The sequence below is a fragment of the Notamacropus eugenii genome, chromosome 5 (genome assembly GCF_028372415.1).
Source record: "Notamacropus eugenii isolate mMacEug1 chromosome 5, mMacEug1.pri_v2, whole genome shotgun sequence".
Lineage (NCBI taxonomy): Eukaryota > Metazoa > Chordata > Mammalia > Diprotodontia > Macropodidae > Notamacropus > Notamacropus eugenii.
Window position 1 is genome coordinate 298,681,600 of NC_092876.1, and position 123,430 is coordinate 298,805,029.

General features: G+C 36.8%; 1 protein-coding gene across 3 annotated transcripts; it reads right to left on the reverse strand.

Annotated features, from left to right (window-relative positions):
- Positions 1 to 1,054: 1,054 nt before the first annotated feature.
- RAB3GAP1 (RAB3 GTPase activating protein catalytic subunit 1) lies at positions 1,055 to 88,804 on the reverse strand. 3 transcript variants are annotated; one of them, XM_072613234.1, is made up of 24 exons: positions 88,290 to 88,804; positions 88,126 to 88,181; positions 86,477 to 86,552; positions 63,401 to 63,533; positions 60,620 to 60,698; positions 56,062 to 56,181; positions 55,627 to 55,792; positions 49,683 to 49,782; positions 43,652 to 43,733; positions 42,776 to 42,844; positions 40,278 to 40,351; positions 27,899 to 27,991; positions 25,657 to 25,826; positions 24,491 to 24,580; positions 23,529 to 23,701; positions 20,051 to 20,105; positions 19,460 to 19,831; positions 11,094 to 11,231; positions 9,011 to 9,238; positions 8,267 to 8,363; positions 8,070 to 8,173; positions 7,083 to 7,198; positions 5,847 to 5,949; positions 1,055 to 2,308 (listed from the first exon to the last, which is right to left on the reverse strand). In XM_072613234.1, exons 1-24 carry the CDS (start codon positions 88,305 to 88,307, stop codon positions 2,072 to 2,074), a joined length of 2,949 nt encoding a protein of 982 aa, XP_072469335.1. In that variant the 5' UTR covers positions 88,308 to 88,804; the 3' UTR covers positions 1,055 to 2,071. The 3 variants fall into 3 exon arrangements, with proteins under 3 accessions (XP_072469335.1, XP_072469338.1, XP_072469337.1); XM_072613237.1 differs by having other exon boundaries at positions 88,511 to 88,791; XM_072613236.1 differs by lacking the exons at positions 86,477 to 86,552; positions 88,126 to 88,181; positions 88,290 to 88,804 and adding an exon at positions 85,104 to 85,195.
- Positions 88,805 to 123,430: the final 34,626 nt, after the last annotated feature.

Consider the following 123,430-nt stretch of genomic DNA (forward strand, 5'->3'; position numbering starts at 1 on the left):
AACTGTGAAAGACTTGGTTACTCTGATCAATACAGTTATCCAGGCCAATTCCAAAGGACCCTTGATGAAAAAGTGCTATCTACCTCTAGAAAGAGAACTGATGAACTCAGCGAAAATTAAAGTATGATATTCTCTGTTTATTTTTCTTGCCTTTAGGGAAAATAGGGCTAATATAGAAATATATTTTATATGATTTCACATATATAAATAATATCATTCTGCTTGCCCTCTCAATGGGTGTGGGCAGGGATTGGGAAAGGGAGAAAATTTGGATTTCAGTATTTAAAAAAAGAAAAATGTTTAAAATAAATGAATAAATTTAAAAAAAAAAGAACAGCAGTTTTCTGAAGACTTCAGCTCATATTATTATCTTATGAAAAGTGACCAAGCTCAGGAAACAGCCTACAATTTATTTATTTATTATTTTATAGGATCCTTTACTGAAATAAAAACTGAAAAGTACTGAAGGGCTTTCATACAGTGGATAAAGGCAATGACCAAAAGTAGATTTAGCCTTTGCATAATGTCAGTGCTCTAGTCTATCTGATTTGGTTTAAAATGAAAAAACAAAAAAACAAAAAAACCCAAAAAATACCCTTTCATATCAGACCTGCACAACTTGACAGTAGATAGGGGCCAAAATTAAAATAGTCTAAATTTCTTTGGGCCGCAGATAGGTTAGACAAGAGACAGACTGATGATGGTTGGTTGCCACAGGTCATACGACGAACGAGAGTGCACAGTGGCAACCCTACATTTTTTGCTGGTCACCTGAAGTTCTTTGGTGGGCTGCAAGCAGCCTGTGGACCATAGGTTGTGCAGGCCTGCTGTATATCTTACTCAGTTCTATTAATTTAAGCTGCTATCCTATTTTTCATTGGCAAGGTTCATATTTTTGTTACCAGGATTGTATTATGAATTTGGAAAGAGTTTGGAATTTTAAGGTCACAGATTTAAGTTGCAGCATTCTGACATACAAGAAAGATGTCAGAGCATCCCATATCCCATACACTTTCAGTTTATCCCAACACCCCCCCCCCCACAAAAAAACCACTGTTTTAAAATAATTTTATTCATGACATAAGCATAACATTCAAATTTTACTGACTGCATGATCTCTTCCATATACCAGCTTACGTTCATAGCATGTATTCCATCCTTGTTCCACTAAACACACTGTGGAGGCAGCAACAAGAAAATAAGAGCACACTGTACAGTGAGGGGCAGTGAGGACACATCTACAAGTAGGTATTTTACACAAAGTTTTGGCCTGGATCACATTTTAGTACATTAGTACAGTATCAAAAAGTTGAAGCATGTATTTAAAGCTATTTTCGGTGAAGTTTAATATATAGTTACCAGAAAGAATCCATTTAGGGCAAAGTTCTATGGAAAAATAGATTAACTACATGAAATGCTGGGGTTTAAACCCCCCCCCCCCAAACCCCAACAAAACAGCACATTAAGAGTTATCTAGCATAATCAACATTTCCATTGAGTGATTGTATGAACAAGAGATTAAGCAGTTTTAAAATATCCATGAAGATTTTGTGGAATGAAGACACAACCAAGATATCCAGAAATCTGACTAAATTCCCTATTTTTTATACGTGATAGTAATAAATACAATTATCTAGTGTTTACATTTATGGTGAGTGTGGGGTGATGCCTTGTTCTTGTAACAGTCATGAAAAGGAACAGAATATGTACTATATCCTTTCCAGATTGAACTCCTGTACAATACACGGCTACCTCAGTCCTTTAAATAAGCTAGATCAGAGCTGTCTCTTTGGGCAGAAATCTCTCAATCCATTTAAGCATTTACAATGCTTGGCTGCCTCTTGGCGTCTCCTCTGTTCCCACCAGGATACATCATAACCACAGCTTGATGCAGGTGAATCTTTCAGATGCTGGTTTTAATTCCCTGAAAGGTGATTCTTGATCATTCAACAGAACAGTGTCCTCTTCACGCCGTCCGTCACTTGCTGGCACAATCTCCCTCCCTCTCAAAGAAGAAGTATTTAGTATTACCTCTGAAGACATTGATATGATAACTCTTTAGAAATAACAATCAGAAGAACGAGGTGTCAGCTGAAAAGGCCCCTGCAAGTCGGAAGTCCTCCTTGGTGAGAACACTGTACATGCGCTGGGGTAGAGCTTTTGAGTAGGGTGCAGGCCGAGGAACGGTGGCACGTAGAATAAGCTCCCGGCCTGCAGGGGCTGGGAAATCTGACCCTGAATTCTGCCTTCGTTCTTCAGAAGAGCTTGTCCTTTTCAATTCCTCCTCCACTGAAGCTATGCTTGCAGCCTTAAATAGAATCAGATGTGAAATTCAGAAGGGAATCAAAGGTTGAACTCAGAATTTTTTTAAAGAGCAGATGATTAAACATGATAGTAGACACTGAAATGTTTCACGTTACTCACTGATGCATTCAGCTATGCTATGGTTACTGACTAGCACAACACAGAAACTTGAAATATGGCAAAAGCCTAATAATATAAATAAATTGGAGGAAAACACAGATTCTGTAAAGAGATGGGCAGGTTCAGCTCTCCAAAGGAGTGAGAGTTATGAAATTGCGTTTCCCTTAGGTTTTTTTTTAATGGCCAGCCACTCTAACAGCACTTTTCCCATGAACTGCTGAAGTCTGTTACCCTAGACTCCTCAATGATCTGAGTGACATTCCCTAAGAGAATTCCCTAAGGAGACTACTGAACAGAGAAATTTAACTCTGTCCCTTCAAAGCTCAGATTTCTTCTTCCTGAGGTCCAAACTCATCAGGGAGAATTTGGTTTCTCTTTAAAGACCTCTCACGTGGTCCTTAAGTAAGTGAAGTTGCTGCCACATGATGGCAGCCACTAAAGTAGAACCCTATAAAAGTTCTGAGTGTCAAAGGGATGTGCTTCTTTCATGGACTCTGCATTTCAGGATGTTCTTCTAGTTTGAAATCAGTCTCCTGTACTTTTAAATAATCTATCACCATGAGGAAAACATTTTTGGAAAGAGACAAAAATCACAAAAAACAAGAGACACCCAGAAGCAAATATCTGATACTTCTAAAGAAGTGGCTAGCTGTATGAAGCTGGGCAAGTGTCACCATCTCCCAGTGTTCATACCCCCAAAACTCTATAAAATTCTACATTACAGAACAGCTGCCAATCTGCACTGGAAGGGGGAGTTTCCTCACACCAATGACAACACAGGTCCGGACCCAGAGAAAAAGAGAAGTGATTAGTCTTAATGACCTACATGGAGTTAGAGGGATGGAAAGGAAGAGTATGAGGGACAAAGGCTATTTGTTACCTCATCAGAAGATTCAGTCAGCTTGAGAAAGGGTGAGAAAAGAAACAGTGATGAAAGAGAAACAAGCAAGATGGTTTATAAGGGGATAAACAAGAGATTTCACGATTGTTTCAGAGGCAGCATGCACTGTATTCAGGAATATGTTCCTGTCAAAAGAATATTTTGGACAAACAAGAGAGTACACCACACACACACATACAGTTTATACAAAGGGTGTCAAATAGAACAGAAACATTCTATTTCATGTTTACTCCGTGCATCTGACAGCCCAACTGTCAGATGTCCCAAGTGAGGTAGGGAAAATTAGGAATTGATGCTGGCTAATTAGGAATTGAGACAGTAAAAATCTAGTTTTTTGCACTGGGTGAGCGTAGGTGAAAAATTAGGTATTTGTGACTCAGGAAATACACATCTCTTGAATTTTAAAAGCTACTTTAACTTAATGTTAAAGAACTTTAGCAAGACTCAAGAAAAATGAAGTTGTTTGGATTCATTTTCAGAATATATGAACACATACCAGAATTATTATCCTCAATATGAAACAATGGGATGAACTTCATTTAAATTTTACCATTTTTAGAAAAAGGGTAAAATATACATGAACACTGCTTGTGTAGATAAGAAAAATTAGTGAAGCTGTAAAAGCCCTTCCTGAAATCTGGTCACTTAACTGCTGTTTTTAAAAACTCAGATTTTTAACAGTCTAAGTTGAACTTTAAAGTAACATAAATTGCTTACCAACTACTAAAAGAAAAATAGTTGTATGAATAAGCTTGTGCACCATTTTATCTAAGTTTTTCCCCTCTAAACCTGAAAATATACTAACCAGATACTTATGATTCTGACTCATAATTCTGAGCATTCACTACAATCTAAAAATTTCTCTTAACATCATGCAATGCATACCAGTTTCCACAAAGAAATATAATCCAAAGGATTTTTCAAACGCCTAAGAATGCAAATGATATTCTTTAAAGCAGCAAGAAGATATGCTGCAAAATACTAAGGGGAAAAATAAACCATGGCAATAACTATGGGAAATGCGCATATCCGTCTGGCCAGCGTACTGGGAAAAGTCTAGCTAAGGGTAAAAACAAAGTGCTTGGCTATGTGCCAAGAAATAAACAAGAAATTAAATAGAAGCTTCTTTTGTCTTCTAGGATACTGAATTATAAAGATATGTGAAATCCTCAATTTCCACTGAGATTTTGAAATTTAGGGAATTCACTCCTAATTAATCACATTTTTCAACATTTGCTGACCTACTCATTCTAAATAATAAGTTATGAATAATCTTAACTATGTAAAATCAAAATGTAGCATTAGATGATAAAGAATTTTAGAATTATTTTTCCATAATGTAAAGACCTTAAGTTATCTTCTAATTTGATTCTGGGAAAAGTCAAAGTTGGGTCATTTGCTACCAATGTTCATTCCCAGGAAGGTGACATGCACTTAGCACATTTTTTAGTCTGTGCTTTTTCTAAGTATCACTAAGACTCAAAAGACTGGCCCTGAAATGAGTTACCCCTGGGATAATGGCAGCTTTTTAAAATGTAAAAATATCTTTCCTGTCAAGCACTCAGCAAAGAGAGAGAAAGAGAGAGAGAGAAAGAGAGAGAGAGAGAGAAGACCTGTGTCAAATATTATTGTTATCAATTCAATATTAACATATTCAAAGCTCGATGGTTTTAAGAGTATCAGGGATACTGTCTAATGTTTAAAGCCACAGTTTTGAAATTTGGCTTCCTTCAGGTTACTTATTTTGGGGGATAAGGACTCTGATCTGTGATTTCATTGGTACAGAGAACCCCCACTGAGTAAATTCCCTCTACCAATGCAGACTGGCAACTAACTCTTTCGCATCTTACAGTTCTGCAGAGTTGCGTGGGGAGCTAAGAAGTAAAGTACATACAAAATATGAGTCAAAAGCTGCACTTGGATCCAAGTCTTCCAGACCTGAGCACAATTCTCTATTCAGTGCACTGCTCACGTGGCCTCCCTCTGACCACCATATTGGAAGGCTGTTTTGTTATTAAACAAAATAAATGATCTACATGACAATCATGTCATAAATACCACAAATTTATATGTAGCCCATTACCATTCTCACAAGTTCCTTCCTTTCTAAGAAACAGATGACTAAGTTTAATATAGTCAAGCTTTTATTTAACTCATTTGCTAAAATTTTTGTTGATGGCTTTATTAGGTTTAAAAGTTGTAGGAAAAACTATATGGTGGTCTGGAAGAATCACACAGCTGGACTGCATTATCTAGTAGCTAAGGGACTAAATGTTAGTTTCTTCCAGTAATACTTAGTCCATCCTCTTTGCACACACACACACACACACACTCTCTCCCTCTCTCTCTCTCTCACAGGGCTAAAGAAATCTTTCTGCACTCATTCACACCTAATGCAAAGACTCAGAAACAGGTAAGCTGCTGGATAACCGGCATCATGCAGACGACAGAAATGTTTTTCCATTAATGATTTAGACGTTTGAAAAGGCCTATGGCACAGTACATAAACAATCTTGCATACCCTTTGAGCATTCACAAATAGCTTATGAATGATACTCCCAGCATGTCCTCTTCCTGCACCAATGACTGACACTTCAGGCTGCTCCAAGAGGCAACTCACAAACCTGCATGAAACAAATCATGAAAGCATGGAAGGCAAATAGCTCAGTTCATAGTTGTATCAATCCTCCTAGATTAATTTTCTTGACAAGAAGACCTCAAACAGATGCTTGCAAAATCCAACAAAACTATAGTGGAAATCTTGTTACCAGTACAGACTGACATTTTAAATTAAAATGGAAATCAATATATATAATCTTACTATTTTTGGATAACTCATAAAATTTGAAAAAAAAACTAGTTTTATTTAAGTTCAAGGAGAAATAGTCAACATATTCTTTCAAAATAGCAGCTTGGAAAATTATGAGTTCAATTTTTAAGATGATAACTAAGTTTTATTTATCTAGAATAGAAAAGCTTCATCTCTCCAGTTCTCACTCTTTTTTCAGGAGAGGGTGGTTTTGTGGGGTTTTTTATTACATTTCTTGTTGGACAAAGTCTCAATTGTAAATTGCACCATTATGTGCATGTGTCACTGCTCCCAAAAATATATCACAGATAATGTATGGTGGAACTAATGAAGAGTCAGAGGCACAGAACCACCAGACACGCACCATCTGTTCACTAATTCACATACTGCTGCTTGGAGATGAATTACTTGATAGGAGCCTACTCTTTTTACTGACAAGAAATGTATCAAGGGCAAGGTGGTTTGCTGAATTTCATTCAACAAAAGACTTAAGACTCAAGTCAGGAACACATGTAAAGCTCTAACAAATACTCAAAATCACAAAATTTGAGTTTGAGGCAACCTTCAAACAGAACCAACCTGTGCCTAAAAGGAATCCCCATAAAATCTCTTTATTCATAAGGCATTCCTAGTTCTTGGCTATAATAGTCTGCTAATATGGTAATATTTTCAAATAATATTTCATAGATTCATAGAATAGTAAAGATGGAAAGGACCCCAGAGATTATTTAATCCAATTCCTTCATTACGGTGATGCTCAGAGACACAAGGTGATAGACCCAAGGACACAAAGCTTATTAGCAGCAGAGCTAGAAATAGAAACCTGTCATCTTATCAAATGATATTTCCACTACACGACTCCATTCATGGGAGAGTTCACTGAAATAGGATTTGTTGCTTTCACTCTCAGCACTCATATATAATACAGACAAGCCATGTGGTTCTTACCTTTCTAGATCTTCCCTTTCTTCCTCTTGCTCACATTTCTCAGTTCCAAACTTGGCTTTCAATGAACGTGCTCTGGCAATAGTAGCCTCCACATTAGTAATCTGATGGATGATTTCCTATACATTGGAAAGAAGAAATGAATCCACAGGAAGCAAAAGAAGAAAAGAAGCAAAACCTTCTTTAAAAATTACTATATTGTGAATTGGTCAAACTATTCTAGAGAACAAAGGGCAATCAAACTGCACATTTTGATCCAACAATACTACTACTAGATCTGTATCCCAAAAAGAGGAGTGGGGGAGGGGAGCACCTACTTGGTACAAATATATTTACAGCAGCTCTTTTTCTGGTGGTAAAGAATTGGAAATTGAGGAGATGCCCATCCATTAGATAATGGCTGAACAAGTTGTGGTGTATGAACGTAATGGAATACTACTCTGCTAACAAGTGACAAGCAGGATGATTTCAGAAAAACCTGCAAAGACTTACATGAACTGACACAAAATGAAGCCAGCAGAACCAAGAGAATATTGTACACAATAACAACAGTATTATATGATGGACAACTCTAAATGATTTGGCTCTTCTCAGCAATACAATGACCCAAGATAATTCCAAAGGACTCATGAAGAAAAATGCTATGCATATCTAGAAAAAAACCTGATGGATTCCGAATGCAGACCAAAGCATACTATGTTCACTTTGTTTTCTCTCTGGAGCTTTTTTCTTTTTGTCTATTTTTTTCTTTCACAACATGATTGATATGAAAATAAGTTCTGCATGATTGCATATACATAACCTATATATATATACATACTCTCTTAGGGAGCAGGGAGGGAAGTAAAGGGAAAAAATTTGGAACTCAAAATTTTTAAAAAATGAATGTTAAAATTTGTCTTTATATGGAATTGGAAAAAAGTACTATTAAAAATTACTATAAAGAAAGCAAGGCACCTGGCCAGAATATATGACTACATGGGAACTTACCTCCAATTTCTTGTCTTCTGGATTAGGAAATCGTAAAACTTTACTGGAATGGGATATTATCTGCTTTATGATTTTCTTAACTGAAGAAATGTTTTCCAGAGTTTCTGTTTTTAAAAACACCACATCAATCATTAAATAAGTTAAAATATATTTTAGTTTTAAAAATGCATGATTAACCAATCAAATGAATGACTTGCCTTCCTCCTTTACTTTGAGTACAGCTGCATGGATCACACAAGGTAACAGATGCCTTGCAAGATCTGCGGGTTTTTGAACTGCCAAGTAGTGTAGCACCTGTAGAGAATGAGCCAAGTGAATAACACTGATTATTACTATGGTTGGAGGTGCAAAATATTTGACCCAGCTTCTCCTTATTTGTGTTCATGGTATGCAAAACAACTCCTTAGTAATTCACAAATGCCTAAGACATTCTTCCTGTGAACAAAAATTAATTACAATGTAATAGTATGAATACTCCAAAAAATTTTCCAACCTAGAAATGTGACATGTATACAGTTCCTATGAAAAAAAGTCAAAACAAACAAAAATCCCACCATTCTTTTTTTTTTTTTTTTTTTACTAAGTCAGCATAAATTGTGGGATGATGAGAAGCTACCTCCAACACTAGAATAAAGCCACAAAGATAAATGAAAAGCCATACCATGGCTTAATGACATGCATTTTTATGTCAAATGAATTCATTATCATTTAGTCAGTTTGTAGTTAATTTTAATGTTTACATTCCAAAGATAAAAATTTAAAAAAATTTAAAAACCCACTCCATATCCCCAAAAAAGCTACTTTGGTGGGGAAATTGGTTGGAATTTGACACTTTGCTTCTCAAGTGTGCTCAAGTTCTCATGACAGTATAATAAGCTGAGATTCAAATACTGCAAAAATCATCTTTATATTCTGGAAAAATAGATCCTATTTTCAATTACCTTTTCTGCTTCCCGAGTGTCATCAAATAGTCTCCTCTGCCGTCGAGCAGGAACTGGCTTAGCTGTTTCCCAGGCCTCCACCCACATATTGCTTGGAATCTTCATTCGGGCACTCAACTCTCCTTTGAGAATCACATTGCCTTTTTCATCAACCACTTCCTCTTCAACATAATCCCGAGGTGAATACCACCTCACAAAATCCTCCAGGAAGCAACCAGGATTGGCTGCCTAGAATGAACCCCACCCCCCAAAAAAACCATTTTTTAAATCCACACAATCAAAACTTAAAACCAATAGCTACTGATATTGGCCCTACAAAAAAGCTTTCACCAAGAGCTTTTATTATTTATACCATTTCATTATGTAAACTGGGTTTTTTACCTAGAATAAGTCAGGTGCTAAAAAGCTAAATTTTTTATTCCAGTATTACCAAAAAAAAAAAGAAAAAAGATAAAGGGAAACATTTCTATTTGACAAGTTCAGAATCACAACTTGATATAAACTGAAAATAACTTTAAGACTGTTAAGTAAACTCAGTTTGTAATCTACCACTGAATAATTAGGAAAAAATATTAAATATACTTAAATAAATTTTAAAATATAGATCACAGAATAACAATAAAAGTAGGCATTTTCCCTGGTTTTTTTCCTTCATAATAAGTCAATATTGGTAATACAATAAATTTTGACTACTCTCTCTCAAAATTATTTTATTCTGCTATCAAGGCCTGACACTTTATGTACCCAATTACCATTCAAATAAATCTTTCTGGGACTGAAACTCAAACTATAAGAAATCAAATTGACTAATAAAAAGCTTTATCTACTGGATAAAGAATTAGTAACTATATGTACTAGAAACCTTAAAGTAAGTCTACTTTTGAGCCTGAAGATGAAGAGAGGACAACATATTGTTTATATAGTAAGATAATACTACTTCAACTATATGCTGCAAATCTGCTGCCAACAAAATGTTGATGTTAAAGTATGGAAGCATTTTTACCAAAACCTGAATCAACATATTAATTTGAGGACTAAAGTTGCAAATGTCACTTTTTTTGTTATTTCCCCCACCTCACCATCCTCTGTTTTATTCTTCCTGTCTGGAAGTGCCACACTAAAACGTGAACAAGAGCAAACAGCTTTGCACTCAAAGTATTAACAGAGAAATTCCAAGAAGGTAAAAACCAAAACCAAAGACAAAATACAGTGAAGGTGAAAGTGGTCTCCTCTTAGAGGAATCCAAAATGGCCCATTTTCCCTTGTTCTCTTAAATCCTCTGTTTAGTTTTCCCTTAGCTTAAGAAACCTTCCTGTGAAGATGTGGAAGCCATGGGGGCATGTTCCCCAGTGCCAACAAAAGGGGCTTCTAGAGTATGCAGTGAGATCCAGAGCAACAACAAACCTTTATTATAGACAGCAATTGGGGAAGATGATGAATGACATGGAGTGTCCAGGATTCACTCCCAATGGGCATCTGTGTGATAGGGCATACAGAGCACCAGATCTGGAGTCAGGCATCCTGGGCTTCAGTCCTGGCTCTGCTATTTTCTGCCTAGAGGGCCACAGATAGGGCCTTTTATCTTCCTTTCTTCATCTGTCAAGTGCTGGGATCTGTTAAGGTCCTTTCCAACCACAACACTATCTGCCCTAGGCACATCATACCATCTTTCATTCCTTAAATACTCGGGAACAATTTTTAAAAATTTCAGATATGTAGTTTGTAATGACTTGCTTTATCATTTTTATGTATTTAATATGAATAGAGCTACATGTATGTTTTGAAGCAGTGTTCTTTTCTACATAAACAAAAGGAGGAAATGGCCAGGTTCACATATGAAAATGTTTCCATTTTTAACTTTCAAGTAATTATTTGAAGTGTGGTATAGTTCTTTTTGTTAAGCCTTGTGAAACAGATTTGAGTGTGTCCTTTGAGGAGGGGGTAGAACTACAAATATCATCAAAGTCCCTAAGGAAAATAAAATATCTATTGGAGCTTTCCAGCTACTTTGGAGGGGCTGACTTTTAGAGCTTCATCCTAGAATGCTGAAAATAGTCCACAGAATGCTACCCATGGGGTGTACCTTAAAAGACTCCATATCTGAGAGCAAACAGGCGCTCTGCATGCGGGCCCGAAGGTGAGCACCTTCTGCAGATGTCCCCAATTTAGCCAGGACCTCGGACTGCTCCTCTAGCAGATCTTCTGTCATTGGGGCTGGTTCCTGGGAAGTACAAAAGGGCAGAATTGCAAACAGCTTCCCTCTACAGAGCACTCCCTCTGGAAGAGGACCATAAAAATAGAATAAAGACAATTATTTTACCTCTAACAAGATTCAATTTCTAATAGAAGTAAAAGAGATGAAAGCTTTTAAAACCGTCTTCAAAACCAACAAACAAGGCACAAGGGTAAATGTGATTTTAACTCTCCAAGTAAGATCATGGAGGTCTACTCTAAGAATATCTGCATTTAAAAGACAGAAAGCCATGTCCAGAGGCAAACATTTTGCTGTTGGTTAAGATGAAGGAGCTAAAGTAAAATGTTATTGTGCATGACTAATCTAGATTAGACTACTGCAAATAATTCCTAATACGATCAACTAAAAGATGAATGGTTTAAAAGAATTAAATAAGTACATACTTTATCTGCATAAAGCCCAGAGCCACCAAATGAGTAGGATCTGATGCTAGAAGACTAGTCTCTGATTCAGCTCAATTTCAAGAATATTATCATTAATGTTCCCACGAGAAGATTTTTATTTGTTGAGAGAAAAATTTAAGTGCTTCCTATGCACATACAAAAAAAGCAACAAAGGTAAATCTGATGGGAGAAACAACAATGCCACAGTCATTAAGAATATGACCTGACAACAGAAATTTTTCTAAGTAACTGTTCAAAGGCACTTAGGAAGATTCATTGAGAGTCAATTTATTCAAGTTCTGGAACTGACAGATGCAAGATACACAGATCTAAAGAATTACCACAACTCATTTGCTTTGTTCTTTAGGCACAAGAACACTGAAATTTCTATTGTAGGACAATTGATATACACTTATTAAGGACTGAATTCAGGCACTGTGCTAAGTAATAGAGCTATAAAGACAAAGTTCCTTCCCTCAAAGAGCTTAGGTGCACATATGAGTATATACAAACTAACATACACAAAACAAGGCTGTTTTGGGAGGAAGAATCCTAGCAGCTGAGGGCATCGGGAAAAACTTTATGAAAAGTTCGTGCTTGCAGAATAGGGGCACTGAGGTGGCTGGATGGGGCTTGGGTGTTGGAAACCAGGTATTAGGAAAGATGGAGGTGCTTTCCTGGCATGAGATATAGTCAGTAAAAAGTCATAGAACTGAGAGGTATAGTAACATATGTATGGTACAGCAAAGAAACCAATGTGGCTTGAATATTCAATGTGAGGATTACAGTATAAAACTGGAATGGTAGGAATAACATAATAGGCATAAGTCACAGCTCACATATTTCTGCCAGGATATAAAAATTTAAGAATTAAAAAATTACATCAACACTTCTTTCTTCAATCAAGTCAAATAAAATTTGCGTTTAATTTGCCATCACCCACAAATGTGCCATTTCCCACTAAACTTCCATGCTTGTTAAATCTGAAAATACCTTATCTGATCATGGTTTGCTGTCATTCCACTCATTCTTCAGCCAGCATCCTTAAATTATGTTCTTTGACCTCCCCACAACTTCCAGTTCCTCCACTCCTTAAGTTTTTTCCCTCATCATCTACTTCCCTCCCCCCTTCCTCATCTTGACTCCTTGGGGAACCTGTTCAACTTATTCTCCTCTTGAGTCCCTTGATCCCTCACCTGCTGATGCCCTTGCCCTGCCAAGCTCTTGCCTTGGATCACTCCTACAATCTCCTGACTTTATTCCTAGTCACATGCTGCTGAATAAAGCTGAATGGGTCAACTGTAAATTTATGTGACATATTCTAACTGGGCCTTTACTGCAGGAAGGCAATTCTTTATCACCAACCTAACTGATTCACTATCCCACTCACCACCATGGCTTTTGCAGGCTTTTTCATCTCTCCTCAAACCTCTCACTGCTGTCCCTCCTCCCAGTCTCTCAGCTGAGAAACAATATTTCTCTGAAAAAATAAGACCATTCGCAGAAAGCCCTCTCATCTCACAGCACTTAGATGCTTTCTGTATCTATCTTCCCCTTCATTACCATTACACACAGAGACAAACCCTCAGCATGCCTAAGCGATTCCATTTCATCTCATCTCTTACAGGTGATTGCTCCTGCTAGGATCTCTGCTCTCTCACACACACTAGCTTACCTCCCTATTGATAACAAATCTGCCCATGTCTCCCCACCCCCTCAAAAAACCCTCATTTGATCCAGCTGTCCCTGCCACTTGATCCATATTGTCCCATACCTCTCCTCCCTTTTGTGGCTAAACTCCTTGAGAAGTCTACAATCACTGCATTTTCTTTCTTCTCACACTCTTCTTAACTCCCTACAGTCTGGCTTCTGACATGCTTCACCTTTCTCCAAAGTACCAAAGATCTCTAAATGGACAATCCTCCTCCTCCTCGAGCTCCTGGCAGGCCTCTGACACTACTGATCACCCTCTTTTCCTTGATACTTTCTTCTTTCTAGGTTTTCAGCACACTACTACTCTAGCCTGGTTCTCTTCTTATCTGTCAGACCACTCCTCAGTTTCCTTTAATGGAGTTTTATTCCATGTCATTCATTCCTCCTAATCATGAGTGTCCTCAAAGCTCTGTTCTGGACACTTATCTCAATCTGTACTATTTCACTTGGTGATCTCATTAGCTCCCATCCATTAGGATTCAATTATCATCTCTACCCTGATTCTCAGATCTATTTATCTAACCCAAACTTCTCTCCTCACCTTCAGACTCACATCTCCAAATGCCTACTAGACATCCTGAGCCAGGTGTACCACAAACATCTTAGATTCAACATGTCTGAAACTGAACTCATTATTTCTCCCCCTTCCCTTCAAACTTTCCTCTCTTTCTAATTTCTCTGTTACTATGGAGGCACCACCAAATCTTCCCAGTCACCCAGACTCACAGCTCAGGTGTCATCACTTACCACATTCAATCTGTTGCCAAGACTTGTCAATTCCACCTTTGTAATCTGTCTCTCAAATCACCCCCTTCTCTCTGACACTGACACTTCTCTGGTCAGGATGTCTCCCTGCTTACAGTTTCTCTCCACTCTAGTCCATAATCCTGAACTACCAAAATGATCTTCCTAAAATGGAGGTCGTAGTTTCCTAACCTCCAGGATCAAATTTAAAAAATCTATTTTCAAAAATCATATGTAAGGCACTTTGCAAAACTTAATATTGGTTAATGCTAGTGACTGTTATTAGTATTCTTTGGCCTTCATAACCTAACCCCTTTCTACCTTTCTAGTCTTCTTACACCTTACTCCACACCCCTTCCCCATCTACTCTGTGCCTCCTTAACTGTCCCTTACACACGACATTCCCTCTCTTGATTGGCTCTGCATTTTCAATTGCTGTTCCCTAACTGGAATTCTTTATTTCTTCATCTCTTGACTCTTGGCTTCCCTTCTTTCTTCGAATCCCAGCTCAAATCCCACCTTCTGCAAGAAGTTTTCTCCCAATTTCCCATCAGTGTCTTCCCTTGCAATGATCTCCAATTTATCCTGTATATATCTTGCTTATACATAATTTGTTGTTTTTTACCCATTAGACTCCTTCAGAATAGAGACTGTTTTCTGCCTTCCCCTATACGTCCAATGCTTAGCACAGTGCTTGGCACATAGTTAAGTGCTTAATAAACGCTTGTTGACTTTGCTAAATCTCTTGTTTCTGAATTCCCTGATGCCACACTGGCACCTAAAAAATCTCTACTGCACAATTTCAATGCATACATTGGCATTCTCACACCAAAGAATTTCACACGGGGCCTCAGCTGAAAATCAGGACTAAACATAAGATTTGCCAATCAGGTATGTGACATGATGACACAAAGATAAAACAGAAGCTGGACTGAAGAGGGCTGTAAAACCTGCCATCCTGTTTCTCCAACTAAGGTTAAAAGCAGTCTCACTAAACCTTTCAACCTGATCACTCAAGGGTCTCAGCATCACAGTCAAGGTACAGTCATGGGGCAGTCACACACCTAGGTGCCCCACTTCTTTGTGACAAGGGGCCACTTTCCATTTCTTCTGTCCAGATGGAGATGACAAGGTGGGTGGTACAGATAAAACCTCTCCATTTGCTGAACTCTTCTCATTGAAATTAGCCAACCTTGGTCAGGAAGGTGCAAAAAAGAATGGGTACAAATGGCAACCACCTTGTGAATCCTACTTGAACAGCTCAAAGACTTACAAACAAGGGGAGCCCTTATCTGAAAGATTTACCAAGAGACTGGACATTCCGTCTTGGATCTGTGGCAAAAATCTTAAATTCTAACCAGATAACAGGTATTTAAATGCCTGCCCTAAACTATAAAAAAAGTGAGGGGGGATGAGAGGGGAGGCACAAATTTCATGGGAAATAGGAAGAAAAAGTATAGTTTAAGGGGTATTACCAGACATATATTATAAAACAATAGTCAACAAAACTTTAGTACTGATTAAAAAACAAAGTTGATCAATGGAACAGACTAGATAGGCAAGAAAAAGAAACAACAAAACAGCAAATGTTTCATAAACATGAAAATATCTATTACTAAGGGAAGAACTCCCTTTTTGACAAGGACTAACGAAAAAATGGAAAGAAATTTGGGAGAAACTAGTATTAGGCCAACACTTATACCATATTCCACAATAAAATCAAAATGGATATATAGCCTAAATTAGCTCTAAAATGATTCACCACAAAGAAATTAGAATAGGATAGTATTAAGTATCTTTCACATTTATAGCTGGGGCAGGGTGGCCAGGTAAATGCTTAACCAATTAAGAAAGAGAGGATTTTGATTACATAAAATTACAACGCTTTTTTTGCACAAATAAGATCAATGAAGACACAGAGAAACGGAGGGTGTGGAAAAATATCTGCCTTGACCATTACCACCAAAAATCTGATACCAAACTACACAAAGAACTAATGCAAATACTTAACACCTAGAACCATTCTCCAATAGTTAAGTGGTCAATATGAAAAGTTTTCAAAGAAAGGACTGAAAAGAATAAATGACCAAATGAAAATATGTTCCAAATCATTAATAGCAAAACAAAAGCAAATTTAAAACAACTTTGCGGGTTCAACTCATCCTATATGTAACTTGACAAAGATGAAGGAGAATGGGGATAGTTAATGGTAGAAGGAGCTATGGAAGGGAAGATACCTTCATGTACTGTTGGCAGAGCTGTGAGGTGGTCCAATCATTCTGTATTTCAAACTGGAATTATGCAAGAAAATAGCTTAACTGTCGTAACACTTTGATCTTGTGATTATACTAGCAAGAGGTTCAATATGCACAAGATATTCAGGGCAGCACTTTGTGGTAGCAGTGAACTATGAAATAAATATGGGTGCCCACTTACTGGAGAATGGCTGAAAAAATCATCTGAATGCAAAAGAGAAATGACTGAGAAATGACAAATATAAGGAATTCAGAGAAGCTTGGGAAGTGTGTATGAAATGATACAGAGCAAAATAAGCAGAACAAATAATGACTTAAGCAATGTAACTGAGATCACCAAAAGGAAGTAAAATCTGAGTAAAGGAGAAAAAAGAAGGTCCTTGAGAAAAGATAACAAAACCTACCTCCTCCCTTACTGCACAGAGGTGAAAAATACCAGTATGAAACATCATACACTCTATCAGAAAGGATATCTTTACTGGATGTAAGTGCTTTTATATTTGTTCAAAGGGAAGGTTCAAATGCGAACAGGGTACGTACAAAATATATACAGAGTAGATGGAAGGTAATTTAAGAGAGGAAGGGACTAGCATTTGGGGGAAAAGGCTTTCTGTAAAAGGCAGAATTTGAGCTGAGTCTTGATGGAATCCAGAGGCAGCAGAGAAGATGGAAAAACATCCCAGGCATGGGGAACAGCCACTGCAAAAGCATGGAGATAGAGGATAGAGTAATATGTGAGAAGGAACAGCAAGTAAGCTAGTACAGCTGGGTAAAAAAAAAATGTATGGAGAAAAGTAAAGTGGAAGACTTGAAACAAAGAAATCCATCAGACTGCAAAAGGCTTTAAAATGCCAAAATAAGATTTTATATTCAATCCTGGAGGTAAAAGGGAGTTGGAGGTGAAGGAAGTGGGGAAAGGGGACACAGTGGAGAGGAAAGGAGATACTGTGTCATGGCCAGACCTAAGCTTTAGAAAAATCACTTTGGCAGGTGAATGGAGGATGGATTGGAACAAGTAGAAACATGAGGTGAGAGATCAGGCAGAAGGTTGCTATAAATAGACCAGGTAAGACAGATGAGAGCCAGAACTTGGATAGTGTCTATATGAATGGAGAGAAAGGGCCCGAGACATTGTGACAGTAGATACCATAATATTTAATAATGGTTTGAGTAGATGAGGTAAGTAAGAATGAGAAGTTTAGGTATTTGTGGGCACAGCTGACTGGTAGGGCTTCAACAGTTAAAAAAAGGGAAAGGCTTGAGGGGCAAGAAAATGCCTTTTTTTGGATATACAGAGTTTGAAATGTCCAAAAGTGATGTATGGTGAGGCACGTATAGCTCAGGAAATCATCAAAATATTTACAGTGGTACTTTTTGTAGCAGCCAAGAATGATAAACATGTACATGGACTGGCTCACAGTTAATCTTAAGTCTTCAAAGTTATTTTTCAATTCTGATTAAGTGAAAGAGGGCATCCTGGTTAAAATTCATACTTTTCTCTATTATAGCTATAGTCCCAAGGCCTTCATTATCCAACCAATTGCCTAGTTCTTTACATTTCCACATCTGCACTCCAAGTTCTAACCATCTCATAGCCTCCATGCTACTTTCTTCTGTCTCAAAACTAAAAAACGAAACAAGAATCATTTTTGTGAGACTTCATGTCATTTCTCTTACTAAAATTCTGAAATGGCTTATAATTGCATTCTGAATTAGGCTGAAACTTTAATCATGGATCTGAAGGCCTCTCAAAAATTTCCAGAATTGTTTTTCCCTCCCCATCACTTTTTACCTGATAGCAATATTTTAGGAATTTCTCTCTTGTTCCAAATGTGGATTGGTCCTTTCAGACATATGTTTTAAACTTACTTTTCTTTTTTGAGTATGCACATATTATTTTTTTTAATTTAATTTAATTATTATTATTTTTTAATGTTTAACAATCACTGCCATAAAATTAAGACTTTATCCCCCCCCACTACCTCCCTCCCTCCCCATGACCACATATAATTCTGTATAGGTTCTACATATACTTTCCTATTGAGTACATTTTCACTATAGTCATGCTATGTAGTCAAACTAAAATAAATGGAAGAAATCATATAACAAATCAAAATATGATACACAAAAACACACACACACACAAACATGATCTGCTACATTCTGTGAATGACTTCCATATTTCTTTCTCTGAGTGTGGAAGGCATTTTGCCTTAGAAAACCACCATTAGGATTTTTTTTTTTAAATAAGTTCTTGTGTTATTACGAAATTCCAAGTCTACCAGAAAAAACTCTCGCACACTGTGGTTGTTGCTGTGTACAAGGTTCTCCTGGTTCTGCTCCTTTCACTCAGCATCAGATCATATAAGTCTTTCCAGGCCTCTCTGAAGTCTTCTTGTTCATCATTTCTTATAGCACAATAGTACTCCATTACATTCATATACCATAATTTATTCAGCCATTCCCCAACTGATGGACATCCCCTTGACTTCCAGTTTTTGGCAACTACAAAGAGTGCTGCTATAAATATTTTTGTACATGTGGGACCCTTTCCCATTTTTATGATCTCTTGGGGATACAGTCCTAGTAGCAATATTGCTGGGTCAAAGGGTATGCACATTTTTGTAGCCCTTTGGGCATAGTTCCAAATTGTTCTCCAGAATGGTTGGATGAGCTCGCAGCTCCACCAACAATGACTTAGTGTTCCAACTCTCCCATATCCTCTCCAGCATTTATCCTTTTCTTGTTCTGTCATGTTTGCCAATCTTATAGGTGTGATGTGGTACCTCAGAGTTGTTTTGATTTGCATCTCTCTAATCAAAAGTGATTTAGAGCATTTTTTCATATGATTATAGATATCTTTAATTTCTTCTTCTGAAAATTGCCTGTTCATATCCTTTGACCATTTATCAATTGGGGACACATATTATTTAAAAAGAATTCTTACCATTTTATTTTTACATTTCCAGGTGTCTTAAGTGCTCGGACATAGACTTTTCCAAACTTGTACCTACCTATACAGCCATAGCTTCCTCCTATTTGTAGTGAAATAAATAACCAGGCAAAAAATAAAATAAAAAATGACTGATCCATTGCCTACCTGTGTTACTGGAATGTAGAGAGGTTCACCTGTGTGCAGCAATGTAAGTTTTCCATGTTGATGTAGGCGTCCTTCTGGCTTTAAACCTGACAACTCTTTGGCCCCTCCTTTCTTTCCACTCTCTTGTCCATTTCCCTTCAGTTCCTCTGTATCACTTAAGCATTCAAAATATTCTTCTTCACTGTCACTCCAGGAATCCCAAGATTTTCCTACCTCTCCCTTTTCCTTATCTGTATCTTTTAGATGATCCTGCCCAGAGGTGTCTCCTGCTTTCCCAGAATCCCCTGCAGAAGCACTAGAAGCATAATCAGAAAGAGAGGACTTTTTTCCTTCATCGCGGGCTCTCTTCCTTTCAATACAACAATTTAACATCTAGAGAAAATGGAAACAACATTTACATTTTTTTAAAAAATATTTGCCTGTATAGCTCTCAGCTTCCAAATAATTTTCTCTCTACTCCTTCCATATTTTCTGAAAACAATGTCAAGGTTGACAGGGAGCATGAGGCAAGAAGCAATACAATGACATTTTTTATCAGAACATGTTCTTTAATAAAGTCACTAATTAATACACTGGTTAGAAGACATTTACCTGAAGTTTTTGATGCAGCAAACAACATCTGAGGTCTGGGACTCCACTAGCTAATCTAAGGAAAGACAACAAAGACAAAAGAATCTATTTATAATTGCACTAAAACTATTACTGAATTATGCATTTTTCATGGTACTATAAATTTTTAGTCACATTTAGGTAAAAAACAAACTAGAACCATTTTAGGTGACAAGAGAACTACATGAGGTTGTTGTTCGCCCTCTGATCTATAAGAGGACATCATCATCACGGAGGTGATGCCATATTATGCAAGTGAACTGGATTGAAGTGAGGGAGGGCTGTGCAAAGTCACTAGCCTCACTCTCTCCTCCAGGGACATCTGAGTCCAATGGCAAGGTATAGATCAGGACAACTGGAGATGTGCCAGGATGCAGTGGGGGACCTCAGCCTTTTTACACTAAGGTCTTTCCCAGGTTTCAGTTTGTCTGAGGCAATATCCACTCCGTAAGTAAAGGCTAGGTAAGAAATGAGGTAAAGAATGGCCTCTTTTACATAGTCTAAAACAACAACAATCTTAGAGGGGAAAACATCTGCTATTTATATTCACTATGAGCCAATCAGAGCCCAAAGTAGGGCTTGGCCTGGGACCTACTGTTGGCCAATAAATGGGAGCTAGAGTAATTTGGATTTAAGGTACTTAAGGTAAAAAAAAAAGTTTCAATGATCAAAATTTATATTCAATTGGATGGAGAACCAGCAGTTAAGGGTATGATAGCCTATGTGGACAGAGGGAAGGGAGAGAGAGTAAGAGTGAGAGTGAGAATGAGGGAGGGAGGGAGGGAGGAAGGAAGCTATGTTGCCCAAGTGGTCAGTTCCAGTTGTAGCCCTGCTGGGGCAGCTCCTACTACTAAAAGAAGTTGTGGTTTGTCTTTCATTCTTGAAGAAGAAAATGATATCAAAGAGTCAATGCCATGATATACAAGTGAATTGCACTTAAGCAATGAAATGCTGTGCAAAGTCACCAGTCTCAATCACCCTTCCAGAGCCATCTGGGCCTAGTGGCAAGATATAGATCAGGACAACTGGAGATGGCCCCAGATGCAGTGAGGGCCCCTGGCTTTTTTAAGCTAAGATCTTAATTTGACTCCATGAGGTAGCAGAAATTCAAACCTCAGGAGGAGTCACATTTCCAAATTTTGCTACATCCTTGTCTCCACACCACTTCAGTAAACACAAAGCTTCAGTACAAACAAGTTCATACAAGAACATCCAAGGTTTAGGAACTCAAGTGAAATTCCTTAGCTCAGTTACCAAATCCAATAGCAATGGAAAGTTATTCCACAATATACCCTCCTAGAATGAATCACTACAAGCATATAGTTGATTCTTAATTATCAGAGAGTAGGGGTCAGCAGGGGGGAAACTCACAAATATCATTCATGACAAGTGACTAGATTATGGGGCTGCCTTTACCTGCCCTTACCCTAACAGTTTTGGGGATTAGCTTTCCTTGGTAGCTCTCAAGACAAAGAGCAGCAAAGAACCCAGAATAAGAGAGAGTCCAGTAGAGAGAGGCATTTGTGCAAACAATCACATGTGAATTACATGTTCACCTTTGTTCCATTCTTACCTTTCTCCAATTCTTCCTCCATGAAGATGTCAAAATAATCTTCCCCAAGCACTGCCTGCTCTAAAACTTTCAGTGGTTCCCCAATCTCTCCTTAAAATTGATCCTATCTAATCCAATAATCCCAAGAAACACTTACTGAGTACCTGCTATGTGCTAGGCACTATGCTAAATGCATGGGATATCAGTAATTAAAAAAAAATAGTCCCTGCCTTCCAGGAGCTTACAATCAAATGGAACAAGCATTTAGATAAAATATTAATTAGCCTGGCATTTAAGGCCTTCAAAAATCTGAACCCAACTTATCTCTACAACTTTATTCACATGAAATCTCCTTAATAAACTCTCTGGTCCAGGCAAATCTACACCTATTCCCTAAACTCCATATTCCATCTTCTACCTCCATACCTCCCCTCAGATGGTTCCCTTACACCTTGGACCATACCCCTACATCTGCTGTACCTCTCAGAATCTTTGACTTCCTTCAAGACTCAGCTCAGTAACCACCTTCTCCCCCCTATTTGTTAAGGGCTCTCTCCTTAAATCATCATATATTTTAATTTTTTTGTACATTTTATACCCCACCCCAGGTAAAATTTTGTTTTATTTTTGTATCATTAGTGCCCAACATATAATAAGTATTTAATAAATGTTTATTTAAGTATTTTTGGGTTATCCATTACTTTAGGTCACTTATATCATCACCTTCATCATGAATTTTGTAAACAACAGTCAATTATGCATTATCACACACATCAAAAATCTGTAAACTAGTTGTTATCCTCACACAAGATAACCAATACTGGGATTTTTCAATGAAAGTTCAAACCCAAAATACTAAAATATGAAATCTACAAAGATGTTTTAAACAAAAATTAGCCTTATTTCTTGTTTATGTAAGAGACTATCATTCAATTCAACAAGCATTTACTAAACACCAAATAAATATGCAGTCAGAAAAACAAAAAGTTCCTATTCTCAAGGAACTTATGCTCTGGTAGGATGTGACATATAAAGAGAAGTACACACATGATTATTTGAGGAAGGGGAGAACACTAACAACACAGGGATAATGGGTGGGTCAGGAATGGCCTTCCCAGAAGAACTGGTACTTAAGATAAACCTTGAGGGAAGCTAAAGATTCTAAGAACCTCAAGTAAGGAAGACAGGCATTCTAGGCATGGGAAACAACATGTGTAAAGGCATAGAAATGGGAGAAGAAATGTCAAGTTCAGGGAACAAATGCCAGGCTAATTTGGCTGAGGTGTGACATGTGAAGGAGAATGACATAAAATAAGTTTGAAAAAATGAGAGCCATACTGTGGAGGACTTCAAATGTCAGGCAAAAGAGTTTATATTTTATCGCTGAGGCAATAAAGACCACTGAAAATTTCTAAGGATAAAAGTAATTAACCTGTGTGTTAAGGAATATTAATTAAGCCATACTGAGTGATGACTGGAGAAGAGATACTGGAAACACAGAAACCAATTATGAGGCCATTACAGTAGTCTAGGTTAAAGGTGATGAAAATGTGGAATCAGATGGTGGCCATGGGCTGCAAAAAGAGGATAGAAGTAAGAGATTTCGTGAAAGTAAAATCAAATGGAAATTGGATCAGGATGGGGAAGGTGGCAGGGAAGTATAAGTGAGGAGAAGAGAAGAGTAAATAATGCCAACATCCACAGAGATAAGCATGTCTAAGGGAAGTATTGGGTTTTGGGGAAGATAATCAGTTGTTCTGAATAATGTTAAGTTGAAATGCCAGTCAATGACATATCCAGGTACAGATATCATGCAGGTAATTGACAAAGCAGGACTCAACTTTAGCAAAAAAAAAAAAAAAAATCAGGGTTAGATATATATATAGATTTTGGAACAGATGTATTTACCCTGGAATCAGAAAGTTGTTTTCCCATCTGAAGCGCATTTCAAGGACAAATTCTTGCCAGAGATGTGCCACGCCTTTTACCCCTCCATGGTAAAAATTGATCATACAAAGACATAAAGCCAGTTTGTATGTCAAACTGTCAGAAGGTGCAGATTTGAACTGATTGTAAAGATTCTAAATGTAAAAATGAAAACAAAAAATTTCTTAAAAGCATATATAAAGTATACCAACCATGAATTAAAGATTCATAGATTAAAACTTTGACCAAACTAGCATTTATTTACAAGATAGCTAACAAACAATAACCTAGTTTATTTATATATGAGATATAGTATGTACAGACACATACCTGATATATCCCCAAGGGAGTTAAGGCCTAGCTCTTAAGAACTGGATGTTTCATTTCTTATTTTGTTAAGAAGTTTTCTATTTATTTTTTAGCATCTAAGAATAAAGATAATTGTGGAGGAACAATTACTTTCAAAAACTCTAAAGAAGAAAAACACTGAGACTTGAACAAGTATTAGATGCCATTTTTTGGCTGATGGTAGAATTTTCACCACCTATAAAATATGTCCATGCCAATTCTATGTAATAAAGGACTCATTTCAATTAAAACATGAGCATTTTCTCATGGAATTGCAAACTAACAAGAAGATAATTTTAAAATATAAAAATTCTTTTAGAAATTTAGGATAGAGAGAGGGGGGTCTCCTGGGATTTTCACTGGATTATGAGACCACAGATTTAGATAGAGCTAGAAGGGACCCTAGAGACCAATGACTCCCCACCTTCTACCTCTTCATTTTATAGAAAAAAGAAACTTAGGCACATAAAAGTTAAATGGCTTGTCCCAGAATTACACAGTCAGCATATCCAGAAATTTAAGTTGCAAGAATGCTTTACACTTCAATCTATTTAGATTTACTGCACTTTTAATAATAAGCCCCTAAATTAACTCACATATTCTTCATTATCTGATGAAGGATTGCTGTTGCCTGTTGAAGTAAATCCATCTAATGGTTTATCAGAAGCAGCATCAGGGAATAGGAACTTAAAGGGAGGAAGAAAACAAACTGCTTTTAGATTCAGTTTTTGATATTTCATTTTCCATTTCTTCAAGTTTTTACTCACATAAGCTGATTACTGCTGTTTGACCTTTCCTGAATTAAAACGTGAGTGTTCCAATTACATTAGAAAACTGGTCTCCCACAACTATTTCAGAAATGCACCTTTTCTATAACATCATGATGACATCATAACTCACATTTATATAATGATTTAAGGTTTGCATAGCACTTTTGAAATATTATCTCATTTGATCTTCACCACAACCCTAGCAAGAAGGTACTGTCATCATTCTCACTTTACAGATAAGAAAACTGAGGCAGACAAAGGATAAGTGATATAGTAAGATATAGTAAGCATCTGAGGTTTTCCTGATTCCAGGTCTAGTACTCTATCCACTGTGCAACCCAAATGCCCTAAATATATAAAAGATACCTACTACTTCACTGGCATATGAAACATCTGAAAATCAGATGACTTTTCAGGAATAAGTTCCCTTAGATCTGTTTATTAGCTGAACAGGAAGTAGATCTAAAATCTTTCCACTTAAATTTTTATCTTGTAAGAGAACGTTATTTTAAAAGAACATTAACTATGCGATCCGCTGAACTGACTAGATCCTTACAATGCCAATACTCAGAAACAAAGCACTAAGAAACACAGTTAAGCACTAACCAGGTACACATGATGGATGAACTGGACTCTGGATGTTCAAAGAAGAGGACAGTAAAAGTTTTACAGTAAAAGTTTTATGCTGTAAAAATTCCATTCTCCTCTCTCAGAAAAAAAAAAAGGGCTAAGGAGCCACCAGGAGCAATGACAAGGAATAATTCTCCTTAAAAGCCAGAGAAGCTCTCAGGTTCCCCTTGTCTTTTGCTTGGGCATAAGTACTTTTGATGGTTTTCTCAGAAGATCATCCTCAAGGGTAAAATGCAAGTTCTACACAGTACTCTAACATAAATACTATATAAGTCCCATAAAGTACTCCGTAAGTACTACACAAGCAGTTATTAGCTTTTATATGCTACCATAACAATAATAAAAGACTATCATGTACTCACCAGGAGAATAGCATTGAGGACATCATTATTCAATGGCGACTCTTCTACACCTCGGTGCTTTCGAATCTTCTTCTTTGCACTGTGTACCATATTTGTAACTGATAACTTGTGGATTGGAACTGGTGCTGGTTCCGTCAGCTTTGACAAGGCATGAGTTATATCAACAGTTTCTGTAAAACAACAACAACAACAAATTAGTGCAAATTATAATGTGCTCTAGAGTAGGTTGAAAGGGTAAGTAAAGTGCAGGGTTATAAAAGTACTTTTAAGTCATTCTTCGAAAGTTAGAAAACTCGAAATCAACTGCTTAGGCTTTCTACATAAGCATGTGGGGCAAAGGTCTCACAAAATTTTCCTTAATTTGGGATATAAGGAATTCCAAAGAATCCTAAAATCATAATACTTTTATTTTGAAGGTATCTTAAACTTTTTATGTGAATACATCATTAAATATTTATAGTCCCTGAAACCAAGCTTCTTGACTTTAGGGCATAAATTTAAGAGAGAAAAAGCTAAGCCATAGAATATCAAGTTTGAGGAATCTTGGAGGTCATTGAGTTCAACCCCTGCCTGAAGCAAGAATCCTCTTTTAAAAACTCTTGATCTCTGGTCATGCTAATTACTTAAACATCCCTAGGTACACAGAACTTAAAACATTCTGAGGGAGTAATCCATTTTTATTTTGGAGAGTTCTATTTCTCAGAAATTTCCTTACATTAAATTTCAATCTGCCTCTCTAAAACTTCCCTAAATAACACTAGTTCTGTCCTCCAGGGCCAAGTAGAACAACTCTAATTCTTCTTCCACAATACAACCTTTCAAATATTTACAGACCAGGTTTTTTTCTTCTTTAGGCCTAGTTCTTTCAACTTATCACTGTATGACATGATTGCAATTTTTCTCACATTCCTGATTACCCTCTTTTGGACATGTTCATTTTGTTAATGTCTTGCCAAAAATATAGTGCCTAGAACAGAACACAAGACTTCTGACCTCCCTCACTTCATGACAATATACTATGATTAGGTGCCCAAAACAGCATTAGCTTTTTTGGCTGTCATGTCACAATGATGACATGTACCAAGTTTTTAGTCCAACATTTTCATATGAACTATCTACTCATGTCCCCTACATTCTGAATTTATATTGTGGATTTTGTGAACCCAGGCATCAGATTACATTTATTCCTATAAATTTCCTCTCATTAAATCTGGCTCATTATTCCAGCTAGTCAAGAACTTTTTGGATCCCAATTCTATCATTCAATGCATTAACTAACCTTCCACTACTTTAGCATGTTTTATGTTTGCCATCTATGTTTTTATCCTTTGGTAAAACTCTTGAAAAGAACAGAATGATGATCCTAACTCTCTAACTTTGCACTATACACATTCCCAATTCAAATCGATGTACATCTATTAAGCATTTACAACGTATATGGCATTGTGTAAGGAGCTGAGAGCAAGAAAGGCAAAACCAACAATCTGTGACTTCAAGGAAGAGAGAAACATATAAACAAATTGTAGACTGAGAGACATTTGCATAGAGATGATACAGAATGATACACCACAGGAGTTGGTGAGATCGTCAAGGAAGGAAGTGTATAAAGCAAAGAGGCCCACACTCAGAGTCTTAAGGGACACTCATGTGTAGGAGGCAGGAGACAGATGATGAACCAGCAGAGCAGACTAAGAGGAAATGGTCAGATAAATACAACCACCAAGGCTGAGCAATATTGTAGAAACCAAGTGACAAGGTGGTGGTTCACAGTTTCAAAAGCTCTAGAGGTTAAGGAGGAAGACAGGGAATGTTTTGCAGCTAAAAGATTATTGCTAATCTTGAAAAGCACAGTTTCAATACTGTGGTAGGGTCAAGTTCATATACTATAACTTATTCAGTCATTCCCAGGTTGGAAAGGAGAATGTCTGATATTCAGATTGATTCATTATTCACCTCTTTGGATTTGAACTAGTTCTGAAATCACCCAATTATAATACTATTCAATCACCATCTCCCCACTTGTTCATATGACTACTGTGAAAGATATTAAAAAAGGTTTTGCTAGAATTCAGGTATATTATATGTTGGTGGCATAATCCTGTCAAAATTGGTTGCTTTCATCCTACTGAAAGTTACTTTTCCAAATATATTAAAAAATAAATGAGATGAAAAGATGCTAAGGTATCAAAATTTCTTAAAGAAAAAATAGAATCTTGAATTTGACTAATTTAAAATTAGTTACCTCTCCCTTCTTCTTCAAATGTGGATCTTCCAAGAATTTCATCTGTTGACTCCTTTCGACGGCAAATTTTAAAGAATTCAGTAACAAAATCTCCTAAGAAGAAAAATATCATCATTTTAAAAAATGAATCAGACAGAAACTCTCAATTACAATGCTCAAAAATGCCAAAATGTACATTAGAAAACAAAGCTAACAGATAATACCTTTCTTCCCCACTGTTGTCACCCTGGATCCCACCCCCAAGTCCCAAACAAAACAAAGGAACTTTCCCAACATGCTGAGTGAGAGCTGCTGCTCCATCTGAACTGGATACAGACTTAGATGACTTCACCACTGCACTACTTCCATATCCAGCAACTGGGAACAACAAACAGCCTTCAATAAATCTCATTTTGGATACAATTCTTAGGCGGATTTTCTCCTTTTTTTTTTTCACTAAAATGGATGTTGATTTACCATATAATTATTCATTTAGGAAAACCTTTACTGCCGAATGAAGGAGCTGAAAGTAGGAAAAACTGGTGTTTTTATTTTGAGTTTTCAACATTCACTTGTATAAGATTTTGAGTATTAAATTTTCTCCCCCTCCTTAAGACAGCATGCAATCTGATACAGGCCATACGTGTACAATCACAGTAAACGTATTTCCACATTAGTCATGTTGAAAAGAAGAATTAGGACAAAGGGAAAAAACCACAAGAAAGAAAAAACAAAAAAAGGAAAGCTAGTATGCTTTGATTTGCATTCAGACTCCATAGATCTTTCTCTGGATAGTATTTTCTATCATGAGTCTTTTGGAATTGTCTTAGATCATTGCACTGCTGAGAAGAGCTAAGTCTATCAAAATTGGTCATAGCACAATGTTGCTGTTACTATGTAAAAAGTTTTCCTGGTTCTGCTCGTTTCACTCAGCATCAGTTCATGTCTTTCCAAGTTTTTCTGAAGTCTGCCTGCTCATCATTTCTTGTGGAACAGTATTATTCCATTACGTTCACATACCACATCTTGTTCAGCTATTTCCCAATTGATGGGCATCCCCTCAATTTCTAAGTTTTGGCCTCCACAAAAAGAACTGCTACATCTGGGTCCTTTTTCTGTTTTTATGATCTCTTTGGGATATGGAGCTAGAACTGGTATTGCTGGATCACAGTTTTGTAGCCGTTTGGGCATAGTTCCAAATTGCTCTCCAGAATGGTTGGATCAGTTCACAACACCAACAATGCATTAGTGTTCTGATTTCCCCACATTTTCTCCAATATTTGTCATTTTCCTGTTTTATCATGTTAGCCAATCCGACAGATATGATGTGATGCCTCAGAGTTGTTTTCATTTATATTTTTTCTAATCTATAATGATTAAGGCCATTTTTTTCACATTACTATAGATAGATTTAATTTCTTCAGCTGAAAACTGTTCATTATCCTTTGGCCATTTATCAACTGGGAAATGACTTGTATTCTTATAAATTCAACCCAGTTCTCTATATATTTTAGAAATGAAGCTTTTATCAGGAAAACTGGCTGTAAAAATTGTTTCCCAGCTTTCTGCTTCAATTCTAATCTTGGTTGCATTGGCTTTGATTGTGCAAAAACTTTTAAATTAATGTAATTAAAATTATCCACTTTGCATTTCATAATCTTCTCTATTTCTTGTTTGGTCATAAATTCTTCCTTTTTCCATAGATCTGATAGGTAAACTATTCCTTACTCTCCTTACACTTTATCTTGGTACATACAATATAAGGTGCTGGTTTCTGCCTAGTTTCTGCCTTACTATTTTCCAGTTTCCTCAGCAGTTTTTGTCAAAGAGTGAGTTTTTATCTCAGGAGCTGGAGTCTTTGGGTTTATCAAAAAAGTAGATTACTATAGTCGTTGACTACTATGTCTTGTGTACTTAACCAATTCCACTGATCTACCTCTTTATTTCTTAGCTAGTAACAATTAGTTTTGATGATTGCTGCTTTATAATACAATTTTAGATCTGTTATGGCTAGGCCCCATTTATTTTCATTAATTCCCTTGATGTTCTGGACCTTTTGTTTTTCCAGATGAATTTTTTTATTACTTTTTGTAGCTCTATAAAATAATTTTTTAGTAGTTTGATTGATAGGACACTAAATAAGTAAATTAATTTAGGTAGAATTATCATTTTTATTATATTGGCTTGCTGTACCCATGAGCAACTGATGTTTTTCCAATTATAGATCTGACTTTGTGTGAAAAGTGTGTGATTGTGTTCGTACAGTTCCTGAGTCTGTCTTGACAGGCAGACTCCCAAATATTCTATAACGTCTACCATTACTTTAATGGGATTTCTTTGTCTCTTTCTTGCTGTTGGGCTTTGGTAGTAATATATAGAAATGCCAACAGTCAGTAACATACGGAAATTTATGTAGGTTTACATATTAGTAATATACAGAAACTTATGTAGGGTTATTTTATATCCTGCAGCTCTGCTGAAGTCATTATTTCAAGTAGTTTTTTAGTTGATTCTCCAAGTACACCACCATCTGCAGAGCATTAGCTTTGTTTTTTCATTATCTATTCTAATTCCTTCAATTTCTTTTTCTTATTCCTAAAGCTAACATTTCTAGTACAATATCAAACAGCAGTGTGATAACGACATGCTTGTTTCACTCCTGATCTTACTGGAAATGCTTCCAGCTTACCCCCATTATATATAATGCTTCCTTAGATCTCCCATTTAAAAACTCTTAAAATTCACAGAAATTGCCTTCATTCAAACTGCTGCAGTGAAAGGAGTAGCCCTAATTTGTGGCTCTAGTACTACTCTTTCTGTGACTTCGGGCATATCGCTGGAGCAATCCGGACCTCAATTTCTTCATCTGTAAAATAAGGAGGTTGGATGAAATGGTCCCTGAAATTCCTTACAGCAATAATTCTATATTCCTGTGTGTATGCTCTGTCCTATCCCCCAACATCCTAATTTTTATAAATTTCTCTTTGGAATTAAATCTTCTACAAAAAAAGAGATTATAGAGAGGTGAGATATGTAAACTTCGATATCAAGAACATGAAATTTTAACAGGCATTTATCCTTTAAAATTCTAACTCTAATAAATCATAACCGCTACTTTTTTTTTTATTAGTACCAGGTTTCATTTTTTGAAGATAAAATGAAGGTGAATTCCATACAATGAGTAAGTTTAGTTATACCATAACAAAATATGCACATTCAAAGAGATTATGGGTCAGAAGTGCACAATGAATTAAAATATTTTTTTTTAAAAAAAGAGTCTTTCACAAGAAAAGAGTCTTTATATGGTATGACTACAAATTCAATCAACAGTTATATTAAATATCTATTTCTTTACCAAATCAATGTTTTTCAGAACTACCAACTACAATGATTGGTAATATTTTGAAATTGGTCAAGTAAATAAGTATCTTGCCATTTAATCTAAGAACATTACTGTTAAATATTTATAAAGGAGGTACTTAGAACTATAGAGTAAAAAATGTTGCCAACTTTTCAGGAATTTTCATAATCCCACAAATTAAATCTTATAAAATTTGCTGGACATCTATTATTCGCTGAGTGAGTACAAATGTAAAAGAAGTTTGCAATCAAGTAGAACATACATAAACACACATATACACACACAAATGGGAAAAGGAAAGTACTTAGAGAGAGGTAACACAAAATGCTAAGATTCAAAGGAAGGAGAAAGACAAGAAACATGGAGAATCAAACCTAGAACTAAATGATGGGTAATAATAATAGCTAACTTTCACACAGAGCTTTAACGTTTATAAAATATCCAATAAAAACATTTCTTGTTTATAAATGCATGTAAAGTTCTGATATGAATATAAAGGAATATTATTGTTCAATAAAAACTATGAAACTAAGAAATACAGAACCAGAAAAATATAATATGAAATGGCAAAAATATAAATTAAAAAAACACTAAAATAAAGCTGAAGGCTGAGTAACAGTAATGAACCATGCTGTATCTAGAGAAGAGAAGAGGTAATGCTTCCTCTTCCTTTTAGAAGACAGGCACAACATTATGGGTGCAGAACGTTCCATACACTGTCTTAACTCATTACTATAACTCTAAGGCTGGGCCTACTAGGTAAGTGGTATTACCTGAAAATAACACATAAAAAACTAAAGGGTATCAGTAAAACCTTTTTTTAAAGACAATGAGAAGAATTTAGGGATATCTCAAAGTCAGTCAGTCAATAAACATTTATTAAACACTTACTATGTGCCAGGAACTATGCTAAGCACTGGGGATACAAAGAAAGACAAAAGGAAAAGCCCTGTCCTTAAAAAAGTTCAAAATTTAAGGGGGAGACAACAAATAAATATATATATATGAACTACATAAACAGGAAATAACCAACAGAAGAAGGAATGTACTTGAATTAAGAGGGACTGGAAAAGGCTTCCTATAGGAGGTGGGAGTATAAGTAGGACATGCTAGCAAAGAAGCCAAGAAACTGAGATGAGAAGAGCAATTCAAGCACGAGGCACAATCAGTGTAAATAGCCAGAGTGAGAAAATAAAATACCTTATTCATAAAACAGCAAGGAGGTCAGTGTCACTGGATCAAATAATACATGGTGTGTATGTGTGTGTGTGTCTGTGTGTGTGTGTGTGTCTGTGTCTGTGTGGAAACCAAACCGGATTTTATAGCTGATCCAGGAGGTGACAGGGAACTTCTGCAGTCTACTGAATAGGAGGGTGACATGGTTGGATCTGTACTTTAGGAATGAGCCTAAGTGCAGCCAGGACTGCAAAGAGAGGCCAGGATGGCTGTGTCATCCATAAGAAGCCAGAGGTCTCAGTAAGAGAGAAGATGAAAGGAATAAGAAAAGATTTATGATGAAAGCCATTTTATTGCCTACAACAAAAAGAATCATTTTTAGGGGGCATTTATATGGGGCAGCTAGCAGCACAGTAGATGGAGCAATAGGCTCAGAATCAGAAAGCTCATCTTCATGAATCAAATTTAGCCTCAGAAACTGACTAGCAAATCACTTCACCCTGCGTGCCTCAGTTCTTTATCCATAAAACAAGCAGGAGAAGGAAATGGCAAACCACTCCACTATCTTCATCAAGAAAACCCCCAATGGGGTCATGGAGAGTTGACATATTGAATAACAACAAAGCATTTATGTGGCACTCTAAGGTTTGCAGATTTCATAAATATTATATCACTTTATCCTAAGAATAACCCTGACAGATAAGTGCTATTGCTATCCATTTTACAGACAAATAAATTGAAGCTAAGGTGACTTGTCCAGGGGCACATAGCTTTTAATTGTCTGAGGCAGGGTCTGAACTCAGACCTTCTCAACTCCAAGTCCAGTGCTGTATGAACTGCATTACCTAGCTTTCTTAAAAGAAGAAAAAGTTACAATCAGCCCAAATTTAAAAAAAAATGCTGATAAAGAAACAACTACAGAATTATTCATTTCATGAAGCATTTATTAAACTGCTGTTTGCATACAAATTAGTAAGATACGCAGATATAGAAATAGGTATAGATATATAGATATATAAACATAAACACACAAAATAAGTACAAAACTGCCAGGGAAGAGAGAAAAGAGCTAATTAGAGCAAAGGTTTTACACACACACACACACCCATCACATGTTCACATAGGTCTTAGCAATGCAATGATTTAAGAATGCAAAGAGTGTCCACTTTATGGGTACCTAGCACAGATTTTTCAATAAATATTCCCCATTCATTTCAATAACAACAATAGCAATATCAGTCCTATTCCCATTAAGGCAATGCAAATACTTTTTTTTTTAGTAGTAAAATGATGCAGTGTATTTTCATTATTTTTCTTTGGCAATGTGGTTCTGTTTCTGAATTTTAATTCTGATAAACACCAGTACAGAGCAATACATTATACCGAGGAAAAAGTGGTGTTTGGTAACATAGTCTTTTTTTAAAAATTAATTTGTCCTTCCCACCACCATCGTTCCCCTGGATAACCCCACCAAAAAACCCAAAACAAAACCCAAAACACAAACTCAATAAAACCAAAAAAGGAAAGCCCTTGATACACAGCTTCATGGTGTAGCAAATTCCCACATTATTTTTTCTCTACCTCTAAGTTTATGAGTGGCATATTTCATCTTTGAATTTTTGAACACCTGATTTATTGCTGCATTTGTAAGAGTTTTTAAGTATTTCAGAGTTTCTTTTCTGATAGGGTGGTAGGACCTGGATCCCAAAAGGCAAAGACCCCTAATCTCAGTTGGCCCCTGTGAGAAAATTCTCACCTTGGAAAAGGCATATACAGAGCTGACCCTGTACTTCCTCAGATAAAAGCACAGGATACCTGCCTGAGGACTCTCCTCTCTGGCAACCCCTCTACTTTGTCCCTCCAACAGAGTTCCTCTCTGTTGACCCCTAGAGTTTTCCCATACATTCCAGTAGCCTTGCACCTTGACTTCTTACTATTCCTTTGAATACTGACCACTCCCTAATCCCACCACCCCTCATCACCTAAGTAGCATACTTGGCATTCCTTTCCCTATCCCTTTTTCTTATAAGGATTAGCATCACCTCCATTAAGTCCCAAGTTCCCTCCCACTTCTATTGGCATCACAATAGACTTTGTCACTTGATTGGAAAACAGTTTGAGTTCCTGAACTCAATCCAGGTGATGTTGCCCTGTACCATGACATTTTGGAGGTCCCAACACCTAAACCATGTCAGCACCCCTTGAACCATGTTATTTTTCACCGTAATGTTAACCTTGCATAAACTATTCTCTTAATTTTCCTAGTTTCATCAGTTATAACACAATATTACATGCCAGTTGATTTAGCCAATCTCCAATAGGAGTATTCTTTTAGTTTCCAATTCTGAGGTCCCCCTTTTTAAATTTCTTTGGTACATAGGCTTGGCAGCAGTACAGCTTTGTCAAAGGCAAACTTTCAGGGGCATAGTTAAAAAATTGCTTTTCAGAACGGTTAGACCAATTCATGGTCCTGCCAACTGTATTAGCATTTTTATTTTCTACCATTCACTACAACATTTATTGTTTTCTTCTTTTGTCACCTTTGCCAGTCTGATACTTCAAAGTTGCTCTAATTTTCATTCTTTAGTTATTAGTGATTTGCAGCATTTTGTTGTTAATGGCTTGGATTTCTTCTTTTAAAAACTGTCTGTTCATTTATTTATTTGAGAATGGTTGAGCAAGGCTTCTTAACCTGGGAATGTGAACTTGTTTTTGTTTAATATTTTAACAACTATATTTCAACATAATTGGTTTTCTTTGTTTCTTATGTGGCCTCTTATAGGAGGTGGTATTTGAGCACAACTCTTAAGAGAGACAGAGGTTTTGAGATGCAGAGATGAAATGATTTGATTCCAAGGGGTTAGATAAGGGCATTGTTTCTAACAAGAATCTGTTTTGTTTTGGTGGAGAATATAAAGAATAGACAAATGCTTCCTAACACAAATGTCTTACTTTATGGTCAGAATGTAGACCAAGAAAATTTCAGGGATGCCAACATTTCAATAAGGGAAAATTATTTATCACACACACATGCTACCTGTGCTATCTTTTCAAAACGTATTCGTGATTTGAGTCCCCACAAGAGTAAATACTTTCACATATTTAAAGGTATATTATGGGAGGAGCCAAGATGGCGGAGTAGAAAGATACACATATGCTAGCTCCGGACACACAGCCCATAAAATACCTGTAAAGAAGAACTCCCAACAAATTCTGGAGCAGCAGAAGCCACAGAACAACAGAATGGAGGAGATTTCTGTTCCAGAGAGACCTGGAAAACCAACTGCAAAGGTCCATCGTGCCCCGGACCCGGAGCAGAGCCCAGCCCTGCCTTGGCCACAAGGCACCGAGAGGAGCAGATCCGAGCAAGCTTCAGGGATGGAATCTCCAGCAGCTGAGCAGGTCCCTCCAACCACAGGTCAGTGAGAGTCTTTTTGGCTGGCTGAGAGGGGAATGGGGTATCCCCATAACTCAGGCCCCCTTGGGAGGCAGCAGCAGAGGCAGCAGCAGATAAGGGCTCCCAAGCATGCAGGAACTAGGATCCATTGCCGAAGGTCTCTGCATAAACCCCCTAAAGGAACTGAGCCCGTGAGGTAGCCCTGCCCCAACCTGAGAACCAGAACTTAATCTCACACTGAATAGCAGCCCGCCCCTGCCAAAAGCCCTGAGGCTGGGAGGCAGCATTTGAATCTCAGACCTCAAGCACTAGCTAGGTGGATCTGGAGGAGCGGTTGGTGTGGAGAGGACACTCAGAAGTCAAGTCACTGGCTGGGAAAATGCCCAGAAAAGAGAAAAAAAAATACCATAGAAGGTTACTTTCTTGGTGAACAGATATCTCCTCCCTTCCTTTCAGATGAGGAAGAACAATGCTTACCATCAGGGAAAGACACAGAAGTCAAGGCTTCTGTATCCCACACATCCAAAATAAATACTCCATGGGCTCAGGCCACAGAAGAACTAAAAAAGGATTTTGAAAATCAAGTTAGAGAGGTGGAGGAAAAACTGGGAAGAGAAAGGAGAGAGATGCAAGAAAAGCATGAAAAGCAGGTCACCACCTTGCTAAAGGAGACCCAAAAAAATGCGGAAGAAAATAACACCTTGAAAAACAGGCTAACTCAATTGGTAAAAGAGGTTCAAAAAGCCAATGAGGAGAAGAATGCTTTAAAAAGAATTAGCCAAATGGAAAAGGAGGTTCAAAAGCTCACTGAAGAAAATAGTTCTTTCAAAATTAGAATGGAACAGATGGAGGCTAATGACTTTATGAGAAACCAAGAAAAACGTATATTATGCTATATACCACAAAAGTTGGTCAATGGACAAAATTGGCTCAAAAGTGTTTATTAACATGGCATAGTGAGAATGGTAGCTACAAAATATTATATTCATGAACCCTGCCATGCACTTTCCCACAAATATACATATTACACAATGGAACGGTGGACACAAACTTAAGAATAAAATGGTAGTGAGGCATACACGTAGGGAACACATGTGGCCAAGGCAATTCTTATTTCTGGTACTACAGATGCCTCCTTTAATTCCCTTTTAGACACTGGATCTCTGCTGGCAGGTCATTCAACTTTGCAGACTAAGATGAGTCTGTTCCAGAGTCTGTTTCTCTTCACAATTCTTTACAACTCTCAACTGCTAGGGCTACTTTCCTTTTGAATCCTTGGTCAGTTCTCTTCTCTACTGTCAAGTGTCTCCATCTTTGAAGCTGATTCTTGAACCGAATGCTACTACTCTATATCCATTTCTATCTAGAGAATGTGTCTGATCCCTGCCTTGAACTATTTTACTCTCCACATTGCTCCCTGATAGGGATGTGGTATCACCTGCTGAGTGAACAGTTCTGTGGTTGGATGCCATGGCAGATGAAAGAACTCCTTTCCTTCCTCCAAGAGATAACAAGTGATTCCCTTTCAGGAGCTGACATCTCCCTCAGCTGCTGTCGCCTGCCTGGAAGGGCTGCAGAACTAGTTTTTGAGGACAATGAGGATGTGACCCCTCTTTAGCCAGCAAATGGCAGTTACCCATTCCAGTTCAATCAAGAAACTTTTTCAAATGTAAAGACATGTCTCCATACTTAGTTGAAGAGTTCACTATCTGCCATTTACTTTCCTTGATTACATCCTTGCTTGGGGAGAAATGGGAAATCAACTCACCAGACACACACAGACACACAGACACACACACTCTCTCTCTCTCTCAACTACCCCTCACCAACTTTGGTTTGTATATTAAATTCAGCCTATAATTGTATTTAGTGTCAAGCTTGGCAGAATGCTGACAGATTACATATATATATTTTCCTAAAATCCCAAAGAAAGGAAGCAGTTCTTTTCAAAGCCTATCAATTTTCCTTTATATCTCACATAAATGAAGTTGAAGAAAATGATAAAAGAGTTGAGTGGGATTCAGACAAGCCCTCCTTTCCCAAAATTTGTACTTTGTCTCATGAATTCTACTAGCAGAGAGCAGGACTGCTGTGACAGAAAGTAGTTCTGGAACAACTGAGGATGCTCTAGAAATGTATGTTTACAGCAGGGAGAACGGCAGTGGAAATACAGAAAAGGAAGGTGACATTGACTCAATATCTAGTAGCTTCCTTAAGCTGCAGAAAATCTGAAGTTAAAGATCCAATTAACACTTATCTCTAAAATGTAATGAGTGTAAAAGTTATTTACTTTTAAAGGTATGCCTATGTGCATATTTTTCCTTTTTAAAAGAACTCAATTTAGAAGGTCTGCCTATATTTAGAGGCAACTTACATTTGTACCAATATAATATACACAGGTGTGACCTAGTTTAAACAGATTTTAGTACTCAAAAATCCACACATGCACATGTAAGTTTGTGGGTGCAATTTGCATTTCAAAAGATTTATCACAGAATTCCTTCTAGAAATTTTGAATGACTTAATGTACAAAAATTTTACTTACACCCTAGCTATCTGGTAACACATACTGTATAAAGTAAGATACTCAATGTGTTTTTTTAAAGCATCCTTTAGAATTCCTGGTATATTTAGCAGAGACTAAAAATTCAAATTTCTAGTTCCTTTAAATTGGTTTTCTCTCAATATTTTTTACTGATATCCCTGTATCTGTTTTTCCATATGAATTTTATGACTAATTCTTTGAAATAATTCGTTGATATATTTTAATGTGATCGTGTTAAATCTCTGAGTTAGCTTGGTAAAAATTAGTATTTTCATTACATTTTTCAACCTAAACATAAACTAGGACTACTCTTATATCCTTGATTTTCTACATCCTGTATCCTTCTTCCTTGATTTCTCCTGTATGATTTGATAGTCTAATTCCAAAATATTTGATGCATTTTGTTGTTGTACCAAAAGGTATTTCTCTATCAGTTTTCCTTTATAGTCTGTACTCAAGTCTGATTCAACTGATCTGATCTATCATTAGTTGTCAAAATGTACTATATGGGAACAATCACAGTAATTATATGGATTTGGAAAAAAGAGAAGCAATGTAACATAATGAATAGAGAGCCAACCTCAGAGCTAGGTAGATGTGGGATCAACCCCTATCTTTAATGCATATTGGTTGTGTGATGTTGGGCAAATCTCTTAAGCTCTAGTACCCCAAGAAACTCTCTAAAAGTTGCACAATGGTCATAGATCTACATTGATACAGAGAGTTTCCTCACCAGGAGTTCCCACACCAATCAAATCGTATCTGCTAACCAAAACGCTGGAAAAAAAATACAGAAAGCACAAGGCATTCTAAATTTAAAAGATGAATCATAAAAAAATGGAATCTACATGTCACAATGATGTGGAAGAAGGACATTTTTGTCAATTAAACAGGAGAAATTATTGGAGATAAAAATCAATGGGCTTGATTAAACAGATAAAAATATTTTTGTACAGAAAAAGATAGTATCTCTAATATAAAAGAAAAGAAATGATTGAGAATAATTACACTAAACATCTAAGAGAAATGTTTTACATCCAGAATCTATATGGACATGATAGATATATACCCACACCTACATTTTTGTTCTCTAAAATTAACTCTCTATTTCTCATAGGAATGATGGAGGAAATACAAAATATCACATAAAAACATAATCGAATTCTCAAATATTCAAAGAAATGCAAATCAAGACAATCTTAAGATGTGTCTTTATACCCACATACAACAAATTACACAAATTATAAAATGCAGTGCTGGGGGGGCTACAGGTAAACAGATATTCTGTTATGATGCTGGTAGGATCAGAATGAATCATTTCCTAGCAATTTCACGGGTAGGACTTCTAAAATATCAAAAAAATGAAAAGATTATCTGTATAAAAATATAGACATGCATACAAAAAATGCATAGTTTCTGTATTTGTAACAAAAACTTGGAGACAACCTCTCTGTCTAATAATATTCTGGTACATTAATGTACCAGAATATTATAGGACTATAAAAAGGATAAGTATGAAGCATTTGAGGAAATGTGAGAAAAAATATGCAACAGAAAACGAGCTCAACTGGATCAAAACTCTGTAGACATTGACAAAAACTATATATAAAAAGGCAAAAAAGAAAAGAAAACCAAAGCAGCAGAACTTTAGACACAAAAGCGTTTTCCACTTGTAGGTTGTTTTTTAATTCATTTGGTTCTCCTTTGTTCAAGGCTAATGGTTTTATCCTTTATCTTGTGTTTATTTAACTGTGTTTTTTTCAAGTGCTTGTTAAGATTACTATAATTTTAAAAAACAAGAACAGATTGGCTAGAGTTTGACTAGTTCAAAAAAGGAATCAAAAATTATTTCAAGGTTTTAGGTTTAGAAGATGGGAGAAGACTGAAGGGAAATATTCAAGAAAAAAACAATACTTCTTACCTAGCAAACACTGGGGATTGTCAGCTTTTCGAACCCTCACAGACCAATGAGGAGCTTGAATAGGATCCAGATCCCTAAAAACACAAATATAGTAATTATGATAATTTTAAGAGTTCTAAAAATACATTCAAATTCAGTTTATTGACATATTAGGTAGAAAAATGAGCATGCCAATAATCTTCTTAACTTCATTAGAAAATTAACGTATAAAATATATGCCATGTGGCTAAGAAAAAGGAAGAAAATGGCACACAAACATGCTTAATTAAAAGGTTAAAAAACTGTATAAAAAAGTATAGTGGAATTGTGACTTAAAGGTAGAAAGACTTTCATTCAAATCTCAGTTTTAACACTAGCTGATTGTAGGGAAACCACTTAGTTTTTCTAAACTTCAAGCAACTCTCTGGAAGTCAAAAGTTTTGGATGGTTGGAATCTACATCTACCTAGAATTCCCAAACTGATAAATTCAAAGGTATTTGATGTCATGATGTGAGAAAAAAAATATCTCATTGTATTCAGAATAGCCAGTGTACAATTATCTATTTGGATAATTCACATTACATCATATTTTAAGGTTTGTAAAAGTATTTTTATCCTAACAATCCTTTAAGAAGAATTGTATTTTATAGCTAAGGAAGTTGAGGTTCCCTGAGGCAAAATGAGTTTTTATGGTCCGATGGCTAGTAAGTAGTTGAGCCAGGAAGTAAATTGAGGTCTTCAGAATTTAAATCCAAAAATAACTGTTCCTTGTAGTATCACTTTATCTCCTATGATGACTTATCATCTTGAAGGCTGACCAAGAAAGCAAAGTGAAAAAATCAGGTCTGCCCAGTACTATCTTGGATGTCATAGTTTTATATTGTTATCTATCAAAAGGAGAATGTAAGAATTTGCAAAAGAAGAAGAGTGTTCCTCTCCATGCCTTGCAACAAACACCAGCATCATTGAAACAAACTGTCTTCCTCTTTGAGTACATTCTCCCATAATTTTCAACTAGTTTCTACATCACCAGGGTAGATATTACATGTTTTATCATAGAACTACATATATGTCTTGATACTATTCCAAAACATTCTAAGAATTACTGTCACTTAATCATATTTTGTAAAATCTAGATTTCCTTTGAGGCAATTTCCTACCAAAAATACAAATTCAATTTGCATGAATAATTAGTTGTTCATGTTTAACAGTTGTTACTGCATGACATGCCTAAAATGTGGAACTCTTCAACATGGAATGAGAGTCACTCTCTGGACTAGTTTGTTCACTCTTCACACACTGGCAATCTGACTTTCTAGAGAAGAATCACTAATATGTAGTGACTCAAGCTCTCTTAAGGTCCTAGGGATAACCCTGTTATAAGGGAATATAAGACTCTACTCACTTTTACACCCTCTTGAGCCCCCACCATGCAATTCCACTTACACAAAACCACCCATTTACAATGATGACACCACTCAATCTTAAACACAAATCTTAAAAATAAGGCATAATCCATCATAATCAATACATAACAGTCAATATAGAATACAAATAATCAACATATCACAGTCAACAAATATCTTCTCATAAATCTTCCAAAATTTCTATTTCGAAATAATCGACCTTATTTGCTAGAGTCCACCCTCTAGTTACTTTTGGATAGGAGTCAGTATTTAGCATGCCCATTTTTTTATTCATGTGATTTCATTTTGACAAGCTCATATGCTTTTTAGATTATACATTTCTTGTATTTTAACTTTTATGCTCGTCCCCAATGATAATACTTTGCAGACTTATGCTCCCACATGCTTCTATATAACCTATGATTTTGATTCTTCAGTGATCACCATGCTTCATAATATATAGCCATACAGTTATCAGAAGGACAACAATTGTTTTTTTTTAAAAAAAAAGAGGTTTTGTCTCAGAGAACAATTTGCCATTGCTAAAAGCATTTTGTGGCTTCCCAAATGTAATCCAGACTGTTCCTCTGCTCTCGTTCTATTCTGGACCCAGTGTATTATTCATCTTCAGTACTTATTCAACATATTTGTATCTATGGATTAGTTTAAAGGGCGGCCCATCCAACTGCCATCCAGCTACATAGTATGCATTCTTCATCCACCACTTGGCTTCTCCTCTATGGACTACTAAACTGATATCTTATGAATGGTTACATATCACTGAGAAGGACCTATAGCAATCTGAATTTTGATGCCATCAGCACAATGTAATACATAAAGAGAAGCATCTGAGAATCCTTCTTTCCATTTGGACTCTGCAAAGGGCATCTTCCATGAGAGTGGAAAACACCTTTTGCAATCATGTATTGCTTTTTATGTTTTACTGGATAATGACAATCACAGGATCACTGAACACTGTTATTTGGTGACTACGCTGACTTGACCAATTTTAAAATAAAGATACTTGTAGAAAAAATGAAATGGTAAACATATATGGCTTAACTTTAGTACTAAAGCATATAGCCTTACTTCATTAATATGAACACACTTACGAATAAACATCATTATCCACAATGATTCCTTCAGTAAGGTGAGGCCATGTAGTTGCTAAATGGAGCTCACTAAAATAAACAAAAAAAGTCAACAAACAGGTCATATAACATTTTAGATTTACCACTGTAAGCTACTGAATGATTACAGCCATTAAATTTGTTCTTTTCAGGTTCAACCTTTAGTTTAAATTCCCATATATTCTATCCAATTCTTTATTATCTCAGGAGACCTCTTTCTAGTTTCTAGATGAGTATCTGCAAAGTCTTGAGAAAAGTAGTAGAGGAAGGTCAGAAAAATCACCTAACCTACAACATCCTTCCTCTCCCTCTCATTTAAAAGGGATCAAAAGTCTACCACTTTTGCCTCTCATAAAGTATCTACTTCCTTTCCCCATTGTGTTTCCCCCTTTTTCCCCCTTAATCACTACCTCTCTATTCTCAGTTATTTCTCAACCTCATCACAGTTACATTAAAAAGAAAACTACTTTTCAGAAATAATTCCTTTCACTATCATTAAAATAATATGTCACTGTATATCACCGAAGAATATATAACTCTGATTAAGTGACTCTGCTAGGCCCTCCTTTCCTAAGATTACATCCAAATGTATGAAACGTTTAAGAGGACTTCAAATCTGTTTACATGTCTGTATGGCTAGTATAAAGCATAATCACTAAATAATTAAAGAGATTTCTTACATTTTATGTCATAACTAATTCAATAACCACACAAAATCCATTATAACCAGAATTCTAGATCACTATTCCCAGGACGTCATCCATTCCAGTAGGTGGCAGTGTCACTCAAAGAGAATCTAAAGACTGATTAAAATTCCAATTTGGGGTTATAATTGAAATGGTAAAGATAAATTTTTACCTAATTGGATCTTCACAGGCACCAAATGGTAACTTCCCAAATTCTAAGCCTCCAACTTCTCCTCCAACAATGGCATCTATATCTGATTTTAACAACAATAAAAATATTACCCATTATATGGGATTTAGGTAAGCATGAAGAGATAGGAAACCTAGGCAATCTAAAAGTCTTTAGAGGATAAATTTTCTATCTATACAATATCGTAAGATTATTTAGGTGTACATAACACCTAAAATTACACCCAGGCCTACAAGTACATTAGACTTCAGCACTATAAGATAACCCAAATCTAATATTTTTGAGATTTCCTAAAAACAGCAGATCCAACAGTTTGATCGTGAGAACAAAGCATAAAAAGCAAAAGGCGTGGATGTGGGGAGGTCAGATGGAAAAACTGCCAGTCAGAAAGACCTACTCTGAACAGGCTCACAGAATTGGGTGAGGGAGGGAGGACAGGGGATACAAAGTTCAAAGTCTTGGCCAGTAGCAAGAGTGGATGAGTATCAGATTCCTAAGCTAATCAATGAAAGATGGACCCCCAAAATACAAACTCTACTCATCTGATTATTTATTGTGTGCCTACTATGAAGCAACATGCATAAAGAGAAAGACTATGAATCCATCATCAAGAGAATTAAAGTCTTTTTTATATAACATAAGTTATTAGGTTATTTGTAATTACATAAATCTGCAATGAAAAGTTTCAAAATTAAAGCATTTTTTGAGATATTCTGATTTGTTAAAAATCTTTTTTGACAATAATCCATCGGTCTAATAACTAAAATTAAGAAGTCCTCTAAGTTAATTACTTGGTAAAGTATATTTTATTAAAAACAATTTATTTAATTTTCTTTATTTTTAAAAAATGATTACAATAACAACTGGCACAATTACTAACATGTCTCATAAAATGTAGACTTTTGAAGAGATACAAAAATATAAAAAGCACATGGTACATTAATAAGAACAGCAAATGAAAAATTATTGTTAGAATATAACTTTAGAAAAGTTTTCATTGACTTAAAAATTCTTTCTAAAGAGAAAGTGTTTTGCATTTGTTTGGTCAACTATTTTGATGGGAATTATCCAACTTAAGTGGGCTCTCACTGAAGCAAGTCAATTATTTTATTCTTCCCTCATTAATTTCTTATTCCTCACAAAAGCATTTACAAATGTCTCTTCTCTCCTCAATCCTCAACCACCTCTATCTCTCTACTTTCTCTTTCTGCAGAGTATCCCATCTCTTACTTTACTATGAAATTTGAGGTGATTCAGTGTAAGCTCTTTATACTTTTCAAAATTTTATTGTTTTCTTCTTACATTACATGTATTTATAGATTACTCCTACTTGTTGACAGGTCTCTTGTAACAAAGTAAAACAGCTAAGTAAAACTTAAAATACAGCGACCTTATCTTAAAAATTTCCCATGTGTAGAACCCTTCCTCTACCTCTCAAAAAAAAAAATTAACATAAATCTATTTTCTCTCTCTTATAAAGAAAAAAAATGTAAAAACCCATAAAGGAAAGAAAATCAAAACAAAATTCTAGGAATGAACATACAGTCAAGTAAAACAAATGCAGTGGCTGTATACAAACATGCATAGCATGTTTCATCATCATTTCGATGGAAATATGGATGGTTATAGTACTGGTCATAGTTCTTATAACTTTTAGAATTATTATTAATATGTAAAGTATTCTCTTGATTTTGCTCATTCAAAATTGTTCAGTTTTATAATATTGATGTTAAAGTTTATAAATTAGTCTTCTACTTACTTCACGCTGCATCCGTTCATACAAGTCTTTCCATATTTTTTTGAAATGATCTCTTCCCTCATTTCTTACGGGATGAGAGTCCTCCATCACATTCTTAAACCACAATGTATTTAGCTGTTCCTCAGTTAATGGGCATCCCCACAGTTTCCAGTTTGTTTTGTTTTTTTTTTTTGCCACCACAAAATTAGAGTTGCCATAAATATTTTTATATGTCAAGGACCCTTTCCTCTTTCTTTAATCTATCTAGGGTATAGGCCTAACAATGGTATAGCTAGGACAAAGAGCATGCACTCAATTTAGTAATTTTTTGTGTATAACTCTAAATTATTTTCCAGAACGGTTGTACCCATTCACAGCTCCATTAACAGTACGACAATGTGTTTATCATATTCCTTTTTTGTCTTCTTTGGCACTCTGCTGGGTAGGAGCCAGAAACTCAGCATTTCTCTATTTAGTAATGACTGCGAATATTTGTAAATACGGCTATAGAAAGCCTGACTTTAGGAACTGCCTGTTCATGTCCTTAGACGATTTATTAATTGGGAAATAGCTCTTTTTCTTATAAATTTGTATTCATTTCTTGTAAAATCTTTGAAATGAGATCTTTATCAGAGAAACTCACTGAAAATGTTTTTTTCCAGTTGTTTCATTTTTTAATCTAAACGTTATTACATTTTGTATGCACAAAAACTTTTTAATTTCATGTAATCAAAATTCTCCATTTTATCTTCTGTGATCCTTTCTATTCTTTGTTTTGGTCATAAACTTTTCTCTTATCCATATATCAGACAGGTAATTTTTTCTTTGCTTCTCTAACTTTATTATGATTTAATCATAAAGATCATGCATTCATTTGGAGCTTATCTTAGTATAAAGTACGAAGTACTGTATGAGGGAAGATCTAGGGTGAGACTATAGTTGAGGCAGGGTTAAACCTAATTTTCCCATAGTGTTGTCCAATTTTCCCAGCAGTTTTTGTCATATAGTGAGTGTCATAATACCAAATAACTAGGGTCTTTGTATTTAGTTTTAAGTACATACATTTGTATGTCATGTACCTAATCTGTTCCACTGAACAGTTTCTTTATTTTTCTAACCAATATCACATTGTTTTAATAATTACTGCTTTGTAACACACTTTGAGTTACAGCACCCATAAGTCCCCTTCATTCCCATTTTTTTATTATATCTCTTGTTTTCTTTCTTCTTCCATATTAATTTTGTTATTATTTTTCTAGTTCTATAAAGTAATGCTTTGGTAGTTTGATTGGTATGACAGTGAATAATTAAATTAATTTGGGTAAATATTGCCATTTTATTATATTGATTTATCCTACCCATGAGCAATTGATACTTTTTCCAATTATTTCTGTCTGTCTTTATTTTCATAAATAGTTGTTTGTAGTCATATTTACAGAGCTCTTGGTGTATCTTAAAGTTAGATTCCCAAGTAGTTTACACATTCTGTGATAATTTTAAATGGAATTCCTCTTTCTATGTCCTGTTAAGTTTTATTGGTATTTTTCAAGAAATGCTAGTGTTTGGTGTGAATTTATTTTATATCTTACAAATCTGTCATAGTCATTGTTTATCTGCCATTTTCCCCTGGAATATCCATTATTCCTTTCAACCTTCACTTCCTGGAATATCCTTCTGCTATGCTGTCTCCCTTCTTGCATCAGTGACTTAATTCCAAGACCTCCATTTTGGGGTACTAGAAAGGCCAAGCTCAATTTCCCTGCCCAACTGCACTTTTGACTTTCTGAACTTTGACACCATGCCTCAGCGGCACTCTCACCCTGCAACTTCCCTTGGTACTACTTCCATCTTACCCAATGGACTTTTCAGCCTGTAATATCCTACCATGCTGGCCAAATTCATTGATGAGTATGTCCAAGGGTCCTCATTTTGGGGAGTGCCCACTTAACCTTCATATTGCTCCCAGTTGTACTTCTAACTTCATAGACTTCAAAACTGTGTCCCTGGTACAGATATCTTCCCCCCACCTCACTTTTCAGCTCTCTTTTGTGTGTTGTCTTTCTCTCATTAGAATGTAAGCTCCTTGAAGGCATGGATTGACTTCTTTTTTGTTTGTATTTGTATCCCCAGTACTTAGCACATAGTTGGTGCACAATAAATGCTTGCTCTTTGTTTTCCCTCTCTTGAATTTTTAACCTCTAACTACTGGTTCCTTACCTACTGCCTTCAAATCTTCCATCCTCAAAAACACATTCACTAGACCAAAACTCAGCATTATCTGTAATGGGGATAATCTAGAGGCCTTTCCAACAAGAGGGAAAGCCAAGATGGTTTAGGGAACCCCAGAAAGTCAACTAAAAACTTACTGAAAAAAACAAAGTGACAACTTCAAAAGCTGTAACATATAAAATCTGTTCACATACATCATTAGCAATTATGTATATTAGCAACATAACTTAGCAGGAAGAAAAAGAAAGAAATTTCAGAGAAATTCCATTTCAAATGACTACAGAATGTGTAAGATTTGAAAATCTACCTGCCAAGACACACATAGGAATTAAATTAATACAACTATAAAATCCTGTTTATACAAATAAAGACAGATCTAATTAACTGGAAAAAGAGCAATTGCCTATGGGGAGCCTATGCCAATATTAAAAAATGACAATACTACTTAAATTGATTTACTTGTTCAGTGCCATAATACTCAAACCACCAATGTATTACCATCTAGAGCTAGGGAAAAAAATAATAAAATTCATCAGGAAGAACAAAATGTCAAGAATCTCAAGAGAAAGAGTGAAAAACCTCATCCTTCTTGACTTCCCTATGGCAATGGATACTGCTGGCAATCCTCCCTTTTTGGATATTTTCTTCTTCCACATTATGACATTGCTTTCTTCTGGCTTTCTCTTTCTTCTTGCCTCTCTTTACAACCACATCCTTTAAATATCACTTCTGTGTGAAAATGACTCCTCTAGCCCTGATCTCTCCCTTAATCTCCAGCTCCACATCACATGTCTTCTAGAAATTTCAAACTACTGTAGATATCTTGTAGGCATTTAAATTCAACATGTCTAAAACAGAATTCATATACTTTTGCCCAGAATTTCCCCCCTCTTCTGAATTTCCCTATTTCTATCAAAGGCAACACTATCCTTTAGGGATCATGTAGTTCCCATCTCTTATTGTTTTTAATTCTATAATAAATCTCACATCCTTCTCCTCTCTAATCATACATCTACCACCCCAGCTCAGGCTTTAATAACTTTCACTATTATAATAGTCTCATAATTGGGATTCCTGTCTTACTTCCCTTGCCTCTCAAATCCATGTTCCACAGAGCTGTCAAAATGATTTTCCTATAACATGTAGGTCTGTAAGTCTGACCATGTCAGTCCTCTGAACGAAAAACTGCAGCGATTTCAAACTGCCTCTAGGATCAAATATAAACTCTTCTGGCACTTTAGGCCCTTTCCAACCTGACTATAACTTGCCTTTCCAACCTAAATAGATATTAATAAACATACTCTACAATCCAGTCAAACTGTCCTTCTTCCTGTTCCTCACACGTGACACTCTTTCTTTGAGCCTCTGTACAAGTTATCCTCAATGGCTGCACTCTACCTTCATCTTTTAGACTCTACTTTCATAGGTTAGCTGAAGGATTATAGAACTGTAGGCCACAAAAACTTTCAAAGACTACCTACTAAAGTCCTATGTATGCCATTTTCTTATCTTCAATATATATGTATCTATTTTCTATCATAAGATAATATTTGTAAAGTACTTGACACAGAGAGAGCCTGGCACATAGTATTATATAACTGCTACTTTCTCTCCCTTTTATGATTTTATCATCTCCTCAAATTTCAGAGCTCACAAATAAAATCTTCTATACATCCCTTCTTAGTCTATGAGTATAGTTTCTCTTATGTCTAATTTTATACTATTTTAATAATTTATTGCATGCCAGTTTATAGTAGGAGAGTGATTTCTATATAAAATTAATTTCCAAAGACAGATTATCAAATATATGGTAAATATGTCATCCCCATTTAAAAATAACAAAACTTTTTAAGGAAAAAAGGATGAAAGTGATAAAGAATGCAGTTAAATCAGATATATAAATGATTACAATTTAAATAATTGTATAATGTAAAACAAAAAACAAATTTCATAAAATTTTTGGCAGAACGAATATATATCTTTTTATATTAACATTTTCACTAAGATAGTTGAAACATTATCAAACAAAAAATTATATTTTCTTACCTGGTGGCTGTTGAGGCCAAAAGTACTGTAGCCAGTCTTGAAGTACATAAGTAAACCGAATAGCTATGCTAACTGGAGGCAAAGGTGTTAAAGGACATCCCTGAAAAATTAATGCAAAAATAGGAATCATGTAAATACTAACGAACATCATATAAATAATAATTGTGACATAAATTACTTATCCCTGTGAAAGTTGACTTTGTAGGCTCATATGTAATATTTCACATTTATTCCTATTAAATTTTCATTTCATTACGTTTAGTCCAGTGTTTTAGCCTGTTGAGATTTCTATCATGGCTCTGTTCCCAAGTTTGTTAGTGGTACCTCCAAGCTTTTCTGTCATCTTCAAATCTGACAGGACTGCCATTTATGTCTTTACTCAAGGCACTGAAGAAAATGTTCAATAACAGTAAAAGACAATGCACAGATGAGGAGCATAAGGAACCCTCTACTAGAACACTTCTTCCAAAGTGAAAAGAAATCAGTAATGACTCCTATCTGAGCACAGCCATTCAAAAGGTTAAGAATCCACCTAACTGGACCATCACCTAGCTTATATTGCCATCAGTTTGATAAAATCTAGGCAAATTTTATTTACAGAGATACTCTGTTCTGCTAGTTTAGTTACTATTAAAAATGGTGAAATATAATAGTCTGGTATGAGCTGTTGTTAATGAAGTAACGCTGACTGCAGAATCCATTCTTTCTCCACCTTTTTTGGGCAGAGGAAGAGGAAAGTAGAACATTTCCCTTCTTCAGTCCTGTGCTGGAGGGTCTATTCTCCACCATCTTTCAAATGTCACTGACAGTATTAACATAACACTGGGCCCAATAAATAATAATCCTTTTCCTGGCTAAATTACTCACTGTCTAGTTTCCCTGATGGTTTTTAGTCACCAGGGATTGACTAATCAAGATCCAATCACTAGAGTATTTAAAAGAAAAATATTACAATATCTACTAACTTCCACCAGTAGTAAGGGATTTCCCCCCCCCACCCCCAAGAAATAATTTCATTCATCATAAAAATCTGAATTCTCAAACTGGAACAAACAAATAAAAACACACACATATATCATTTTAAGGTCAAAAGGCTATATAGTGAACAGAGCTAGACCTAAAGCCGAGAAGACTCAGGTTCAAGTCCTACCTCTAGTACCTATTGATTGTGTTAACCAAGTTAGGCAAGTCACTTAAACTATGTTTTAGGTCAGTCTCTAAAACTATACTCTGTAAAGGTGCTGATCTCCATTGGAAGAGGGAGTTCTCTCTGGTAATGAAAAAAACACAGGTCGAGTCCTAATCCCTAACCTTTTAGGTTTAAGAGGTCCTCTCCTCATAATAACACTATGAGGTAAGTAGTATCAATTTTTACAGGTAAGAAAAACTAAGAATCAGAGAGGTTAAAGTAACTTGCCCAAGGTCACAAGGCTAGTAAAAGTCATAGCTGGGATGTGAACCCAGATCTTTTGAAGTCCACTATATTTAGGTGGCCTCTCATACTACCTGCTAGGTTTTTATCTAGTATTATAGCATGTTCTGTTAAATATACAAAATATCCAGAAAAGAGGAAAAAAAGACAAGCAAAGCCGAAAGCTAAGAGATCCCTAAGCATAAAACACATTCCTACGTTTTAGACATGACCAGAGCAAAGAGAAGATTAAAGAGCCAGGAGAGATTAATACTGCAGTATCACAATAAGAAGTGAACTTCCAAGAAGGGAAATAACAAATGTTAAGATTTCTTTTGTGGCAACCCAACCAGCAGTGGGGCTATTATTACACCTTTTGTCCACATCAAAAATTTTCAGCTATTGGGTAGTTAATAAGAAAACTGCAATTACACACATTAATTTTATAGTCAATCTTATTTAACTGGGGTATAGTGAGGATGGAGGGGAACTGCAATGTGCAGAAAGCCCAGAAATTGGACTTGTCTTGAAAATCATATGTAAAGAGTAAATATTTAGTTTTGTTAAATATAATAGTCTTTCAATGTAGTCTTGTGAGATTTTTAGCAATAAAAAGCTAATTTATCACTACCTATGTCCATAGTTAATTTGATGCTGAATGAAGCAAAGACTCATTTTAAAATTCAGTATGCTTCACTACATAATGTGAAACCATTATAAAGTTCAAAAATGAGTAAGCTGGTTTTACTTAAGTATTTAAATTTTTTAAAAAGTCAAATCAAAGCAAGCCTATCTCAGAACCCCATGTTGAGACTAAATATCAAGTCACCAGCCCAGAAAACAGAACCAAACTGTCTTTTCTCTACTTAAATGTAGAAAACAAACTCCTAAGGGCTCAAATTCTACCAAATGCAGTAGCAATTCTATTTTTATAAAATGTATGTATATTACAGTCTAAAGAGGATAAGGCACTAAAGTTTTGATAATCCATTAGGAATATTAACACACAATAAGAAATTATTTCTGAATAATTAATAATTAACGGGAAATTCATGCTCATTTTTGTCTTTTAAAAAAAATGATAAATATGGAAAAAGTGAACCAGATTTCCCACCATCCTGACTCTCCCTCACCCTAGACAATTAAATTCTATTTCTCTTTAACTATAAATGAGATTAGAAGAACTTAAAGGTCTTGGGGAAGTACCTCAAATCACCTTGATAAGAGAGAGTCATATCCACAGGGAATGAGAAGAGTATGTCACTTTGGACATCTCTTCTAGTCTAGAAATTCTTAGAAAATGTTGGATTAAATACAATTGTTTCTGGCAGACTTGTGCCTAAAATGTAGGGTACACTAAGTTTTTAAAAAACTAATTTATTATTTGTTTTTAGGGTTCTTTTGTTATTTTGAGTTCTGAATTCTCTTCCTCTTTTTAGTCCCTCCCCCAACTATTAAGAAGGCAAGCAATATGACATCAATTATACATGTGAAAACATGGAAAATATATTTTTGTATTAACCATGTTGCAAAAAAAGGAAGAAAAATAAAGAAAGCGAAAAAATTATACTTCAATTTGCATTCAGAGTTTATTAGTTCTCTCTCTGGAGGTGGATAGCATTTTTCATCAAGATTCCTTTGGAGCTGTCTTGGGTCATTATATTGATCATAGTTGCTAAGTCTTTCACAGTCACCTTCACAAATTGCTGTTACTGTGTTCTCCTAAGTCTTATCACTTCACTTTGCATCAACTCCTATAGATCTTGTCATGTTTTTTTCTTTCCTGGAACCAGCCTTTCATCATTTGTCATTTCTTATAGCACAATAGTATTCCATTTCAATCATATGCCACTTCTTTAGTTATTCCCCAACTGATGGGCATCCCCTCAATTTCCAATTCTTTACCACTAAAAAAAGACTTCCTACAAATATTTTTGTACATATAGGTTCTTTTAATTTTTCTTTGATCTCTTTGAGATTCAAATCTACTACGGGTATGAGCAATCCTATAACTTTTGGGTTATAGTTCCAAATTATTCTCCATAATAGTTGGATCAATTCACAACTCCTTCAACAGTGCATCAGTGTTCCTATTTTTCCACATCCCCTCCAGGAGTTGTCATTTTCATTTTCTACAATGTTAGGCAATCTGATAGGCATGAGGTAGTACCTCAGAGTTGTTATAATTAGCATTTCTCTAATCGACAGTGATTTAGAGCATTTTCCCATATGACTATAACTTTGATATCTTTTTCTGAAAACACCCTGTTGATATCCCTTGGAGGATGGCTTTTATTTTTATAAATCTGATTCTGTTTCCTATATTTGAGAAATGAGGCCATTATCAGAGAAACTTGAAGTAAAATTTCCTGCTTTGTTTCTAATCTTGGCTGCATTATTAATGTAATCAAAATTATCCATTTTACTTCGTGTGATCCTCTCTATCTCGTTTGTTGATAATCTCTTCCCGCATCCACAGATGTGACAGGTAATAATTTCCAAGTTCCCCTAATTTGCTTATGATATCACCCCTTATATCTACATCATGTACCTATTTTGACCTTATCTTGGTATACAGTGTGAGATGTTGATCTATACCTATTTTCTGCCAAACAGCTTTCCAGTTTTCCCTGCAATTTTTGTCACATAGTCAGTTCTTACCCCTGAAGCTCGGATCTTTGGGTTTAGCAAACATTAGATTATTATGGTCATTTACTACCATGCACTGTGTACCTAATACATTGCACTGATCCAACACTCTATTTCTTAACCAGTACCAAATTGCTCTGATGATAATCACTTTGTAATAGTTTGAAATCTGGTACTGTTAAACTACCTTCTTTCATATTTTTTTCATTGATTCCCTTGATATTTTTTGACCTTTTGTTCTTCCGAAAGAATCAGAATGCACTATTAACATTTTTTTCTTTGACAGTAATGTTCAGCTTTAAGTTCTATGAGATAAAGAGAAATGATTCTTAATCTAGAAGATAACTGCACTTGAATCAGAAGGGCTGAAATCAAGTCCTGGTTCCACTACCTACCATATTATCTTAGGCAAGTACTTGTGCTCTCTGAGCCTCAATTTCTTCATCTGCAAAACGAGGTCACAAATATTTGTTCCCACCTCCCTTGCAACACTGTCACAAGGACTGACTGAAAGAGAAGACACACTCTCTGCGAAATCATGACAAGAACTGAAGCAAAGTGGAAGAAAATGAATCACAAGAATACACAGAAAGGGGACTTTCACTGACAAAAGGTCAAAACTTGACTCAGACTTCAGTGTTCACTTACTCCTAAAAGTGGTCCCTAGTCTGGGAAGAAAAAAGAGTTGAATCAGAAAGGTCACCTGACTACATCATTTGGCTTTCAATCTCTACTGACAAAGTAACCTCAATGAAAATGTGAAAGAAGTCAGGTAACCATTCATATAATTTTCCAATGCAATTGATTTGCATATAATTGTCCTTGATGGGAAGAACAGAGAATAGTAGGGTAGAAACATGTAAAAAAATTGCAGTTTCAAATTTTCCCAAAGCATTGACTTGTAAAAAGTAATCAGCACTTGTCATTTCAGGAGAAAAGAGAGGCTCTAGAAAATAAAATTCCTTCTCAAATGAAACTCCCTTAAATATAAATCTACAAGGAACCCTAACTCCACTACTACAAAATACAGGGCCTCACATTATCCAACAGTAATATTTTATGAAGTTCTAGACCTAATAACAAAATTACCTAAATGGGTTATACTACAAAAATAAAATGTACATTAAGAAACTTCAACATTTCTACAACCTAAATCAATGTAAGACATAACATTCAATAAAATACTATAAATTAAAATAATATGCATCACCATAGTGTAAGGCAATGTTCCCTCCAAAGCAGGCTTCCAAAAATCCAGTCAAACTCCCTGTTCCCTGCTATCTCCTAAAATATCTACCATCCCGCGACCCCATCTCTTTTTTCCTAGAGCTGCCAGGTGTCACTTTCTTGAACTCTGACCCACTCTTTTAAAGCAGTAGGGACTAGTCCAGCACATTTGCTTCTTTACAAAGCAACAAAAGTACTTTTACCACACTCCCTCTAGCCTTGGTCCTTTTGTTTATGATAATTTGGGTCAGAAAGAATAACCTAAACACACCTTTGGTCCATCACTCTGTTTAAAAAAAAACAACAAAAGAAACTATACTTTTTTAAAATAGAAAATTAATATGAGTTACAAAGGAGGTTAAAAAAAGGTCAAGAAGGTCAGTAGCACAGCATAAAACCACCTGGAAATCATTCATCTACTTTGGCTACTAAAAAATGTAATTAGCATTTCTCTTCGTACTAGTATCTTTTTTAAAAAGAGAGTAAAACATTTGTTTTTCTAAATAAAAATGCACATAAGTAATTATGCAAATACACTGCCAAATTTTCTAAAAGCAATTATTTGTAACACCAGGAATTTTTTTTTTAAAATATCATCTTAGTAATAAATGAAATTATCTACTTTTATCTGGATTCCCAAACACAATCTCCACTTACTATTTTTGATTTGAAGATATCCAATAGCCCTGATAAGTGAGTATATTGATTTGGCACTTTACGAAGATGAACCATTTCAAAGTCAGTTCGAACTCCTGGACCCTGACATTCTCCTACATACATTCTTCGCCACTTGTGATGTATTTGCACGAAGAGTGGCACCTGACTAGAGAAAATGTTGAGGTGGTTAGTTAACAGGTTACAAGATTCCTTAATTATTTACTATTATAAGTCCCCAGATATAGTGTGGGTTTTTTTTCTTTTCTACATCAAGTTAGTTTTCTCCTTCCAGTGAATTAAAATTAATTAATCAAGCATTTATTAAGGGCTTATTGTGGGCTAGGCACAATGGTGATTTTTCTCCTTTTCACAAATCATAATAAAAACCTTACAAAAGAAAACTTACATTGAAAGTTTTTAGAAACTTCTACCTACCAGCCTGTATTCCCCAATGCAATAGAAACAGAACTCAGAAGAAGATTACATTTGGATTCACTAAGAACAGCATCATTATTTGCAGCTGGGGCAATTACTACAAATTCACGAAGCCCATACCTAAAAGACACATTTGAAGAAAAATTCCATCAGAAGAAATTTCAGGATATAATAGTTTCTTGATGTTAGCAAGATATATTTAAGAAAAGGTATATATACATTTCACTAGGGAAAAAAAGGAAAGATGGGGATTAATTACACTAAAGACCTGAATTTTTAATGATAATTTAACATGTAAAAGATTGAATTTCCTTTGCTTTTTTTCACAGAAACATTCTTATTTTCTTCTGACTTTGCATTTACAAACCAGAGAAAAAGGAAACACTAAGAAAGAGTCTGCTCTCAGAGATGCAGAAAGTAGTAAGATATGGGCAGTTATGAACAGAAAGCATTGAAAAAGTCTGATGATAACATAGGATAAAGGACTAAGAGACAAAGGAACTAAGGTTCCAGAAAAAGGAGGAAGTAGGAAGGCAAGTCAGTCTAAGGAGAATGAATGCTCATTTCTTAAAATAAAAAAAAAAAAGGCACAAAGATGTTTTAAAAAAGCTCCAAATCATTAATTATTTCAAAATGCAAATTAAAACAACTCTGAGGTCCCCAGCTTATACCCATAAGATTAGCAAAAAATGACAAAAACAGAAAATGACTATTTTTGGAGGGGCTGGAGTAGTATAAGCACAATAATGTACTACTGGTGAGGTTGTGAATTGATCCAACCATTCTAGAAAGCAATTTGATACCATGCCCAAAAAGACATTTAAATATATATACCCTTTGAGATACAGCAAAATCAGAACTGAAAACAGTCTCCAAAGGGATTACACTTCTTATTGTAATGAAGAACTAGAAAATACAATAATACCTATCAACTGGGGAATGGCTCAACAAACATAATATATGAATGTAAAGGAATATTAGTATACCAGAAGAGAAGATGAAAGGGACAAATTCAGAATAACCTAGGGAGACTTGCATGAACTGATGCAAAAGGGATGAAATGAGCACAACTAGAGCATTTTATAAGTATAACTATATGTTTGCAACTTGTTAATATGTGTTTTTCATAATATGAAAATACATTTTATAAAGTGTAATACATGTTACATTTTGTGTAGCAAAATTACATTCTATACATCACAGATTTTAGAAAATAATTTTCTGATATGTATCTATAATTCAACTAAGTTGATAATCACATTTTGAATATATATTAAGGTTTGCCTCATAAAATGTGCATAAAAAGAGTCTTTGTCCTTTAGTAATCTTAAATAATCCTTTGTAAGGTTTTTAAAATCTTCAAGTGCCATAGAAGTATGAGATAAATACAATGAGGTATTTCCACTGCATATTTATTTCTAAGTCAGTCTTGAAAAGCTGATATCTGTGAAACTGGGGTGCTAGAAATATTTTTAAGTGAAATAAAATATCAAGTACTTATTCTAAGTAACAGGAGTAGTAGTAGAGTGTTCTGAGGTATACCAAAGAGGCACCATGACTGTACGGAACTTACAATCGGGAACACACACGTATTTTATACTTTATATATCTATATCTATATCTATATATCTACACACACACACACAACTTTTTTTTATTGTTAAGACAGTCCCTCACTCAAACCTTCATTAAAACTAGGGATTTAGTTTAAACCCAATTCTAAAAAAGTTGGTTATCTAGTTTTCTAATGTCACAAAAAACAAAACAAAACCCCCAAAAGTTGAGAGGGAGTACACTGATACAGGTATGCATTACAACAGCCTGCCAAAATACCTGCTCGACAAAAGTAAGAGGTCAAAATAACTATTAAAAAAATCACAGGACCAAAACAACAAAACAATAGCAATTTGGAGTTATCTAGAATACAGTCAAACAACCTGATGAAGTGTGTTCCTGGCTGAGTTCAGTGGAACCAGATTAGAATGTCATTGGGAAATGTTTAATAAAACAAATAAATATAATATAGCACAGATGTTAATTTGCGGTTTTCTGCGTCAATATGCGCCCACAGGGATCCCTTTCTACTACAATTTGACACCCCTATATTATAATACAGAACAATAACTGATGTTCACAGTAACTGAGTAATAAAGAAAAGAGTATATTCAATATAATCTGTTCAAGTCAAGGAAATATGTAACATATTTTTAAATGATTTCCATTCCAAAATGGTCAAAATATAAAAAAATATGGTGCTTTAGTAACTGTCTATAAGCCCTCCTTTAATTTCTAGAAACTTACTTTTTATAAACCTTACTTTACTCTTCAGTCATCTGGTAAATGTATTTACCAGGTACACACACACACACACACACACACACACACACACACACACACACACACACTCTATTGAGTCTGATAAATGATGATAAATCTCATATATATATATATATATATATATATATATATATATATATATATATATATATATATATATACACACTCTAATGAGTCTGATAAATGATGATAAATCAATGTAAGGGGTACAGGTGCCAGATAATAAGTCCCTTTTCCCAGTCTGCCCTAGCATGTCAAAAGAAGTTCAATAGGCACGTTACAGCAAGAGACACTGATATAAATTGTGTTGGAGAAAAACAGTAAGAGAGGAGTCTACACGAGCAAGTATTAGTCAAATGAACAAAACATTTATTAAGCACCTATGTGTAAAGCACTCTGTTAAGATACCAGTGATACAAAGGCAAACAGAAAAAGTCTTAGGTTCTCAAAAAGCGTACATTCCCGTTTTAAAGATAAGGAAACTAAGGCTGAGAAAGGTTAAGTGACTTGCTGAAGGTCACATAGCTTCTATCTGTTTCAGGCAGAATTCAAACTCATTTCTTCCTGACTCCAAATCTAACACTCTATTCACTGAGCCATCTATTTCTTAGTTATCTCTTAACTGCCAAATCTAATGGCAATTTCTTATCTTCATCCTTGACTTCTCTTGTTGCTTGAGATTTTGTCAATAACCTTAATTTCCCGGAAATTTCTCTCGAGGATTTTGTGACACTGCCATATCTTCTCTGTCTTCTTTCCTGGTTCTTCATCTAAATCATACCCACTTACCATGGGTATCCTACAAGACTCTAACCTGGGCTTTTTCCTCTGTAAGTTCTTGTCTCATGATCTTGTTAGCTTCTCTTCATGAATTCCCTATGACAATGAAGTATATAATACCATCCACCCAGTCACTTGGGCTCAAAATCTTAGTGTCATTGACAATTCCTAAGTTTCACTCATTCTACATATCCAAACTGTTGAAAAATTCTGCCATTTCTATCTTCACAGTACCCATTCTTTCCACTCACAAAGTCACTACTCCCCTACTACAGGCTCTCATAAGCTCTTGCCACTACAATTGTGACAGTCTTCCAATTTGTCTTCCTGATGTTAAGGGGTCCCCAGAATCTGTCTGAGTTGCCATATTTTCCAGAAACACTGGACAAAGAACATGCAGGAGACCCTGAATGTGTCGAGGACAAAGTACCTCTTCCCACCCCAGCTGACATAATTTGATGTTTGCACCCCAATCTGAATTCCTTATGTGTTCCTGAGAGGCAAGATGGGTGCTAGCCTGTCTATGTCAAGCTAGAAAAATGCTTGTGCAGCTGGGGTCCTTTGCAGATAAGTGGACCCTCCTATCTACATAGTCTAGTGGTTCCAAAGGGGTTTTGCTCTACAACTTTCCCCTTCCATGCCATGCCCCTTCCTGTTTTTTCCTCTTCCTTTTGTTGTACTGTCATAAATATACAAACTTCTGAAAGTACTGTGAACTCTCTGGGTTCCACATACAAGTTCATATCTCTTGTAATAAACCTGGTTTTCACACAAATCTCATGACATTGTGATTGCCTGTTGACACTGCCAAATATCCCTCTTTCCCCAATCAATAAACTCCAAAGTTTCCCAATTATCTCCAAGTCAGTTTGGCAATGAAAGCCTTTCCTGCCTTCCCAGTCTTACATTTAAAGTGCTGCACTCTTCGATATAGCTATACTTACTTGCTGTTTCTTACACACAATACTTCATCTGTTTTGTAGTGGCTGTTCTTTTATAACTGGAATTCTCTCCCTCTTCATCTCGGCCTCCAAGATTCCCTGACTTTAAGATTCAGCTCAAATCTCATCTTCTACAGAAAACTTTTTCTGCACCAATCTACCCTTCACTGCTAGTACCCGGCCCTCTAAGATTATCTTCTATTTAAAATGTATATACTCCATATTTATATAGTTACTAGCATACAGTTTCTCCCCTTAGAATGTGAACTCTTGGAAAGAAGGGCAGGTATTTTTGCTTCTTGTTGTATCCTCAGAGACTGGTAGAGTTCCAAGCACAAAGTAATCACTAAATAAATGCTTTGTTATTGACTGCATTTACATGCAGTTTCAAATAAAGAGTATCAAATATTCTGTTAGTTATCTCTTAAATGTAACCATAATTATGTACTGCTCTAAATTATGTACCTTAAAATACTGAAAAGTCAATAAAATATACATACCATCTTACCAGGCAATGAGCTCTAGGAGGAAAGTCATTGTTCATGCATAGCAAATCTTGCATAGATTGTGGAATAGCATCTGTGAAAACATGTAATTTTAAAGAAGTATGTTTCCATTGCAAGAGCGAAACTTATTAAACATTTAGAGAAAATACATTATTTATCTAGTTTTACCATCTGTTTAAAATTATATCATTTTAAAATATTTTGAGAGAATGTAAACTCCTCCAGGGCAAGGGCCTTTTTTTTCCTCTTTGTATTCCTGGGGTCTGGCACATAGTACGTACTTAACTGCTGAACTGATGGACAAAATTAAATTACCCAAAAAGGAGGCATACTATCCCTAAATCTATATACTCTAATCCAATGGCTCTCAAACTTTTTGGTCTCAGGGCTCCTTATACTCTTAAAAATTACTGAGGACCCCAAAGGGTTTTTGCTTACCTGGGTTATTTATATATGCCAATATTTATCATATTAGAAATTAAAAATGTTTATTAAAAGATGTATTAAGTCATTTAAAATAGTAATTAAAAATAATAAACCAATTATGTGTTAACATAAATAACAATGAAAAATGAAACTATATGAAAAGGTTTGAAATATATGAAAAAATGAAAAATAACTCTTTTCCAAAACATAAGTAACTTTAAAAGTAGCATTGTTTTATGTATTTTTACAAATCTATTTAATGTCTGATTTAGTAGAAGACTTCTGGATTCTTATACCTGTTTCTATATTCAATCTGTATCTCAACACATCATCGATGCTATTTTGATGAAGAAAATCTCTAGTCTCATATAAATATGTAGTTGGAAAAGGGAGGAGCATTTTAATTGGCAAATGCATTAGTATTATTATAAAAATAGTTGTGACTTCTAAGACCCCTTGAAAGGGTCTCAGGGTCCCACAGGGGTCCACAGAGCACCCTTGAGAACTGCTGGTCTAGTCTACTGCCTCTGTGCCTAAACCACAGCAAGCAATGGTTCACTGCCATTTCTTCTAGAACGTTTCTTTTCTGAACACTATTTCTCTGCAAATTAAAAATTCTGCTTCAAAGTTCACTAACACAATGAAGTTTTCCCAAATTATTCTTTTCTAACTCTGATCATTTAAATACTAATAACCAACTGTCTATCTTTCTGCTTCTACCCATGTATTCCTTTTGTTAAATATTTAGTTAGGTTTTGTTCAAAGTTGGTTTTTTCTTCATGTTCAAAAATGACACTATTGGTCATTAACACCATATATATGTTGCTAAAAAAAAAAAAGGACGAACGTATCATAAGCAGTCTTCTTCTTACTATAAAAAGCAAATGACAAATCTATCTTCTTTTATGAATAATTATCCCATCTATTTTTTAAATTTGCATTCAGAATATACTGCAGAACATTTAAAATCTGGCATTCTGCGAAAGCAATTCCTCTCCATTGGAGAGATTTGGTTTTTCAAACTATTCTGATTAAAGAATTTGGAAGATATTGACCCATAACAGTTTACTTGAATCTGGAAGTTACTGATCTGCATGCAATTCCCAGCATTAATTGCTTCTAGAACTGACAACTTCCAGGGACATTATGGAGCCTATAAAACATATCTATGTACATACCATTTTACAAAAACATACCATAGACTATCCTGCCCTCATCTTCTATACTACTAATCCTCCTTCCTTGTTGGTCTCAAACATATCTGCTATCAAATAATCTTTTTCCACTCTTATTACCCTGGCCTGAAAACACTTCCTTAAAGCAGCATCATATGCCTGACACACTTCCCTATAATATCTTCTATCATTAAAAGGAGTTCTGAAAATTATACCTCCTTCTGAAAATTATACCTCCTTCCATAAAGTATTTTTGCATCGATTACAAGAAAGCAGATTGCATCACTTCCCTTCAATCTGGACAAAGAAATCCCACTAACATTCTTTGATTTCCAACCAATTATCTAACATTCCTTTGCCTCAATTGTATTTATCTCCCAAATATAATGTTTTTCAATCATGCCTTTTAACAAAATTTTGTTGGTCTGATTTTGATGTGCATTAAAAACATACTACAGAACAGATATAAAGGGATATATCTATATATATACACAGATATACAGGTCTACATCAGTTCACATACATTCACACACACACACACACACACACACACACACACACTCCATTGATATACATCCTAGGTCATAAATCTGAGAAGCCAGTTACCAACTGTATAATTCTTCCTATGTTGTATCTTCAACATTCAGCAAATGTTTTTGATGATGGTGAAACAAGGAATATGTTAAAATATGGGAGAATGAAGTAAGAGGAAGGTAGAAGGTCACAAGGTTATATAATTCATTTAACTCCAAAATGGGATGAAATGCCCAAACCCTATAATTAGTTTTCCCAATTTTGTTTTGACTCAAGTTAATTTGGATTTTATTACATCTTTTCTGCTTTTTTTTCTCAAGAAAGTATTGATAGTTATGAGATCTTCATATGTTTAAAAGCTGCTTAATCAAATAAAAAACAAATATAACTGAACTGCCTAGTTCTCTGGGATATGGGAGGACTATCCTCAATAGAAAACTTCTCATTTAAAAATTAATGATATGGTTTTATTATGAAAAGCACAGATTTCAGACATAGCATAAGCTATTAAAAACTTCTAAGAAATGCTTTCATTAAAAATACTTGAAGTTTATAATGAAGTAAGTTAAGTTTTTTTCATAATTAAGAACCAACTTTTAAATGGGAAGAGTTAAAAAAATATATAGTAAAACTTATCTACCTTCTAATTCTTCTTCTTTTCCTTCTTTATCACTGGATTCTTGCACAAGAAAATGATGAGTGATAGAAAACTTGAAGTCAGCAAAGGAAATTTCATCCGATTTTTCATCCCATGTGCCACTAGTAAATATACCCTGCATTTAAAAATAAAATTATTCAATCTTTTTCATACTTTTACTGTTTCCATTCTGTATATATTGGTCATAGGATTTTTTCTCCCTCACTTACCCAAAACTATAAAGCATCAAACTACAAGCATGCCTCAATTTGAAGAGGAGAAGGGAGGGAAAAAAGAAAATCCAAATTTACAAGAATAATAAATTAAAGAATGATTTTGCTGTAAAAAAAAAAAAAAGCTATTCTAAGACTTTTTTTCAGCTTCATCAATTTTTAGTTTTTAAAACTGTTGTTGAAATAACTTGCTTTCACATCAGATTCATTTCTAAATACATTCTCCCCTCCTAAATCCAGTAAGCCACCCTTATAACAAAGAATTTTTTTTAAGTAGAAAAAAAGGTTCAGTAAATCAATCTACATATAAACAGAGTCTGGCAATACATGCAGTAACTCCATATCAACTGTTCTCCACTTCTGCAAAGAAGGAAACTGTATTCCTTAAGTATTCTCCAGGTCCAAGCTTTTCTATCATTAGAATCACAGCGTCAGTTTCAGATTAGCTTTGTTACTGTTGTTTTTATTTCCATTCACACTACTGTACTAAGATATTTGATTTATACTATCTTTCAAGCATATGTGATCATTAAAAATGAGTTCAATTTGTAGGTAAAATCTTTCATATCAAGAAAAGTTCACGTCACTTTACAATGCAGATTAAAAAGTTATATACAAATAGAACCTCTATCAGAACAATTATATATATAATCTACCTTATCTCCTTTTTTTGGCCTTATCAGTTACATACTGCTTTCAGTTCATTCTATACTCCAAAATGGAGCACTAGCTTTTTACAAACCTAATTCTGTATTCCTGGCTTCCCTACTTTATTACAAGTCTTACGCCACTCCGAGAACCCATTCCCTCTCTTTATTTCACCTAATAAAATACTCTTCCTTTCAGGTTCAGTTAAAAATACCACCTTCCATGAAGCCTTCCTTGATTTTCCAAACTGAAAATGATCTCTACCTCCTCAAATTTTCCTATTACACTTTGGCGAGTCTTTTCTTTTCCCTAATCATACTCAATTTTTTTGGTATATATATATCCTATCTTATTTTTTGTATACATAATTATCCATATCCCACTCCCAACTCTGATTATAAGCTTCTATTCTGGAAAGACAGTCACACTTCCATCTTTCATCATTGTGTTCCTACAGACTAGCTGGATGCACTACACGTATTAAGCTCAATAAATGTTTGTTGAACTGAAGAATCAGACAATAATACTAAAACTAGTTTTACTTATATAGATTACATATCATTATCTAAAGTTAAATAGAAAAATATTCACTATCACAGAAAGTTCTCAATGCAGTTCTTCAAGTCTTTACTCCCAAATGACACTGTATTACTTTCACTGACCCGACAAAGCTACAAATGAATTCTGTAAAATTTCACAACAATAAAAAAGACGTATCTTAGTGATCCTACTACTAGAACTACAGCCTAAGGAAATTATTTTTAAGCAAAAGAAATACTGGTATAAAAAATATTCATAGCAGCTTTATTTACAGTAGCAAAATCTGGAATGACTAAAAAATGGCAAAACTGGGATCTGTCATCTTGGTCATCCAAACCCTTCTTTCTACTCACAAAATCAACTTAATTCAGGCTTTCATCACCTCTCAACTATATTACAGCAGCAGCCTTCTGACTGGTTTCTCTGACTCAAGTCTGCTACCATTCCAAGTCCCTTTTACATCCTGCTGCCAAAGTGATTTTCCTTAAGTATATACATGGCCTTGTCATGCCTCTACTCAAAAAACTCCAGAGGCTGCCTATTTCTTCTAGGAAAAAATGTTGGTGGCTTCACAACCTGACCTCAACCTATCTTTTCAGCTTTATTATGTTACTCCCCTTCCCATGCTCTTCAATTCAGTCAAACTGGCATTCTCTTTGTTCCTCCCATGACACTTCATCTACCATCCTGCCATTGCCCTGGTCAAAAAGATGCAGAGGAGAATAAATACATATGTGATATATGCACAGATGTAATATGGATGTGTGCATATGTAAATAATGCTTTTTAATTGGATATATGTGACAGAAAAAAGAAAAGCCTCTGTATTCTTGAAGCTACATCATAAAAATGAAGCTCTTTGGGGGAAATCCTTAAACTGATTTTTGTTGTTCGAAGAATGGGAGTTTAGGATGAAAACAATAAAAGTCACTCTGAGATGTAAATAAACCTCCTTAAGTTCTTCCAGCTCCTGTGGTTTTAATAACATCTATATGCAGGTGACTCCCAGATTAGAGAGAGAGAGAGAGAGAGAGAGAGTGTGAGAGTGTGCGTGTGTGTGTGTGTGTGTGTGTGTGTGTGTGTGTGTGTAAATAAAATCTCCAATCTTCTAAACTCTAGTCCTGCATCACCAACTGGCCACTAAATTGGATGTTCCATAGGCATCTCATACTCAACATGTCCAAAATGGAACTCATCCTCTTCTCCCTCCTCAAATCCACCTTTCTTCTCAACTTGCCTCTTTCTGCTTTCTGAAAGGTTCACCATCCTTCCAGTCACTCAGGTTCACTATCTCAGAGGCATCTTTGACTCCTCACTCTCCCTTCTCCCATAAATCCAATCAGTTGCCAAGTCTTGTTATTTCTAACACTCCCCCACCCCCAACTCCAACATCTCTCCTCTTCTTTCTATTCAGAAAGTCACCACTTTAGATCAGGCCTTTCTTACTTCTTTTCTGGAACATTGTTCAGTTGTTCAGTGGTGTCCAACTCTTCATGACCCTGTATTCTTGGCAAAGATACAGGAGTGGTTCGCCATTTTATTCTCCAGTGGATTATGGCAAATAGAGGTTAAATGACTTGCTCAGGGTCACACAGCTACTGAATGTCTGAGGCTGAATTTAAACTCAAGTTTTCCTCATTCCAGGTCAAGCACCCTATCCACTGAGCCACCTAGCTGCCTCCATGGCACACTGCAAGTCTCCTAAATGGTCTCCTTGCTTTGTCTCACTTTCAACCCATCCTCCATAGAAGCTACCAAAGTGATCTCCTATATTTGCAGCTCTAAACATGTCACATCATTATTCAACACATTAGTTGTTCCTTATTACCTCTAAAATAAAACAGTCACCTGTTTGACATTTAACACAACCTAGCTCTAACTTAGCTTTTCATGTATGACAATTTATTTTTATAAACTCTTCAGTTGTCAAACTGACCTTGCCATTTCTTACATACAACACTCCACTCCCAACCTGTGCCTTTGCAGATAGTGTTATCATAATACCAGAAATGTTCTGCTTCCCATCTCTGATTCATAGCATCTTGACCTTCCTTCAAATCTTAGCTCTAGTGCCACTTCTTACATGTCTTTTCTGATTCTCTCAACTACTATGGCCCCTCCCTGCAAATTATCTTGTATTTACATATTTCCTTTGTATATACATATATACTTGTCTCTCTCCCCCAAAATGTAAGCTCTTAAGGGTATGGGCTCTCATACTCTTCTTTCTTTCCTTTTCTTGACAATCTTTTTTGTATCACTCGGGGCCCAGTACAGTACCTGGAACACAGTAAACACTTAATAGAAGTTCATATTTGATCCTACAGGCAACACTAAACATTACTGAGCAGGGGAATGATGGAGTCAAAATGTGTTTTAGGAATATCACTTAGGTAGTAGTGTGAAATTCTGCCCCTTAAATCAATCAAAACAAGTCTCTTTCACATGAGAGATCTTTAAATAAGGATAGCTATGATGTCTAAATCTATTTTCCTATAATTAATTATTACATTCTTAGCCCTTCCATTATGTTAGCTTTTCTGGCTACCAAATCACAGTTGACACATATAAAGCTTCTGGTTTTATAAAAGCCTCACATATTTTTTTCACATGAACTACTTCCAATTTACAAAGCTGATTTTTTGAACCTAAGTATAAGACTTTATACTTACTCTATGAAATTTCATCTTATTAAACGTGGCTCCATTGAGCCAGAGTTGAGTTACAGCATCTGTAAACCTGATAAGTATAACACGCTTTTATTCAAATAATTAATAAAAATGTTCAATAGCACAGGGCAAAGCACAAGTCTTAAGGCATTCTACTACAGACTTCTTACAACCTGACATCAAACTATTAATGACTACTCTTTGGGACTGGTCGTTCAACCAGTTCCAGATGCACCTAACTGAACTATCATCCAGCCTAGACTTCTGTTCTATTCTGTCCATAAGTAAAGCATGACTTTTTCAAATGCTTTGTTGAAATCCAGGTAAACTATACCTACAATATTCCCCTGATCTACCAGTTTAATAACTGTCAAAAAAGAAAAAAAAAGCAAGATGAGTCTGGCATGATCTGTTCTTAAAGAAGCCTTGTATGTAACTATAAAATCTATCAATGACGTCTAAAAAATCATGGAAAATGAAGCAAGTCTCAAGAGGATGGAGAAAGACTAATATCAAAAGTGGTGAAAAAAACTCACTGTGATCCTCACAATAATTCACTAAAATTAACAAATAGCTTATTAAGGAGATTGTGAATACTTAGAAAAACCAAGCAGCAATCATAGGGAACTAGCATAGCTTCAAAATAAGTGTTATGCCAAAGTACATTTCATTGTGAAGTTTTAACAATGTTACTAGTATGGTAGATCACTGTAAGACAGATAAACACAGCACACTAGAGGGCTGCTAGCACAGGTTCACTCAATTTGGTCAGAAAGGAAAGACACTAAGAAAGGGTTAATAATCTTACTTTATTCTAGTGTAGTTTTCTCAGAAGAGACTGCTGATAATGAGAGTACAAATTCTTACAGCATTCCCTAATCACCCTTCTTGCAGGAGCTGGCAAGAAGGGGAGGCAACTACCCTTGCGTCTTGATGGGGTCAATTGAGAAAGGCACAACTTGTGCATCCCCTAAATCTCCTCAAGCCTCAATGGGGGCCAGATGAGGCAAACACAGACTCCCACCAAGGCTTTATGGGGGCCAATCAAGGCATGCACAGCATTCCAGCTTTTGCACTCAACCCTAAGGGTTCCCCCGCAAGCCTCAATGGGGGCCAGTTGAGGCACACACAGCATTTGTTCATTCAACCCTAAGGGTTCCCCATTCACTGATTAGTGACCATCTGTTTTATAGGGTATCAGACAGAAGGATTATTGCCATCAATAGCCTCACAAGTTTATATCACTTCATCCACGTATCAGTGGATGTTTATATTATTTACCATTATGTAACTCTGCAAACAGTGGTGGAGATGTTTTGAACTGTAACTATAGGAACACATATCTAATACCTGGGAACAGGAGACTGTTACGGCTATGGATCTTGGAAAACTAAACTCTAAAAAATAATAACAAAAATTCATTTTACACACACTAAAATCAACCTACTCACACTAAAAACCACCTTACATACAACCACCAAAAGCCCAGATAAATACTGCATCCTGATTTCAACAAGATATTTAACAGTCTCCACAATCTAACTACAACCTATCTTTCTAATTTTACCTTACGTTACTTCCACTCATACTCCATGTTCTAACAAAAGGGGATTTTATCACCCATTCTCATTCTGTACTTTCTTTTCTCTATGCCTTTGCACATGCTTTTCCCCCAAAGGAAAAATAGACCCCCCTCCCTTCAATATTCATCTGCTAAATTCCCTCCCTTTGAGGTTCAATTCAGCCGTTCTCTCTTAGGTTCCTGATCAATGTTCTCAATTACCCTGGATATGGCCCACCACCACCCTTAACTCACCATATTAAAGTCAATCTTAATTCTTTTTCTACAAACCTATTCCTTCTTCTTCTATTGCTGTTAGTGGTACAACAACTGATTGTCTCCCATGTTTACCTTTGACTTTTCCCTCTCCCTCATCTCCTACAATCAATAATTTCTCAAATTTTTGCACCATAGTATGTCTTGCATCCATGCCCTATTTTTTTATTACCATTGATACCACCCTAATACATACTTTGACAAGCACTTGCATAGATCATTGTACATCTAACCTGTTTCCAGCCTACACTCCCTCCTCCAATCCAAGGACCCCAAAGTTATGAATCTAAGTTGCTGGGACAATGGTGGTACTCTCTAGAGAAAAATGCAAGTTTGGAGGACAGAAGGTCTTAAGGGGAAAGATGAGATCTAACTGTGCCACAGTGAGTTAAGATGCCCATGGAACAGCTGAGAAGAGATGACAATGTAGCATCTGAGTTTATGAAATAGGGCTGCAAACTGAAGTGAATTGATCTCAAAGGAGCTGATGACATCATGAAGGAAAAGTCTAGTGAAGAGAAAAGTTGGTTCAAGGAAGTAGTTTGAAAATTATGGACACTTTAGGGGTTGAGAAAGGTAAAAAACTAATGAAAATGTCTGAGAGGAAATGATTGGTCAGAAAGATAGGAGAAAAAACACAAGAGAATAGTGTCAAAAGCTGCTGATGTCAAGGAATTTGAGGTCTGAGAAAGTGCTATTGGAGTTAGTACTTAAGAGAATACTAACAACTTGAGGGAAGAGCAGTTTCAGTAGACTAGTAGTTGGAATTCTACCTAAAAAGGGCTGAATTTAAAGTGACCAGTGATGAGAAAGTGGAAGCAACTTTTTCAAGTGGCTTGGAAGTAAAATGGGAAAGAGAAACAGGATGATAGCTTGAGGATATGGAAGGGTCAAGTGAGGGGTTTTTTTTAAGATTAGGGGAGGCATGTTCAGATAGAACAATGAATAGTGTCTGGACCAGAGGTATTTGATGAAGACAACTAACAGAGAATAAGATTAAAAGTAGGGAGTAGCCTGTGAAGGCCTCAAGGCTAGACTAAGATTTTAGACTTTATCCTATTAGACATCCAGGTTGAAGGTTTCTGAGCAGGGGAGAGATATGATGAAAACTGTGTCCAGAAGATTAAACTGACAGTGATATGCTAGATGAATTGAAAATAGCGCAGAAATGGAAAATCTAGTTTAAAGGCTTCTTTTATAGCCCAGGAATAAATTTTTTGTAATAGCAAAGGAATAGAAACAATGTAGATGTCCACTAATTGGGTGATGGCTAAATTGGGTGAAAATGATGATAGTATTGTACTATGAGAAACAATGAATATGGAGAACCTGGAGAAGTATGGGAAGACTTTTGTGAACAAACATAGATTTAAGTATTAGAACCAGGAAAATAATATACACGACGAAAATAGAAATGGAAAGACCAAGAAGAAAAGAAAAAGAAACTAAATGATATGTAATAATGATGGCCAAGTCTGATCCCACGGAAGAAGTAAGAAAATACTTTTCTCTTTTAGAGGTGGTGGACTATGCATGGGGACCACAGCATATACTGGTAGACTCACAAGTGACAGGCTGGTTAGGTTTGCTGACCTGTTTTTTTTTGCTGTTACAAATGATAGATCACTGGATAAGGATGTAGGGAAGAATATATTCAGATACAAGGGTAATACAAAAATGAAAGATATCAATGAAAATTTAAAAAATATCCAGGCATCACTTAATTAGGGCTACAATAAGACAGAATGAGAGGTGTGATACCACTGTCATAAATGTCATCTTTCAGTAACATCTGTGCATAATTTCCCATTTTTGTTGTTGTACAGTCATGTCCAAGATTTTGTGAATCCATTTGGGGTTTTCCTCGCAAAGGTACTAGACAGATTTTCCACTTCTTCCTCCAGCTCATTTTGTACATGAGGCAACTGAGGCAAACGGGGTTAAGTGACTTGCCTAGGTTCACACAGTTAAATTTCTAAGATCTGAACTCAGGAAGATGAGTCTCTGGCATTCTACTCACTGTACCACCTTGTTGCCCGTTTACTTTCCCATAGTTGTATACAAAAAATAGCTCAACACAAAATTATCAATGCCTGAGTAACAGGATTAGAATGATAGGAATAACTTTAGAAATAGTGACAAAGTCAACGTTATAATTAGAGGAAACTAGGTCCTCAGAAGCAGAGAGCTTGGGCAGCTAGAGCATACAAACAGAACAAAAGTACCAATAGTGGAAGTACTAGAGTAGGTCAAAATAATGAAAGCACTTAGGACTATGTAGAAGTAGAAAGGATGTTAGTCATCATCAATCTAGTTCAGTAGTTCTCAAACTTTTTGGTCTCAGACCTCTTTGCATTCTTAAAAGTGACTGAGAACCTCAAAGAGCTTATGTTTATGTGGGCTATATCTATTGATATTTATCATACTAGAAATTAAAAACATTTTATTATTATTATTAGAATACTTTTCACCTCATGACTGCCATGAAAGGTTCTCAAGTGGTCTCTGGGCACCCTTTAAGAACCACTGATTTAGTCTAATCTCTTCATCTTTCACAGCTAAGGAAACTGGCACAGAGGGAAAGAGGCTGGCCCAAGGTTATATTAGTATTAAGAAGGTGAGTAAATAATCAAACTTATCTTCCAATTCCCTTGGCCATCACTTCCTTATATTTGTTGCTTTCCCCTACTATAACATAAGCTCCATGAAAGCAGAGATTGTTCTGATTACCATATTTGTATCCTCAGTGCTTAGCAGCGCCAGACACATAATACTTTTTAATGCATCATTCATTCACCCTTATTTTCAAGCCTGCATCGGACATTTTCCCCTTAGTTCAATCTAAACAGTTATACTAAATGTTCAACTAAGTAAATATAATTACAGGCAGTTCCTTACTTAATAACTACCAGTACAGACGAACTGCCACTACTGACATTGCTACTATACTAGTACCAGTACCTCCAGTCCCCCCATTCTTTCTGAATGCAGATATAACCTCTGTGTCACCAAGGTACATACTGGTGCTGCTGGGAAAGTAGGGGGCAAACAGAGGCTGAGTGGTGAACAATCCTAAAAGACTTTCAGACAACCTATAGGTTCAGAAGTGAAAATGCTGAAAAAAACATCCTGGATAGTTTTCCCCTTGTATGAGCCCCTTAAATTAGGTCACTCCGTAAAATATAATGAATGAAGCATTAGGTCTGGAGTCAAGATACCTGCATTCCAACTCATCTTTAAACTATAAGCCAGTGGACTTAATTTTGATTCCTAGTATAATTCTAGAGCGTATTATAAAAGGAATAACTTGACACCCAGTCATCACAGAGGGCCAACATGGCTTAATCAATAAATGATTACACCAATTTAACTTCCATTTCACTTCTGACAGCTCTTTTGTTATTCAACTGGCAGATCAAAGTAATAACAGCAATTTTAGTACAGTATTTTGGAAAGTCTCTCATCCCATTCTTACAGAAAAAGTAATGTATGTTCTAGACAACAGTATAAAAATGATTTGGAAATGGTTATATGGCTGAAGCTAAAGAGTTACCATTAATGGTTAAACTTGGAAATGTCTCTTTACAGGCCTTCAAACTGGATGATAATTTGTTTGGCATATTATATGTAGGACATTTGTACAGATATGAGTTGGAATAGATTGCTTTTGAATTCCCTTCTAACCGTAAGATTCTTTAATTTGATCATTTCCAAGGTTCTTTCCCAGTTGTAAAGACTATCATCCTAAGGCTATTTGATAGCCTCTGTACCCCAAATTACTTCTCATTACAGTCTTAATTTTTACTTCACTTTGTTACATAAGAAAAATTCTATCAGATTTACTGGGGCTAACCAGGGGTTGGTCTTATTACTGAATTCTCTCCTCAAGTTAAGTATCTATCACACATTACACTTTTATGTAAATTAGTTTTATCAGAAAGCTTTCCTCCTAACAACTAGAAGAAATCACTAGCCCTGAGAAAATGGCATTTTGAGTGGAAGAAAAAACAATTTGAGAAGGAAAAAATATTACAGTAGCTAGAGTAGGGGAAGACTCAAGCTGTCATTGAATTAAATTCTGATAAGGGTGAAACTTGCTACTGGGAAAAAGGAAGCTTTTCTTTCCTTTCTACTCTGTCCCACATGGCTACCCCTCTAACTTCAAAAATACTATGTTCTTGAAAGTTCATGAGAAAATCAGCTGTTTGAAAGTTGGACTTTCTCCAAGTTAAGTTCTCAGGTTAGGCTTGTATTTAGCTCATGTAGCTAAATATAGTATTAATTTTACTGTAGAAACTAAACATCTTTTTTTAACATAGTTACTACAACAGAATTGAGGATTTCAAACTTGTAATTTTTTTAAAAAGATTTTATTGATGTTTTGATTTTACTTTTACAAATACTTACAGACTAATCTTACATTTTGAGAGGTTTCATAACAAAAGACTAATGATAAAGTGATCTCATCTAAAAGTGCACACCTTCTCAAAATCTCTAAAAGTGCAACTTTTCCTTTTTTTAATTAACAGAAATCTATTTTCTTTCTCTCCTACTTCCCCATCCCATTAATTTTTTTTCCTAACAAATACAGAGTCAAGCAAAATAAATTCCCTCAATGGCTATGTGTGTGTCTTCTATATTCTAAATCAGTCCCCTCTCTATAACGCATTAGCATGTTCTCATAATCAGTTCTGGAATCACGAAAGATTTGTAATGACTACAGTTCTTATTGCTTCCAATATTGTTTATTTTAGTGGTGTTGTTATTGTACAAATTGTTCTCTGGGTTCTGTTCATTTCATTCTTTTTCAGTTTATAAAAAGTCTTCAAGTGAAGTGCTCTTTTGCTTATTTCACTTTGTATCAGTTCACATAAATCTAAGTATTTTAATAATCAGCTCTTTCATCACTTCTTACAGTACAATAGCACCCCATCATATTCATATACCACAATTTATTTGGCCATTCCAGAATTGATGGGCATCCTCAATGTTTTCATTTTGGAATTTTGGGGGTTTCTTTTTGCCACTACAAACAGAACTTAAAATATTTTTGTATATAAAGGTAGTTTCTTCCTTATTTGATTTCTTTTGTGTACAGGTCTAGTAGTGATACAGATGAAACAAAGGATGGGCATTCTTTAGTAACTTTTACTATATAATTACAAACTGCTTTATCAGAATGGTTATATCCATTCACAGTTTGACCAATAGTGCATCAAAGTGTTTTCCCATAGCCCTTCCAAAATTTCTTTGCCACTCTGATGGGTGTGAGGTTGAATCTCAGAATTGCTTTAATTTGCATTTCTCTAATTAATAGAGAATGGAAGTATTTTTTCAAATAGCTATCATCTGGGTTTCTTTGAGTTCATATCCTTGGTCAACAGAGCAATTGAGGAATGGCTCTTTTTCTCATATAATTGGATCTGTTTCTCAAATAATGTTGGAAACGAAAAATTTATCAGAGAAACTTGCTGCAAAGTTTTTCCTAGTTAACTGTTTCCCTTTCAATCTTGGCTTTGTTAGATTTATTTGCACAAAAACTTTTCAGTTCCATGTAATCTCAATTATCCATTTTATGTGTGATCCTCTCAACCCCTTGTTTGGTTATGAACTTTTTCTCTTATGCAAAGATCTTCTAGGTAGCTTTTCCCTTGCTTCTCTAATTTTTGATGTGGCCTTTTAGGTATCCATTTGGAGTTTATTTTAGAATAAGCGTGAGGTATTATTGGTCTAAATCTAAATATTGCCATCCAATTTTCCCAGCAGTTTTTGTCAAAAAATTGAGCCTTTATACTAGTAGCGGGGACCTTTGTGTTTAAGGAAATACTAGGACATTAGATATATTTGTTTCTGTAAGTGGTATAGTTAATTTGTTCCATGGCATCAATCTTTTTTTAATCAGTATCAATTCTTTGAATAATTATTGCTTTGTAGTATAGTCTGGCGCAAAAAAGATGTGTTTGGACAGAACTTGGGAGTTAGTGGACGACAGAAGGATCTGGTGTGCTATGGTCCATCAGGTCACAAAGAGTCGGATATGACTGAACAACAATAATGTAGTCTGACAATTGGCATTACTAGGTTCTCTTTCCATCTCTTTTCATTATTTCTCTTGATATTCTTGATTTTTAAAATCCATACAAATGTATTACTTTTCTTAGTCCTATAAAGTAATTCTTTGGTAGTTTGGTATGGCATTGAATAAGCAAATAAAGTAATAGTGTCATTTTTATTATATAGGATCATATAAGGAAAATTTTCCCGTTTATTTATACCTTTCTGTAAATGGTTGTTTGTACCTGTATTTATGTAGTTCTTGCATTCACCTTGAAAGGCAGATTCCCAATTATTATATATACATCCTTTAGTATTTTTAAATCAAGTTTCTCTTTTTATCTCTTCCTGCTAGTTTTCAATTGGCATTATATAGAAATACTGATGATTTGTGTAGATTTCCATTATAGCACACAAATCTGAGGAAGCTATTATTTTAATTAACTTTAGTCAACCATTTTATATTCTTTAAGTACTCCATCTTATCTGCCAAAAGTGATAATTTTGTTTACCTGTGGTTATTCCCTCATTTCCTTTTTTTTGTCTTATTACTATAGTCATTTCTTGTACTATGTCAAACAGAATTCACTGTGAACTTATTTGAAAGGATTCTAGCTTATCACCATTAAAAAAAAATAGCAGTTTTTGGTTTTATATGTATACATATGTATATATTTATACACACATATACATATATATGCACATACATATATACATACATGTGTATATACATACATTAGAAAACACAATCCAACAAGATGCCATTTATAATTAACATACTTGAAACATGGAGCAAAATCTATTATGCCTCAGTTGAACACAAAAAAGCAGGTATAGCGATTATGATTTCAGATGAGGCAACAACAAAAATAGACTTAACTGAGTAATAATGAAGGAAAGTACATTTTGCTGAAAGGTAATATATATGATAAATTTATTTCAATACTTAACATATCCCTAAATGTCTCAGTGCCAATTTAAGCTTTAATAGTTTGATAGTCTTTAAATAGCTTCTTGTCTTATTATTATAGCCATATTTCTACTACACTATAAAACAAAAGTGATGATGGACATCCTTGTTTCACCCCTGAATTTAGTGGAAAGGATTCTAATCTTTTCTCCATTCCAAATAATGATAAACTCTTTGTTTTAAGTTGAAATAACTTAAAATTGCACTAAGATTTTTGGGACACTTTGTATATGTAACCAATGGCATAGTTTCTAAATACTTAAACACTAGCCTCCTTGCTGTTTCTCATACAAAATAAAACGTTACATCTCTAAACTTCAGGCATTCTCACTGGTTATCCTTCACGTCTGAAATGCTCTCCTTCCTCTCTGCCTCTTGGTTTCTCTGGCTTACTTCAAGTCTCAGCTAAAATGCCATCTTCTAGCAGAAGCCCTTCCTCATTCCTCTTAATTCTAGTGTCTTCCCTGTTTAATTATCTCCAATTTATCCTGTATAGCACTTGTTTGTTGTTTACATGTTTTCTTCACTAGATTATGAGATCTTTGAGAAGAGATACTATGTAGAACAGCACCTAGCACATAGCAACTCCTTAATGTTTATTAACTAATTTAAAAACTAAATGAATTAAAACAAGAAATAGTAATAAATAGTGCAAGACTACAAGATCTCAATTTACCCCTATAAGCCCTAGATACATCTAATCAAAACAGAAAGAAGGACCTGAATAGAATCTTAGGAAAACTGGGTATGACAGATCTCAAATTACTGAAGAGAAACAGAAAGGAGCATATGTATTCTCACCTGTGTATGGCACCTTCACAAAAACATTGTGACATCAAAAACAAATGCAGAAAATTGGAAATATTATTGTCCTTTACTGATTACAATTCAGTAAAAATTATGTTAAATAGAAAGCCACTGGAAGAAAATATTAAAAAAAACCAAAGGGAGACAAAATAATTTACTACTAAAGAATTATCAGGCCAAAGAAAAATCACAAAATATTTCAATAAAGATAATGACAACAATCTGACAACATTACAAAACTGTGAGGATGTAGTCAAAGCAATGCTTAGGGAAAAATGTCTATCTCTAAGCACTTTTATTAACAAAAAAGAGGTGAAAAAATACATCCATGAACTGGGAATGTAACTAAAGATACTAGAAAATCAATAAATTTTAAAAATTCAATGAAACAGAAAAATGAAAGTCCTGGAAATTTAGTTAACAAAAAAAAATTTGTTAAGCTCCACTGAATTAATATATAAAACTAGCTGGGTTTTTTTAAAGGAAAAAAGTAATAAAATAAACAAACTATTAGTTAATGTAATTAAAAAGAAAACCAAATCTTACTGGCATAAAAAATGAAAACAGAGATTCAAAATAAATGAAGAAGAAATAAAGGATACTATTAGAACTACTTTTCCCAACTATATTTCAACAAAATCAACAATTTAATGAAATAAATTTACAAGAAAATATAAAACACAAATTAATAGTAAGGAAATTGAACTTAAAAACCCAATTTCAGAGAAATAAACTGAAAAAGCAATAAATGAACTTTCACAACAAACAAAAAAGCCCCCAAAATTGGGACTAGATGGATTCACAAGTGAATTCTATAGAATTCATTCTCTAATAGTATATAAATTGCTTGCAAAATAAGGAATCCTACCAAATTCCTTCTATGATACAGATAAGGTCTTTATCCATAAACCAGGGAGAATAAGAAAACTATATTTGTAATGAACATAGATGCATAATTTTAAATAAAATATTACTTAAACAGGATAAAACAACATATCACAAACATCATATACTATGACCAGGATGAGTTCAACTAAGAATTCAAGATTAATTTAACATTAGGAAAATCACAAACTTAGCCAGTCACATGAATAACAAGATAACCAAAAAAGTGATTATATCAAGAGATGAAGACAAAGGCTTGTGTGACAACATAAGATCCACTTCTATTACTAACATCAACTTTCAATTCCAGAATTACGCATCCTTCTGCTATAGCCTCAATAATTGGAGTTGGAATTCTTTCACTTCCAGGTAGCTTTCATGGAAGGATAAAGTAGGAGGAAATACAGAGATATTACTATTAAGCCTATACTTCAAAAAGATAAAAGAAGGAGCAAAATATTTACACATACAAAAATACAGTAGCTCCTTTTTGTTGTGGCAAAGACCTGGAAATTAAGGGAGTCGGTTTTAACAGCAAGCCAGGATCAGCTCCAGCCATTATTAAATGTGAAAGGTGATAGCTCCAACAGGGAGTTGGGTCAACTTTGGAAGAAAGGAAGGAAAAGGCATAGTTTCTAAATACTTAAAGACTGGCCTCCTTGCTGTTTCTCACACAAAATAAAACATTACATCTCCAACAAAAAAAGAAGAGTTTTTTTGGTCATACCAGTCAGGGAGGTAAATTCTCAAGTGGATTAGTTATTCTTTTATAAGAAATGTTTTTTGGGGGGGCAGAGCCAAGATGGCGGAGTAGAAACACACAAATACGCTAGCTCTGAACCCACAGCCCATGAAATATCTGTAGTAAAGAGCCGCCAATAAATTCAGGAGCAGGAGAAGCCACATAATAGTGGAGTGGATAAGATTTCTGTTCCAGAGGGACCTGCAAACCTCTTGGAAAAGGTCCGTCGCGCTGCGGACGCGAAGCCCAGCCCAGCCCTGCACTGCCCCGGCACCGAGAGGAACAGATCCGAGCGGACTTCAGGGACAGGATCTCCAGCGGCCACGCGGGTCCCTCCGCCCACAGGTGATGGGGGTCGGTGAGAAGGTCTCTTTGGTGGGTCGAGAGGGGAGTGGGGTGCCCCCATACTCAGGCCCTCTCAGAAGGCAACAGCGGAGGCGGGAGGAGACCCAGGCTCCCCAAGCAGGCAGGAGCCTGGATCCATTGTTGAAGGTCTCTGCATAAACCCCCTGAGGGAACTGAGCCCGTGAGGCGGCCCTGCCCCCACCTGAGCACCTGAACTTAATCTCACACTGAATAGCAGCCCTGCCCCCGCCCAAAGCACTGAGGCTGGGAAGCAGCATTTGATTCTCAGACCCCAAGCACAGGCTGGGAGGATCCAGAGGCGAGGTGGGTGTGAGGAGAACAGTCAGAGCTCAAGTCACTGGCTGGGAAAATGCCCAGAAAAGGGAAAAAAACCAAGACTATTGAGGGTTACTTTCTTGGTGACCAGGTTTCTCCTCCTTTCCCTTCTGATGAGGAAGAGTGGTGCTCACCATCAGGGGTAGACACTGAAGTCAGTGCTTCTACATCCCAGCCCACTCAATGGGATCAGTTCTGGGAAAAGGTCTTAAAGAGCCCAAACAATTTTCAAAATCATGATAGAGAGGTGGAGGAAAAACTGGGAAGAGTAATAAAAGACTTGCAAGCAAAGTATGAACAACAAATCAGCACCCTGCTAAAGGAGACCCAAAAAAATGCGGAAGAAAATAACACCCTGAAAAATAGGCTAACTCAATTGGCAAAGGAGGTTCAAGAAGCCAATGAGGAGAAGAATGCTTTCAAAAGCAGAATTAGCCAAATGGAAAAGGAGATTCAAAAGCTCACTGAAGAAAAGAGTTATTTCAAAATTAGAATGGCACAGATGGAGGCTAATGACTTTATGAGAAACCAAGAAATCACAAAACAAAACCAAAAGAATGAAAAAATGGAAGATAATGTGAAATATTTCATTGGAAAAACAACTGACCTGGAGAATAGATCCAGGAGAGACAATTTAAAAATTATGGGCCTACCTGAAAGCCAGGATCAAAAAAAGAGCCTAGACATCATCTTTCATGAAATTATCAAGGAAAACTGCCCTGAGATTCTAGAACCAGAAGGCAAAATAAATATTGAAAGAATCCACAGATCACCACCTGAAAGAGATCCCAAAAGAGAAACTCCTAGGAACATTGTGGCCAAATTCCAGAGTTCCCAGATCAAGGAGAAAATATTGCAAGCAGCTAGAAAGAAACAATTCAAGTAATGTGGAAATACCATCAGGATAACACAAGATCTAGCAGCTTCCACATTAAGGGATCGAAGGGCATGGAATAGGATATTCCAGAAGTCAAAGGAATTAGGACTAAAACCAAGAATCACCTACCCAGCAAAACTGAGTATAATACTTCAGGGGAAAAATTGGTCTTTCAATGAAATAGAGGACTTTCAAGCATTCTTGATGAAAAGACCAGAGCTGAAAGAAAATTTGACTTTCAAACACAAGAATGAAGAGAACCATGAAAAGGTGAACAGCAAAGAGAAGTCATAAGGGACTTATAAAAGTTGAACTGTTTACATCCCTACATGGAAAGACAATATTAGTAACTCTTGAAACTATTCAGTATCTGGGTACTGGGTGGGATTACACACACACACATGCACACACACACACTCATAGAGAGAGAGTGCGCAGAGTGAATTGAATAGGATGGGATCATATCTTAAAAAAAAAAATGAAATCAAGCAGTGAGAGAGAAATATATGGGAGGAGAAAGGGAGAAATGGAATGGGGCAAATTATCTCTCATAAAAGAGGCAAGCAAAAGATTTTTCAGTGGAGGGAAAAGGGGGGAGGGTGAGAGAAAAAACATGAAGCTTACTCTCATCACATTCCACTAAAGGAAGGAATAAAATGCACACTCATTTTCGTATGAAAACCTATCTTACAATACAGGAAGGTGGGGGACAAGGGGATAAACAGGGTGGGGGGGACGATGGAAGGGAAGGCATGGGGAGGAGGGTACAATTTGAGGTCGACACTCACATGGAGGGACAGGATCAAAAGAGAGAATAGAAGTAATTGGAAGCAGGATAGGATGGAGTTAGTCTTATATAACACGACTATTATGGAAGTCATTTGCAAAACTACACAGATTTGGCTGATATTGAATTGCTTGCCTTCCAAAGGGAGGGGGAGGGGAGGGAGGGAGGAAAAGAAGTTGCAACTCAAAGTTCTAGGAATAACTGTCAAGTACTGTTCTTGCCACTAGGAAATAAGAAATACAGGTAAAGGGGTATAGAAAGTTATTTGGCCCAACAGGACAGAGGAGAGGATGGAGACAAGGGCAGAAAGGAATGATGGAGAAGAGAGCGGAGTGGAGATAGGGGCAATTAGAATGCTTGGTGTTTTGGGGTGGGGGGAAGGGACAAGGGGGGAGAAAATTTGGAGCCCAAAAATTCTGTGAAAATGAATGTTAAAAGTGAAATTAAAAAAAAAAAAGAAATGTTTTTAAGTTACAGACTACTTGTGTTATTAATACTATAATTTCACTTATATTATGGGTAAAACATATTTTTGTAGCCTAGCCTACACATCATTTTTAACATTGGACAAATTTATCCCAAGTTTCAAAAAACTCATTCACAAATACAATCAGATACTTTGAAAATTAGAAGGGACTATCATAGCCATCTAGTAGCATAGAAACCACTAATAAGTTAGAGACTGCCCTGAATATAAAATTCAGTACAATATTCTTACCAAACAAAATTTAGGAAATGAAAGCCAAAAATGGAAAATAAAAGTCATAAGGAAATAAAGCACTGCCTACCAATATTTTAATGAAATCAAAATGCAAAAATGTTTCATTACAAAATATTGATTTTAAAACACACCTGACCAAAGAGGATATCACTTTTAGAGCATGTTTTCAAAAAAAGAAAATAAACTTTTTAGGTCTCTCCCCATACATGTTTTTAAAATTTTAAGTGTCTATCATATTTATAGATGGTCTACCTTTGAAAAACACCTTAAGAAATTATCAAGAATCTAAATGACTGAAAAAGGAGGTAGAGAGAATGAAATAGTTCAAGTGGTACACTTGAGAAATGAAAATAACAGGAGGAAAACCTCCAGCACATTACTTGGACAAACTCCAACAAATTTATGGAAAGGCAAGAATTAATTCATTATTTCAAAAAGCGTTGATTAAGCACCTACTATATGTTGGGCACTGTGCTGCTGGAGAAACAAAATAGACAAAAAAATAAAACTGTCATAATTCAACTGACAGGGTACCAGTACAGAGATAAAAATCTAAAAGGATGAAAAGGAATGGCAGGGTTACAATCTTCATAGCTGAAAGTGAAATCACATAAACCCATTGATCATCATTGCATGATGAAATCAAGTGATTTTTAAGGGCTTAATCGGACACTCACTGAAGAACCTAACCCACCTAAACTATTGCACCAAACAAATATCCAAAGTAAGCTAACTCCTGAAGTATTAAATAGTGTCCTGTAGTAATTTAACTTACTCTTCTACAGACATTAATTACTTTGGGCATCAGAGCAACAATTTCTAAACTAAATTATACTTTACCAAGGCTTCTTAAACTTTTTCCACTTGCGAGCCTTTCAGCACTTCTTAAATTGTGGGTCACGACCCCATATGGGATTGTAACCCACAGTTTAAGAAGTACTATACAGTTTAGTACACTACTATATTTAGTCTCTACCACCAACTGTTTAGCCTTCCACAGTGGCTTTCAGATGTCCTGAGCTCATATCCTAACTTGGTTAATTACTACTTTGTAACTTTGGACAAAGTTACTTCATCTCTACAAGTTTCCTCATAGGTAAAATAAGAAGGATGGATCAGATCATCCCAAGGTACATGGTCCCAAAACATGAAAGAGGAGCTGAGAATGAGAAGAACAACGGGGAAAGTGAAAAGGGTCTGTACTTGCAAAGCACTATACAGAAGGAAATCTACTTGAAGTTTAAACAGCTGAAATATCTACAGAAATACTAAGTTTTATTTTGCAAAAGTTCATTCAGTAATATTTATGTTGATATACCAATTTTCTTTTTAAAAAAAGCACTTCAAATATGTTTAAGGAAATATTTAAGATAACAAATGCTCTCTTTCTAAATTACATTTTACTATATATTAAGAATCTTATAACAAACTGTTTATAATATCAACATTTATGGCCATGAAACTTCTAATAATAATGATAACAGTGATCATAGCTTACATTTATATAGCTCTATGTGTCAAGTATTGTGCTATTAAGTGCTTTAAAATTATTATTTGATTCTCATAGTAGTATGCCAATAAATTATTATCTCCATTTTACAGATGAGGAAATTGAGGCAAAGAGGGGTTATAAATTACTTGCTCCAGGGTCACAGAGCTAATAAGTGAAGTGGAATCTGAACTCGGGTCTTTCTGACTCCAAGGTCCACTGTGTTGCCTAGCTGCCACAAATCTATTGCAAATAAACAGATATGTTCATATTTTTCTCTGAAATTAATTTGCTAAAGCTTTAGTTACTACTTAAAAGAGCAAAATAAATAAAAATGACAATAAATTCACATTGCTTACTCAATTTGCACAACAGAGGTACACTTTTAAAAGCTCTTATTTAATTTAGTCCTACTGTTCCTTTGATTTTTATTATCTCTACTTCTGATTGATTTTCAAGCTTTCTATCCTCCAGTTCTCTACTTATTGATACACTAGCCACATCAAATGAGCCATAAACCAACACCTAACATCCTTGAAGATTATAGTTATAGGAATAAAAATTTTGTAATACAACTAAACATCCCCTTAATTTTTTTATTTTGTCACTTACTTTGGGGTTTCCTCAAAGAAAGGTAAACCTATAATTAAAATTTATTTTTAACCTGTCATTATTTCTACGAGACTCTAAATTATAGGGTAAATATCAACCCAATGCATTTAATGGGTATGAAAAATATGCATTCATTTTAATACTTTTTTATTCATGTTACCTAACATTAATTAGTTTCTCCTTATAATTTTTTTCAGTGGGATTTAAAAGGTAGAAACGACTCAGCTATACCTGATTCTTCTTTACAGCTTCAAATTTAACAGCTCATAAAAATTACTTTAAAGAAATATGTGTGTATATGTATATACACACATATACATGTATATATATAAATAAAACGTAGTTACAGTACTGAAAGGTATCTGTAATGGTTAGTTTCAATTTACCCAGGGCCATACTTACACCATCCTGGATGGATGAGATTCTGTCATTTTTAATAATTTTGAGAAGACAATTCCAAAGTTTCCCTTAGAGAATTTTACTAGCACTTAAAATTTAAATCTCTTAATAAGCTTTTATCTAACCTAAATCCATTAACCTGTAGTTTTAAGTTAAACTTTCTTTAAATTCATCTTCAATAGGGACAAGAACCAATACCCTCTGCTTTCTCTCTCTCTGTCTCTCCAGCTCTAGAATCTAAGTTGCTTTACTACCTTTCCTCCGTGGACCTTCCTTTTCAAACCATCAATGAACTTTATGATGCTTTACAATTTATGAAGTCCAGAACTGGTTTCAGTAGCATAAGCATCTTAATTGGTGTTTCTTAAACTATTTTGTGTCATGGACCCTTTTGGCAGTCTGGTAAAATCTATAGACCCCTTCTCAGAATAGTTATTTATAACTGAAGGAAAGGCTAAATTTCAGGTAGAGGTCAGTGAAATTGAACTAATTTTTTCTCCATAACATTTTCAGGCTCCACGAAATCTATCCAGACTCTAGGTTAAGAATCTTTGGTCTAACTAATATTGAGCATAATTAAAGAACCTACAAATACCCTACTTGTCTTTCTCTACTTTTGCTTAATTCATGCTCTTGTCATATGCAATTTAATCTCTTCTACTAGTACACACTTAAAACTTTCTGAATGTGTTTAAATATTTAAAATTTGATAATAGGTTTACGTTTCAGAGTTTTAAGGAAAAATTTCAATTTACGCCAGAATTTGAAGACATTCATTACGGCACACCACAATTCTTCAAATTACTTAAAACTCCTTATTAAGTATTATTTTTCTGCTCCAGTTTATATGGTGACAGAGGAAATACAGCATTTGAAGCTTTCAAAGAGGTTTACAACATCTTAGAAGAGTCCTGAAGTCACTAAAAAACCCTCATAACCAAAATATGAATATTAATTTGTTAAATTTAAGATATTTGCCCAAGAGGTTAAGCATCTAAAGTAATCTAATCTACTTACACTAAGAATTCTATGTGAAGTTCAAACAGCTAAAATCTCTAAGGAGATAATAAGCAGTTTTCTTTTATAATACTTTAAATTATCTTTATGTTAATATAATTTTTCTTATAAACAAATATATTTTAAACATTATGCTAAAAAAGAAAGTACTTGAGGTCAGAGAGGCTATTTTCTCTAAATTCCACTTACTGTTATAAAATAAGAATTTATAACAAACTTTGATTTTGGCCATAAAAGGTGTTAATGATCTGCAGAAAACTTAGCTTTGCTTACACATCTTAACTGAGGTGTGAACTGTTAAATACTTTAAAATTTTTTAATTTTATTTTCAAATCTACATTTTCTCTCTCCCTTCACCTCCTCTATAGTTTTCCACTACAGAACTAAAAATTTTTAATTCTCACATCTCTAATACACACATAAGATAGGAAAGACAAGTACCATTCTCTACACTATTAGAAAAAATTGAGACAAATAAAAAGTGTCACCTCCAAAGGGGTGGTAGTAATGAGGGTAGTAGTAGCTAGAATGTATACAGAGTTTTAAGATTAAAGCACTTTACATATTTTATTTCACTTGATTCTCACAACTCTATGAATTATACGCCATTATTATCAGGATTTTACAAAAGAAGAAACTGAGGCTTAGAAAGTAAATTAACTTGCCCAAAGTCAGAAAGCTAGAAAGGTCTGAATAAATCAAAACAGTAAATGAGTAAACAGTCAAACAAAATTCTTAGTCCTACAATTGCTAAGTGTCTTTATTTAATTAAACTAATGAAAGTATTCTGATGAATATTTCCCTAATATACAGTAGAGAAAGCAAAGGAATGAAGTCTTTACTATTTTTCTCCACATGGGAAAGGAAAGCAAAAAAAAAAATCACCCACAAACTTTTGTATTCTGTATAAAACTTTATTTTTTTAATGTTTCACAAACATATATTTTTTTTGGCTAGAGACTGAAATATGCCTGTAATCAATAACCATTAGGTAATGTTTAAGGAGATTACACATAACTTTAAATAGTTTAAACTTTAAAGATACAAAGGACTATTCTGGCAAATAACAATTTTGAAAGTGTTTTTTTATACAGCAAATAGCAAATCTGACCTTTTCAAGTGGCTTTCCCACTGAGTTTCCAATTAGTTTCCAGTCATTCAAGACTTCTTCAACTTTTGAAATAAACCTAGGAAGGAAAAAAAAATACTTTCCAAACATGTCAACCCAGAATACTTTATACTGCTTTAAAAAGAAAAAGAATTCTTAAATTAAGATGCCATTTAGTTACCTGAAAAAAGAAGCTAATTCTGGTATCCTGACTAAAGGATAGAAAATGGAGAATAAAGATGTTAAACAAACTCCCCATAACCACTAATTGTTAGACCCTGCTACACTGCTAAAGCCTACCTAAAGTATTTCTTTCTCATAGAAATAAAAATGAAAGTATAATTCATTTATCTTTTCAGGAACCAATGATCAACTTATTAAGATCTCCCTTATTAATCTCTCAGCTTTCACAATTAACTTGTGTGTGTGTATGAGAGTGAAAGAGTGAGCGCATAAAGTCAGCTGTCAAATCTTGTGTTTCTTCTGCATCTATTTTCCTCTTACTATTCACCCAGACACCAGGACCTCATCACTTCTAACCTGTATTATCACTGAAATACCCTAGTTAGTTTTCTTTCCTCGTCTTCCCCTCTCCGGTCTATACTCCACACAGCTGCCAAAGTATTCCTTACGTCCAAGTCCAAGTCATTCTACCTCAGTCCCCTACTCAAGCTCCAAAGTCTGCTAACTGCCTCTGGGATAAAATATAAATTCCAACTTGGCTTCTAAAGAATTTTTTCAATATGGCCCTATGTTTCCACACCCTACAGTCTAGCCAAGCAGGCCCACGCAGTTCCTCATAAAGCTCATTTCAGTTTAAGCTGTATACAGTACCCCTTGGATTTAAAGACTTGACTACTTAACCTAATCCCAATCATCTATCCTGATGCAGAAGTGATTTTCCCCCAAAGGACAAAAACGCCCCAAGACGCCATCCAAGCTGGAAAGTCAAGAATGGCTGGGGTAGGGTAGAGGGGACAGCTATGATGGGCTTGTCTGCCCGTCGTCTACGGATTAGTCTGTCTAAATTCAAAAACTAATTTATCACTGGTGTTCAAAGGATAAGGAATTTTTCAGCCTCATCTAGTCTCAAAGACCATCTCCCAAACTGTAGGTGGGTTATGACCCACGTTAGTAAAAAGCGAAATATTTGTATTTTACTCTAACTTCTCCAAATACGTTCTAAGCTCTCGTTCTACGGATCATGCTCTGCGTTTCTTTACGCCCTCGCCATCATTAGCGTGGGTGGGGTGTACTAGAAGGCCACAGCCCGCGCGTGAACGAGGAGGCCGGGGATCGGCGAGGACCACCCCGCGCTGGGGCCGGAGCCCCCCCGGGGCTCGAGTCAACGCCTCGTTTTTGCAGGGAAGACTACGGGGAGGTAAAGGCAAGCAGCAAGTGGGATTCCAAACAGGAAGCTGGTTTTAACTCCAAGAGCAGGAAGGGAAAGGGGCCCGGTGAACGGGGCGGGGGGGGGGGGGGAGGGAGGGGCAGCCGGAAGGAGGCGGGTTCCGGGGAGGGGAGTGGAGGGGATGGCCTGGGGCGGCCCTGGGGCACCCGGGGCCCCGGAAGGGCCGGGCTGGCCGGACGCAGGCTCGGTCCTGCCGGGGCCACCGGAGGAAGCTGTGGGGTCGGAGCAGCGGCTCACTCACCTTTCCCACTCGGAGGCGGTGGTGAAGTCCGTGATCTCAAACACCTCCGACTCGGGCTGCGGGAAGAAAAAGACAGGGAAAGGTTGAGCCCCGGGGGATGACACAGCCTGGGGGGCTCGGGGAAGGCGAGGGGACCGAGCCGGGGGAGGGGGGAGAGGCCTCACCTCACTGTCGGCCGCCATCTTGGGGAAGCTGTCCGGGGCCCGGCGGGGAGAGGAGAGACCGGGCGCAAAGGCTACCGGGAAGGGGGCGGGGCGACTGCGCGGGAGCCTTCCCCCCTCGGGGCTCCCCTCCCGCCCTGCTGCCCGCGGGGCCCGGACAGGAAGGGGTCAGAGATATCAGGGCCTCCGGTCCTGTGCCCGTCCGTGCAGAGAAGCAGCTTCACCTGGAGACCTGCTGGGCAGGGACTGGGGAGGGGACCGGAAAAGGCCGGGCGGAAAGAAAGAGCCGCGCAGCTGCTGCACAGGTGCTGGTTAGTGCTCGTTAAAGCGGCTGGAAGGGACCGTCCTGCCCCGGTCGGTTATCGCGGAGAGGACCGCGCCGTCAGGGACACGGTGACGCCACGTGCACCGGACTCTGTTCTGAGGGCGGGCGGGGCGGGGCACCAGCCTCCCCTCTCCTCCAGCGCCGCCTGAGTCCAGCGACCAGACACTCCTCGGGAGGACCGGAGATGGCCCAGGGTGCCCTGCGAGGTGCTCGCTTAGGGTGACGTCACCCCCATTCAGCGAACAGGCCGCTAAGTAGTGACCCGAGGCCTGGCACCTTTAGAAACCGCGGTGTGGTACGAGGAACCTACCGGGCCGCGGTGCTGCTTTGTGGGGTGGGCGTGCCCCTCGCCTCAGCTTCCCCGTCCTGTACCATGAGGGTAGCGTTCATTCCTTCGAAATACTGTTTTACTTGGCAAGGACTTATTCTTCGGCCCAAGCTTAGAGTTGGGCCGCGGTTTCTGTGCTGCTGAATGTTAAAGACCACGCTCCGAGACCTCGGGGCAGGCTTTTAAGTTTCACCCGCATTCACGTTTCCTCCCTCGGCTTCTCAGTCTAGACAATAAGACCAACCCAAACCGCGCTCTGACTGGTGGTGTTGGAGGACCTGCAGGTATAGACGCTCACGCTGAAAACAGCTGGCACTGTCTCTCTCTGTAAATGTAATATATATTATATGTTATACACACACGCACACACCTACACCTACTGTACATCCAAGAACCTCCAACGTGGCTTTGGAATTGCCTCTCTGTACTGGAAGCTGCGCAGAGCTATGCCGGAATTTCGCCTCCAGTTATCCAACCCAGAAACAACGAGTCAATTCAGTACAAAAAGAGGTGGTCAAACCAGTTACTTGGTGTCATTTGAAGTGAACAAAGGAATAGTGCCCTGAAATTTCCCCTTTTTGCAGTAGTTTTTTGTTAAGATATAGAATTCAATAAGTATTTTAAGCACCTACTGTGTGACAGATACTGGAGAGTCAAATACAAAGAATTAAGGAATCGCTTTCAAATACTTTACTGGGTGGCCTGTTGGGGTGGCTCTCCTTCTGTTACTCATGTTACTTCAGGCTCTCCCCAGCCCTGTTAAACACGTACCCTCTGACCCCCTCTCTTACATTCAGCCAGGCTGCATCTTCCTGTTAGGTTTCTTACCTTGAAGGAGTATGGGTGTTTCTCAGTTATTGGCTCAAATTGCCACTCGCTCTGTTCCTTCTATTCCTCTTTAAATAAAAGGGTGCCAGTGGCTAGCTATCGCAGTTCCACTTAACCACTTAACATTGGATTCACTTTTACAAATGGATATTTACTTCATAGTTAATAGCAACAAATGCACAAACATTTCCTCTGAACACCTTGGGGGCATAATCGCCACTTTGGTGGCTGAGAAAAAGGAGGTTTAAATTCTCAATTTAGCTCAGTCCTTAAAAAGCATTGGTCAAACCAAATTTGCAGAATCTCTCCTGGCTTCTACATGGCTAGAGTTCTGGCCCCCTTTCTCCTTAGGGTGTTGCTTGCTAGGCTGGCTACTACATCCAGCCTGGGCTCCTGTATCCCTGTGGTTTACACTCTGGGATGAGATCAGAGACTCTGTTCCCCTCACCTAGAAAGAAAACAAATGACCGAAAGGGCCAAAACTTAGGCCCATTTCTTGGGGAGCTACATGGCCTTGGGAGAGGGGGAGAGACAGCACAGTTTTTCTTCTTACACCATGGATCTTTCACAAGACACCATTAGTGAAGGAGTCACCTTACTTAGACACAAATCTACCCAAAACACTACTGTTCCCGACCCTTTGGAAGATGCCAACAGTTCTGACTGCACAGTCAATGGAAAAGGCTCCTATAAATATAGAGCAGGCCAACCAGAAACAGTAGCAGAACCATCTTCTGTTCATGCTCCGGTCTTCACAATTCTCTCAGAGGCAGCTCCCTGACATTCTCCATGTGGACAGCACTATGTTAGCAAACCGATGAGATCTAGATTTCCATTGCACACATCTAGAATCTGTTCATTCAACAGGCCTGGGTTTTTGGGGGGTAGTGGGAGTAGTGCAATGCCAGCCACTCTGAACAGCTTTTCCACCAAGGTCAAGGAGCTCCAAGCACCCTTTCCAGCCACCTACAGCTCAACAAGGCTTCCTTTACCCCTACTGGGCACCTTTCATACTTCTGAAGAATCCTACATGGGCTCCAAAAATCAAGAGCAAAAGTATGTAATGAGGGAGTCACAGCTAGAAACTAGAAAGAAAAAAAAGGGATTTTAGTGGAGTGAAAGCTCAATATGAGTCAATAGTCATATGATAGCCAACAGAGCTAATACAAGTGTAACAGCATGAGAATCAGAGCAAGGGAGGTTTTTAACCCTGTTGAACTTTGGGGTGCTTGGGACAGCAAAATACTGACACCTCGGGTCCTGCCCAAATGAATTCAATTTAAGCCTTCTTTTAGCCAAAGAAAAACAAAGTTTATTTAAGGTCCACCATATTAGTTAAGAAGCCTCACTATTTGTGAGGCATGTATTGGGCCAGATAGAATCTCAGCTAGATTGAATCTGAGCACCTTCCTGGAGACAAAGAACATCTTATATACAGAAAGACTGTGGGAGAGATCTGAGGGTGGTCTAGTAGTCTAGGGAGGAGGGGCTTAGGGAGGGCCTTGATGAGGAGTCTAAGGAGGATCTTGATTGGACTAGGGTGACTAGAGGTCAGAACCAAGAGAGTGGGATTTTGATATGACTGAGGAAGGGAAACAGCTAGAGGCAATTGGAAGGTAACAGGCAATGGAGGGCTAGGTTAGGTTAAGGGTATTTTGATAGAACCAAGGATGGGAAGCATCCAGAGGCAATTGGACAAAGCAATAGGCTTATAGCCTCAGACAGAATGCCAGATCTAGTGGGAAGATTCATGGAGAATTCAAGAGGGGTTCCCAATGTCTGTACCCCATCAACCCTACTATACATTTTGTTTTAAAATATCATGGTCTCCAATGAATTAAATTTAAAAGTCATCCAAAGGGCAATGGAGAGATGTACTGGGAGTATTAGTAGCTTGCAACATATAATTGTACAGGAGAGGCAGTGACAAAGATATTGCCAATGAAATACATAACCAGAAAAGCAGGGGGTTTGGTCATGTAGCAAAAATAAGACAGTATTGATGGATAGTCTGTGTGCTCTATTGGTAGCCACACAATGTCAAGTGATCCAGAGAAAGGCCAGCAATATATTTTATGGACCCTACATATGCAGGATGTACAGGAGGACTTGGACAAGGGTCACACTAGATGAGAAGGCACAGTTCACTGGAGGGAGTACCAAATAGTATTTATTAAGTACCTGCTATGTGCCAAGGATTGTGCTAGGTGCAGGGGATCCAAAGAAACATGAAAGACAATCCCTGATCTCAAGAAGCTCACAGTCTAAAGTGGAATATGACAAGCAAACAACTAGGTACAACAAAATAAATTGGAGATAACCAACAGAGGAAAGGCACTAGAATTAAGAGGGATTGGGAAAGGCTCCCTATAGAAAGTGGTTAGCTGGGATGAGATCAAAACCGATTCAGTTCAATTAAATAAATGTTTGTTTATTAAGCAATTACTGTGGAGGTTCATGTTGTATGAAGATTGATTGAAAGATCTTGAAATGATTGGCCTTGAGGTTATTCAGAAGCAACAAGGTAGTTGTTTTCAAAGGCTTGAAGGGCTGTTATGTGAAAGTAGAATTATTTCTGCCTATGAAGGGCACAACCAGGAATAATGGATCGAAGTTGCAAATAGGCCCATTTAGATTGATATAGGGAAAAAAATTCTAACAATTAGAATTCTAAAAGCGGAATAGATTTCCTCAAGAAGTGGTAGATTCTTCCTTCTTAGAAGTCCCTAAGCAGAAGCTGGATGATGACTTTTTGAGTGTGTCAGTGAGAATTCCCTTTGTATTTGGGTTGGACTGGATGAGCTTGGAGGCTCCATTCTACAAGGCACTTTGCTAGGGTTACCACAACAAAAACAAAACTATCCTTGCCCTCACCATTGTTTCAGATGTGTCAGACTATATCCAAAATACTCTTTTCTATTCTAGGCACCATATCTTGGAAAGGTTATTGTCAAGTTAGGATACCTACAGTAGAGAGAAATGAAGAAGGCCAAAGTGGGAGTGGGAAGGAGAGGATTGGGAAACTATGCCAAATCTTTGGAAGGAACTGAGCAGGTTTAACCTAAAAAGATAAGATAGATGATCATGTTGTGTGAAGGGTTATCATCTGGACTTCATTTACTTGATACCAGAGCACAGAACTTGGAGAATAGGCTTAAAGTGCAAAAAGGTAGATTTCATCTGGATATTTGGTGTTAACACTTTAAGTTGGTGAAGGATGGCATGGACTACATCAGCTGACTGAGTCACCGTTTTCCGACACTGAAAGTCTTCATTGTAGAAAGCATTCCAGCCTATATTGGATTGAACTGTCTTCCAATTTTGAGATGCTATCGTTTTATGACTATTAAAGAATGAATTGCATAAGAATATGTTTTTCTTCTAGGAGTGTGACCTTATTTCCTTCAAACCTCAGTCACTTAGAATTGTCCTTATTTCAACTAAGCAAGTGAAAACTTGTTTACCCAGAGAACCTCATGACTATAAACCATGAATGCATCATTAGTGTATATAATGATGAAAAGTAAATAGTACTAGTAAAGGCAATCATAGACCATCACAAAAAATGAAATTGACTGGAACAAAATAACAGATAGGAAACCAAAGGTCATTTCATAAACAAATGCATGCAGTCAGAACATCAACTAATTAGTGTAAAAATAAAAATCAATACCAAATGGGAAGGATAAAGATAAATGAATAGATGGGTGGATGGATGGATGGATGAAAAAGCATTTATTAAGTGCTTATTACATATCAAGCACTATACTAAGTGCTGAAGATTCAGAGGAAAATATGAAATGTTGCCTGCTTTCAAAGAGATCATACTATGAGAGAGAGTTAACACAAGTAAAAGAATTAAGTTGCAGGACAGACAGCAAAACCCCAAAGGTCCTTAGAGTATGCCAGAAGATGAGAAGACAGTGGCTGAGGGTCTGAAGGGCACGGTAATTGGGAAAATGCCAATGCCTAGAAAACTTTAGAACTCACTGTGGAAACTTTTTTTCTTGACTATGTGTATTTCTGGCGAGGATTTTGTTTTTTCTTTTTTAGCTGAAGGTGAGTAGGAAGATAGACTAGGCAGCTTAGGGACCTGGTTCCCTGTCTCCATCTCCCCCCAAAAGAGAAGAGAACAGAAGGAAGGTCAAAAGGAATCACAGTCAATACATATTGAATTTATTATATATTTAAAAAGAAAAGTAAGCTCCACATAATTGAGATACAATTCCATATAGAATCCTGTCTGTTTCACAACATGTGTGGAGATGCCCATGTTATTTGGTGTTAAGTTCAGAATAAAAATTAAATTTTAAAAAAGAACACAGTGGCAGGGAAGATGGGAAGGCTTGGTTGTCCATCTCACTGGAAGACTTATAGTTCGTCCTGCTCATCCTAGTAGATATGAACACCTACATCACTTTTCCTACCCAACTGTCAAAATAGAATCTAAGTGGTCAGGGTCAGGGGAGGGGCAAATGAAAGGAAATGGATAACTCCCGCTCCTCTGTTTGTTCCCAGTCATTGACCTGGGGGTTGTCATTTCAACTTTCTTATCTTTATCAAATCTGTTTAAAAATGAGACTAGACAGAAGAAGAAGATAGACAATCTTATAATTTCCTATAATAGAACATATCTTCATTCAAGGTATATAACAAAAAATCTCATTGTATCTATTGTGTGCTGATGATAAGAAGCATAGGATGTGTATAATAAAATCAAAAACCCTGCATTAAGGGGGTATCTTCCATGAAAAAGTTAAAATCATACAGATTTCTATATTCTATGCTACTACAGACAAAACTATGTACAGCAATCCACTAAATATTAACATAAAAAAACATAAAATTAAGAAATATTTTCTCCTTTATGGTATTTGTCAGTGTCGTGGAGGCAGCATAGTATAGTGAAGAGAGCACTGTGTTTGGTACAGAAGACCTGAGTTTGAATCCTTGTTCTGTTAATTACCACTTGTCTTACTGTGGAGAAGTCAGTTAATCTCTTTGATCTTCAGTTTCGTCATCAGTAAAATGAACATTTTGGATGAGATCTCTAACATCTTTCCCAGCTCTAAATCAAAGGTCCTATGCAAAATTAAAAAAAAAAAAAACAAACAAACCCCTATACATGCTCTGGTTCTCCAGATATTCCCAAGCACTTATGTCATTGTGTTAATTATACACATGAAGTACGCCAGTATCTCAGTGAGATCCACATGAACTACACTGGAAAAATAATTGGATGAAGAATGCATATTGCCAATGATATGACATCCATTTGGATATGCAGCCCATTGAACTAGTTTACCTGCATATACAAATAACTATATTACATATTTTATTTCTTTTTTAATGTTAATGTTTTTCTTTTTTTAATTAATTTTTAGTTTACAACATTCAGTTCCACAAGCTTTTTAGATTTTCTTCCCCTCCCTTCTCTCTATCCTCTCTAAGACAGTGTGCAATCTGACATAGGCTCTACATGTGTATTCACATTAAACATTTTCACATTAGGCATGTTGTAAAGAAGAATTGTAACCAATGGAAAGAAACATAAGAAAGAAGAAACAAAGCAAAACAAAACAAAAAAGAAAGATACCAAATAGTATGCTTCAATCTGCATTCAGACTCCATAATTCTTTCTCTGGATGTAGCATTTTCCATCATGAGCCTTTTGGAGTTGTCTTAGAACCTTATGTTGCTGAGAACAGCCAAGCCTATCAGAGCTGGTCATCTCACAATGTGTCTGTAACTGTATACCATGTTCTCTTGGTTCTGCTCCCCTCACTCAGCATCAGTTCATATAAGTCTTTCCAGGTTTTTCTGAAGTCCAACTTATATTACATATTTCAATACTCTGGACTCACTCTCCCAGAATGACTTACTACATCTTCTCCTCAGGGGCATCTTTGAGAGGTGAGCTGTCAGTTACAGCCCCCCTTTGGTGACTTCTCTCCACTGTTAAGTGCTGCTGATTAGCTTCCAGATTCATTTAATCTACTAAAATTGATTAGCTTTTACAAAGGGATATTTATTGCAAAGATCCAATAAGAACAGAAGTATAGACATTTTCCCTAATACCTAGTGACACACTGTCCCCTCTACGATCTTGATCACCAGGAACAGTGATCTCAGACAGTGCAATTTTCGTATAGAATTGATTCCACCAAGTTCACTTCATAATATAACATAGCTGCTGGAAGAATTTGAGTCTTGGCTGCCACTTAGCTGGTCAATCTATGCTTCATTCCTTCCCATCTGACTTTTGGAAAATCCTGGATGTCTAATATTTCATTTTCCTGACCTTTCAAAGTCACAAAATTGTATCCATTTCCAATCTCCTTTACCTAAAAAAAAGAAAAGAATAGACACAACATTGATAGAAACAGAAGTAAAGCCATACACTAATGGGCCACATAGTTCTGGTTGGAAGATGGGGGCTGAGAGCTTAGTCCTTGCCTCCTCAGAACCCAAAACAAATAAAGATGAGACAAGAGATATATCCTGGTTAGTATATCTCTAAATAACTAATGATGATAATAATAGCTAGCATTTATATTGCACTTTAAAGTTTGCAAAGCAATTTATAAATAATATCTCCTTTCTATCCTTCTCAACAATCCTGGGAAGAAGAGGAGACTGAGGCACAGAGAGGTCAAGTGACTTTCTCAGGGTCAAACAACTAGTAAGTGTCTGAGGTTGAATTTAAACTCAGGACTTCCTGTTTCCAAATCCAATGCTCTACACTGTGCCACCTAGCTTTATGTGTAAGACTAAGGCATAGAGGTGTTACAACAATGGTTGAAAGAAAATACATATCACTGGGAGCAACGACTCATAAACTGGGGTAGGGATTGGGCCTGTGATTTCATTGCTATGGGTAACTCTGATGAGGAAACTTCTTCTCCCAATGAAGGTTAGCCTTTTGGGCCACTTAGAGTCTTAAAAAATGGCCTCTTGCCCAGTGTGTGTCAGTGATAGGTTATGAACCCATTTCTCCCTGACTCCAAAGCCATCTTTCTATTTACTACATCAGGCTGTCTCCCAGAAATACCCAAGTTCATATGCTGCCTCCTGTAATCATTTGTTGTGTGACCAAGGGCAAGTCACTTCCCTTCTCTATAGCAGTCAGAGGCAGCATTTGAACCCATATCTTTTTAGCTCCAAAGCTGGCTCTCGTCTACTACATCACACAGACTCTCACTTAATTTACTGAAGTATCTAAATAAGTATTTTTGTCACTTAATTTTTAGTCCTAATTAAATGAGAAATTAAGAAAATACTTAGAAAACTTTAAATTACTCTAAAATATAAGGTATTATTATTATTTTATTATTATTATTGCCACTCTTTCCTTTTCTGCTTATTGTGGAAAACTTTCGGTAACTGATAGCACTAGGAAACCAAATGATCACTGAGACTTTGAGGTGTGAAGGTGTTTCAGACCTACCAAGTTGCTAGGTAAAGCTTTCTTGCAAGTATATTTTGGGCTTCTTATCTCCTCCCTAGAGGAATTTTCAAATACGTTATTTGTTGCAGCAAATATGAAGCTAGGACGCTAATGATGTAAAGGACCCTGGGGAGAAACATTTTCCTTAGATTTGCACTTTCTTTGGCTTACCTCAAAGTAGGAATTTTCTCTCTTCCCCTATGGCATCATGCCCTACTTTACTATATGTCCAAAGGCATGTACTTTTCAAGACCAATGAGTTTCCTCTGTAACAGAATTTTCAGTTATTTCAAGGTGCTAAAAAAAAAAAAAAGTGGCTAAGACTATTTCTACTCACAGGCAATTTAAGCGATTAGGAGGCTGGAAAAACCACCTCCTTGTTAGACTCTAGAGGGATGAATGATTTAACAGTTTAATTAGTTCTTATGGAAAGAGCAAACATTATTTGTGAAGGGAGCAGTTAAACCAATATCATTTGCCTTGGCTGCCTGTGCATTAGGATCTCTCTATAGCTGTTGATAAGAGAAAAGTTGCAGCAGTAATTGACCTTCTGGGTCTAGTGTATTTATAAGGTAGCCCTTCTTATTTAATCACAATTAAGCTATGAGTGGTACATTTCATGTAAAATTTGAGATTCATATGTGGTATACTCCTGCAAAAAAATATGCAAAATTCTTCTAAAGTAAGCACTTTAAAGGATTTCAGCCTGCAGTTTTGTTCCACAGTTTGAAATCAGATAAATGAGCTCACTTTGACACCGTCAAAAACTTGCCATTTCAGTGCAAGATTGCAATTAAATGATAGCTTTAAGACCTACCTATAATTTCTGTTCACTTTATTGCTCAGTTGTTTTTCAAGGCTGTGATAATATCTCACCTATTTTAATTAAAACTAAGTCCCTCCTCTTAAATCATCTTAAATAAAGTCAGGTTTGTGGTAATGGAGGCCAAGTCAACTAGGAAAAGAGGTACTAGAAATTTGGAATAATGGATACATATCACCACAGTTTAACTGTAACTGACAGAGAGAAAAATGTTTCTGGATGAATGGATGCTCCAGGGAAATGAGGTCTTATTGACTTTGAGCCCTTCAGACCAGAGTAGGCCTTAGAATGTCAAAGTATCTCCAGAAGACTGAGGGAAGTTTTTAGGCCAAAGATATCTTAGGCCAGTTATGTATGAATTTGAATTCCCAATTAACTAAGCTTTCTGAGTGACCTGCAGCTTCCTGATAGGAGCAGCATATATTTGATATAAAAGAGACCTTAAAGTATCTCTCAAGTCCAACCCCTTCATTTTATAGAAGAGGAAACTGAGGCCCCTAAAATAAGTGCCTTGTTAAGAAGTGTTTTGACGGAAACCTAAGTCTCTTAATTCTCACTCATTGCTATTTGCTCTTAACCTTTTGCTCTTAAATTGTTCTCAAGCCTTTTGGTTCCAGGACTTTTTTACAACTCTTAAAAACTATTAAAGACTGAAGAGTTTTTGTTTATATAGACTATATCTACCAACTTTTACCATATTAGAAATTATAATGTCTAATTATTATTATGAAAATAGTTTTTACCTTACCTATCCACCCCCACCAAAAACAAAAAGAATCTCAAGGACTCTTAGGGATACTCAGGCTATACTTTGCTACCATGTACCAGTAGCTACCATGCTACTTCTAGTCTTGAGCATGATCTAATCCAAATGTACACTAGGGTGGCAGTTGTTTAGGTAGAGAGAAGGAGAGACAGAGGAGAGATGTTGTGAAAGTAGAAATGAGAAGATTTAGCAATGGAATGTGGGAACAGTGAGAGTGAGGAGTTGAGGATGGCATTGAAGTTATCAATGGGCACATAATGATACCCTCAATAGTAGTAAAGAAGTTGAGAAAGAAGGGGACAAAGATAATGAATTCTATTTTGGACATGTTGAGTTTGAGAAAACAATCAGTGTTGTGGGACTATGAGACTTCTAGTTCAAAATGTTCAATAGGCAGTTGATGGTGTGGGATTGTAGCTCAGGAGAGAGAGATACATTACTAATTTCCTTCCATCTTCTTCCTCTCTACTCTATCCCATTGTGTAATTTTGTACCACAAAAACCTGATTCACTCATAGGTAGTCTTTTAAGGTTTAGCACATGATGTTTCAGGCTTTATCCTCTGCCATCACTTTTATTTGACTTCTGTTTTCACTTTGTAACCTTGTGTACTTTGAGAAAGAAATCTCTTAATATTCCCTCTGTTGTTTTTTGTTGCTGTTGTCCCTGGTTGCTGTATTTGTTTACATTTTTTGTATATTTGTGGTCTAAGGTATTTGAAAATCAAATAATATGTTCAGGTTTGATTTCCTTTCCAGGAATGTTTTGAATGCCTCTTTTTATTATTGAATTTCCATCTTTCTTCATTAATGGTTAGGCTCAAGTTTGCATGGTATGTCAGCCTGGATTTCATCTTAAGCATCTTTCTTCTTCAAAACATATTGTTGATTGGGAGCCAAGATGGCGGAGTAACAGCACGGACTTTCTAGAGCACTCCTGCCAAGCCCAGCCAAATACATGTAAAAAATGGCTCTAAACAAATTCTGGAGCTGCAGAACCCACAGGATGATGGAGTGAAGCAAATCTCTAGCCCAAGACAGCCTGGAAGGTCTCCAGGAAGTGTCTATCACACACACTGGGAGCAGAGCACAGTCCAATGTGGGCCAAGAGTGCACAGAGGGCACCTGAGAAGGCCTTGGGGAGACTGAATCTCTCACACCTGTAGTGCTTTTCAGACTTCATGACCCCGAAACAATGAGGATAAATTGGAAGGTCAGTGGGAAAAGCCAGGGGGACCAGTGCAGGAGAGTGGAGTGGTTCAGCCTCAACCCCAGGACAGCAGAGTGGGGAGGGAACAGAGGAACCTGCGGCAGCAGCCACAGCAGCAGGGGAAGCTGCAGCCACTGTTTCTGTAGCTCTAGGCCCACAGATTGTGGGGGGATCAAGTGGCTGACAGTACACTCCTACCTCCCACTGAAAGCAGAGAACTACCTTTACAAAAGAGCTCAAAAGTCAAGTAAATGGCTGGGGAAATGAGCAAAAACTGGAAAAAGAGTCAGACTATAGAATCTTATTTTGTTGACAAGGAAGACCAAAACATGCAAACAGAAGAAAACAAAGTCAAAGCTCCTCCATGAAAAATATCAGTTGGCCTCAGGCCATGGAAGAGCTCAAAAAGGATTTTGAAAATCAAGAACATATTGTTCCATTTTCTCCTGTTGTTTCAAATAGGTATAAATTAGTCTTGTGTTATTTGAATTTCTTTTCCTTTATATTTGCAGCATAAGTTTTTTGTTTTGTTTTGATTGTTTTTCTGGAGGCTATTCTGTATTTAGATGTTCTAGGCAGTTTTCTTGAACTATTTCTAGCATTACGGTGTTTAGGTTTTTTGACTTGTCATGTTCATTTGGAAGACCAATAATCCTTAAAAATGTCTCTGCATCTTGTCTTCAAGATTAATGTTCTGCTTGTATGAAACATATTTTCTCTTAACATTATTGGATTTTGCTGCTCTTCTTCCAAATTGCCCCTTACTTCTTGGCATTTGCATTCCTAATAGTTATTCCCTCTTTTGTTTCTTTGGTGAGATTTGCCACTATGGATTCAAGTTTTTCTATTTTGCTTATTATTTCTGCTATGCAGGCCATCAGTTTTGCTTTCGTAATTCTTATTTCTCTTTTATACCATTCAGAAATTTTGTGATGTGTTTCCATGCTTTTTTGGAAACCCACAGGACCCTCTACTATATTAGGGATTGATTACTTTTCCTTTGTCTTATGATATTTATTCATAGATGTCTAAGTTGTTGAGGTTTTGTGGGTTTTTTTGCATTTTAGATAATCTGAGAACCATAATCTGATTATTAATAACATAGTAGAATACTATATTCCTGTTGGTTTACTTATACTCAAGGTCTTCAACTGACTTTTCTTCCTCCTGAGATTTTTTTGTAATTTCAGTCTGTTTTCTTATATTTCCTTATAGTTCACTTTTTGATTCCTTTCCCTTTGACAAAGGTTTTCCTAGGGTCTGAGCCTCAAAGCTATCTCAACTTCCTCCCACACTGGGCAGTTCATAGGAAAGGCCACTCCTCCATTACCTTGTGGTTCTCCAATATTCTCCAATATCTTTGGTTCCAGCCTTCACCAATTGTGTTCTCCAAATTTAGGGATTTTCTGTTATCACTTGACAATCAGTTTAGCTTTAACAAAGAAACATTTACTTTAAAGTAAAAACAAATATATTAATACCTCCCCTTACAACCAATATGTAGAGACAACACTCTTTCCTATACCACCTTAGTTCTGGGGAGGTAGATTAGGTTCAGTTTGGTTCACTTCTTATGTAGAGTACCTCTTAATTCCAAGTCCAAAGTCCCCAAATGGACTCAAGTGCCAGGTACCCCAGCTTGTAGAGGCTTTCCTTCTGTTCTAGAAGTAACATATAGCCTGGAATTCTGCCTCTGGTATCACTATAGCCTGGATTTTGAGGCTCAATCCCTAGCTCCTAGACTGAAAAAGTGAAATGAAAAAGAAAAAACCTCAAGCCCATTTTCTTGGGGCCACAGCTAGTAAATCTCTGAAGCCAGGCTTGAACCCAGGTTTTCTTGATTCCAGTTCTACTGCTTCACATCTCCTATGTACCAAGGATATAAAGAAAAGCAAAAGACAATCTCTGCCCTCAAGGAGCTCCTAGTCTAATGGAGGAGATAGCAAACAACTACATATAAACAAGATATGTGCAAGCTAAATTGAATATAGTGTGTGTGTTCATCCTTCGTTGCTGAAGAAGACCGTGTCATCTGATAAATAACGACATGACTTGCACTTGACTTTGTTTTTGAGTGAGGGAGGGCTGTGCAGGTCACCAGCCTCACTTTTCCTCCAGAGCCATCTGAATCCAGTGACCAGATATTCTTCAGGATGACTGGAGATGACCCAGGATGAGGCAATTGGGGTTAAGTGACTTGCCCAAGGTCATACAGCTAGTGAGTGTCAAGTGTCTGAGGTGAGATTGGAACTCAGGTCCTCTGATTCCTGCACTGGTGCTCTATCCGCTGCACCACCTAGCTGCCCCCAAATTGAATGTAAATATCAAAGGGAAGCCACTAAACTTAAGGAGAGCTGAGAAAGGCCTCTTGCAGAAGTTGAGACTTTAGTTGAGACTTGAAGGAAGCAAGGAGGCAGCAATGAGAAAGGAGAGAGTTCTAGGCATGGAGGAACACCAGTGAAAATGCCCAGGGTGGGGAGACAAGTGTCTCCCTGGAGTTGTAGAGTACTTGGAAGGAAGGAAGGTGTAAGAAAACTGGAAAGATAAGAAGTAGTTAGGTTGTGAAGAGCTTTAAAAACTAAGCAGAGGATTTCATTTTTGATCCTACAGGTAATAGGGAACTGGAGAGTTTTCTGAGTAGGCGGTGACATGGTCAGACTTGCGTTTTGAGGAGATTATTCTGATAACTGAGTGTAGGATAGACTATATTGGGGAGATCCTTGAGGGAAGGAAACTAACCAGTCCAGGCATGAGGTGATAAAGGTGTATACCAGCATGGTGACAGTGTAAGGGGAGAGAAGGTGGTGCATACTGGAGATAATAGCATCAACAAGAGCTAGCAACAGATTGATTTTGGGGGGTGAGAGAAAGAGAGAAATTGAGGAGGATGCTTAACTTGTGATCCTGAGTGAATGTAAGGGTAATAGTGCCGTAAAGAACCATAGGGAAATTAGTAAGACATGAGGGCTTTAGAAGGAAAGATAAGTTCAGTTTTAGATGTGTTGAGTTTAAGATGTCTATTGAACATCCAGTTTGCAAGGTTAGTAGGTATTTGGAAATACGAGACTGGAGGTCAGCAGTGAAGATGATAGATTTAATGAGAATTAGAGATGATCCAGTCCAAACTATTCTTTTTACATATGAAGAAACTAAATCCAGAGAGTTTGCCCAAGGTCATATGGGTTATAAGAAGCAGAGCTGGAATTGGACATCAGCTCTGACTCTAGATCCAGTGTATTTTCCATTATGTCATACTGTTTCCCAAATATCCTCTGATTTCAGCTCTGATTGTTTAGGGAGAGATTCACTTCTGGCCAAGGCAGATAGGCTTACTCAACCCTCACCAGGGCACTAAAATGCAGTCTCCTCTTCTTTCAAACTCAGTTCAAATCTTAGTCACATTGACCTTTGCCAAGCACCAGTTATTTATCTCTGGGTAGTGTTTAGAGTCTTCTTAGAGCCCATTAACTTAGCTTTCCATCATTTCTGCTCTTATTCTCTCCTGGGTGTCCAACTATTTCTCCTCTTGGCAGCCGGTAGTTGTGATACATCATCTTTACAAGGCCTCAGCTATTCTCTTGGGAAGAAGGACCATGAACTTATTTTTTTAAAAATTTTGATAACTGTATTTCCATATAATTGCTTTTCTTTTGAATTCTATGTATTTTATTTTAGGCATTTAAAAATATTACTCTTAGAAGGATGTCCATAGGCCTCACCAGACTGCCAAAAAGATTCCTGATACAATAAAGCTAAGAATCTCTACTCTAGGGCCATTTTGTAGAATGGCAGATGATCCAATTTTACAACTACTTGGTATGGGGTTGCTCTCCACTGACCCATTATCTTGTGTTTTTCATGGGTACTAAGGTTTCATATCCACATCTTATGCCCTAATTGGAGTTCCTGAGACCAAACTCAAGTGTCATACCATTTATTTTTTCTCCCTGAACTATTCCAAACCGAGAGCAAAGAGAGGTTCTTTGAACTGCTACTCTCCATCATGGATTCTAAATTACAGACAAGCCAGACTAAGTATTCCTTAGTTTCATCCTATTGTCCCCCATCTCTGTACATTCATATAAGCTGTTCTCCATGCTTGGATTCCATTCCCTTATATATCTCTGGCTGTTGAAATCATTCTCTTCCTTCAAATTTAAGCTCAAATGCCAGCTATTCTGTGAAGATGTCTCTGATCATCGTATCTCCCAAGCTAAAAATGATCTTTCTCAAGTTTTTCAAAGAATTTTGGATATCTCCTTTGCATTTATCATATTTTACTTTATATCAACCTTAATTGAACGTATGTCTGAACCTTCCTTCACCAATAGATTGTAACTTCCTCAGGGGCAAGTATTCTTCCCTTTTTTTTATCCTCATTACCTAGTAGAGTGCTTTGTATATAGTGGTTATTTAATAACTGTTTATTGAATAAACAGATTTTAGTTCAACTGGAAAACCGATCATTTCTGAGATGGGCAAAATAAATGGAATATCTTTCCCTTCAAAAACAATTTTGGAGGTTTTGGGGAAAGGCAAGGAGAGAGAGAGATTTGTACTTTCTGTGTGTTAGAAATGAAGTGCAGATGTGAGGGAAGTAAAGTATATGGAGGATTACTATGCAAAAATGATTGCTACCAAACCCATGAGAGATAGTCTCATTTTTAAAATGATGACATAATTTTTTATTCTTTAATTTACTTTTAGTTTGTAACATTCATTTCCACAAGAGTCTGAGTTCCGGATTGTCTCCCCATCTCTCCCTTTCCCCCTACCCTGATATGGCATGCATTCTGATTATCCCTTCCCGCAGTCTGCCCTCCCTTTTACCATCACCCCCTCATCACCTTCCTCCTTACTGTCCTGTAGGGCAATATAGATTTCTATATCCCATTGTCTATATATCTTATTTCTCAGTTGCATGTAAAAACAATTTTGACATTTGTTTTTAGAACTTTGAGTTCCAAATTCTCTTCTTTTTTCCCTCTCCACTCACCCTCACTGAGAAGGCAAGCCATTCAATATAGGTAATACATGTGTAGTTATACAAACACTTCCCTAATAGCCACGATATGAAAGACTAACTATATTTCCCTTCATCCTATCCTGCCTCCACTTATTCTATTTCAACTTTGACCCTGTCCCTTTTCAAAAGTGTTTGCTTCTTACTACTCCCTTTCCCAATCTGCCTTCCCTTCTATCATCCCCTCCTTGTCCCCTTTCCCCTTCTTTTCTGTAGGGTAAGATACCCAGTTGAGCATGTATGTTATTCTCTCCTTAAGTCAAATCTGATGAGAGTAAGATTTATTCATCCCCTCTCACCTCCCCCATCTTCCTCTCCACTGTGAAACCTTTTTCTTGCTTCTTTTATGTGAGATAATTTATCACATTCTATCTCTCCCTTTTTTCTTTTCCCAATATATTCCTCTCTCACCCCTTAATTTGATTTTTTTAGATATCATCCCTTCATATTCAACTCACCCTGTGCCCCTCCCCCTCTCTTTCTGTATTTCCTCCAACTACCCCAATACTAAGCAAGGTCTCATGAATTACAAATACCATCTTTCCATGTAGGAATATAAAAAGTTCAACTTTAATAACTCTTTTATGATTTCTCTTTCCTGTTTACCCTATCATACTTCTCTTGATTCTTGTATCTGAAAGTCAAATTTTCTACTCAGCTCTGCTCTTTTCAGCAAGAATGAAAGTCCTCTATCTCACTGAATATCCATTTTTTCCTCTGAAGTATTATACTCAGTTTTGCTGGGCAGGTGATTCTTGGTTTTAATCTTAGCTCCCCTGACCTCCAGAATATCATACCCCAAGCCCTTCAATCCCTTAATGTAGAAGCTGTGTTATCCTGAATTGTTTCTTTCTGACAGCTTGTAATATTTTCCCCTTGACCTGGGAACTCTGGCAATTGGCTACAATATTCCTAAGAGTTTTCCTGTTGTGATCTCCTTCAAGAGGTGATCAGTGGATTCTTTCAATTTCTATTTTGCCCTCTGTTTCTAGAATATCAGGGCAGTTTTCCTTAATAATTTCTTGAAAGATGATGTCTAGGCTCTTTTTTTGATCAAGGCTTTCAAGTAGTCCAATAATTTTTAAATGATCTCTCCTGGATCTGTTTTCCAGGTCAGGGGTTTTCTAATGAGATATTTCACATTGTCTTCTATTTTTTTTATTCTTTTGTTTCTGTTTCATAATTTCTTGATTTCTCATAAAGTCATTAGCTTCCATTTGCTCCATTCTAATTTTGAAGGAATTATTTTCTTCAATGAGCTTTTGGATCTCCTTTTCCATTTGACCAATCCTTCTTTTTAAGGCATTCTTCTCCTCATTACCTTTTTGGACCTCTTTTGCCATTTGGGTTAGTCTATTTTTTAAGGCGTTATTTTCTTCAGTATTTTGGGAGGGGGCTCCTTTAGCAAGCTATTGACTCATTTTTCATGATTTTCTTGCATCACTCTCATTTCTCTTCCCAATTTTTCCTCTACTTCTCTTACTTGATTTCAAAATTCTTTTTGAGCTCTTCCATGGCCTGTGACCAATTTATATTTTTCTTGGAGGCTTTTGATGTAAGTGCTTTGCCTTTGTTGTCTTCTTCTGATTGTGTATTGTGATCTTCTTTATTACCAAAGTAAGATTCTGTAGTCTGAGACTTTTTATGCTGTTTGCTCATGTTCCCAGTCAGATACAGACCTCTTTATCAAGGTAGGACTCTGCTTCTAGTAGGGGTAGAGTGGGATGAGTGTACTGTCCCAGGCTTCAGGGGTTTTGTATCAGCCATTTGATCTCCCACGTCTGTGGGCCCAGAGCTGCAGAAGAAGCAACTGCCACCACCACTGCTGCTTCTGCAGCCGCTGGCCAGTGCTTTCTCTTTTGCCCCAAGATGGGGGCCTGACCCCAGCCACACCAAGTCTCACAGAGTTTTCCCATTGACTTTCTATGCTGTGTTTTTTGTTTGTGGATTGAGAAGTCTGGAATTGCCACAGCTGCTACTGATTCAGTCCCCTGAGACCTGCTCTGAACCTGTCTGGGCTGGTACAGCCCACACCAGACTGCACTCTGCTCTGCCTGGTGTGATGGACAATTCCTGTTGACCTGCCAAGCTGTCTTGGGCTGGAAATTTTTGTTTCACTCTATCATTTTGTGTGTTCTGAAGGTCTAGAATCAAAGGCACAAGTTCTCTCCAAATGTATTCCCTACATGTGTGCTCTCTCCACGTGTTTCCTACATTTTCCCATTCTTCTCCAGTGTGTATATTTGTGGGAAAGCATGCCTTGGTTTTGTTAGGGAAATGTTTTATTGCTACTGTTCTTACTATGCATTTTCACTAAATATCTTTGCTTGAAACTAGTTGAGTCTTCTGGCTGACTAATAAACATGTCATTGGGGGCTCATGAGGTATGATTTTTGCATGAATGCATACCCACTTTGAAGCTATGGTAACCTTGTTGAGGAGCCTATTCTGAGTGGAAGGTATCCCAAAGTTCTTCAGAGATAATTGTTTTCATTAACGTTTCAGTTCAGGTGCCACCTACTCCATGATGCCATTTTTATTCTACTATTTGCTAGTGCTTTCTTCCTTATTGACTTTATATATTCATTTTATATCAGCCCTTTCACCCTAACCTCCAAAAGAAAACAAGTTACTTGGAGGAAGGTATTATTATATTTTTATCTTTGTATCCCCAGTACCTAACATAATGTTCTGCATATAGTAGTGTGTTGAATTAAGCTTCTGGTGAAAACTCCTTCATATCTTTTTCTTTTTGCTGCATTATCCAAGGAAGAGGTGGCCCTTCTTATTGTCAACACCAAGTCTTCTATTTATGCCCTAGATCTATTGTTTCCTTTCCGTCTCCTCTAGACAGTTGCTTGAGTATTCCCTCTGTCATCTTTATCTTCCTACCTACTGACTTTTTACCAACACTCATACCCTCGTGTCCCCCTCTTTAAAAACAGAATAAAGGAAAAAAATCTTTATTTAATCCTAGTTTTCCCTCAATTAAATCTCTCCTCCTTTTCACAGTCAAATACTTGAAAAAAAGCAATCCATTCTAGTTGTTTCTAGTTTCTCACCTCACAATAAGTCTCACCTCACTTCTCAGTCCCTTACAATCAGGCTTCTGACTCTATCACACTGGTGAAACTTAAGATGATTCCATTTTGAACGTATTGAGCTTCAGATACCTATGAAAGATGCAGGAATATACAGTGTAAGGGATGTTAAGGAGCTTACAATGGGAATATGAATTTATTTAGAAAAATAAGAGGTGAGAGTTCCTCTTGTAAGTGGATGGATGGGGTTTGTAGAGAGAGAAGATTTGAAATAGCTACAATGTGATAATCTATGAGTATAATACTGGATATATGCTTCAGAGAAATCAAAGAAAGGGGAAAAGACTCAAGTATAGAAAATATCTTATAGATGAACTTTTTGTTATAGCACAGAGCCGGAAACTCAACGGTTACATATCATTTGGGCAATGGCTGAACAAATTATGGCCTATAAATACAATGGAATATTATTGTACCATAAACAATTTAAAAAGGGATAGATTCAGAGAAGACTGGGGAGATTTGTATGACCAGATGCAGAATAAAGTGAGGAGAACCAAGAGAACAATTTATGCAATTACTGCAACACTGTAAAGACAAAATAACCATGAAAGTCTTTAAAACTGATCAATGGAATGACTTACAATGACCCCAGTGGACAAATGAATTATGCTACCCACCTCCTGGCAGAAGCAAAATGTACAAAAAACACAACATGAGACGTATTTTTGGACATGTCCAAGTGGGTTTTGTTTTACTTGGCCATGTTTATTTATTATAAGAGAGGTTTAAGAAAATTTAAGGGGAGTTGAAAGGGAGATAAGGGAGTTAATGATACAAAAAAAGAAATGAAAGAAAAGAGGGTCATTGAGACATTTTAAAAATACACAGAACGGAATTTTAGAGGGTGACCTAAACAGCACAGCTTTGAAACTGAGTTAAATATACACTTTAAAAAAAATCCAATTTGTATATAATAAAGAATGGTGATTTAGTATTCAATCCTTTTCCTCTATTCTTTGTATCTAGAAATATTCTTGATAGTGTTTGTTGAGTGCAGAATAACAAAAGAAATATATTTAAAACAAAATTTATCAGGGAAGAATAAAAGAATTTTCATACAACAGTGAAAGCCTGTTTCAGATTAGATGACATGAATATGTAATGGACATATTTAACATAGTTGCATGACTTCTTCCAGCGATGATTAGTAGTATAGAAGTAGGATTAGAGAAGTCAGATGGTGGGGCTAACTCAAGGTTGAAGTTTGGCAAAGCATGAGTGCTGGTCAGAAAAGTTGATGAGAGATTCAAGAGTAGTGTATAGATTAATATAGTAGAACTAAAGTATAGGGAAGGGATAAAAAGGAAACCAAGGTAAAAATGATGAAGAGAGAACAGATTGGGGTAGAGGGACTGGAGAAAGGAGTGAGACATTTTATACTCAAAATATAGATGTGGACTAGTTAATAGGACTCAGTGGATTCAGAAATGATTAACTGAGATATCCAAAGAATGTTGATTAATGAATTAGCATCTGTCTGAAGGGAAATTTCTAGTGGTTTCCTATGGTTTTGTTTTAAGTTCTGCCATGTTCAACATTTTTATTAATGGCTTGGATAGAGGTAAAGATGTCAAGCTTATCAAACTTACAGATGACATCAGTAAGGTGAAAAAAGTTTTCTAAATGGAAATTTCAGAGATAAATATAAAGTACTGCATAAAAATGCAGCATTGCAGAAATAGTAATTGATGTGAAAAAGGCATAAAAGTTTTAAGCCCAATTGGAAGCTCAGTATGAATTATCATTGTGATGTGGAAACTAAAAGTCTTAATGTGGTTGAATTAATTGTTTTTGAAGAGGACCACTAACATCACAGGTGATGTCTTGACTTGCATGTGAATTGGTTTTAAGTGAGGCAGAGTTGCCCAGTCCTCAGCCTCACCACCTCTTCCTGAGTCATTGAAGTCCAATGGCTGGACAAAATTCAGGACAACTGGAGATGGCCCAGGATGCAGTGGATGACCTTGGCATCCTTGACGCCTGAGTAAGCTCTAAATGCTCCATAGTGCTTGCTTCAGCTACCTTCATGGCTGTTGGAACAAGTTGTTCTAATCTGCCCCTTCTAATGGGGAAAGTCTTCACATGCTTAGGGTAGACATCCCCATAACTCATCAATGGATTTGAGGCCTGTCAGTTACCCTAACCTAGTTTAGCCCATCTGACAAGACATTTTTTTCAGGGTGTGGCCACTGTGCATGCTCCAGCCACACGTCTTGGAGCCACAGGTAGGAGTTGGGTGAAGATGAACACTGAAGGTGGATAAGCATGCTTGAAAAGGGCTTGGCAGCCCTCAAGCCAGAGGTGCTAGTCTCCCTAAAAACCCTACACACCCATACATACATAATATGAACTGAGCATCTGAATGAAGAAGATGATAATGGGAAATGTCAAACAAAATAAAAATACAGCAACATATAGATAATGTTAATTTGTAAATTTCTAAAGTCAATATGCACCTCAGGGAATCTGTTTCTGTGTGAGTTTAACATCACTGCTAGAGTGGAAAGAATGTAGCCTAGAAATGAGAAGGACCAGATTCTCAAATTCCAGCTCTAAAATCACCTTAACATCTGTGCTACCTTGGGCAAGTCACTTTAACTTTCATGAGTCTCATATTCCTAATATGTAAAATAGGAGGTAATAATAATTACACTACTTACTCATAGAGAAATCATAGGGATTTGGGTCTGAAAAGGAGCTTAGAGATAATTTAAACCAGGGGTTAGTAAACTATTGGTTGCAAGTCAAATCTGGCCCCAGGCCAATGAGGTAAGAATGATTTTTATATTTTGAGGTAAAGTGTTATATTTGGAAATGCAAAAACCATTGTTAGCTTGTGGGCTGTACAAAAATATGGCAGGAGTAGTTTGCTGACCCCCTATTTCTAGTCCAATCCCTCATTTTGCAAAAGAGAAAACTGAGGTCAGAGAGGTTGTACTTGGCAAAGGTCACACAAGTAGCAAGCAGGAGAGATGGGATTTGAACTCAGGTCTCTTTGTTCTGAATAAAATTAATTTTCTACTATACCATAATTACAAAGAGTTATTGTAATCAACAAGATAATGCATATGCAGTGCTTTATGTAAAATACTAGTGTTATTTTATACCATAGGGTAAGGATCACCTCTAGCACCTGAGTCTTAACACAAACAACACAGAACAGAAACAAGCACCTTCAAGCCTATTCATCAGAACCAGGATAAAAAACAGAGTAGAGGAAGGCACATCCTTTCTCTTGTGTCAGGGGATGAAAGTTACTTAAACTGAGCATGCTTAGAAGTCCCTTTAGAGAAGCCCAGGTTATACATTTCCCCTGTTTTTTGGTGAGGATACATTTTTTCTTTCTTTTTTTTTTCATAACAATTCAGAACAATTCTCTATGTCCTCTGAGGAGGCAGAAACAATGTCATTTGACTTGCTTCTCCAATATCATAGTAAAGTCTCAAAATAGCCAATGTTACATTACCATATGCAATCCCACCTGTACAAATAAACATCAATTATTTCCAATTCCAAAATTCTGCAGAGTCACTGAACAAGGAACATTTCAAAGTTATCAAAATAAGAAGAATTTTACAAAATTTACCAAATATTTCTTCCTTATTAGCCTTATATGGCCTTTCTCAACCCACAAGCAACCTAATTCGCATGGAACTTTCCTAGCTACTTGGAACTCACTTGGGATTTTTAGGGCAGAGAATGTTTTTTTTGTCTTCAAGGCCCAGCACAGGTTCTGTCATAAAGTAGGAGCTTAAGATATGCTTGTTGATATTGAGCCTTAGTTCCTATTCTTTCCTCTCCAGCTATGCCTTTGTTGTTTCCTTCACTCCTTCCTTTTCTTCCTGTGCATTGAATGTAGGCACTTTCCCAAGGTCTGTTCCTAACTCACTTCCCTTTTTTTTGCTCTCTCTTTCAGTGATCTTATCCAGTTCCATGGCTTCAGATATCACTTCAGTGAAAATGTGTATCTCTAACCCTGACCTTTCCCCCAAACTGAAGACATGCATCTCATTCAATACATCCTTGTAGAACCTTTAACTCAACACATACGAAATCAAAATCACTCCCTTTTCTTCAAAACTTATTGCTCCTTTGTTATACGATTTCTTTCATTTATCTTAGTCTGACTACATAGCATGACTATAGTGAAAATATACTCAATAGGAAAGTATATGTAGAATCTATACAGAATTGTATGCAGTCGTGGGGAGGGAGGGGGGAGTGGGGGGTAGGTGGGGGGGATAAAATCACAATTGTATGGCAGTGATTGTTAAACATTACAAAATAAAAAAAAAAAGAAAAAGCAAAAAAAAAAACAAAAAAAAAAGAAAAAAAAAAACTTATTGCTCCTAGTTTCCTCATTTCTGATACCATAATACTTCCGGTCATAAACTCATAAACTTCATCTTTAGGTTTCCTTTTCTTATCTTCTCCAAAAAAATCCTATTAATTCTATATCTACTTTATCTTTTGCATCCCTCATGGTACTAATTTTGCTTTGAATTTATTGCAGAATCACAGATTTCTAAGAATAATCCCCATAATTTTACAGGTGAGAAAACTGACCCAAAGAGGCCAAAAGAGGTTAAGCAACTTGTTCAAGGTTAAGTAGTTCATTTAATAGTGGAAAAGTTAAATAGTGGCAGAATCAGGTTTTGGACCCTGATTCTCTGATTCCAAACAAGCGTTCCATCTTTTCTTTTCCACACTAAATTTTTTTTAAATCACAGAATTTCTCATTGGAAAGGGACCTCTAAAGCCATCTAATTCAATACATATCCAAAAAATTATCTCTCCTATAATATACCTGCATAGTCATCATCCACCCTTCCCCTAAAAAGATTGAGGTAAATGCTACTTCCTCTAAAAGCAACCCATTCCACTTCTGTAAAGCTCTAATTGTTAGGAAGGGTATTTTAGGTGGAACAGTGGATAGAATGCTGGGCCTGGAGTGAGGAATACTCAGTTTCATGAATTTAAATCTAGTTTTATTATCCATGTGATCATGGGCAAGTCATTTAACCTTGTTTGCCTCAGTTTCCTCATCTGTAAAATGAGCTGGAAAAGGAAACAGCAAACCACTTCAGTATCTTTGCCAAGATAACCCCAAATGGGGTAACAAAGACTCTGACACTACTGAACAACAATTGTTAGGAAGTATTCCTTAATATCAAGACTAAGTTGGGCCCTTTGCAACTTCCACTCATTGCTCATAGTTCTATTCTCTAGAACCAAATAGAAGAAGTCTGACCCCTCTTCCCAGTGATAAGCTTTCAGATACTTGAAGACATCTTTCTCATCTAAGTTTTCTATTTTCCAAGCAAAACACTCCTAAATCCTTGATCCTGTGGCATGTCTTGATGTCATCCACTATTCTGATTGTCCTCAGTACTGTTGGCTTTCCATCTTATCAGTGTTCTTCTTAAAATATGGATTCTAGAGTTGAACCTCCTCACCTCATTATCTTTCATGTAGAATGTGGCAATAGTCTTCTCTCTGCTGACCCACACTGGAGACTCCACTCATTGAACTTAGAATGGAAAAGAGTGAATGAAAAGTCCAAGAATCCAGGCCGTTTCTTTTTTCTTTTTCTTTTCTTTCTTTTGTTTTTGGAGTGGTGATTCACTCTACTTTTTTCTCAAATCTTTCTAATTTTATTTTGTTTTTCATTTTCATATTACATAAAAGAATTCCAGCTTTTGGTCATGTGATACTTCTTTTTAAAGCATTTACAATATAGACCACAAAAAAATTTTTTTTAAACATTAACCAATTGAGACACAAATAATATTTATGTATGCTAACTTCACAAGCCTTTGACCTAATTGTCTCCACAGTGTTACTAAGAATTAAAGGACCCTAATTTATTATTGTTGGTCTAAAGTTCTAAGCCTAATAGCTTAATTTTAGATTTAACCTCCAATGTTCCCCTACCAACAATCTGTAATTTAATATATCTGGTATTAAGCTTACAAACCTTTTCAATATAGGATTGCCACTAAGAGTAGGGACATTGCAGGGAACAAGCATCTCCCCAACTTCATGTCAGTTGCGGGTAGGAGTAGATTAACAACTTGCATTCAGTCAGGCTTAAAGTCTGCCAGGTGTCAGTGGAGAAATGAGTCAGGAGAATCCTACCTCCGCCCAGGATGAGCAGCCACTCTCCTACCCTTCCCATGAGATCACCTTTTGCAGTTCATACCAGCATCTCACCAGCTTACTGGCATCATGGATTGGAGGCTCAGACTTCCTTTTTTGCTATCCATACCTGCAGTTAGACTCAGAAGAACAGTCAGTTAATAGTTCCATAGCATCTTAAAATAGCAGGTTCCAATAACCAGGTTTCAAATATGACTATAATTTCACTTTGGCTAAGGAACATCTTTTGGGGAAAGTCTTAAGTGGCTTACATGCCTTTCTATACATGTTCTAGTTCTTGATTGAATAGCAATCATAAAATCAAATTTGCCATTAAAACCTTAACTTTTCCATCAATGCCTAATTTTACTTGAGGTTACCTACCTCTAAGAAACTTAGACTAAAGTTCTTTTCCCCAAACTAAAGATGTCTTTGATTTATTCTCAGTAATTTTTTAATTCAGTCAATTGTTTTAATACTAATTGCTTTTGCATTGCTTTGTAACATGTCCAATTTTTTTTTATTAATTTATTTAACTTTTAACATTAATTTTCACAAAATTTTGGGTTCCACATTTTCTCCCCTTTTGTCCCCTCCCCCCACCCCAAAACACCGAGCGTTCTAATTGCCCCTGTCTGCCAATCTACCCTCCCTCCCTCTCTCCCCACCCCTTCCCTTTGGAAGGCAAGCAATTCAATATAGACCAGATCTGTGTAGTTTTGCAAATGACTTCCATAATAGTAGTGTTTTGTAAGAACTAATTATATTTCCCTCCATCCTATCCTGTCCCCCATTACTTCTGTTCTCTCTTTTGATCCTGTCCCTCCCCATGAGTGTTGATCTCAAATTGCTCCCTCCTCCCCGTGCCCTCCCTTCCATCATCCCCCCCCACCCTGCTTATCCCCTTATCCCCCACTTTCCTGTATTGTAAGATAGGTTTTCATACCAAAATGACTGTGCATTTTATTCCTTCCTTTAGTGGAATGTGATGAGAGTAAACTTCATGTTTTTCTCTCACCTCCCCTCTTTTTCCCTTCACTAAAAAGTCTTTTGCTTGCCTCTTTTATGAGCGATAATTTGCCCCATTCCATTTCTCCCTTTCTCCTCCCAATATATTTCTCTCTCACTGCTTGATTTCATTTTTTTTTAAAGATATGATCCCCTCCTCTTCAGTTCACTCTGTGCACTCTGTCTCTATGTGTGTGTGCGTGTGCATGTGTGTGTGTGTGTTATCCCACCCTGTACCCAGATGCTGAGTAGTTTCAAGAGTTACAAATAATGTCTTTCCATGTAGGAATGTAAACAGTTCAACTTTTGTAAAGTCCCTTATGACTTCTCTTCACTATTTACTCTTTCATGCTTCTCTTCATTCTTGTGTTTGAAAGTCAAATTTTCTTTTTAGCTCTGGTCTTTTCATCAAGAATGCTTGAAAGTCCTCTATTTCATTGAAAGACCAATTTTTCCCCTGAAGTATTATATTCAGTTTTGCTGGGTAGGTGATTCTTGGTTTTAGTCCTAGTTCCTTTGACTTCTGGAATATCCTATTCCACACCCTTCGATCCCTTAATGTGGAAGCTGCTAGATCTTGTGTTATCCTGATTGTATTTCCACAATACTTGAATTGTTTCTTTTTAGCTGCTTGCAATATTTTCTCCTTGATCTGGGAACTCTGGAATTTGGCCACAATGTTCCTAGGAGTTTCTCTTTTTGGATCTCTTTCAGGTGGTGATCTGTGGATTCCTTGAATACTTGTTTTGCCCTCTGGTTCTAGAATCTCAGGGCAGTTTTCCTTGATAATTTCATGAAAGATGATGTCTAGGCTCTTTTTTTGATCCTGGCTTTCAGGTAGGCCCATAATTTTTAAATTGTCTCTCGTGGATCTATTCTCCAGGTCAGTTGTTTTTCCAATGAAATATTTCACATTATCTTCCATTTTTCCATTCTTCTGGCTTTGTTCTGTGATTTCTTGCTTTCTCATAAAGTCCTTAGCCTCTATCTGTGCCATTCTAATTTTGAAATAACTCTTTTCTTCAGTGAGCTTTTGAATCTCCTTTTCCATTTGGCTAATTCTGCTTTTGAAAGCATTCTTCTCCTCATTGGCTTCTTGAACCTCCTTTGCCAATTGAGTTAGCCTATTTTTCAGGGTGTTATTTTCTTCAGCATTTTTTTGGGTCTCCTTTAGCAGGGTGCTGATTTGTTGTTCATACTTTGCTTGCAAGTCTTTTATTACTCTTCCCAGTTTTTCCTCGACCTCTCTATCATGATTTTGAAAATTGTTTGGGCTCTTTAAGACCTTTTCCCAGAACTGATCCCATTGAGTGGGCTGGGATGTAGAAGCACTGACTTCAGTGTCTACCCCTGATGGTGAGCACCGCTCTTCCTCATCAGAAGGGAGGGGAGGAGAAACCTGGTCACCAAGAAAGTAACCCTCAATAGTCTTGGATTTTTTCCCTTTTCTGGGCATTTTCCCAGCCAGTGACTTGAGCTCTGACTATTCTCCTCACACCCACCTTGCCTCTGGATCCTCCCAGCCTGTGCTTGGGGTCTGAGAATCAAATGCTGCTTCCCAGCCTCAGGGCTTTGGGCGGGGGCAGGGCTGCTATTCAGTGTGAGATTAAGTTCAGGTGCTCAGGTGGGGGTAGGGCCGCCTCACAGGCTCAGTTCCCTCAGGGGGTTTATGCAGAGACCTTCAACAATGGATCCAGGCTCCTGCCTGCTTGGGGAGCCCGGGTCTGCTCCCGCCTCCGATGTTGCCTCCCGAGGGGGCCCGAGTTATGGGGGCACCCCACTTCCCTCTCGACCCTCCAAAGAGACCCTCTCACCGACCCCTGTCACCTGTGGGTGGAGGGACCCGTGTGGCCGCTGGAGATCCTGTCCCTGAAGCCCGCTTGGATCTTTTCCTCTCGGTGCTGCGGCCGCAGCAGGGCTGTACTCAGCTTCCAGTCCCGGTGCCCAGTCTGTGGCGCGAAGGACCTTTTGCGAGAGGTTTGCAGGTCTCTCTGGAACAGAAATCTCCCTCGCGCCAATGTTCTGTGGCCTCTGGGTGCAGAATTCGCCATGAGTTACTTATTTGTAGATGTTCTATGGGTTGTGGGTTCGGAGCTATGTGTATGTGCATCTTTCTACTCCACCATCTTGGCTCCGCCACATGTCCAATTTTTCTCCCCATCACTCTCCTCCCTCTGCTTCCTAATATCTTACATTCTGATTACCCCTTGCCTCAATGTACCCTCCCTTCTATCACACCCCACCCTTTCCCCTTATCCCCATCTTCTCTCTTTTCTTGTAGGGCAAGATAAATTTCTATACCCCATTACCTGTGTTTCTTATTTCCCAGGTATATGCAATAATAATTCTCAACATTCGTTTCTAATACTTTGAATTCCAACTTCTCTCCCTCCCTCCCTCTCTACCCATCCCCACCAAGAAGGCAAACAATTCAATACAGATTGTTTTGCAAAAGACTTCCATAATAATCATGTTGTATAATATTAACTATATTTCCCTCTATCCTATCCCCCTTATTTTTTTATTCCCTCATTTGACCTTGTCCCTTCCCCAAAGTGTTTATTTCTAGTTACTCCCTTCTCCCATTTGCCCTTCCTTCTATCATTCCCCTTACCCCACTTGTCACCTCCTCCCCTACTTTCCTGTGGTATAAGAAAGATTTTCATACCAAATTTAGTGAGCATGTTATTACCTCCTTAAGCCATATATGGAGAGAGTAGCTTCACTTTTCCCCTCTCCCCTTCTCCCTTTTCTCCTCCATTGAACAAGATTTTTCTTATCTCTTTTATGAGTTATAGCCTACCCCATTCCATTTCTCCCTTTCTCTTCCCAGTATTTTCCTCCCTTACCCCTTAATTTTTATTTTATTTTATTTGTGTGTGTGGATATCATCTCTTCTGATTCAACTCAACCTGTACTCTCTGTCTATATATGTGTATGTGTGTGTGTGTGTGTGTGTGTGTGTGTGTGTGTGTGTGTGTGTGTGTGTATATGTTCAATCCATCCACCTACCCAAATACTGAGAAAAGATTCAAGAGTTATAAATATTTTCTTTCCATGCAGGAATGTAAACAGTTCAGCTTTAGAAAGTCTTTTATGATTTCTCTTTCCTTTTTACATTTTCATGCTTCTCTTGATTCTTGTGCTAAAAAGTCAAATTTTCTATACAGTTCTGGTCTTTTCATCAATATGAATGCTTCAAAGTCCTCTATATCATTGAATGACCATTTATTCTCTTTAAGTATTATACTCAGTTTTGCTGGATAGGTGATTCTTGATTTCAATCCCAGTTCCTTTGACTTTTGGAATATCCTATTCCAAGCCCTTCGATCCCTTAATGTCAAAGCTGCCAGATCCTGTGTTATTCTGATTGTATTTCCACAATACTCGAATTGTTTCTAACTGCTTGCAGTATTTTCTCCTTGATCTGGGAATTCTGAAATTTGGCCACAGTATTCTTAGGAGTTTCTCTCTTTGGGTCTCTTCAGGAGGTGATCAGTGGATTCTTTCAATATTTATTTTGCCCTCTGGTTCTGGAATATCAGGGCAGTTTTCCTTGATAATTTCATGGAAGATAATGCCTAGGCTCTTTTTTTGATCATGGCTTTCAGGTAGTCCCATAATTTTAAAATTGTTTCTCCTGGACCTATTTTCCAGGTCAGTTGCTTTTCCAATGAGTTGTTTCACATTATCTTCTATTTTTTCAAACTTTTGGTTTTGTTTACTAACTGCTTGGTTTAACTCATAGTCATTCATTCCCCTGAACTCAATTCTCTCTTTCAGTCAATTATTTTGTTCAGTGAGCTTTTGAACCTTCTTCTCCATTTGGCTAATTCTGCTTTTTAAAGCCTCCTTCTCCTCATTGGCTTGTTGGACCTCTTTTTCCAATTGAGTTAACCTCTTTTTAAAGCTGTTATTTTCCTTAGCATTTTTTTGGTTCTCCTTTAGTAAGCTGCTAACTCGCTTTTCAAGCTCATCTATTGCCTAAGGCCAATTTAAGTTTCCCTTGGAGGCCCTGGAGGGAGGGACTTTGACTTCTTCTGACAGTATGCTTTGCTCTTCCTCACCTGAAAGGAAGGGAGGAGACACCTGTTCCCCAAGAAAGTAACCTTCTATGGTCTTATTTTCTCCCCTTTTTTGGGCATTTTCCCAGCCACTTCTGAGTTTTCTCTCCACAACCACCTCTCCTCCAGTTCCACCAAGCCAGCACCAGGGGCTGAGCCACTACTCAGTGTGAGATTAAGATCAGCTGCCCCTACAGCAGCCCACATTCATTGTTGAAGGCCTCATCGTAAAGCCCCTGAGGGAACTCGCCCCTGTGTGGTGGCCCTGCCCCCACCTGAGCAGCTGCTGTGGGAGCCTCTGTTGCTGCCTGAAGCCAGAGCTATGGAAAGGTCCTTCTTCCTTCTCGGCCAGCTGAAAAAACCCTCTCACTGATCTTTAGTGCCTGTGGGTTGAGGGATCTGCGCTGCCATTGGAGATTCTGTCCTTGAAGCCTGCTCCTTCCTGCTCCTCCTGGTGCCATGCAGCCTAGGCTGGGCTGGGCTTTGCTCCTTGTCCAGGTGTGACAAACTTTTCCTGTTGTTCTTTCAGGTCACTCTGGATTAGAAATCTCCTCCACTCCTTTGTTCTGTGGCTTCTGCTGCTCTAGAATTTGTTGAGAGGCCTTCTTTACAGGTATTTTATGGGCTGTGGGGCAAGAGCTAGTGTATGTGTGTCTTTCTGCTCTGCCATCTTGGCCCTACCCCCCTCACTCTACTTTTTTTACTCAATATTTTATTTTTTTCCAATTACATGTAAAAAAAATTTTAACATTCATTTTAAAAAAGTTTTGAGGTCCAAATTATCTCCTTCCCTTCCTCCCTCCCCAGATGGAAAACAATTTTATATAGCTTATGTCTGTATAGTCATGCAAAACATATTTCCATATTAGTCATACTGTAACAGAAAACACAGACCACCAAAATTTAAAAATAAATAAATAATAGTATGCTGATATCTGCCTTTGGACTCTGCCCAATCTGCAATCAGACTCTATCAGTTATTTCTCTGGAGATGGATAGCGTTTTTCATCTTAAGTCCTTAGTAATTATCTCAGATCTTTGTATTGCTGAGAATAACTAAATCATTCACAGTTGGTCATCATATAATAGTACTGTCACTGTGTACAGTGTTCTCCTGGTCCTCCTCACTTCACTTTGCATCAGTTTATGTAAGTCTTTCCAGGTATTTCAGAGACCAACCTGTTCATCATTTCTTATAACACCATCACTAGTATACCATCATAATTGTATGCTACAGCTTGTTTAGTCATTCCCCAATTGATGGGCATCCCCTCAATTTCCAGTTCTTTAGTACCATAAAAAGAGCCTCTATGAATATTTTTTGTACATACATCTCTTCTTCCTTTTTCTTTTTCTCTTTGGGATATAGACCTAGCAATAATATTGCTGAGTCAAAAGGTATTCTTGATTTTATAGCCCTTTGGGAATAGTTCCAAGTTGTTCTCCAGAATGGTTAGATCAGTTCATAACTCCACCAACAGTGCATTATTTTCTCAATTTTCCCACATCCCTTCCAACATTTGTCATTTTCCCTTTTTGCCATATTAACCAATCTAATAGGTGTTATGTGGTACCTCAGAGTTGTTTTAATTTGCATTTCTCTAATCAATAACGATTTAAAGCATTTTTTCATATGACTGTAGATAGCTTTGATTTCTTCTGAAAACTGCCTATTCATATCCTTTGACCATTTATCAATTGGGGAATATATTCTTATAAATTTGAAAAGTGAGGCCTTTATCAGAGAAATTTGCTGTAAATTTTTCCCTAAAGTTTTCTGCTTTCCATCTAATCTTGGCTACATTGATTTCATTTGTGCAAAACCTTTTAAATTTAATGTAATCAAAATTATCCATTTTACATTCCATTATGCTCTTTATCTCCTGTTTGGTCATAAATTCTTCCCTTATCCATAGATCTAACAGGTAAAGTAATCTATGCTCCTTTAATTTGCTTATGGTATCACTCTATGTCTAAATCATGTATCCATTTTAACCTTATATATGGTGTGAGAAGAGAATTATTATTACGATTTTCATATTAATTGATATGATATGTATAATGAATATGTTAGTCACTTAGATTTCTCAGAGCTGCCTTTTCTGGCTTGGGAGTCAGAAACTCACAACACAACTTGAAATGATCAATCTAACAATGCTTGACAAAGCTCTCTCAGTTACTACATTCATGTCTGTGTACCTTAAGTGAAGCGAATCAAAGATAGTAGAACCTGTTCCCGTCACAGAACTCTGGTCCTGTGCCCCACCAAGTAACGACCCCCAAGTCTTGAAAAAGTCAACTCAAGGACTGTTCCCACAACTCAAGGACTCAGGAACACCTATATTGTCCTACATTGGTGGACTTGTTGTGGGAAAACACTCAGGCCCTGGAAATGATTGTATTATAATCCACCTTCTCCCTCCCTCCCACTTATGATTTGTGTACTTTTACGTCAGTAGTTAAGGCCTCCTTCTCAGGAGAACTTCAAAGGTCTAAAGATCGATCACATTCCCCACTCTGAAAGTAATTAATTAAACTGCTACTTGTTTCCTGGTACTACTATCTCTGACCTACTTTGTGCAGCTCTTGCTATTCACAGGTTAGAGACCAGTTCTGTCTGGACCACATTTAAAATTCTATTACCAGGTGTGAGATCTAGGGTTATACCTTATTTTGCCAAATAGCTATCTGCTTTTCCTAGCAGGTTTTGTCAAATAGTAAGTTCTTGTCCAAGAAGCTGGGGTCTTTGGGTTTATCAAACACTAGATTACTATGGTCATTTACTATGGAGGCTTGTATACACAATCCATTCTACTCTCTCTTTTAGCCAGTACCAGATTGTTTTGATGATTACCACTTTCTAATACATTTTGAGATCTAACATGACTAAGTCACCTTCCTTCACATTTTTTCATTAATTCCCTTGATATTTTTAACCTTCCAAATGAATTGTTATTATTTTTAGCTCTATAAAATAATTTTGATAGTTTGATTGATATGGCATTGAGTAAGTAAGTTAATCTAGGTAGAATTGTCCTTTTTATTATATTACATTTCAAGGCCATGTGACCTTGGGGGAAGGAAAGGGAAAGTCCCACAGCCCTTCCCCTTACAATATGATTCTTTCAAGAGAAGCTGTTAGTGGAGTTACCTTGCCATATCTGATGAGATTGTAGCAAAGCCATAGTAGATGCTGACTCAGGCCCTTTTGAAGACACTGACAGTTCTGGCTGCATAGCCAATGGAAAAAGACTCTTTTCAAACATATGGTAGGCCAACTTGAACCTTAACAAAATGTCCATGCATGCTCCAGTCTTTATAACTTTTCTGGAAGCAGCAACCCATCATTTTCCACGTGGAGATGCTACCTTAGCAAATTGATGATGTTAGCACATGTGCCAGACTCCCATTACAAATAAATGAATGAATGTAAATGGTGTTTAAGCTGAAAACTTTATACTCTTTTTCCTCCTCCTATGAGTTCCTCCCCCATCATAGGTAGTTAGAAGTACTAGCCTAGACACACCCTTACCCATTGTCTTTACTTTCCCCTTCCCCTTTGTTGTGCTTATCCTTTGTTCTTGAAGAGGACCATGACATCAAGATGATAACATGACTTGCAGTTGACTTTGAGTGAGGGAGGGCTGTGCAAGGTCACCAGCCTCACTTTCTTCTCCTGAGTCATCTCCCCTTCCCCTAGTGTACCATGAAGGAGAAAGGCAGGAAGAACAGCACAGCTGTTCACATTCCTTGAATAATCTGGGAATCATAACTTCTAAGCTTCTGGTAAGATAGAGGAAGACCATACCGTACCATGCCTTGCATACTGAAGTCCTCCAGGTCTTACTATTTGCCCTGACACTATGTCATTCAGACCCTTAGGAACTGTCATCTGACGTGCTGATCTATCTTAAAGACCCCTGGGCTTTGTCATCTACCCTGTAACTGAACCCTTTTATAAATGCATGTTGGATTCCCCCAATTTGAACATGAACTTCAGAGCAATCAGGGACTGCTTTTTTTGTTTGTTTGTTTTCTATTTGTATCCCCAGAGTTTAGTGGCACGTAATAAGAGCTTAAT

What these genes read in the sequence shown, in the direction of transcription:
- RAB3GAP1 (XM_072613234.1), bottom strand. An exon ending in TGGGAAAGCCACTTGAAAAG is followed by an intron (nt 63,534 to 86,476) that starts GTCAGATTTGCT and finishes TTTTAAATGCAG; the next exon opens with GGTATATTTACTAGTGGCAC. An exon ending in GAAAGGGAAGATCTAGAAAG is followed by an intron (nt 5,950 to 7,082) that starts GTAAGAACCACA and finishes TGTTTCATGCAG; the next exon opens with GTTTGTGAGTTGCCTCTTGG.